The sequence below is a fragment of the Crotalus tigris genome, unplaced genomic scaffold (assembly GCF_016545835.1).
Source record: "Crotalus tigris isolate CLP2741 ecotype Arizona unplaced genomic scaffold, ASM1654583v1 scf7180000024366.1712601, whole genome shotgun sequence".
NCBI lineage: Eukaryota > Metazoa > Chordata > Lepidosauria > Squamata > Viperidae > Crotalus > Crotalus tigris.
Genome location: NW_024100534.1, coordinates 827529 through 971707, shown reverse-complemented (window position 1 = coordinate 971707; position 144179 = coordinate 827529). Strand labels below are relative to the sequence as shown.

At 39.6% G+C, this 144179-nt stretch overlaps 1 protein-coding gene across 6 annotated transcripts; it reads right to left on the bottom strand.

The window, feature by feature from the left end:
• Positions 1-45406: 45406 nt before the first annotated feature.
• Positions 45407-134244, bottom strand: NCK2 (NCK adaptor protein 2). 6 transcript variants are annotated; one of them, XM_039327705.1, is made up of 6 exons: positions 133872-134244; positions 131551-131637; positions 130503-130684; positions 73746-73987; positions 60943-61664; positions 45407-46805 (listed from the first exon to the last, which is right to left on the bottom strand). In XM_039327705.1, the coding sequence occupies exons 4-6, from the start codon at positions 73969-73971 to the stop codon at positions 46611-46613; spliced, it is 1143 nt and encodes a 380-aa protein (XP_039183639.1). In that variant the 5' UTR covers positions 73972-73987; positions 130503-130684; positions 131551-131637; positions 133872-134244; the 3' UTR covers positions 45407-46610. The 6 variants fall into 6 exon arrangements, with proteins under 6 accessions (XP_039183639.1, XP_039183640.1, XP_039183638.1 ...); XM_039327706.1 differs by lacking the exon at positions 133872-134244 and adding an exon at positions 132839-132858; XM_039327704.1 differs by lacking the exon at positions 130503-130684.
• Positions 134245-144179: the final 9935 nt, after the last annotated feature.

Here is a 144179-nt window from a genome sequence, read left to right as displayed (position 1 = left end):
GACTAACCTGGTCTTCCAGATAAAGAATGGGAAAGGGAGATGGTGGGTGGGTGGGGGAGAAACAGGCAAGGTCAAAAAAGTCAGCAGGGCTGAGATTATGTAATAGAAAGCTGTCCCTATTTTACATGTGGACCCTCATGTAAAAGGGGTGTGGTTTCAATTGCATAGTTACTTCTTAACTTTTGATGCCTTCCTGCAGGTACCTGGGTGCAACAATTTTGAAAAGATCTTTTGCTTTCAGAACCATTCCCACAGAACAGGAGTGGCCACCCTTGTGGACTTCGAACTCCCAGAATTCCCCAGACAGCCATGGGGAATTCTGGCTGGGGAATTCTGGGAGATGAAGTGTACAGATATTAAACTTGCCAAGACTGGACACCTCTGCCATAGAACATCTCTTTAAAGCACTGCACAACCCTGATAATTAGCCAAGAGTTTTTATTAAAAACAGTGTTTGTGTGTGTGTGTGTGTGTGTACCTGAAACACTGGAAAAGTCCAGTACTGGAGATAAATTAACTTTGACTCATCTGAATATCTAATTGCTACCATACTATTAATTTCTGTACATATCAAGCCCGAATATATGTTAGTCCTCATCTCACATTTATCTTCATCTGTTCCATATTTTAAGCTCTTGTCATAATTCCAGCAGCCATTTTCAAGCATTAAAAACATTTGCAATTCATCTAGCCTTGCCAATTCTACATCCTTTATATCATAATGCTTTTTAGATAATTAGTGGTTTTTTACTTCTCATTATAGAATTATTAAATTATATATCCCCAATTTCTTTGTCCTCCTTTAAGATTAACAGGGAGAAAACCACTTAAATGTCAATTATTTTATTAAATATTCTCAGGATTTCTGAATTTGTTCACTGTTCACTGTGTTAAAAATATTACATTAATGTTATGGAAATTTATTCAGGTCCACAGTGTATCCTCTGTCTCAGCAGGTTTTACTAAAAGGAAGTGTGCAGACATTGAATTTTCCATCATGTTATATGCATCATAGAGATATGTATGTTATATCTTTCAGTCTAATTAAAATCTAAAATAGCATTGTAATGTATAATGCAGTCCTTTTCAAATTTGGCAACTTTAAGATGTGCGGATTTCAACTCCCAGAATTCCTTAGCCAATATGGGAAAACACTAGTGTAAACTAACACTGGTGTAAAATAATAGCTTTTGGCATTGCCTTCACATTTCATATATATTTACATGTAGCACCTGAGCCTCCTTGTTGAAATAGCTGTGCTAAAACAGTAGCTAAAGTATTTAAGCTCCATATTTGAAACAAACAATACCTAAAAAGATATTATAATGAAATAGTTTGAATAATCAAGTTATTTTAAAAATTCAAGTTATTAAAATCTACACCTTCCATCTATTTCAGAGTTTTTCAAAATTGGTCACTTTAAGATATGAGGATTGCAACTCCACGCTAGCTGGGAAATTCTGAGAGCTGAGGATTATACATCTTACATTGACCAAGTTTGAAAAACACTGGTGTGAAGTACAGTAACAACTTTTAGTGTTAAGTGACAGCTCAATAATAATTTACCTTTTCACATTGACAACTATAATTTGAATTTTACTAACTTCCTTAATATTTTTTTAAAACAAGAATTCTTTTACATAAGCACATGTCTCCACATTTGTAAATCTAAATACTCCAATTTAGACACTATTTACTCAGCCAAGTTGGCCAAAATGTCTGGCAGGTTCTAAGTACGATTATAGGAAAGTAATAGCTAGGCCTTTCTTTGTGTTTAAACTCTTCTTCTTTGTGCAATTGTGCAATTGGCTTTTTGTATGACAAGGGTTACTCTCGGTTGAGATATAGTTGGAAGGTGCATTCTAAAATAGTTAAATATAGTTTGTTTGAAAAGATAATTTTGCAATGACAAGCCAGTTTCAGAGTTTTTTGAAACCTTTCAAGAATTTCTAAATATTTGACTTTCAACCCACAGAATGTAATTTATCTCACTTATGTATTTGTATAAGAAATTATCTCTTTTTGTAGATTCCTTGTGCTTATAACTGCTCCTCATTGTGATTGAATGAGAAGGTTGTGGTCTTGGAGACAATTTCTGAAGTATTAGTTTTAAAATTTAAAAGTATAAGCAGCAGGAAAAAGTAAATCCAATAAAAAAATATATTGGCTTTGTGGAAATATTTCAGCAACTAAAGGCTAAAGGGAGAAGTGTACAAATTTTTTACACTTACCAGAATGAATAATTTAAGCTAAAAGAATTAAGTGAGAAAATGCTCGCAAAATTTAACATAGCTTCCTTTTTTCTTACCAGGAAGGATGGGATATTTATTTAATATTTGAGTGTGATGAAAAGAGGCTAAGAACTGATAACTTTATGTTCAACATAAAGTGTATGGGTATATGTAAAAAAAATCATGATGGGGATTGCATCTTTTTTGCATGTATGTTGTTATTTAATGAAATTGACTCACTGTATGCTGTTTTATAATTACAGATGTCCCTTGATCATTTTATTGTTATAATTGAAACTCTTGAATGTGGCAGACAAAACATGAAAAAAATGAATAACCAATCAAATGTGTGTTGCCCTCTGTACAAAGTTATTGATCTGAAAGCAGCATATTTCACAGGTTTTGAGCAGGAACATGCTCAAGATTGACAAGCAAGATTTTTATGGAGCTGAATATTTGAACAAGGTATGTATTCTCTATTCTTCATTCATTTATACATGGGCCCTTGTTGAGGGAATAGAACATTTGTGGTTCCCAAATGAAGCATCACAATAAATCCAATATTGAGTTATTTCATAGAAGATGTTCTTATTTGTAATCATTACCTGATGAATGGCAATTCAGATTAGATGCAACACTAAATAGCAAACTGTTCAGTACTGTGTATCTTTCAGGTCCATTCATCTATTAAAATATTTCTATTCTTTTGTCCTAGGTGATTCATAAAACAGTCATAACAAAACCACCATAAAACTAAATATAAAGTTTAAAATGCATTTACCAACAACCAGCATTAAAAAAAAGAACTTCAACAGCAAAGGAGTTATTAAATCATCCAATAACTAATTAAAGCAGAACTGGAAGACATAAAATCGAAGAAACAGTAAAACACATGCAAAAAAAAAAAAAGAACAGTTTTATAAATGTCAACAATGGAGGTATCAACAGACCTCCAACAAAAGATGCTTCTAGAGGTAAAAAAAAAAACTACCAACTTTGCTCCTGGGTTGTTAGTTAAGACATTTATTTTCAGTTATTTCACTGCTGTCTCTAGACATCTGTCCGGCATGTCAATTATTATAACTAGTTCTGAAAAAGGGGAGAGACAGTACTGAGTACTGTAGATTGATTATTCCAGATTTTAGTTAAACTCCGTAACTATAAATAACCCTCCCTTTATTTCATTTTATTTGTTGTTTGCTTTTATTTGTTCAGCTCAAAACAGTGTACAAAATGCTCCTGCCTTCAGAACAATAAGATTACTGCAAATACAAAGCATAACCTTAGAATGCAAAGCATAACCTCAGAGTGAAGACTTGGGATCCTTGGAGAAAAGCCCCAAAAGATGTGAAATCTACACATAAGATCAAGGTGGAGAAACCTCTATTCAAATCCTGTTGGTCAAGAGAACCAACTGGATTTCAAGTGCCTGCGGTAGGGGGTCCTTACATGTGTTATATTCCTGGGCCTGTACTTTGATCTCCAAGTCATAGAGAAAAGGGGCCTGCTTGTTGTTCACACCTCTATCTCCTGTGAGCTGAGATTTATCTGTAAATGTATTGCCTGAAGAGGGCTAAAATCCAGTAAAGTTTGATTCATATAGTAATTGTGCTTGCAGTGGTATTGGAGGAGAATGAAGTATTGAATGTAAAGTTGCCATCCCCAACCAGACACTACCCAGAAGTGTTAGACTATAATCTAGTGTTAGGGGTGGGTGGATATGGATTTACATTTATGCACAGCATAAGATCTATTTTCACTCATAACAGTAGTCCTATTAGAGGAATTGGGTTAAGAGAGATTCAGTAGTCAAAAGTCATTTAATCATCTTTAATGACTGATGCTGGACTACATTCCATGTCTCTCTATTCTGGTCCACCTTAACCACTACACTAAACTGGTTCTCAAGATGGCCTTGAAGAGACAACAGGTATAGAAAAGAAGTGCTGAATCCTTAAATAAAGTCGCTAAATGGAATATATTACACCAGTTCTGAAAGTATTGCACTAAGGCAGTGAGTGTGAACCTATGGCACACGTGCCAGAGGTGGGACGCAGAGCCCTCTCTCTGGGCATGTGCGCCATCGCCCCAGCACAAAGTTCGCCAGAGTAGCTTCTGCCTTCACTTTTCCTGTTTCCGATCTTACCCTCCTTCAGCAGTAGCGAGGCCCGTGAGGCGATGGCGGCTGTATGGGGCCTCCGTATTTCGGTGAAGGTGACCAAGCCAGAGCCCATGGAAATGGAAGAGGGTGAACTATTTCTTCAGACTGGAGCCCTCGCTACCCCCTCGCCTGTGCTATGGCATAGCAGAGGAACTAGCTGTACCGGTGGGCACTCACTGAGAGCTGCTGGTGGTAATGGAGCTGGGGAAACAGGCCGGGTGGAGGGGGGAGCTTCCTGTGCTTCTGCCACGAGATGAAGCCGGTGGGGGAAAGGGGATCGGACCTATGTGCCCCGCTTCCTGGTATCCTGCCACAGCCATGATACATTGCCGAAATTGGCCACAGCACCAGTGGGGCGGTGTGAGAGGCTACAGCAGGATACCGGGAAGTGGACATGTGGGTCCAATCCTCTTTCCCCACCAGCTTCGCCTCATGGCAGTGGCACTGGCAGCTGCCCTCCAACCCAACCTGTTTCCCTGGCTCCATTACAGGCAGCAGCTCCCTCAAGTGGTGCTCTACACAGTAGTCAGTGTATCTACTTTTACTTTTGCTATTTCCAGTCTCACCCTCTGGCGGTAGCGGGGCCTGTGGGGCGATGGTGGCAGTATGACGCCTCTGTATTTCAGTGAAGGTGACCGAGCTGTAGCTTGCTGAGGGAGTTTTTGCTGCTAACGGAGCTGGGGAAATGGGCCGGGGGGGGGGAGCTGCCCATGATGCTGCCACAAGGAGAATCCTGTGGAGGAAGAGGATTGGATCCATGCACCCTGCTTCCTGGTATCCTGCCGCAGCCGTGATGCGGCAGCATTGCCGAAATCAGCCACAGCACTAGTGGGGCGGCATGAGAGGCTGCAGCAGGATACTGGGAAGCAGGTGTATGGGTTCGATCCCCTCTCACCTTGTGGCAGCAGCACTGGCAGCTCCCCCACCCCACCCAGCCTGTTTCCCCGGGTCCACCCAGGTAGATGGAGATGGTGGCGAGGGGCTAGGGGCATGCAGGGGACGATGGAAAGTGGCAGCTATGAGGGGTATGTGCATGCCAGAGCCCGCCATCACTTGCCGCCACCTCCACCAATGCAAGGATGGGCGGCACAGCTTCACTTCCAGAGCTGCTGCCGGCCGGGCCTGGTGATGCAGGGATCATTGCCGCCACCGCCTCCTGCCCAGCCTGCCACATAATAAAGCAGGCAGAACTCAACTATCCCTCTCTTCAACCAGCCACTCGTTAACTCATTAACTCGCCAAGGTCCTACGTGGCCGGATGTGTGGTTGGTTTCCCTCCTCCGTGTCCCATCCTCCTGGTCTTGCATGCTCTCCTTTTCTTGGGCATGACCCACTGTATTGCCTCCTCAGCTTTCGGCTGGCCGTCCAGCTCAGAGGTGGCTTCTCTGAATTGCTGGAGGCGGGCTGCTTTTTGTCTTCTCCTCAGGACAGCTTTGGCAGATACCCCCCTCACCTGCCCACCCACCCTCTTCCCTCACAGGACGAGCCTCCTGCCGCCGCCCCATTAAATATGGATTTGATGTACCATGTTTAAAAAGCTGAAATTCCTGTATTCTAACTACACTGAAAAATATTTTAGGAATCCTCCCAATCCTGTTGTAATTGCAGATTCTCCTATATAAAAGCATGGCATTATATGAATGACCCTGCAGACAAGCCTTTTGTTTTAGGTAAAAGGTTTAGCCAGACAAAAGTGAAAAATAGAAGTACATTAGTTTCTTTAGTATCATATTCCTTCTCTTAATGGCCTGTGGGAGAAAAAAAACCCTACAAAGTAGATGCTTTTCAGAAAATCTGACATGAGCTTTTTCCTCTTTTGTCTGCGTACACATTATATTCAGCATTCCTATTTCAAATAAATTTGCAATCCCTCAAGAATCATTATTCTTACTGGTTATTAAAGTGTGTGTCTCTGTGTGTGTACAAATGAGTATGTGTACTTTATTGAGCATGATTTTATTTAAGACCTGGTGGTTTTCTGACAGCCACTTTCACTGACTGCTGTACATGAAAGACATGTCAGCACCTGAAACATTTTAATGGAACCCTGTCTTACTGTTCTCCATTCTTAAGACATCCCTATCAGCCAAAAATATTGCTTCTCAATGCTTTTCCTCCCTTTTTGTTCAGTGTTTTGTTTCCCCCCTCTCCCCCCAAAAAATCAGATCTCTTTTTTGCACAATAAAATACAATCACAATTTATAACCTTCTTTTAGCCATGAATTGTGTTTCTTCTGAGAAAAAAGTTCTCCCCAGCTAAAAGTTTGTTTTGATATCATGGCTGGTTTAGTAATAACTAATTATGAAGAATGTCAGGGTTTTTGTTTGTTTGTTTGTTTTTTATTTTTACTTCTGCTTCCAGATCGCAGCACATTCAGTTGTACAAAAAGATCTTTCTCTTTGTTGGCTGTTTTCCCTCTGCCAGTAGACCCGTACAGTCCGAGCTAACTCCATATGGCCAAAGGAGAAGAAGATCGGCCAGTTAAATGGCCGATCACTTTGCTGCACCAGCTGAAGTCAGATAATCATCTAAGCATAAAGAACCACTGTGGTGAATCCGGGTGAGACTTTTCCTTCCTCTCTCTGTCCTGACTATTTGCCTGTAAAAAGTTTTTGATCACTTCCCTGTCTTAAGAGAGCAGCTTCTGTCTACTTGGGAAAGAAAGTTTTAAAAGAACTAAAATAGTTAAAGCTTTATTGACTACTTGATTTTTTTTGTTTTGGATACCTAAGAGCCCTGAAAAAAATAAAAAAGACACGCTATATTTTTTTACTTTATTTATTATACTGGAGATACCTGCTTTTGCTTTTTATGTTTCCGGAAGAGATAAATTTTTACCTACTTGGAAGAAAGAGTTTACAGTCCACTGAGGACATCTTGTGGCGAAAAGTGCCATTACAACTGTATAGGTGGATATTTGTTGACCTTTTTGAAATATAGCCTCTACTAAAAGATCAAAGGCTATTCTTGATCAAAGTCTATCTCACCATTGAAATGGAAGAAGCTTATCCACAGCTCGACTTTGAGCTTATATTGGAAAAGATTTTGGAAACTACAAACTATATGAAAGCTTATATCAAATCTTGGAGAAAAATCAGAGATGATACTAGAGAATCACAAATTGACTTTCAACCATTGGTTCAAATTACAGACCAAAGAATAACGGAGGAAGAACAGAGCAACCCTAGAGAGGTTCCCACTCAGCAAGTTATACAACTGAACGAGACAGAGGAACTGCACTTATAATTTAATTATGAACTTACAGTAGAAACTAGTGAGCAAATTAATTCTACACAATCCTACTTATGACCTATGAAGAATATTGATGATCAAAGAATAACATTAACTGAACTATTTGATCTCCCAAAAATAACACAGGTTGATATTCAGGTACAAGTTATTGAAAATTGTGACAATATGAACAATCAACTAGTAACTTTAATAAGGAATAAAATTGACTATACTACTCAAACGATATTGGAAGAAAGAGAAGAGAACTTTGACTATTTTGATGTATTGAGAAATAGCCTTACTCAAATATTGAGGTTTGATGATGCTGAGGCTTTATCTTGGAAACCGGTTTGGCATAGAAAGAAAGCTAGAGTTAGGTTTAAAAATGTGGTTTAAAATTCCACTGAATGGGTTAAAAAGGTTGTTGACACTTGGATTGCTTTAATAACAAATGAAATAGATGATTCTGTAAAAGGATATTTTTTGTAATAATATTTGGTATTAAAGATGATAAATAGTTGGAGGGGTAAATTTTACTTAATTGATTGATAGAATATATATTTAAAATAGACAGAAATGTAGTTCTTTGGACTGATATCTTTATTTTAACCAAGATAACTATTTTGTAATAGAGGGAGAAGAGGATATATTTGTGATAAGAGAAATAATAATATTAATAAATGATGTATTAGTTTAAGCAATAGGCTATATTTTAAAAAATGTAAGGATGTTGCTTTTTGGGATAATATATTTATTTTAGATAGAATCATCATGATAGGGAAAAGAGAAATGAGGGATGCCCGAAGTGTTAATATGTCTACATAAGCTTAATTGGAATATGGTAATTTCTAAAATAGTAAAGCTTAAAAACAGGATTTGGATTCTTATAATTGAAATGTGATTGATGACCGATTGGATTGATTAAGCTTTTTTTTATAAATGTAATAATTTTAACTGGAGCCAAGGTGGCGCAGCAGTTAGAGTGCAGTACTGCAGGCCACTTTAGCTGACTGTGTTCAGCAGGTCAGCGGTTCAAATCTCACCAGCTCAAGGTTGACTCATCCTTCCATCCTTCTGGGGTAGGTAAAATGAGGACCCAGATTGTTGGGGGCAATGTAAATATATATATATATACATTGCTTACTGATGTACACTGCTTAGAGAGTGCTTGCACTTAAAGAGGTATATAAGTCTCATAAATAAATAAATAAATTGGTAAAATAATATGTGGGAAATAGAGAGAGAACTTTTAAGGAATTAATCTGTGTGATATATGTATGATTTTGTTCTTGGATAATTGATAGCCCAGCCACCACATTGTTTCTTAAGCACTTTTATGTAAAATGAAAAAACCAATAAAATTTCTTCAAAAAAAAAAAGAATGTCAGGTTTTTTTAAAAAATGATATAGGCAAATGCTATGATGGTAGGGTAACCTATTTTTAAATCACTATTGTTAAATCAATAATTTGCTACTGGTAATATTCAGAGGCAATTAGCTGAAATTACTTCAATGGGAGATCCTGGTTAGGATTTACCCCCCTAACTTTTTCAAGACAATTTAACAGCATTAGTGAAAAGAGAAGCAGTTTGAATTTAAAAACTGAAGTGTCTTCAAACCATGTTGCTATACTATCTGGACTGGATACAGTCATGGGAAGTTGTGGGGCCCACTGTATTACTATTTGAAAAATTGCTGTTACTGGTAGTTTTGCTATTTGCTAGTTTGCCTCCAGTATGTTCCACTTGTATATCCCTGAATAAGCCTTTCCTTCTTTCTTATCCCAGATAAATTAAACTCTCTAGCAACATCAAAGAAGATCAGAGGACTAGGGAAATAAAACCAAGTATTTGGCTATCATCAGAGAAGCTCCACAGAATTATTTAAGATCTGAAATGGCAAAAACCTGCAGAATAAACAGGGATTGATCAAACATGAATGCATGTATGAATGTAGTCACTTCTTTGCAGTGTCTCAAGTTATTGTAGCTTAGAAGAGGGCAAGATGAAGGGTACAATAAGCTAGGAGCTGTTGTATTATAAATGTAGCTGTTATTGTAGATCGATCAATCAGAATAGAGCTGGAAGGGATCTTGGAGGTCTTCTAGTTCAATCTCCTGTTCAAGTGTGAGACCCTATACCAGTGGTTCTCAACCTTTTTAATGCCTCGACTTACTACCCAACCAGTCGTAAGTCAAGGACTACCCAACTGGTCGTAAGTCGAGGACTTTCTCTGCCCGGGAGCGCCGCACATGCGTGGTGCCGCCCCCTGCGCTGGCCGAGGCGTAGCTGGCAAGCGGCAGAGACAGCGCAGGACGACCACCGGCTGGGCCACCAGCTGGCCCAGCCCAAGGGAGGTAAGGCACCCGCCGGGCCCCACGCATGCCAGCAACCCTCTCTGCACCTGCCGGCCTCCCACCTCCCACCCCTGGCCCTCTTTTACTTACATTTTTAGTAGTTGCTCAGCAGGGAGGGGTGGAAACTTCCAGACAGCTCCCCTTTGCTGCAGACAACTTGCAGCACCGTTTGCAGACTGGGACTTTTGGCGGGCTCAGCAGGGCAGAGACAGCCTGGACAATTCCTATTGGCTTTTGAAAGCCAATAGAATTAGACTCTATTCAAGAGAGTCTATTCTATTGGCTTTCAAAAGCCAATAGAATAAAAGGGAGTAGCACAGTTAAGGAAAAGGGGGGAAAATGGCGGACTGCATTGTTTGGCGACCCCTGTGAAATGGTCGTTTGACCCCAAATGGGATCGCGACCCACAGGTTGAGAACCGCTGCCCTATACCATTTCAGATAGATGACTGTCCAGTTTTTTGTAAAAAGCTCCAGTGATGAAGCACCTACAACTTCTGAAGGCAAGCTGTTCCACTGGTTAATTGTCCTCCTTAATTTCTTCTTAATTCCAGGTTGCTTGTCTCCTTGATTAGTTTCCATCCATTGTTTCTTGTCCTGCACTCTGGTGCTTTGGACTGATGGTACATGTACTGATCCATGTAGATGAGAAAGCACTGGAATAATATGCTAAAAAATAAAGACCAGAGACCATGTATCACACTGGCACAATCTAATAGTGAGGATAACAGTGGATTCAAAGCAAGGTCATATGCTTCTAGGCTGTACCTTCACATTTCATATATATTTACCATGTAATAGCTGAGCCTCCTTGTTGAAATGGCTGCACCAGACCAGCAGCTAATAGTATTTAAGCACCTTGAGAGTTCATGTTTCAATAAACAATATCTATAATGATCCTAGATAGTCTAAATGTTCAAGTTCCATTAAAAATTAAAGTTGTAAAAATGTACACCTATAAACTATTTCAGTTTTCTCAACTTCAGCAGCTTTAAGTGGTGTGAACTTCAACTCTCAGAATTCTCAGTAGTATGTTGCCAAGTTTGAAAACACTGATAGATTTTAATCTTGATTTCACTCTTGCATTTATATAGCGTTCCATATAGCCAATCATTTACTTAATTTTATTGCCTCTATGGAACGCTACACAAAAAACAAACTTCTTGTAGTCAGATTGGTTTCAATAGTTCATACCAAAGCTGGCCAAAATTCAGAAAAAAATAGGTTGGTCTTTGTAAGCACATCTGAACCTCCTTTCCTAATCCTTCTTGCTCTTCCCACTGGCAATGTACTTCAGTACATCTAAATAAAGATATTAAACAATACTCCTTTGTATACTGATTTCTGAGTCTTAATGTTATTTAGACAGATTTTCCTTGCTGTGATCAGTGCAGTGGAAATAAATATTCAGAACCTTTTCTTAAAATAGTTGTTTCATAAACTTTGTGGAAGAATAGAGATAATTTGTCTCTATTAAAAAGGAAAGGAGCAACCAGAAGGGCATCCATACTTGCAGAACATAAATTGTTTTAGCAGGAATATAGCCAGCATGGCTGATCTGCAGTTTGTCTTTATTTGACCATACTGATATTTATAGGACATAATACTCAGGGAAAGGTTTGACCTCCAAGCCTGTGTAATGATTTACATCAACTGATCATAGGCTTGAACTTAATTCAAGATTGATGCACAACATTAACTCTTCAGAAATCCAAGATTCAAACAAGTCCAACTTCTAACTCTAGAAGCAAGGGTTCTAGGAGCTGGAGAATCATGTGGCTTGGTCTTCTTGGATTTATGATGGCCACCAAACGTCTTCTTAGAAGTGAAGATGGGCATGTTCTAATGCTCTACATCTATAATTAATTTATAAGAAAAATTTCATGTTAGATAAGTTGTATGACAGTAATAAGGCTGCTGATTGGTGTGTGGCAAATAGCTGTACAATTCCGGCTTTTGGAGGAGCCAAGATGGTGGAGAGGCAGCAAAGGCTGTAAAGAGCTCCTCCAAAAGCAAAAGCTTTCTTTTCTTTTCTTTTATTTTCATTTTAACTTTTTAACCCTTTTTAACACTGCATTTTAAACCTACCTATTTTTAACCTATTTTTAACCCTTTTAACCTATTTTTAAACCTGTTTTAACCCTTGTTTGACTTTTTATAATAGTCAAAGACTTTTTACAAAGTATATATACTGGAGAGGCCAGTATATATTGAAAGCAGAAACCACTGGAGGAGGACGGAGGCATGGATAAAAGAAAGAAGCGCCATGACACCAGCCCGGGATCTCTTCCACCAGTGAAGAATGCAAAACAACCAAAAATTGAGGAACACTTTGCTGGCAAGACACTTGTAAGTAAACCTATCCCCCCCCTTCATTTCCAACAAGCCAGAGACATTAGAACGGGACCTGCAAAGAGATCTCACAAAACAGCAGATACTGGACTTTCCCAATCTGGGGGGAGGGGAGCAAAATGACAGCCATCTATTTTCACAAACAACGAGTCCAGCTACAGCTGGCATGGAGACTTAGATATGGGATAATACAACAGAGTTTATGGCAAAGCAATGTCTTCTCACAGCACAAACGGTAGTTTCAATATTTGAACAACTAATAACCATTCAACATGATGTAGAGACACTGAAAAAAGATATAGCGGTTCTTCTCCAAGCACAACATTGGGCTATAGGCACTCTCACTGAAGTCCTTACAGCAGACTTGGGTAAATCCAATACTCAGGAGAAGGAAGGGGGAAAAAAGAGGAAAATGAACACAGACCTTGGGAAACAGATAAAGAGCCTGCTAAAAAGTGGCAGCCCACCCAAAAAAACAGTCCTTCTTCAGCTAAGACAACAAGAGGAGGAGGTATTAATAGAGAAGTTTCATGGGAAGACAATAAAGCATCCCACCTACAATTACACCAATCACATCAATCATATCGCTCATTATAAACATATCAGGTTGTGCTGAGAATCTACATGAACAGGCTTAATCATGATTGCTGGAATACCAAGAGTGCTATACTAAATTCCCTAATTCAACTTCTTCATGTCACTGGGGGCAGATTGATCTACATACTGCAGAGTGGCTCCCTGAGGCCCCAAATTGGAAGCGGATATTTCTCTCCTTTAAGCAGCCCACCATACCGCTGATGCTATTTAAGATGAAGGCACATCTAGCCTCCTTTCAAATCTCTCTCATCAGAGTTTTCTTAATTGTTAACATGCAAGCTCCCAAGGTTGCTGTCTCTTCCACATTCTCAACCCTGGGAAAGGGAGAGGGAGAAAGTGATAGTAAGCCAGCCCCGTTCGGTGAAGATGTATTTAATAGCACAGAAACTGGTCTTATTAATGCTTTTGGTGCTCTCCCTAGGAGTGAACAAGATAATATACTATTTAAGTTAGAAAACCTAAAGAAATCCTTATTGGTCACAATCGATACAGCTGAACCACTTATTGATTTGGTTTCCCCTATAATTGAGTCTCTTACTTCTCCCCCAGGGGGCAAGAGTTTACAAGAATATGCGTTCATGGAAAGCAGAAGCCAAGATATACAGGGGCCAGTAGAGGCCCCAGTAGAGAAGGAGATGCTAGCATCCTTATGTGACTTCCCAATGATACCTTCTGACCACATCAAGAAATCAAGAGAGGACTCACGTCAGTGCCATCATCTCAAAGCCGAATGGAGCATGACCTAATAACCCCCTACTCTACACCTAGAGAAGAGGCTCCAGAATGGCAAGCCTTGTTAGCTGGTGCTAAATCTTCTTACCTCAAACAAATTTCCCAGGAGTCTACACAGAATTTTGATGGGGCCAAGGTAGTTTCAAGTCTGTGCTCCCAGATGTGGAGCTTCTGACCATCAAATGCAGACCCTTCTATCTGCCTAGAGAATTCTCTGTTATCATTATCACAGCTGTGTATATCCCCCCTGATGCAAACAGAGAAGAGGCCCTGAAGGTTCTGTGTCATACCATCAGTGGCTTACAAACTACTCACCCAGAGGGTGTATTTATTGCAGTGGGTGACTTTAACCAAGTGGATTTGAAAGCTACCATGCCACATTTCCATCAATATGTGGACTTTGCAACCAGAGGGGACAATACACTGGATCTTGCTTATTCCAACATCACCTGGGCTCCTATGACCATCTCTCAGTGCTGCTTATTCCAGCATATAAACCTTTATTAGTCAGAGTGAAACCTATAGTAAAGCAGGTGAGGGTTTGGACAGAGGGAGCTACAGAAGCACTATAAGACTGCTTTGAGTGCACAAATTGGGGCATGTTTAAGGATAACCAACATACAAATGTTGAGGAGTATGCCACCACAGTGTCTGCATATATCCAAAAGTGCATAGATGTCTGTGTCCTGAAAAGCATTGTTGTGAGGGAAAATGAAAAATTGTGGCTGACTTATGAGGTCTGCAAGATGCTGAAAGCACGGAATGTTGCTTTTAAATCTGGTGACATGCTGGCACTTAGAATAGCCAGAGCAAATCTGAAAAGTGCCATAAAAGGTGCAAAGCAAGCCCATTGCCAGAAAATTCAGAACTTTTTTCAGGACCCAACAAACACCAGGCGAATGTGGCAAGGGATCCAGGCCATTACGGATTACAAGGTGGCTCCATCGAGATGCAAGGATGACACAGATTTCCTAATCAAACTGAATGCACTTTTTGGTAGATTTGAGACATCAAATAGCACTCCTGCTAGGAAAGCAGTGCCCCATCCTGATGAGCAAATGTCAAGCTTTGATGTCACCTCTGTCCAGAAAACACTGCAGACAGTTAACATTCGGAAAGCAGCAGGTCCAGATAACATCCCTGGACGTGTCCTCAGGGAATGTGCAGCGGAGCTGGCTTGTGTTCTCACAGATATTTTCAACCTCTCATTGCAGCAGGCAGTGGTCCCATCATGTTTTAAGATGGCCATCATCTTGCCAATGCCAAAAAAAGTCCACAATTACAGGCCTCAATGATTACCATCAGGTTGTACTGACATCCACCATCATGAAATGCTTTGAGAAGCTGATAAAGGACACTATTGTATCTAGCCTCCCACCAGCTTTTGACCCGCTTCAGTTTGCCCACCGACCAAATCGCTCTACGGAAGATGCTATTTCTTCCGTTCTCCATCTGAGCCTGAAGCATTTAGAGGAAAGAAATATTCATGTGCGTTTGCTGTTTGTCGACTTCAGTTTGACATTTAACACAATCATTTCCCAGCATCTAGTAGACAAACTGGGCCTTTTAGGATTAAACACTTTGTGCAACTGGATTCTTGATTTTCTTACCAACAGGCCCCAATATGTGCGAGTTAGAACAAATAACTCTAATACCATTTTCTTGAGCACAGGTTCTCCTCAGGGCTGTGTCTTAAGTCTGCTGCTGTTCACCCTGTTGACCCATGACTGTTGTGCTATGTTTGCCACCAACCATATTGTGAAGTTTGCAGATGATACAACAGTAATGGGCCTTATTCAGGATGACAAGGTGGAAGCTTACCGGAAGGAGGTTGAAGGGTTGGTGAACTGGTGTAAGGAAAACAGCCTAGTTTTAAATATCAGAAAAACCAAAGACATCATTGTCGATTTCAGAAAAGGCAGGCACAGCCACACTTCTCTGTGCATAAATGATTTACCTGTGGAGATGGTTACCAGCATCAAATTCCTGGGTGTGCAGCTAACGAGTAGGCTGACTTGGTCACTCAACAGTGAGAAACTGGTGAAGCGGGCACAGCAGCGCCTGCATTTTCTGCGCCGCATGAGAAAAGCACATCTTCCTTCCCCTGTCCTGACCACTTTCTACAGGGGGACAATCGAGAGCATCCTGTCATACAGCATCACAGTCTGGTTTGGAAGCATCACTGCTTCAGACAGGAAGGCAGTGCAGAGAGTGGTGAGAATGGCCGAAAAGATCATTGGCAGTTCCCTCCCTCCCATCCAGGACATAGCACAGAAGCGCTGCTTGAGTAGGGTCTGTAAGATTATCTGGGACACTACACATCCTCATCATGACCTGTTTTCCTTGTTATCTTCTGGGAGGAAGCTTCGTGGTATCTGAAGCAGAACATCCAGATTCAGCCATAGTTTCATTCCATACAGCATTAACCTTGCAAACTCTCAAGCTTCCACCTTCCATTATATATTCAAGATGGACAATATTTAATATTTATTGCTACGTATATATAGGGATGTGGGTCTATACATATGTTGTTCATAATATGTTTAGGTGTGTGTCATGTATGTGTTTCACTTTGAGAACGAGCAACTAAAATTCATTTTTGATGTGTGCTATTGTGCCCACAGAATAAAATGACAATAAAGGTTATCTTATCTTATCTTATCTTTTAGAGAAGGCCAATTTCGTGCGTGACAACACCTCAAGCTATTGCAATCACCCTACAACTTCCCTTTGTATAAATCAAATCTCCTGATGAGCTGCAAAAGATGATCCCCTCTCCATTATAACCTGGAATATAGCGGGTTGGTCTGTGCCATCAAAAGACCAACATTTTTTTGAACATCATAATTTGACGTTCTCTTTTTACAGGAAACCTGGGCTTCTACAGAGATACAGTTAGATGGTTACTGAGGTAACTCTATCCCAGCAGTCCCAGGTAAGATGGGTGGGAGAGCTAAAGGGAGCATTGTGTCATTAATGAATACATTTTTGCATTTTAAATGTGTACTGCTGCCTCCTCTTCAGCCATGGGTTGTGACTACCCTACTTTTATTTAAACAGGTGGAGATTTTGCTTTTTAATATCTACATTCCTCCACTCAACATCTGGGATGGTATAGAAGATTTTATCCTGGGCTGCTTAGACAAATACCCCACAGCAGCAATAATTATTGGGGGGGACTTAAACACTAGAATGGGCCCAAACGATCAAACATTATTTAATCAATTTAAGATCCATTATGATGAGAATGTACCAGGAGAACCCCTGCATTCCAGACAATTTAAAGACACCAAGGCAAATCGGGCAGGTCTGTGTCCAAGATAGATGACTATACGCTTGGACCTTTGTATCCTTAATGGTTCCACATGGGATGACTACCCAGCAGATTATACATATCGGGGAGCAGGAAGAACATCCACAGTTGATTATTGGATAATATCATACAACCTCCTGAAGTTCCTGCAGACGATGGAGGTAGACTCGTGACTGGAAAGTGATCACGATCCACTAATCCTTACTTTTACATTACACCAGAAACTGCTAAGGGCTGACTCAACCTATCTATCTACCCAGGTTAGAGAACCAAAATACTCAGATAAAAATTAAATGGACAGAGAAAAATGCAAAGGAAGTTACTAAATGGATGTTCTTCCCAGAAACCATAGAACTACATACATCTCTATTAAGGAATAAGTTTGAAGGATCATACTTAGAGGGGTTTGAAACTTTAATTTTAAATTGAAATCGGTTCTTACTAACAGAATAGTAGCTCACCCCAAAAAGCCGGTTTTAAAGAATAAAAAATGGTTTGACAGGGATTGCGTGCAACAACAACAAAAAAAAAAACATATAACAAGGAATACAGAAAAAGTAAAAATGCCCCTTCTGAGGATCACGCTCACTGCTTAAAGCAGTTGAAGGCACAATATAAGACTCTTCTAAAAGAAAAGAAAAGGGCGGCTCTGAAGCAGTCTTGGCATAGACTAATTGCATCACTCAGGACAAAAAATACATCCCTTTTTTTGGCACATCACTAGAGGATTGGGGAAATCCCCCCTATCTCCAACTAATCAGGTACCGATTCATGCCTGGGAAGAATATTTTAGAGAGCTATATGCAGACTCCAGCTATGTAACTAATGAGAGCCAAATTAATTTGGACCAAACCCCTTACTGGCGAAATATCCCGATTGATTGGAGCCCTCAAGGCTAATAAGGCATCTGGTGCTGACAATGTCCTGCCAGAAATAATAAAAAATAATCCCAGTTTGTGGGCTCCACTTTTAGCATCTCTGTTTACATTTATAGATAGAACGGGCCATATGCCAAGAGATTGGGGATCAGCAATTATCATACCAAGCTATAAAAAAGGTAGTAGAAATGACCCAGACAATTATAGACCCATTAGTCTTCTGAGTGTTATTAGTAAAATGTAGACAAACACCTAAACTATAAACTTCAGGATTGGCTAATTTTGGCGGGGGATAATTAAAGATGAACAAGCTGGTTTTAGAGAAGGAAGATCAACAGTGGATCATATCGTGGTACTTCACCATCTAGTACAAAAATACACATATAAAAAAATTCCTCTCTTTTTGTGGCCTTCCTTGATTTTAAGTATGCCTTCAACTCAATATCTAGGAACACCCTATGGAAGAAATTAAAAGGCACTACTACTGATAAATGCCTTTTCCTCATACAAAAATTGTACGCCAATTCCACCTTGAAAGTGAGGTGTAATCCTCAAGGGACTTTGACTGGCTCAGTAAGGGTACAAAAAGGGGTATAGCAGGGTTGCATCCTGTCCCCCTCCCTTTTTAACTTCTAGCTGTACAATTCTTATGGGAAAACAGATTGATTAGCTAGATTAGTAGATTGACCTACTCCCCTCATCCTACTTTTCCCATAAGGTTTTAAGTTAACCAAGCATGAATTATCTGCAAGGGTTTTCATGAACTGAACCCTAGTAGTTCAAAAAGGGGTTTTCTGTATTGCTTTTTATTCTGATCGACCACAAATTCTTAAATATTCTAATTATTGCCTGTGATCTGAGCCCACGTTCTTCCAACACTTTAGGCTCAGGTCCTCTAAGGATTATGTAACAACACATTTAGCACATTCACTACTAATTGAAATCATGAGTGGAATAATTAGTGGAAATAATATTACTAGGGATCTTGGGAATGTAAAAAATGAGAGTCCACAAGTGAGGGGGGGGCGCACATACACATGTACATATGTATATGTGTGTGTATGTGTGTATAAATGTGTGTGTGTGTGTGTGTATGTGCCTATAAGATGCTGCATGTAAACTTAGTTGCAACTGTTTATGCTCAGTGAAAAATGTATTGTTTTGACCTGGGTCGTACTTCATATTTATTTCTGCTAAAATTTTTCACAATCCAGTATCATTTTTACATAACGTTCTTTTCTACAAAGTACTGTAACACCTTAGGCTGTACTGTAACACCTTTATCTAAAAGTAAGGCCTTTGAAGATTAAAATCAACTTTCTCCCCAAATGTAAGTTAAATGGGTTTGCTTAGTTGCAGATGAGCATAGCTACTGAAAATTAAATTCAGTTGTACTAAAAGTGGTGAGGTTATAACTGAATTCAGTCTTATATGAGCATTGTGTGGTTTACTAATATTTTAACTGAGATTGGGCAAAGCTTCCAAGGAATGCTAATTTTTCTACAATGCTCCATGCAAACAACATAGCCTCCCAATTTCTAAATATTGACACAGCCACATTACTTTGCTTCCCAATGAACAAAAAGTGCTTTATCAAGATGAAGTGTGGTTGCTTCGGATAGCTCTGCTCCAGCTGAAATAGTCAGAATGCCATTTATTAAGAGATCCAAATATACCTCGAAGGGGGGGGCAGATGTTCTACTGACTATAGTCATGCAATGCTAATATTGGAACACAACTATATTGTGTTTCACTGAACTGCAGCAATTTGCTTAACAACTATGGCAAAAAGGTCATAAAACTGGGTGTGACTCACTTAACAATTGCCTTGCTTAGCAATGGAAATTCTGGTCCCATTTGTGGTGGAATGTCAAGGACTACCTGTAGTTATTAGACAATGTTATTAGATATCTGTTTCTAAGATTTGTTATAACAGAATCTTGCAAATCTAATTATGCTGGACCTTCCTTCCTTCTTTTACCCAGGAAATCAGGGATACGCCTGCCTTAATACCTTCCCAATACTATCTTGCTTTCCAGGACTTAAAGAATATTTCACCCTTCTTTGCCTATGGTTACAATCAAATTGCTGATTCTTAAAATGTTAATTTTGTATTTAATTGTTTTTTCCCCATTATTATACAAATAATATGTATGCACAATACTTATGTCATTGAAGGAGTGGCAGAACCAGAGGATGGATATAAAAGAGGGATCAGCCTAGAATCTCTCTTAGTCTCTCCCAAGCAGACTAAGTCCAACCTCCCTTGAATTCTGTTGCCCCTACTCTAATTCCAAACCAGTGCTAACCATTAGTTGAAAAGATTCCTATGCATAGGCTGTTAAGCAATACATTTGAATTGGACCTTCACTGGTCTTCCATGCCTGACATTAATCTTCTCAACTCTTCCCCCAGGTTCTGCCACTCCTTCTCCTATAGTTATTGTCATCTCTGCAACAAATAAAAATGTTCCTATGTAATATATTGACAAAGCTCAAAAATCAAGTTTTTTTTTTTAAAAAAAATTACTGTCTAAGGGTATTTAGGCACATCTAGGTCCTATTTGAGTAAATTTAGTGCACATGATCCTTTAGTACAATTGTGATCTATTGACAATTTGCCTTCCCACCAATCTTGGCAATTATATTGAATTACAAGCATTGGAAGAGAGAAGACTCCATGTTGACTATGGAGGCAATGTGTTGATTTGCTCATATAGACCTGGTTGGTAACTGTCCTGGAATCAGAGATTGAATGACATTCAAGTAAAGAACAACCATTATCAAAGTTAATTACTGTGAATCTGCAATTTAAAATTAGCTGCCTTGTCCCCAGAATACTACTAAAAAGAATCTCTAGTTTAGAAGAATTTATTTGAGGTTTAGAAATGCACTGAGTCTAATCCGATTAATAAAAGAAGACAAAGTTGTATCATTAGCAATAAGCTCACTAAAAATGAAGCTTATTTGCATGTAAGACAGTTGTTAATACAAGCTACAGAATAGCCTGGTTTTCACTGCTGTTTGCTCAGCATATTTTAGTTTTGATATAAGGCTGAAATCTCTAAAGTCCACTTAATAAAGGAAATTAAGTCATGCATTCTGAACGCTGCATGTAAAAAAGGAGGGAAGAATCAGTATTCTACAAAAAATGCACTTTTTCATCATTGACAACTCTGTACATTTAACAGGAATATGTTTAGGTTCTCATTTGGAAAATAGTCTCCAACAGTTCACTGTTCTGATTAGAATCAGTCACTCTTAAAGCATACTGGCTATCCCATTGGAATCTATGCCACTGGACACAGTCAGGGTGACCCCAAAATATTTTCATAGCTGTGTGCTTTATTCAAAGATTGGCAAGCGAAACTCACTTATTATTTGTTTGTTTATTTGTAAAATTTATCAGTCGCCCATCTTTCCACATGGTAACCTTGAGTAACTTATAATATTTGAGATATCTCACCTCACCTTAAATCATGACCTTGTAGGTATTTAGGCAAAGAATTCCTCGTAAAATTGATGCTCTAAACCAGAGGTCATCAACCTTTGTCAGTTGGCAGACTGGAGAAAAGGGAGGGGGAAGCATTTTACATACATGCTTCCCCCTCCCTTTTGGGCTGCGAGCACGTGTGCACTGCAAATTGGGCGGGGATAGCATCCATGTGATATTCATTAGCCCTGCTCCATTCTTGCTTGGCACAGCACCTTGTTTCTGTGCCCCGTGGTGCAGCAGCGACCTATGTTTGCACCCTGCAGTGTGGCCACAGCCCATTTTTATGTCCCGTGGCATGGCTGTAGCCCATTTCTGTACTGTCGTCCATTTTTGTGTCTTGCAGCATGGTGATGTCCCGCTTTTGCGCCCCACAGTGAACTGGTGTCCTGTTTTCACACCCCAGTGTGGCGGTGTCTCATTTTTGCACCCCAAGGTGCAGCATGGGTGTCCCATTTTCACACCCCGAGCCACATCAGCATCCCATTTTCGCACCCCGAGGCGCAGCAGCAGCCTGTTTTTGTGCCCCGTGATGCAGTCATTTTTGCACCCTGCAGCCATGGCACTAGTGCAAATGAGGGGGTATCTTTCCAGTGGCCAGTAGGCCACGGCCCACTACCGGGCCATGGCCCACAGGTTGGGGACCCCTGCTCTAAATAACATCAGAGGTGCTTTGTTCAAACAAGGGCACATCTCATTCCTTTTGCAGGGGATCTAGCATATCCACTGATTTCTCAAAATAGTGGTTCAATCTGGACTCCCTGTTCAAATCTTTTTTGGAATAAAAGGCATGAACTGACTTTAAAATGGTAGCCATGTCTATAAATGAAGAGTGTATTCAAGTTTTCTTGCCACATAGGGGCATCTTTAGAGAGGAGACTGTTGGAGGAAGAAATGCTAATACTCAAAAAAGCCAAGATAGGCAGGCCTTTGATTACATGGACACAGCCACACCCTTGATATTTTTGACATGTTCTTAAAGCTGGTTAGCATTCATTGCTGTAAAATCCAATTTTCTTTTTAACTGCTTGAGTCCATTCAATGCCAGAGACTTTGTGTATCTGACAAGAAATTTGGAAAAAGCAAACTGGAGGCTCCAAACCCCAAATTATTTGTCCATCTCTGTTATATAGTCAGTGATGACAATTAGCATTTATACACAATTTTTACTGTCAAAACTGTCATTTTTAAGTTTTGCAACAAGAACACTGGATTTGGAAATTTTCTCAAGTCCCTGCTTTTCAGTCTTCTACTCCATGATGCTTTCCAGATGTGCTGGATTGCAGCTTCCATCATTCTCAATCATCAGCTTATGCATCTGGAGTACATTAAACTGGGGGAAGCTATATTACAAGTAATGCAATTGGGAAGGAGTTGGAGATATACATTTCATAGACACATGTGTGTGAATATATATCTTTATGTATATGTATGTATATATACAGTGCATGTATAGACACACATATACATATGTGCATATGTATGTATCTCCAGATATTTGTGAAGTGGAAAGAAAATCTTATTTACTTTCCTGTCCAAATGTGGTTGAGGTGATACATCTTTTCTGCCTATTTCTAGCAAATTATCTCTATCGTAAGAGTCTGACACACTTATAACCCAACTGCAGAGGAAAACTCCTGCTTGGAACCAGCTCCTGCTCTTCAGCTCCCTTGTTTTCCAAATCATCTCCATGTTCTTTCCTAACACCCGGGAGCAGCACTGGCTGTCCTTGCCTCAAATAGCTGCTAACATTGTGTCTTTCTACTCTGAAATTTGTGCTTCTCAGGAATGAAGTATTCCAAATAATATAGGATGTGGTCCCTAACTTACAGTCATTCATTTAGTGACCATGCAGATGTTGTGGTCTCCTTTTACTAAGGCAGCAAACACATTCAAATTTCAGTAGGTTAAGCATTGAAGACTCTCTGTACCCGTTATTCATTTTTTTCTCATCCAATTTTAAGGACGCATTATTGGTTGTCTTTAATATATAAAACTTACTAAAGTTTATTTCTATTCCGCTAGTATCATCTCCTTTTCAAGATTAGCCTTCCTGGTCCAGTCTCCAAAATTGTGATGAGTGAGTAGAATGTTAAATATCGAAAATTCTATTACCTATAACAATTATCTTTCTACATCCTTCAAAGATGTCAATATTTGCCATCCTTGAGATAATTTGGGTTATTTTGCACTTGCTAAAACGGTCCACTATGCTGTAGGTGCCTCCTAATTGGTGCTCCTAGTTTAGGGATTATATCTCACAAAATATAATATGGGTCTGCTTGATGTAAAATTAGGGGTTTGGTTAAGCTTGTAGTACGGAGGCCAGAATGAGTCTAAACTGACTGTGTCCCGATCATTAGCAAGAAATGCTGCATAAAATGTGGGGACAATAATTTAATAACTTAAGTCTGAAGTTACATAAAAGTCATGGTTATAAAAGCCAGAATGGGAGTGAAAGTCAACAGTCATGGCTCCCATCTATTTATGACCAGGGCGTAGGAAGAGCAGGACTCAAAATGGAAGAGTATGAATAAATGAAGAAGGGAAGTTTTGTAAAAAAAAAAAAAAAGTATTTTCTTGGTTTATTAGATTTGGAATCATTTTTGGATTAATAATGCTTTTAATTTTATGTATGCCCAAAGCGAGGGAGGAATTTTTTGTACGTGAGAAGAGCATCTGTACTAAAACTCTGAAGACTTTGAGGAAAACTAAAAGAATAATTTAATTAGAACTGCATAGTGGTAGCCATAAAATACTAAATGGGAAAAAGTGGAAAACTTGATGGGGAACAAAAAGAAGTACCAGTAAGGACATGCTGGGAAGATTTAAAACATTATATCATCATTAATAACAAAAATCATATAAAAGCAGTGACCTGACAAAGAGATAAATAGGTCATTTTAAAACCAGCTGATTTCAATTTTCACCCTTTTAGCATTTTAAATCTTTATGTTCCCTAACCAAGGGCCAAATACCAGAAAATTCTAAATATGTTTATTTCAGCTAGTGCATATTATAACTGTGTCTTTGAGTTGAAAATATACGTCTTGGTCTTGCAAATATCCCATATATTTAGATTGTTATTATAATTTATAATTTATATTTTTTCTGATTTTTCTATTTCTATAAACAGAGTCAAAATATAAAATAAATATAATTTTTGGATAATCAAGACATCTGATGCAGGTACTGGGTAGGTTGAAATGAGCTGAGTCAATAATCTTCAATACGCAGGTTGGTGTCTGATGGGGTTTTTTGTATCTGTTTCTTCAAATTATTTTCACTCCCAAAGTGTAGGTGGTAATTACCCAGTTTTTGAATGTATTTTTCCAACCACTATATTTACAATAATCTCTGTGAATTACATGTGAGCTACTTGCTGCTTTTAAACTACTTCTAACTCAGCACAATGCCCATTCTTTGTTAGGTTAACTTTACACCACCTAAGTCAAGAACTGGGTACTTTCTCAAAAATGGTAAATGACAACTAGAGCAGAATGCAAAGGCATGTTATTCATGGTAAGCCATTTCACTTCTCATTTAACTAAAAGAAGGAAAGAAAAAAGATCAATAAATAGTTTTTGGATAAGATTGCTATGCACTCTCACGGATTTGACAGGCTAGTCAATAGTCAGTTCTCATTAAAATGAAGGGTTCAGAATTCTTCCTTAATACATCCAAGAATATCATTCATCAAAATTTATTCTGCAGTAGTTTTTTAAGGATATTCTCCCTTTAACTATGGTTCTATAGCAGTGATGGCAAATCTTTTAGAGACCGAGTGCCCAAAAACAGGCCCTGCCCTGCTCCACCCCCTGCCCTGCCCCCACTCCATCCCCTTTCCCGCCTGCCCGCAGGGCTACTGACCACCTCCAGGGCCTGCCACAGATCGCCCAAGCAGCCCAGGAGCGCTATGGTGGTCACGCCCTCTGCCCACGCCCTGCAACATCAGCTGTGCACAATGGAGTGTGAGGGCAGGGTCTTGTCTACACTGCCTGGCTGCCATGTCCTTGGCTGTGCTGCTCTGCATGAGCCACGCTCAGGGGCGATTCTCCTTCAGGGGGACTGCTGGAAAGGAGGGGGTCACGGGGGAGGCGAGGCTGGGGCAATGGCACATGTGCCCACAGAGAGGGCTCCGAATGCCGCCTCTGGCACCCGTGCCATAGATTCAGCACCACTGTTCTATAGACATTAGTATAAACCGTGTATTACAATTTCAGTAACAGCAAAGGTTTGTTAGAATAGTCACAAATGTAAATGATCAAAGAGGTTTTGGACACTAGAAAGGGGGAAATGAAATATATTATTCCCAGTATAAAGAATTCTTGTATGTATCGTATGCATTTTTCTAGAACACTGGTAATGAGAATTTGCAAATTACTACTCTCTATTAAATATTAAGTTCAAAATGTGAAAGTAGTCTAAGCCTACCCCAGCCCAGCCCTGGAAATACACACTGAGCTTCCTATTCACACTGAGCTCAGTTCTGTTTATTTTTCTCAAGGTTAGGCCACGCTGTTTTTCCTTTTTCTTTTTGCAGTTATTTCCCACTGATGAAAATCATATAGTTCTATATAAAAATGTCAGATTTTGACAATATAATTGCTCTCACTCTTAGCAATTGGGTAAGATTTTTTTTAAATTAGACTTTAACGTCTGCTAGATTTCCTTAATTATTAAGAGTTCCCTTTACTAGGTTGCATGGCTGTCTTTACAATATATTATCATGGGTTTCACTGATACAGAAAATCTAATAAATGCACACCAAAAAATGGTGCTGAAAAGATTCTAAAATTGCCTTCTACAAATAATCTTTAATTTATGACAATTAGGAATGGAAGTTACATAACTGATGCAGTTGTTAAGCAAATTGTGCACAATTTTACAATCTTTTTTTGCACTATTTGTTAAGTAAATCTGGCTTCCCCCGTTGACTTTACTTGTTGGAATCCTACTGGGAAGGTCTTAAATGATGATCACATGACCTCCGGATGTGACAACCATTTTAAATATGTGCCATTTGCCAAATGCCTGTGACGGTTGTATGTGTGAAGATCTTTTTACAATGCTGTCGTAACTTCAAATGGTCATTAGATGCATAGCCATACATCAAGGACTATCTGCATATTTCTGGAAACTGATGTTTTTAGGAGAATTATAAACTAAAGCAAGAATTCCTACATAGAAAGAATATTTTGTACTATTACTGGTGGGGGCATATTCCCTGCAACTATAAATTTACCCAATTCTAAGTTTTGGTAGTTTAAATCAAATGTCCTTTGTTTTCTGTTTTAGTGATCAAGAAATTTAACAATTAAAAACATCTGGACTTGGACTGCTTCTTCATCTTGGTGGAATGAAGGAAGTCATCTGAGTCCATCACAACTCCAAGAATCTATTTGACTGCAGTGTCCATTCACATTCCCAAAGATGATATTTGGGATTGAAGGCAGCTTCCTGTCTTCCTTCTGACCTCTATTTCGTAAGAATTCCTTGACCGTTTTAAAGATTATTGAGGATTACTGAGAGCTGCTATTCCTGATTTAAAATGGATTTTGGAATTAACTCTAGTAACACTCAAAATCTTCATTTTTAGTAATTACAAGTTTACTAGCATTGGGATGGGAACAGTTAGTGAACTGCTGTGGAAACAAGAGGCAAAAAAGAAATATGTGATGTTTATACTGATTTGAATGTAGCCAATAATTTCCACTGAGATAAATCCAGATTTAAGATAGTAGTCCCAGTCACTCCATAATAGTACCATTAATCCCCAAATATATGACTAGAAACTGAATCCTGAACTGGCACATACCAAATATGTCAAGGAAACAATTGAATTGTGATTTTCTTGTCTGGTACTGACAAGCTAACCATTTTACCTGAATGCCTCCATCATTTTTACAATAGAAATCAATAAGAAAGCTTCTTATTCACACAACTGGAATAAGACAATAATTAGACAGATACTCAATGGAGGACAAATATAATTTAAAGATAAACCAAGGCCAATGATAGCTAAATTACAAAAGATGGACATCTAATTATCTGGCTATCTAATTTTTACAAAACAAAAATCCAGTTTTATCTTCAGTTCATTTGCTATGTACAAAATGTAATATATTGTCTCAGAATTGGCAATAAGACATGGTTTAGATTAAAATATGACAGTATATATATAACTTGAGAATGCTGGGCTTGTTTCATAGAGTAGTATAGATATATATGATTCAACTATGTGAATCATACAGATAATTTAATTCATAATGGAAAATGTGTGCTTTTTAATGAACATTATTACATGTATAAATTCAAGTTCACTTTTTAGTTTTAGGTAAATCAACATTTCTTCACATCCTCCAATTGGCTCATGCTGCAATCTGTGGGCCACTTTACTCTCCTTCCAACAAATAACTAAAGAACATTTTTTTAGTACAAACTCACACAGATTGCAGCATGAGCCAATATGATTTACAGGTGAAGAAGTTAGATTGGGATGGCAATACTTGAGTTCAATTCCATCCTCAGCCACAAATGCTTGATGGCTTGGGCCATTCTCTTTCTCAACCTACCAGAAAGGCAGTGAGGAAGAACTGGAAGAGAAATGGCTGTATTTTCTCCCTTGAAATGCAGGAGAAATGGGATAAGGTGTAATAGAAGCCTAACCACCAGTTAGAAACTAGTGATTCAAAGGCACAACAGTACTTAAATCATTGCTATTGGCAAAGAATTTGAATAAATGAGCAAAAGTATTTTTTAAAAATACTTTAAAGTGTGGGAAATTGAATCTATATATATTTGATCAAACCCTGAAATAAGACATTGGAGAGATGAGCTTACTTTGCCAATTAGTCTGAAAGAATGTAAAGAATCCTGAAGACTTTCCCTGAGAATCACCACTAGCCAGTAGAAGATTACAACCATCTTAAGGAACCAAGCTACTATGGTAGCAACTGCTTGGTTTATCCATCACTAAGTAATTCTGTGCTGCAGAACATGAAGACAAAAAGGCTAGGGAACAATCAAAGGTCTAACTTAAACTTCTAAAGCTAAAATTGAATAGTTCTGTAAAGTAGATTGCCACCTCCATTTCCTGTAGGAAGCTCACTTATTTGACTTTCTGCCATCATTAAAAGCATGTATAACACAAGAATGTAGTCCTACAAGGAAAACAAATAGTAATCCAGACATACAGTTCAACATTTTAGAAGGAGCTAGAGGTAGTCCTTGACTCATGACAATTGGGACCAGAGTTTCTATCGCAAGTCAGTGCAGTCATAAAGAGTTATCATATGACTGACCTGATTTTACAATAATTTTTACTGTAGTTGTTAAGTGAATCACATAATTGTTAAGCGAATCCAGCTTCCCCAGTTGACTTTTTGGTCACTTGGGTAGGTTGCAAATTGCAATCATGTGGCCAAGAGGATAAGTGTGTTTGTTGTTAGTTGTAGTACACATTGTAAATTTCTTTTTCTAAGACTATTGTAACTGAACCACCATTAAATGAACAGTTGTAAATTGAGAACTACTTGTATGTTAATTCAAACACTAAAGCCTTGATCTGGTTTTTGCATGTTAGCAAAAATATTTGGTTGTACTGAAATAGATATGGGATTCCTTAAAAGTATCATTACCACAATTATCAGGAACCACTCAAGCTACACTTAAATTAAGTTCAACAATGAAAACAAAACAAACAAAAATGACCCTAGTGGGTCACAAAATTTATTCATAAACGTGAGTTCAGTTCAAAAATTAATTTTAAGTGGCACTCTGAAAAGAATTTTAGCTGTTTCTGACTATCTCCCAAGGCAAAAACGGAATAAAAACATAATAGCCACAGCAGTCAAAACATGGGACTCTTTTTGTAAAGGCCCTTCTGCTGAAGATTGGTCAACATATGAAAGCCAAGAGCTAAGCAAGACCAAAAAATGATTAGTACCTTCAGTGATGAAATAATCAAGTTAAATTAGATGAACTGAACTCATTGTAAATAAAATGTTTATACATGCCAGACTTAAGTTATACATTAACTGCTGGAGATTGAAAGGAAACTTCTCTTTGAACAAAAGTTTAACTTTTGCCAACAGATTCTTGAGTGTCTGCCGCCAGCTTCTGTTAAGACAGGATATCAGAATAATGGAACAACTTCCTTAGTTGGCTTTAAAATATCTTAGTTTTGGATTATTTGCAATTGGACACATTAACAGCTGTGGCACATAAACTAAAGAAAGTATACAGATTTGGATTTAAAGTTATTTAACACTATTGAAGCCAAAGATTGCAAAAGTGAGCATCATTTAACTATAAAATAGCTAGTACAAACAATTTAAGATTATTCTGCTTTAATGTTTAAAACCAACCTAAAGGACATTTAGACGATGGTGTGACTCCAGAGGACTGTACCACAGTAAAACGTGTAAAAATGTAAAATTAACTTTGCTAAATCATGAGAAAGTTCATCCAATTCAGGATCTTATATACTAAGTGGCCAATCAAATGCCTCCAGAAAAACAGAGAAGGGGGGAGTTCTTGAAGGTTACAGCACCCCCAGTCCACTGTATTCAGCGGTATTCCATCTCTGAACAAATGAATTTTCTTTACCCATATCCATGGTTACTTATCCACCTTTTTAAGCTATCTCACAAGGATTTTTAATAGTCTTGACAAAGTGTTTTCCCTATTGTTCTGCTGTATCCACTTGGTACAGGTCAATATAAACATGAGTTTAAAAATGCAAAACTTACCTGTGATAATCTGTATCCAATACAGCTATTATTGCTGCCACAATTCTAGCTACAGCCTGGAATTAAATTTCAAATATTTGAAACCAACCAACTAGTCAAAACATTGGGGAAAAGAAGCCTATTTATGCTCCAAATGCAATTAAATATGCATTTTTTTCAACCGGCTGGAGGGAAAGTAAATGGAGCTGTCATATGAAAAAATAGTGTTTAATAGGAAGTTGGAATGGAAATCTGCCCAAAAAGCAGAACATCAGCAAAAGGTATTAACATTACGCAAGGCAAACTACCAAAAATATTCTTTGGAAAATGGATTATATTGAATTGATTGCTATATGGAGACATAAAAATAGTATTGGAAAAAATATCGTAATTTTTCAGAAAGACATAGATCTTTCTACAGAATAGATATGTTCTGGATTGCTAAACGTTTGGCCAGTTGTGTTAAAAAAACTGAAATAGTGCCAAACAATTTCTCTGAACAGAATCCTATTATTTTAATATATAAGAAACCTAGAATTTATAGGAGACTAAGTGAAACGTTACTACAATGTGAACTAATAAGGAAGAATGTAAAAAATATAATAAATATATTTTTATGGTAATCTAAATAAGGGTATTGCTATAATAATAGTATGGCGTGACATACTATATAGGATAATTTCTACAAGAGACTCTAAGAGATCTAAACATAAAAGAGGATTAGATCTTCAGGGAGAAAAAATACATAACAGTAAATTAAACTCTTACAGTATTGGCTTTCTACGTTAATGTTTTCAGAGATGGAAATAAAATTCATTTTTGTTAAACTTTTGAGTCAACAAATAACCCAGGACATGAGAGAGGAAAACCAAGTATTAACATGAGAAAATGAGAAAACTATGGTGCATTATAATGTCAAAGAAAACACTATTATACAATGTTACCGTGTTTTCCCAAAAGTAAGACCTGGTCTTTTTTTTTTTTTTTTGCCTCTAAAAGAGGCACCAAGTCTTATTTTCGTGGGTGGGTAAGTGTCTTTTCCACTCATCTCCAGCACTGACAGCACCGCCCAGCCGGCCCACTTCTGTGGTTGAAGGAGTAGCTTTATTCTGCAGCTGAGAATGGAACTCTGGTCTGCATTTCAGTCATAGGCCTTTCCGGAAGGCCTCTGCAGTTGAGAACTGAGGTATAGATTGCATCCATGGCTGTGAAATGCAGGCAGGAATTCCATTCTCAACTGCAGAATGAAGCTGCCCCTTTGGCCACAGAAGGGGCCGGCGATCCAGGAGAGTCCTGACTGCAATGGTAAGCTCCAATCCCCCCCCTGCCCTAGTTTGATTTTTAGGCACATGCCTCACCCTAAAACTAGGGCTTATTTTTGGGGTAGGGCTAATATTAGGCCCACCCCCCAAAATCAAGCTTGGGCTTATTTTGGGGTAGGTCTTACTTTTGGGGGAAAATAGTATGTAAGAGAGAAAATTCATTGTCAGGGGCACATGAATACTTAAGAAACAAAACCTGCCCAGTTAACAGATACCCAAAGATGAACAATGAGTGGACCATTGTGAGTGGACCAAGGTAAATTTGTGATGCTATAAAGAAGAATAAAGGTATAGCCCCTGGTCCAGATGGATTATCAACTTATAAATACTTTGAAGATGAGTTTTCATTAGCTTTGCAAAAAAATATAACTTAATATAATCCATTTTAGATAATAGAAAGATACCGGATAATAGAACAGGACAGGGCCACAAATAACACTGATTCTTAGAGGACAGAATTTGATTTTGTTACATTCCTAAATGATTATACAATATTCATGACAATCTTAGCCTAAATGCTGAAAATGTTTTACAAGATTTTATCCATGAAGACCAATGTAGATGTTAGTAGGAAACATTAGGAATGTTCTTAATGTATTATTAGAGTACTTGGAACAATACAGTGAAAAACAAGCTGCCTTAATATTTCTTGATACAGAAAGTTTTTGAGAATTTAAACTGGACTTTTCCGTTTATAATTTTGAAAGACATAGATTTTGGATAAAATTTTATTGCATGGGTTAAATCAATATATACTGTACTTCACAAAAGGCACAAAAGTTGGGATTTAATCAAGGCCTAATAAAATACAGAAACACAGAATGTGTTACCCACTTTCTCCATTGTCAGTCTTTCTGGCTCTTAAAGTTTTGAATAATAATGTAGGACAAGATGAGAGAATTGCTAGAATGAAAGTTCATAAACTAAGGGCATTTGCCAATGATTTGGTTTTAATTTTGGAGAACCATTTAGGAGGAATATATATATTAATAGAAAAATTAAGAAAAAATTGTGTGTTGGCTAGATTTAAAATTAATAAGGAAAAAGAAAAGTACTGAATATGGAAAATTAAAAAGTATTATTGGTAAAAGTGGTTTTCAGTTTGATAAAATTTACGTATTTGTGTATTATTATAACTAACATGACTTATATGTTATTTGAAATAAATTGAATTTAATTGAATACTTTAATTGGCCAAGGGTGATAAGACATACAAGGAATTTGTCTCTGGTACAAAAGCACTCATTGTACTCGCAAAACAACAGAGATTTAATAATAATAATAATAATGATGATGATGATGATGATGATGATAATAGAGGGAAATAAAGAAGATAATAAAATGGATAAATAATACTAGTCACACTACGTACTATACTAACTATATGGGTTAATATACATGCACATTAGACAGAACTGTTACAACATGAAATGAAACTGAGACGGATTTATTAAGATGGAAAAAATTACAATTGTCATTGTTGGAAAGTGAATGTGCTAAGACAGGGGTTCCCAACCCCCCGGGCTGTGGTCTGTTTGGAACCAGGCCACGAGTTGTTGGTTGGTGCATGCATGCATGCATAACTAGACAAACTGGTGGGCTAGTGTGTAGGCCAGCCCACACTTGTGCCAGCTGATTTCCTTCTCCCCCGCCCCCACCGGTCCAGCAAGCTGTAAAGGTTGGGGACTGCTGATTTAGGTTGTTGTTTTTATTTCAGACAATATCATTTTGAAAACTGATCTACCATTTAAACAGGGGAAAAAGACATATCCAGATTTATATGGCAGGGCCAAAAAAATCCCAAGGGTTAAATAGAAGATTCTCCAAGATGCAAAGGAAAAACGGAGAAGTGAGGTTATCTGATTTTAAATTGAATTTTCTTGCCTGCTTTATGGTTTGGAAAAAGGATTGACTGTTATTAAGAAATAAAGAGATTTTTAGATTTAGATGGTCTGAGGTTTGAGTAGTATGATTACTTACAGTATGGTAAAGTCAATGTAGATTATAAAAATTATATTAGGAATGCCATACAGAATAACTACAAATCCAGCTGTGCACAAAAATACTCAGCTTGAGAAGGGTTTTAAACAATGGGTAAAAACAAATGGTAAACATATGAAGACTTGCTATTACAGGAAGATGGGGGAGCTTAAGAAGAAATCAAGAGAACAATTAACCATTGAGGAATTTAATTTTCAACAGTTTCATATGCCCAATAAAGAGAAAGATTTAATATATATTTAAAAGTACCAAGGATAGATTGTTATGAAATGGAATTTGAAAATGAGTTATGTACAAATAGCGAGCACCTAATTGCTAAAAAGTATAAACTTTTATTGAGATTGAAATGGTGAGTTAAAAATGTATGATAAAATGAGCCAATTATTTTGTTTATAATAAGCAAATGGATAAAAATGGAAGAGCATGTAGTTAAAAAAATCTGAATTTTACTCTTACAATTTAAAAGAACACTAAAAATGATGTTAGTATATGACACCACAGAAATAATAATAATAATAATAGAATTGAAACAAAGAATAACTGAGCATCTAGAACAGCACAAAAACAACAGAATAAGGCTGCCTGCATTGAAGCTTGTTCCAAAGAAACAGCTAGCACAAGCATTAAAAGATGCAAGTACTGCAATATCAAGTATAAGCACCAATTCACTGCAAGAAACAAACCAACTACCGTAAATGCCGGCGTACAAGGCGACCCGGCGTATAAGATGACCCCCGTCTTTATAGCCGTGCCGCATTCCTAGAACGTCGTCTTATACGCCGGAAGCTACCAGTATTTCCGGCGTATAAGACGACCCCCATCTTTGGCGCCGATTTCAGCGCTCGCGGAAGTCGCCTTATACGCCGGCATTTACGGTAATGTACAGCACAGCTGCAGTTATAACTGAATACCTGGGATGCAAAATCAATAAAGAAGAAAAACAAACAAACAGTGCACCACAAAAATGGAAGGTTAGACTAGAAAGTAAGATCAGCAAGTTAAGATCACATGCAAGCAAGCTAGAACAGATGAAAGAAAAGAAGCTGAAGAACAAAAAGACCAAAGAATACCTAATCAAGAAATACCATTTAGAAACAAGGAAGATCAAGGAAGCACTGGAAATAATAAAGCAACAAATAACAGCTATAGCCAGGAAAATCAGTAGATAATGAAGCTCGAATTGCAAACTATAGGCAGAACCTCCAATTCCAATCCAATCAGAAACGTTTCTACCAATCCATCAATGGAGAAACTGCAAGGAATCAGTCAGTACTTGACAAGGAAGAAACAGTGCAGTTCTGGAAGCAGATATGGGATAACCCAAAGAAATACAACAAGGATGCGGCTTGGTTAAAAGAGGTGGATGCAAATAAAACAGAAGTTGAAATGAAGGAACTAGTAATAACAACAAAAATGATAGAAAAAAGAGCAAGGAAAATCAAAAATTGGTCAGTACCAGGTGAAGATGAACTGCATGGGTTCTGGTTGAAACATCTAACTGTTATACACCCACTCATTGCCAAGCAGTTCAACAATATACTACAAGGAGGAGAAATTGAAAAGTGGCTAACAACTGGGAAAACCTACCTAATAATGAAAAATCCAGCAAAAGGGGCAATACCAGGCAACTACAGGCCAATTACCTGCTTACCAACCACTTTCAAATTACTAACTGGTGTGGTAGCTGATGTAGTACAACAGCATCTAGTTGAAAACAATCTCTTTCCACCTGAGCAGAAAGGAAACCGCCCTAATAGCAGAGGAACAAAAGATCAACTCCTAATAGACAAAATGATCTTGGAAAACTGCAAGAAAAGGAAGACCAGCCTGAATGTGGCATGGATTGATTACAAAAAGGCATTTGACTCTCAGCCACATGACTGGATAATCAAGTGCTTAGAAATAACAGGAGTCAGTAGAAACATCAGAAAATTTGTGCAAAGATCGATGGCACAATGGAAGACACAGTTGCAGATCACTGGTGAGAGGCTGGGAGAGGTTAATATCAAGAGAGGAATATTTCAAGGAGATTCATTATCACCATTACTATTTGTTATTGCACTGTTTCCTCTGTCAACAATACTGAATAACTCAGGACATGGCTATCAAACATCAAAAACATCTACCAGACTATCCCATCTCCTTTACATGGATGATCTGAAGCTGTATGGAAAAACATCATCTGAAATAGAATCGCTGCTCAACACTGTCCGTATATATAGCCAAGATATTGTAATGGAGTTTGGCTTGGACAAATGTGCCACACTTACTATCAAACAAGGAAAAATAATGAAAACTGAAGGAATCAAGATGCCCCACGAAAATAACATTAAGAGTCTGGATGAGGAAGAGTACTACAAATACTTGGGTATCCTTCAAGCTGACAACATCAAGCACACTGAAGTCAAGAAAAAGATTAGAGGTGAATACATCAAGAGAGTGAAGAAGATCTTAAAATCCAAACTCAATGGAGGAAATACCATAAAGGCAATCAACACCTGGGCAATCCCAGTCATTAGGTACACAGCTGGAATAGTGGACTGGACTCAAGCAGAACTAAAAGCAATGGATAGGCAGACCAGAAAAATAATGACAATGAATCATGCCCTTCATCCACGCAGTGACATTGATAGACTTTATCTACCAAGGCAAATAGGTGGGCGTGGAATGCTACAAGTACATCAGATGGTTGAAGAAGAAAAAATGGCTTTGGAAGAATATCTGAAGAACAATGATGAAGATGCACTGAAATTAGTATATCAGGAAGGCTTACTGACTACTGGAGAGACCAAACTGGCCTACAAGAAAGACCAAATGAAGAACAGAATAGAGGCATGGGAAGACAAAGCACTACATGGCCAATACATTAAAAAATAGCTGGGAAAGCAGATAATAACAAGACCTGGCAATGGCTAAGAGCAGGAAAATTGAAGAAAGAGACCGAGGGACTAATTCTGGCTGCACAAGACCAAGCCTTAAGGACAAATGCATATAAAGTCAAAATTGAGAAGACAGCAACAGACAGTAAGTGCCGCCTATGCAAAGAAGCTGAAGAAACAGTGGACCACCTGATAAGCTGTTGCAAGAAGATTGCACAGACTGACTACAAGCAGCGGCATGACAAAGTAGCAACAATGGTGCATTGGAAGATCTGCAAAAAATATCATTTGCCTGTAAGCAAAAACTGGTGGGATCATAAAATAGAGAAAGTCATAGAAAATGATAAAATTAAACTGCTCTGGGACTTCAGAATTCAAACAGACAAGCACCTGCAACATAACACCCCAGACTTAACAATTGTCGATAAGAAAGACAAAAAAGTCTGGATAGTGGACGTGGCAGTGCCTGGAGACAGCAGAATAGAAGAGAAAGAACTGGAGAAGATAACAAAATACAAAGACCTACAAATAGAAATAGAAAGACTGTGGCAAAAGCAAGCAAGGGTAGTACCAATAGTGATAGGCTCCTTGGGTGCAATCCCAAAACAACTGGAGCACCACTTGAACACCATTGGCATTGACAAATTCGCTATTAGTCAATTGCAAAAGGCGGCCTTACTAGGAACTGCTTCCATCCTGCGACGATATCTGTAATATCATCAAACATCCACATCTGCCTATCCCAGGTCCTGGGTAAGGATTCGATAGGTAGACAAAATGCCAAATCCAGTCTGAACATCTGGCTGACTGTGCGATGATCAATAATAATAAAGTTGGGGGGAGCTTCCGGTACGAGGCGATGGCGATGGCGGCTACTTTGTAGCCGTCCAGCTGGGAAGGTGTCAGAACCGCGGAGCACAGCGTCTATCAGCTGGCCCACGGCTCGGAATTCCCTTCCCGGGCAAAGGGAAGGGACAGAGAACGCAGGAGTAGAGGTAGAACCCCTGCACTCCCTCTGGATTTTTTCCTAGAGGGGGTGAATGGAGCGTTCCCTAGGAGCTCCTGCTGATCTCCGCCTCCCAGCTGTTTTTGCTTTCTAGGAAGCAAAAGAAACCGCCGCTTCTATCTCCGTGCCTATAGTGTATTGGTGAGTAGTTTTTTTTTATTATAACGGACAGAGTGGTTTAAAGGATTTTTTTATATAGTTTAGGCTTTTAATTTCTTTTTATTTAGCTTTGATTATTTCTCCTTTGTTCTTTTTATTAGTTTGGACAAAGGAATTAAGATGGCGTTTTGAAAGTGTCGGAGTTTTTTTTTTCCTTCCCTTTTGCTTCATTTTTCTTTTTTCTCTTTAAGGACTGGATTTTGCTTTTGCTTTTGGTATTGGATTTTTTTTTTATTTCTTTTTTGGTTTTTTCTCTCTGGATTTCTAAGGATTATAGTGTTTTTGCTGTCTCTTTTAAAAGAAGGAAAAACTTTTTTTCTCTCTCCCCCTCCTTTCTTTTTTTGGGGGAAAGGGAAGTGATTTAAAATGGCCTCAAAGAGACAGCCGCCTTCTACAATATCCAAGGTGGTTTCTTCTCCTATAACCTCTACTGCACAACCACAACAACAATCTAAACATGCACCACCGGCTCAGCCACCACCCTCTCCTCCTTTGCCAGGATTTTCAGCACAAGAGGCTAGAGGTATAATGGGAGATGCTGTAGCTCAACTGAGAGAGGAAATGAAGCAATTTGCTATACAGATTAAATCAGACATTAAATCTGACTTTAAAGAAGAGATAAGTGGGATAAAGGATCAAATGGAAGATAATAACAACATTTTGCGACAAGATATACTTGCAGCAGTCTCAGGCTTGGCTACGGTGGTGGTGAAGCTGGATGCAAGACTGGAAGAAGTCGAAGATAAAGTTGATTCTTTTGATGACAAAATCCAAGAGGTGGAAAGGAAGGTGGAGACTTCACAAGAAGATATTTTGATGTTTCAATACAGACAGATGGAGTATGCCTTGAGGATCAGAGGCCTCAAGGAAGATAAGAATCAAGATTTGATGGAGGTGGTCCTTACTGATTTAGCTGTGGTTTTGAATATGGATAAAGGAGAATTGCGTGGAGAAATGGAAAAAATTTATAGACTTAACTCTTGGATTGCTAAGCAGAAGAATTTGCCTAGAGATGTGGTGATTTATTTTACAAAGAAGTCTCTGCGTAATGAGATTATACAAGCCTTTTATAATAAAAGATTCCAGATCGCTACCCAAGATGTCATTATCTTAAAGGAAATCCCATCAAAAATTCTAAGAAGCAGGAAAGATTTTGCTTTTCTAGCTAATGAGCTTAAAGCTAGATTGATGCCATTTAGATGGGAAATCCCGACGGGTATTGTTTTGAGCCATGCGGGGACAGTCACAGATTGAATACGGTTGATAAAGCCAGAGAGTTTTATAACACGGTCCTGGGTGCAGGCTCAATTTTACCTGTTCAGAAATCTTTGAGTGGTAAAGAGGTGGAGCAGCAATCCGAGGCATTAGGTTTGGTTTCCGCTGGGATGCTGCAAGCTGAATGGCAACGCCAAACGGAGGTTAAAGAGCAGAGAATGACTCGTGCAGCTTATAGACGTAAAAAGAAGGAACAACGTAAGAAAGAGGCTAAAGAAACTTCTTCTGAAAGTGCATCATCGCCGGTGGGAGGAGCAAGACCCAAGAGTTATGCAACACATGCAGTAATGGCAGATCTTGAAGGTGTCTTCTCCAGGCTGCGGACCAAGAGTGATGGCAAAGTTTCTGACCTGGAATGTTAATGGATTGAACTCTCCTCAGAAAAGGAAAAAAATCTTTTATTATTTGAAGCAACACAATAATGATGTTATTTGCTTACAGGAAACTCATATTTTACTTAAGGATCAGAAATATTTAATTAATGCTCGTTTGGGATCTCACTTTGTATCTTCTGCTCCTGGGAAAAAGGGGGGAGTTGTTATTTATGTTAAACAAAATCTACCAGCTTGTCTGGTGGAATCAGATCCCCAGGGAAGATATGTGATGCTTGAACTTGGTTTATATGGTAAGAAAGTACTTATAGTGGGACTTTATGCACCAAATCAGCAACAGGAACAATTTTATAAGTTGTTACATCAAAAAATAACATTGCTGGACTATAGATCCGTGGTTTTAATGGGTGATTGGAATGGTGTCTTAGATATACAAAGGGATAAGAAAGGTTCTTCTCCTTTTTTTAAACAAGCAAAATTACCCAAAGCCTTTTTTGATATGAAGGAGGATTGGGAATTAAGGGACTATTGGCGGGAATGTAACCAAGAGGAGAGAGATTTCACTTTTTTTTCTGATAGACACCAATCCTTTTCAAGAATTGACTTTTTTTTATTACAACGGACTTGTACAATAGAGTAAAGAATGTAAAGATTTTTCCTAGATCATTGACGGATCATAGCCCAGTTTGGCTGGAGTTGACTCAAGAAAAGAGGAGAGAAGATCCTGGAGAGTGAATGAAAATTTGTTTAGACAAGAGAAGAATGTTCAAAAGTTAAAGGAGTGTTTAAAGGATTATTTTGTTTTGAATATGTATAAGGGGACTTCAATTTCAATGGTATGGGATGCAGGTAAAGCATTTATGCGTGGTGTTTTGATAAAGATGAATAATTGTTATAAGCGAAAGCAGACTCAGAAACGTAAAGAAATGGAAGATGAAATTAAATCAAAAGAGAAGTCCTTGATTTTAAATCCTTCTGATGAAAGTATTAAAGAATCTTTAAAGTTATTAAGGTCACAATTTAATATGTTGTTAGCAGATCAAGCTGCAACTAACTTGTTGTTTATGAAACAAAATACATTTTGTAATGCCAATAAGCCAGGGAGGTGGTTGGCTTATCAATTAAGAAAGAAACAGAGACAGAGAATAATAGAGAAAATAAACTACAAGGGTAAAATAGTTTCTCAGAAGGAATGGATTAAGAAATCCTTTTTGGACTATTACCAAAAGTTATATAAATCTACTAATGTGCAGATATTAGATATAAATAAATATTTGTTGTTGTTGTTGTTAATTGCGAAGTCGTGTCCGACCCATCGCGACCCCATGGACAACATTCCTCCAGGTCTTCCTGTCCTCTACCATCTTCAAAATAAATATTTAAGTGAGGTTAATTTCCCTAGACTGACAGAGGATCAGAAACATGAAATTAATGGGATAATTACTAAGGAGGAAATTGCGTCAGCAATTCAACAATTGAAATCAGGGAAAGCACCGGGTACGGATGGGTTAACAGCTGTTTATTATAAAGCTTTAATGAAGGAGATGATTCAACCATTAGGTGATCTTTTTAATGGTATTTTACAGGGTTCAGAGATCCCTCCTTCATGGTGTAGTGCTTTTATATCATTGATTCCAAAGGAGGATCAAGATCTTACTTTACCAAAGAATTATAGGCCCATATCTCTTTTAAATGTGGATTATAAGATATTTGTTAAAATTTTGGTATAAGGGTTGTGCCTTATCTTGTGCATAAAGATCAATCTGGGTTTATAACTGGAAGGTATATGAAAAATAATGTTAGACAAATCATTAATGTATTAGAATATTTAGATAAGAACAACCAAGTCTCTGCAGGGCTGATATTTTTAGATGCTGAAAAAGCATTTGATCAATTGAATTGGCATTTTATGTTAAGAGTAATGGAAGAGATGAATTTTGGTGAAAATATATTACAAGCTCTTACGGTAATATATCAAAAACAAACGGCGCAACTTATTGTTAATGGAGGTTTGTCAGAGGTTTTTACAATAGAGAAAGGTACTAGGCAGGGGTGTCCATTATCACCACTGTTGTTTGTTTTAACATTGGAAATATTGTTGATTAAAATTCGAGAGTCGCAGGAAATTAAAGGAATAGAAGTTAACAAAAAAGAATATAAGTTAAGAGCCTTTGCGGATGACTTGGTTGTTACTTTGTTGCAACCTGTTCATTCTGCAGTAAAACTATTACAGTTGATTTATTATTATGGTTTGGTCTCGGGTTTCAAGATTAATGTTAATAAGACTAAAATTCTACCTAAAAATATGACTAGTCAGGAGAAGCAGACCTTGGCTATCTCGACGGGTTTTGAAATTGTTAATAAGGTAAAATATTTGGGGGTGATGTTATCTGTTTCTAATGCAAAATTATTTAAAAATAATTATGAAAAGTTGTGGGTTAGGGTACAGAATGATTTGAAGAATTGGGAGAAGTTGCAATTATCCCTCATGGGAAGAATTGCAGTGATAAAAATGAATATTCTACCCAAGTTTCTCTTTCTGTTTCAGATGCTACCGATTTTGAAGAATGAGATTAATTTAAGTGAATGGCAGAAAGGCCTTAATAAATTTATTTGGGCAGGGAAAAAGCCAAGGGTTAAGTTTAAAATTATGCAAGATTTTCGTGAGAGGGGTGGACTCAAGGTACCGAATTTGAAATTATATTATGATGCGGTGGTTTTAACACTAATTAGTGATTGGGTAAATTTGACAAATCCTGAGATACTCCATCTAGAGGGATGGGATTTACTTTTTGGATGGCATGCCTATATAATATTTAATAAAAAGATCGACTGGGTTTTTAAATCTCATATTTTAAGAATTTCTTTACTTAGGACTTGGAGAAAATATTATAAAAGTGATTTTAAAGTACCATTATGGGCTATACCTTGGCATGCGATAGAAGGAATAAAAAGAGGGGTTAAAATGGACATGGTGTCTTATAGACAGTTACTTAGGTGGGATGGACAAAACTGGAAGTTAAAATCACGGGAAGAGTTAACACAAGAAAATATTATTTATTCTTGGTTCCAATACAGGCAATTAGCAGATAGATGGAAGGTGGATTGTAAGGTGGGTTTTCTTAGAGAAGATGAAAATTTTATTAAGCAAGTGAAGGATCAAAGACAAACCCACATTAAGAGAATTTATGGGGTTTTAGTTGAATTAGATTCAGAAACGGAACTAATTAAAGATTGTATGATCAGATGGGCGCAGAATTTTGGTGAGCCAGTTCCATTGGACACCTGGGAAACTATTTGGGTTAGAAATGTCAAATTTACACAAGCACAGAATTTAAGGGAGAATTTTTATAAAATGTTCTATAGATGGCACCTTGATCCACAAAAAATGTCTTTTATGTACCCTGACCTACTACCTAAATGTTGGAGATGTGGGTGTATGGATGCTACTTATTACCATATTTGGTGGTCATGCAGAGAGATAAAAGCATTTTGGATTAAGATATGGTGGAATATCCAGAGAATTTTTAAAAGGAGGGTAAAATTTACTCCGCAATTATTTTTGTTGGGTATAGTTACTGATTGTGATACAAAGGAGGTTATATTGATGTTAAATTTGATTACAGCCGCGAGGCTGTTAGTTGGACAATATTGGAAGAAGGAATCTTCGCCTACACTGCAGGAATGGTTTTTTAAAGTGTCTAATTTGGCGGAAATGGCAAAGATTTCGGCTTTTTTAAAGCAACAAACGCAAGAGAAATTTCTTGCTGTTTGGGATAAATGGATAAAATTTATACAGTTTAAAATGGATATTAAAAAATATTATATAGCTTTTTCTTAATTTTTATTCATATATATATATATATATATATATATATATATATATATATATATATAATTTTTCTAATTGTTTTTTTAATTAAGCCTATATTCTGCTCTGGGAAGCTCGGGGGGGGGAAGGGTGGGTGCTTGGGGGAGGTTGGGGAAGGGAGGGTTTCTTGTGTAATGTTTAGTTTTTTCTTTGTATATGTTTTTTGTCTTTGTATGGTTTTGTTTTTTTCCTTTTTTGTAAAATTTATAAAACTTTTAATAAAATAATAATAATAATAATAATAATAATAATAAAGTTGGAAGGGACCTTGTAGGTCATCTAGTCCAACCCCCTGCTCGGGCAGGAAACCCTACACCATTTCAGACAAATGGCTGTCCTTTTCTTAAACACTTCCAGTGTTGGAGCATTCACTGCTTCTGGAGGCAGGTTGTTCCATTGGTTAATTGTTCTGTCAGGAAGTTTCTCCTTAGTTCTAGGTTGCTTCTCTCGATTAGTTTCCATCCGTTGCTTCTTGTCCTGCCCTCAGGCGCTTTGGAGAATAGTTTGACTCCCTCTTCTTTGTGGCAGCCCCTGAGATATTGGGCTATCATGTCCTCCCTCGTCCTTCATTAAACTAGACATACCCAATTCCAGCAACTGTTCCTCATGTGTTTTAGTCTCCAGTCTCCTAATCATCTTTGTTGCTCTTCTCTGTACTCTTTTTAGAGTTTCAGCATCTTTTTTACATTGTGGTGACCAAAACTGGATGCAGTATCCCAAGTGTGGCCTTACCAAGGCATTGTAAAATGGTATTAATACTTCACGTGATCTTGATTCTATCCCTCTATTAATGCAGCCCAGCATCGAGTTGGCTTTTTTGGCAGCTGCAGCAACCTGCTGGCTCATATTTAACTGATTGTCCACTAGGACTCCGAGATCTCTCTCACAGTTACTACTATTAAGTAAGGCACCCCCTAAACTATACCTGTACATTTGGTTCCCCTTGCCCAAATGCAGAACCTTACTTTTTTCACCATTGAATTTCATTTTGTTAGATAGTGCCCACTGTTCAAGTCTGTCCAGATCCTCCTGTATCTTAAGCCTATCTTCTGGAATGTTGGCTATTCCTGCCAGCTTGGTGTCATCCGCAAATTTGATGAGTTTCCCATCTATCCCCTCGTCCAAATCGTTGATGAAGATGTTGAAGAGCACTGGGCCTAGAACAGAACTCTCAGGCACCCCACTACACACTTCCCTCCATGTAGATGCAAAGTTCCACTGAGGACCACACGCTGAGTGCAGCCGGTCAGCCAGCTACGAATCCATCTGGTGGTGATGCTGTCTAACCCACATTTTTCTATCTTATCGAGTAGTAGGTTGTGATCTACTTTATCAAATGCCTTACTGAAGTCCAAGTAAATTATATCCACAGCATTCCTCTGATCCACTAAATTTTGTCACTTGGTCAAAGAATGCAATAAGGTTTGTCTGGCATGATTGTTTTTGAGAAACCCATGTTGGCTTTTAGTAGTGATTTTGTTTGCCTCTAGGTGTTCACTGATTTGTTGTTTGATTATCTTTCCCAGAATCTTCCGAGGTATTGAGGTCAGGCTAATAGGTCTGTAATTTCCTGGATCCATTTTTTTTCCCTTTTCTGAAGGTGGGAACTTCATCAGCTCTTTTCCAGTCCTCTAGTAGTTCCCCAGTGTTCCAAGATCTTTGAAAAATATAGTTCAGTGGTTCTGTGTAAAGATACTTCTAATCATTTTTGGAAATGTGAAAAACATGAAGAGACATTTTACCATGCATGGTGGAGTTGTGAAAAAGTAAAAATATATTGGACACAAATACATTTAGTGATGCAGAATTTTAGGAACCAGACCATTTCTTATTAGAACTTATTAGACAATCAACTGAAAAGGCTCATGGAGAACTGGTTTTATCCATGGTAAGTGAGGTGAGGCAACTATATGCACAAAGATGGAAGACCACAGAAATACCAATAATGGAAGAATGGATTATGAAGATGGCTGTGTTTGCAGAGATGGCTACATTGATTTGTTTTATTATGGAAGGGACTACAACTACTTTTAGAAACACTGGAAACCCTTTATAGACACTTTGCCAAAAATGGACAAAAATGAACTACTGATTTCAGGATTGATTAAAAAGGTTTGTTTATGGGAAGAAGGGAGCTTTGATATGTAATGTGAGAGTGGAGATGCTGTAATTGCTGCAAAGATGATCAGAAGTCAGATATTTTTCTTGGGGTTTTTGCCATTGATTTTTTCTTTTACCCTATTATAATCTTTTTCCCTATTTCGTCTTTTATGTTTCTGTAGCTTTTAAAATCTTTATAACATCTTTTAATAAAAATTGTTCATTAAAAATTAACTGTTAATGAAATCCATGCTATTTCAACAAAGGAATACTATAAAATATTTGATTTGTCCAGATTTATGTAAAGAGGAAATGCTATCTTTGCATTGATTTGACAATGATACCACTGCCAATGCCATTATCAAGGATAAATGCAATACTCCATCTTCACATGATACCTTTTTATTACAATATCAAAAAAGTAGGATGGGGGAGGTATGCAAGTTTTCAGGATCAACAAGGTCCTTTTTTAATATTTTCAGGAATGTGCCATCAATACTATATTTAAAACCATAAGGAGGTTAAAAGAAACACAAAAGAAACGCATTTTCTTCATATAACATTCTGTGTGTCTTACTACCAATCACACCACCTTCTGTAAACCCTGATTTTTTTTCTGTTATGTAAATATATATATATATATATATATTATGTATGTATGTATGTATGTGCTGGAAGCCCCACCCACCCATAATTAGCTATGTTTATTAAACTTCTGTATTAGTGTCAATTGGCTACAGATACATATTACTTTAAGAATTAAATACATAACTGTTTAATTCAAACAAGCAGAAGGGCAAGAAGAAAAAGCATTATGTGGATGGCACATCTGGTTGTAGATACCAAAACATTCAACCATTACAATTCAATGATTCTCTAAGTAATCAACTTTCAATGAAACATCTTGGTTGAAATTACATGTCAAAATATGCTAAATAGTTTTCTTTACTACAATCATACCGTAGTAGTTTAAGAAGAACTATTACAAAATGCTTTTAGTTAGTGTACTCTTCACAAAGAGCCAAAAAGCTATGTAACAGTTGTAGTAGAGTTTGGGAAGAGTGCTTCTAGAAACTAGGAATTTTAGAAATATATTACTTGGTAAGCAGAACAGCTACAGAACTCACAGCCACAACCGTTATGTCTACTATTATTTCACTTAGTTAGCTGCAGGTTCAGCACATTCAACTGTGCCCAGTCTCTCAATGATGATTTCTGCCATCAGGAGCCGTCTGATAACACTGTTTCTCACTTGAGAACACCCCTCCTTTATCTGGATTAACTCTATAAACATACATAGAAGAGTTAAGAGCCCAGGAAATAAAACGAGTGCTTACAATGGCACCTAAGTGAAAATTTCAACCTGAGGGGATTCAAAACAATTTAATTTTTAAAAAGACTAATAGGCAAAATTGGGGGTAGAGAAAAGCAAGGAGGAACAGAGAATATAACCAACAGAGCAAATACTCAGAAAGAGACCATTCACTGACAGTTGTGTCTGGTGCAGAGTGCCCTGCTCTATAAAAGTGATTGAGGACCTAAGGCTTTTAAGTTACAAAAGACCCCAGCAGGCCTAGTCCATCTTCAATGTCACTGGAGTGCTTTGACAAGATATAACTTTTCCCCGTGCTCACTGGTGAAGATAGGAGCCTTTTTGTAGTGTTCCACCAACTCATCCATAGTATTAAATCGACGCTGCCCAATGCAATAGACACTGTCCACCAGCTGCACCTTGAAATGTTTGTTCTTCCCTGAAGCCTTTAGAGATACTGAAAAGTCACTGGGCTGCAAGAGAAAGGAAAGACAAATGTTTAGACAGTGCACAACATGGGATTTAAAGTCGGTTTTAAGAGAAATTATCTGTACTCTGTCTCCACATACACTATGGATTAAGTATTTTCAAATGTGTATTACTACCATCAATGGCAGAGTGGCAAATCCAATGAAAGTATCTTAGTAACATCATATATTAATATAAGTCAAATAATTTATTCAGAATATTACTGATTTAAGCCCAAGGTCTCCAACTATCTAGAGAAAAAACTTCTATGCACACTCAATAATCATAAATATTCAAATGCAGAAATAATGTCACTATACTAGCTTTACATTAAATTCCATGACCACAAGAGGGCCTTTCTTATTTTTTGTAAAAAGTGCCTAACACAAGTTTTAACAATTCAACATTTAACATGGCCCAAGATGTGCATTACTGGTTTAAAATATATATTTTAAACTCTGCTATTCTTAGCTCATTATACAAGAACTAAGTTTTCAAACAATGAACTTATTTTTGCTATTTGCAAAAGGGGGGGGGGAATCACTCAGCAAAGATCCCTGAGCACACAGAATTTCCTTCACCTTGTTTCATTCAGCCTCTCACTGCGGTGATTTTCTACTGACAATAGTTTGCTTGTTTCACTTTAAAATAATTTGCTTCAAAAATATTTTTTTCATTTCCAATTTTGTATAGTGAAAGACTAATCTCCTTTTGGCTATTTACCTAGATCAGTGGTTCTCAACCTTCCTAATGCTGCGACCCTTTAATACAGTTCCTCATGTTGTGGTGACCCCCAACCCCCCATCCAGTTGGCCGGGGGATATCAAAAACTTGACCAAAAAAAGAGGAAAAAATGGGAAAGTATATTTATAACAATTCGCTTAGTGACTGTTAGAAGTTACAACAGCACTGAAAAAGCGAATTATGATCATTTTTCACACTTATGATTGTTGCAGTATACCCAGGGTCATGTGATTTACATTCGGATGCTTGACAACTGATTCATACTTACAACATTCACAGTGTCCCAGGGTCACGTGATCAATGGCCAGGGGCATGGCCAGCTGATCACTCAGGTTGCAGAGTGCCTGTGGGGGGGGGAATCTGTGGGTCTCTGGGATGGGACTCGGGTGGGTGCCTTCCTTCCCCTTCTCCTTTCCTTCCTTCTTTTCTTCCTTTCCTTCACTTCCCTTAGTCTCTTCCTCCTTCCCTCCCTCTCTCATTGTCCCTTCCTTTCCTTCACCTCCTTCTTAGTCTCTTCCTCCTTCCCACCCTCCCATTGTCTCTTCCTTCCTTCCTTCTTTCCTTTCCTTCCCCTTCCTTAGTCTCTTCCTCCTTCCCTCCCTCTCTCCCATTGTCCCTTCCTTCCTTCCTTTCCTTCACCTCCTACTTAGTCTCTTCCTCCTTCCCTCCCTCTCCCATTGTCCCTTCCTTCCTTCCTTCCTTCCTTCCTTCCTTCCTTCCTTCCTTCCTTCCCTTTCCTTCCCCTCCGTCTCTTCCTCCTTCCCTCTGTCTCCCCTTGTCCCTTCCTTCCTTCCCTTCACCTCCTGCTTAGTCTCTTCCTCCTTTCCTCCCTCTCCCATTGTCCCTTCCTTCCTTTCCTTCCCCTCCCTTAGTCTCTTCCTCCTTCCCTCCCTCTCTCTCATTGTCCCTTCCTTCCTTCCTTCCTTTCCTTCACCTCCTTCTTATTCTCTTCCTCCTTTCCTCCCTGTCTCCCATTGTCCCTTCCTTCCTTCCTTTCCTTCACCTCCCTTGGTGTCTTCCTCCTTCCCTCCCTCTTTCCCATTGTCCCTTCATTCTTTCCTTCCTTTCCTTCCTCTCCCTTAGTCTTCCTCCTTCCCTCCCTCTCTCCCATTGTTCCTTCCTTCCTTCCTTCCTTCCTTCCTTCCTTCCTTCCTTCCTTCCTTCCCTCCCTCCCTTTGTTCCTTCCTTCCTTCCCTCTCTCATTGTTCTTTACTTCCCTCCCTCTTCGTCCCTTCCTTCCTCCCCTCCCTCCCGTGCCCAGGAAGGGACAAGGGGAGGGGGATAGGCTGCCAGTGTGGCTGGGGGCTTTGCTGCCAGCAAACCTGCCTGTGCACAGGCAGAGACAGAGGAGAGCTCTGCCCAGCTCACTTGCTCAGCTTCACTGAAAGACAGAAGTTAGCAGAAGCTCCAGGATCAGCGCCGGGCTACAGCTGATTCGCGCTTCTGTTAAATTAGCATGTTTTCTAGCAAAGCTCAAGCAAGTTTGCTGGGCAGGAGCCAAGGAGAGCAGCTACAACTGCAGAAGTTCGGATCAGCTGTAGAGGCTCGCCCTGATCCTGGACAAGAGGGAAGGAAGGAAGGATGGAAGGGACAAGGGGAAAAGGGGAGGGAAGGAGGGACAAAGAGGGAGGCGAAAGGAAAGAAGGGACAAGGGGGAAAGGGAAGGAAGGAAGTACAAAGAGGGAGGCGGAAGGAAGGAAGGAAAGAAGGAAGGGACAATGGGAGAGCGAGGGAAGGAGGAAGAGACCAAGAGGGAGGGAAGGAAAGGAAGTTCCAGCCAGCAGAGGCTTGGCAGCCTGGTGCTGAGGAACAGAAGAGGGCAAAGCCAAGGAGAAGAAGGTGGCGGTTTCCTCCCAAAGGGGGCTCCTTTTCTCCACCCCTTCCCTGGGTTTGTGTGGAATTTCTCGTCACCAACGTTGACAGGTGCTCCTTCGAGCCCGCTGCAAGCTTTCTCGCCCCTTTGCTTCTCCCCCCCACTTTCGTGAGGATTGTGGCGCCATTGGAAAGCCAATCGTGCTTTGAAGCTTAGGAGAGGAGGAGGAGTCCCTTCCTCCTTCCCTCCCCCTCTCCCTGTCAAGCCCCGGCAGGCTCAACATGAACGGGCCGAGAAGGAGACGAGGATGGGCGGGGTGGCAAAGGAGACTGGCAGCCGTCACCAGACCTCCCGGCTGACAAGCGCAAGTTCGGGAATCGCCAGTTGACGGGCGCAGGAGTTGGGTGCTGCGGCGGCCTCCCCTTCGCTGACCTGCGTGCACGAGAAGAAGTCAATCCGGTTTCTGCACAATGAGTCTCTGGGGAGGGCGGGGCCTTGCTCTGCGCCTACGCTCTTCATGCGCCCCCTGCAGGGCACATTTGGTAGAGTTCGTGCAGACTGCTGCCAAGCAGCATATTTTCCACAAACAAGTGAGGTGGAGCAGAGTGAGGGGAGGGAGAGAAGGCGGTTGACAACCCCTGTCTAAGACCATCGGAAATATGTGTTTTCCGATGGTCTTAGGCAACCCCTGTGAAAGGCTCGTTCAACCCCCCAAAAGGGTCGCGACCCACAGGTTGAGAACCGCTGACCTAGATCAATGCAGGAGCTAGGCTGCATGTTTAAATAGCAAACTAGCACAAAGGACTGATTTGTAAATTAGATACAAGAGGTCCTCAGCTTACAATCTTATTTCATTCATTCAAGTTACTGTGATAGACAAATGCAGATAATAAACAAAATAAAGTTTAAGATAGAATTAAAATATATTTGAAAAACAATCTAACATCCATAAGTGAGATCCATGATATAGCCTATATTAAATTACAATGTAAATACTAAAATTATAGCATCTATGATAACATTTAAAATGACAATAGTTTTAAATGAATTATAGTTACAAAGAATGCATAGCGGGAGATTTGCTCATCAAAATCTGATGGACATACTAGCTAAAACATCACCTATTAGCATGTACATCTGGGCATACACCAAATCTAGGTGACCAGGACCAATCAGAGGTGGTGTAAATTTCATTGGATGTCTCCATAAAAGGAGCAATGAAGAAACACGTGTTCTATAGTTTCCACTTCTCTGGAATTAAAGGGCGAGAGACTTATGCCCATAAGGGAGCATAATGGAGTAAGTCTTGACAGTCATAAAACAGGTCACTCACATGACTGACCTGATTTTACTACCTTTTTGAAGCAACTTCCATGGCCATTAAGGGGGCTAATTTTCCTGAAAACCAGAAGTAAATGCTGGTTTTTTTTAGAAAAACATTGTAACACAGGATGCTGCAAAAGCAGTAAATGTGTGCCCGAAATGCAGTCATGTGATCATGGAGGCTCCACTGGTCCTAACTTCTGTCATAACTTCAAACAGTTACTAAGCAACCAGTTGTAAGTCAAGGACTACCTTTATAAGTTGCCAGTAGTTCCTTTGCTAAAGGATTAGGTAAATTCAGGTTCTCTCATGGCTATCTGTGAAGTGTGTACAGAAGCTATAATTGATACAAAACGGTGCAGCTTTGTTTTCCCTTTTTAGTCTTGTAAACACATACTTATACTGAAGGGATGATACTGATATAGGGGTTTTCAGAACTGAAGTACCGTAAATGCTGGCATATAAGGCGACTTCCGCGAGCACTGAAATCGGCGCCAAAGACGGGGGTCGTCTTATACGCCGAGTCGTCTTATACGCCGGAAATACTGGTAGTTTCCGGCGTATAAGACGACGTTCTAGGAATGCGGCCAGGCGATAAAGACGGGGGTCGTCTTATACACCGGGTCGCCTTGTACGCCGGCATATACGGTATGTTTTTCTATTTTGAAATTTTAAAGAGCTTAGAATGATCTGATGGATGACCAATCTTGTTATGACCTAACCCAGAGTCAGTAACTATAGTAGTTTATATTCCGAAATACTTGGTTGCTTTTACTCTGAATTTATTCCTTTTCTGCATGCTTATTCAGAGGTAGAAAGCCATATATAGTTCTCAGTTGAAAAAAAAGAACAAAATAGTGACCTAAAATTTATTAGAAGTTATGTTGAATAAAGCTCATTTTATGGATTGAATTTTCCATTATGCTATCCAGGCAAACTGATTATGTCAATACTTTGGACTATCTAATTGTGAAAAATACATTTACTTCTAAAATTAATTTATTTGCCCAATTTTTCTACCAATACCAAACTTATTGCTCATTTGCCACATTATGCAGGAACTTTTGTCATCTCATGGCTGGACTGCTATGATTTGCTTTATCTGGGGCTGGCCTTGAAGATCAGCCAGTTGTGCAATGCATTATAAGTATACCTAAATTTGCCCATATAAACCACCACTGTGGGAGCTTAATTGAGTGTCAGGCACAACTAAAGATGTAAATTGTCATATGGTGTCAGTCACACTAAGTGGACCAGACTAGAAAATCAACTCCACAATTGTACTTTATTTAGATTGGTTATAATAGTAATAATAGTCTGATCATGCTTTTCATATCCACCTTATAATCCAGTGAATCAGGGACTCGTTTGCCTCAGCTGCTTCCAAATATTACCTTGCTTCCCAGACTTAAAAAATATTTAGTACTCTTTACCTATGTAGCAATTCTTGCACATTTTTGTCAAGGTCATCTACAATTTACACATGAATATACAGCTAATCCCTGAGTTAAGTGTTCACTTAACGTGCATTTGAAGTTACATGATAAGCACCCCCTAGTGTTTTCAAGAAAATCCCAAAATTACAAATGTTGCAGCACCAGGGCAATTGTTCACCCTTATGAACGACTGCAGAGGCTCTGCAACATTCACTCTATTTCCCCCCCCCCGCTTCCCACAACTGCATCCCCCTCCCTTACTACGAAGGGAGAAGATCTGTCTCCTCTCTGCACGATTTCTGTCTTTGAGGGAGAGGAGAGTCAAGGAACCTCCTGGATGCGTAATATCTTTTGCAGAGAATGGGTACCTGAACTGTCATGAGCTCACATACCCAGAAACAGGGGTCCGTTTTCAAGAGTTGCATTTGCACACAGAAGGAGCTCCCCATCTCCCCAAGATCTCCGTTAGAATAAAAGGTGTTTAGCAGCTTGTGTTTCTCTGCTCTGTCTGAGTGGACGGAAATGGAGGCACAGAGCAAGATACCCGCATACTCACATCCTCTTGAGAGCAATTCTGCTCTGCACCTCCAATTTCTTCCTTTCGGATGGAGCAGAGAAACTCAAGTCGCTGTCGCCGCTTGAGTTGGGAGGACGACAAGGAGAAATGTGATCAGGATTTGATCTACCATCCAGTCAGGTATGGAGTAGGTCGGGTGGGCTGGGTGGGTGGCTGGCTGGAGAGGGGAGATTGCGGCCATTCAAGTGGTCGCCTCCACCGCAAGCAGCTGGACGCAGGTGCAAGGTGACTCACTCCATGATGCCTCCCCACTCAGTTGAAGGCTTAGTTCCTACGCTCAAAGGCTGGCCCACACGAGCGAGCAGTGCACCCGGGCCATGGACGGCATTGGTTCCTGTGCCCAGCTGAATCTGATTCCACACTTTGCCCCATAGGCAAGCAAATGAAGCAAACACTTCCCTCTTAGAATGGAAACTTCTGGGGGCCATGATCTCTTCTGAATTCATGCGATATTATAGTACCAGGAGCTTCCATTGTTGGCACGAAAAGCATTTCCAAGCCAACTCTCTTCTCCCTCAAAGGAAAAGAAACCACAGCAGAGAGGATTTTTCCAAGGTAAACAAGTCCGGTGCAGCAGGAAGGGAGGGGGAAGTATGAGGTATCTTAGTGGGTCAGGAAGGCCTTGGGAGCCTGTTCCATCACTTGACCTTCCATGGCCTTCCCCACCCTGAGATACCTCAGTGCATTTAATGAGCCGTGTGTGTCTTAGCAAGCAAGGGAGTGATCTCGTTCGAGGTACGAGATTCACTCCTATGAGTTTTCGAGTTATGAATGGAATGGGCAGGCTCCATTACATTCATAACTTGAGGACTTACCTGCCTGTTCTGGCCTGAATTTACACATTCACAGGGAGTTAGGACTTGTTAAGGGTCCCTTCTACCAAGTAATTGCAATTACAGAGACCCTGTTATTGAGCTTTCTCAGTGTTGCCCACCTGTAAGCCAGCTTGCCCATAATATCTGAACTGCTTCTTCCTGACTGGTGGCATGTTTGTGTTTCGATATTTCTCTTGTTTGATGCAAGTTACTCAGAACCATTTGAAGAAGAGCAAGCTTGAGCATGTTAGTACATAAATAAATAGATTGACATGATAATAAAGAAGATGCCAGACAAGGGTTTTTGGTCACAGCATCTACAGTTAGTCTTATTACTGAAAATACCTCTCCTGGTATCTTCTACTTCATTTTATTTCTTTGGGTTGCCTCTAAGTTACAGAGTTTTTTCAAAGGATACCAAGCTTTGAGCAAGTGTATATGGGAAAATGCAACAATTAAGTATCCTAAATTGTTTTTTAAAGGCTTTAAAGCTGATGGCAGGGGAATTCTGGGAGTTGAAGGCCACATTCATTAAAGTTGCCAAGATTGAAAAACATTGTTTTAAAAGAAAAAAAAACCCCTCTGTTGCATTGAAGATCAAGTTTCTAATTTTGGCTACTTTGTGATTCAATTTTTGTCAGTTGATGCCAAACTAGGAATTGGTTTATTTTAATAATTGCATTTAGTCCTTTCTAATAACCACATTTGTTAAATTGTTTTTTAAAAATATGTCTCAATCAAGAATTTATAATACTAAACTCTATTTGCTATAAGGTACAAGGCAGTTGTACTTTAAAACAGGGGTCACCAACCTCTAGTCTGCAGCCTGATACTGGGCCACGGCCCTTGGAAATCGGGCTGGGCAAAAGCATTCTCCCTCTCCCTCCCCCAGAAAGGGGACTGCTGCTTTAAAAGATACAAAAAAAAAAAAAAAGGCTGACCCAGAACAGAATGCCTGAGACAAATGTTCAAGATTGTTCAAGGATTGTTTATTTCATTGAGTACAAACAAAATGCCTTAACATTTAAATTTTACCACTATGTCACTATTGGAAAACTACGAATTGGGAAACAGAAACTGAATCTAGATATGAAAACCTGTATCATTGGTTATTGGAACAGTTTTTATATATCTATAATATTAACTTTTGTTGAAATAAAGGAGTCATTGGTAAGGAAAAAATGTGGGAGATAAACTAAACTTGCTGATGTTGATGGAAGATTAAATACATTATTTCCTTTGTGCACTGCTCTAATCCTGCTAATTCAAAGTAATCATTTCAATTATTTTAAAATTTGAAGTAGAATTCATTTTCGATGGACAAAGTGAACATTATGACAGCCATGGAAAACAAAGTAGAGTGGTAAGATTGATTTCTATACTAGCAACAGCTTACCAGGAGAAGGAAAAATCAAAGCAATGGGCTGAACAAGGCCTATGCAGCTCTCGCAGACTCATTAGTTGCAAAGCACATGTAAAAAAATGTTTCTGTCAAAGACATTTCTACTGAAAAATGAAATTAATAATTGCTTTCCAACTCAAACTCTCACATTTACATTTCAAATGCATCTGTCTATCATTTTTCCTTCCTCCAAATAACAAAGACCTTGTTTTTGTGCCATTATACTTAAAAAGGGCGGAAGAGGATGAAGGGAAAATCTTTAGTTCTTTTAAGAGAAGCATTACCAAACAAGAGGCTCTGACAATCTTCCTTCTGCAGAAATGAAAGGTAAGGTCTAGGCTCCCACCTTCCTCCTCACAATGGGCAAATATTTTAAGTAACAACAGGAAATTGGAAAAAAATGCATATGTCACTGAATGTATTCTTGGCTTCTTCCTGTTGTGACTATTTAATTAATAAAAACTTAAGACTTCATCTTGGCATGTTACAGTGCACACTACAGTGTGTGGAGGTTAAATTCAGTTTCAAACTATTCCCTGCTGTCTTCCGTTGAACTCATTTCAAGAGTGTTTATTTTTATAGTTTGCATTTGTTTGCCTTTTGGGTTTTCAGCTCTTGGCAGATATTTCTGCAACTTTTCCCACTGGACAGAGTTGCTACAGCTGGATGGTTTGCAAGCAATCTTTCCCAGGCTTAACACTAGTGGAACTGCATGCAATCGTGATGGCTACTTTAAGGGGACATCTGAACTAGTTACTTGCTATGGGTCGAACTCTAATGCACAGCTCATCAGTGTCAGTCACCATGACAAATACAAAGCCAGCCTGTGTAAAGGGTCAACAATAAAAAAAATCTGGAAAGAATGTAAAAAGAAATGTTTTATAGGCTTCAATCTTTAATTCTATTCCAAATAGTTACATCTCAAAGTACATTTCCCAAGTTTTCATACTTTTGGAGCTTTGCTGGAAAATTGACTATTTGAATCAGGTGACATGAAAACAATTAAACCTCTTCACCCTCAGTAATCAGGCAGTGAAGATAAAAATCATGTTAATGAACATGTTATTTTACAACACACTGTGGTATTTTATACCTCCAAGAAGTATACAATTTGGGGAAATAGCTTGTTTTTTATCAATATTACTGTTGCTGTGATACAGGTGGGGTGGCACTAAATTAGGAAATGTCTACTCCACTCTTCCTTTCACTCTACCTCCTATATTGCCTTTCATTCCTAAACAAATCCTATCTCTTCTTTGCTCAGTTGTTTCATCATATATTGATAGCTAATCAAAATTAACACGCACAGCTAATCAAACCATTAGCTGGATTGACTCAGGTCTCCCAGCCTCCAGCATCCTGTTTAGTACAGTATCATTATTACAGCATCCTCTTGTGTAAGAAACCTACTTTCTTCAAAAAGCCTAACAAACCTAGCGTACTAACCCCTAATCATCACAGAGCAGGGGGCCACAACCCCCATTTGATGAACAGCACCGGTCTGTAGCATGCCAGAAACCGGACCACGCAAACAAGCAAAGCCCCATCCACAGATGCAGGCAGCACGCGAAACCATGCCCCCTCTGGTCTGCGGAAAAACCTCTCTCCATGGAACCGGTCCCTAGTGCCCCAAAGTTTGGGGGCTGCTGTCATAGAGAATTAAAATAATTATAACTACTTAGTGACACAGTATTCTATTTCCCCTCCCCCATTTCAATACTTAATTATCTTTCAATTCGTACTTTTCTAAAAATAAGCATAGCTCTATCTATGGGTTAATTCTAGATGTTTATAACACATATTTTGGAACATGATAGCCAATAAGCTTTATCCCAGACACAATATTACTAACTGAAAACTAAAACACATCTTTGGAACACATTGAAAAGAATAAAAACCTTATTAAAAGTAAGAAAAGGGGGAAAAGGATAATATCACCAATATAATTTTAGACAGAACTCATGCACTGTAATGTATTTTGGGAGGGCTTAAAATATTGGAGATAAACTATAACAATCAATTACAACTAACAAACCCACTTGTGTCTATTACATTCTGATAGATAGGAAAAATCATGCCGGAATCAAAGTTCATAAGGATCCTGTATAACCCATTCTGTACTCCTTCTCCTTCTCCTTTATCTATATGCTACAGCAATGTAGAAACAAATCTTCAGTCAATTATTTTGCTATTTGCTTTGCACATAGCTGTCATCCTCATAACTTTTCCCAAATAACAGCCTCAACAATTTCCTTTGTTTTACCTAATACATATCACCAAATTAGTAGTATGCTGAATGAAAATTCTGGCATTTTTTAATCTCAATGAATGTTAAGGATACCAGATTTAGGAAGGCTTCCTGACTTAATCCACTCAGTAAGGCACAATTAAATTCATCAATTAATGCTTTATTCCTGTCAAAAAAAATATCATTTGAATATTTATGTGAAACAGAAAAAATAAGTCTTTTGGCTTTTTCCATTTTATTTGATGAAGATAATGGTTATACTTTCTGTTTGTTCAGGCTTATGGAGCATATTATATCTTGAATTTTATAATTCATAAACTGAACCTATAAATATTGGATTTGATTTTTACTTAGGGTAATTCACAAAATAAGTGCACAGTAGGTCATCTTTTAAAAAGTGCATAACACTACTTGCCCAAAGGCATTGGAGTCTTGAATTGTCCTAAACTTATTCAAAAAGATCACAAGGGAAAATTTGTGTTGCTCTTCAGCTAAAAAGTACAAAGAACATTATGAGTCAGCAAAGGCCAATGAAAAGTCATGATGAGTATATAATAATCCATGTGCTATTTCTGAAACTCAAAAGTTCTTGTAAAGCAAGTATTGGAATCAAAGTTGGCCTTGTGTGCTCAAACTTCAGATAAAGATAAGATAAAATTGGCTCATAACTAATTATCAGTTCTAAGGAGATGCCAATTTCAGCCAGCTAATGGGGCTGGAATTCCCTATCCATTTCAATGAGCACTTCTCATTCCATATTCAAAGAATATGCCAAAGAATTAACAAAGAGAACTCGTTTATTTTATGTTATTCATAATTTTTCAAGGAACTGATCCAGGGACTAAGATAGAAATCAAGTACAGGTAGTGCTGGATTTACAACCACAACTGAGCCCAAAATTTATGTTGCTAAATGAGAAATTTGTTATGTGAGTTTTGTCCCATTTTTTGACTGAATCATAAATTGTTAAATTAGTAACACAATTGATAAGTGAAGCTGGTTTCCCCATTGACTTTGCTTGTCAGAAGGTTGCAAAATGTGATCACATGACCCCAGCACAATGCAGCCATCAAAAATGTGAGTTGGTTGTCAAGCACCTGAATATAAATCACGTGACCCTGAGGATGCTATAATGGTCATAAGTATGAAAAATGGTCATAATTCACTTTTTTCAGTGCTGTTGTAACTTTGAACCATCACTAAATGAACTGTTATAAGTCAAGGACTATCTGTATAATAATGCAAAAATATTCTCCAACATTTGTTTGTTATCAGATGTACAAATATGCTCCTGCTTTCTGGGGCTTATCAGATGGCTCTAAACCAGAGTTCACCTACCATTCTTATGATACAAAAAAGAGAATTATGCTATTGCCTATTTCACAAAAGTGAACATTTTTTTTCTCATACCAATTCAGTAGAGCACCATCATTCCAATTTTTTTTCTTAGCCACCCATTAGTGCAGCCCTGACTGTCGTTTGGAACTGTTCTTTTAAAATACAGGTAATCATCTTTTAGCAACCACTCGTTATTAATTCAGCAACCATTCAATTACGATGGTGATAAAAAATTAACTTTACAACCAGTCCTTATATTTATGATCATAAGCACAATTGCAATTTTACTTAGTAAGAATTTTGCTGAGCAATTAAATTGCCAGTCCCAACTGTGGTCGCTAAATGAGGACTACTTATAATGCACAATCCTCAGAAGGAAAGGCAATAAAACTTTATCAGGTGCAGCTCTAGAGATCTACTACATCTTTATTAAAAATAAATAAACACAGTTTCAATGGCATTCAAACTGTGGATCATTTTACTGACTGTGGCACAACTAAATGATTAATGGTGTTCATTGCTTAATTAAAAAAAAATTACTTCTATTGTACTAATTAATCAAAATTACAGCTACCGTATATGCCGGCGTATTAGGCGACCCGGCGTATAAGACGACCCCCGAGTTCGACGCTGGGTCGCAAGACGATCGACGCCGAGTCGCATATAAGACGACTTTCTAGGCATGCGACTCGGCGTCGATCATCTTATACGCCGGAAATGACGTTATTTCCGGCGTATAAGATGATCGACACTGAGTCGCATGCCTAGAAAGTCATCTTATACGCCGGAAATAAACGTAGTTTATAACGTTATTTCCGGCGTATAAGATGACGTTCTAGGCATGCGACTCGGTGTCGATCATCTTATACGCCAGAAATGACGTCATTTCCGGCGTATAAGATGATCGACACCGAGTCGCATGCCTAGAATATCATCTTATACGCCGGAAATAATAAATAAATAAATAAACGTTATGACTCGGCGTATAAGACGACCCCCGAGTTCGGAGGCTGTTTCATCGCTCTCAAAAGTCTTATACGCCGGAATATACGGTATCTAAATATATCACCCACTGACTCAAAACTGTTCCACCATGTTTACTAGAACTTATTTATTCCTAGTTAAGGCTGTACTGGATTCACAGAATTGAATAAAACTGTGATTTATTATGAAGTGATCCTTCCAAACAATCATAATTTTTAAATCAAAACCAACAAAACAAATTCTTTGCATATACTTTGTAAATCAATTCTGCTTAACAAATAGAATATATCTCTCTATAATGTATAATCTAAAAATCAATTTTTGTAGCAAAACAATACTAGTTCAATGCATGAAACATTTAAAAATCGTGAAAAAGAAAAAATGTAGAGATTTAACCAATGGTCTAAACTAAATTTTTCAATATTACTTAAGTCCATCTTGAGGTTAACACTGTAGAAAGCTGTAATATGAAACCCACAGGAAGTGGCAAGAGAGAAAACCCATGTAAAAAGATCTGAACATTATTCAGCTGTATCCAATTACATCTGCTGCTGTAATAAATTAAGTCAATCTTTAAAATAGTATAGGATTCTTTAGCTCAGTGGTTCTCAACCTGTGGGTCGGGGCCCCATTTGGGGTCGAACGACCATTTCACGGGGGTCGCCAAACAAGGCTGTCTGCCATTTTTTCCCCCTTTTCTTTGGCCACGCCCCTGGCACCTGGTGATGTATAAGTGGTTCGGGGTCACCACAACATGGGGAACTGTATTATGGGGTCGCGGCATTAGAAAGGTTGAGAACCACTGCTTTAGCTGTAATGCTATGCAGTTAGATTTCAGGAATATTGTTCTCAAACATAAATAGATTTCAAACCTTTTGGTAAAAGGGGCCAACAGAAGCAGGAAAAGCAAGTATGTAAGTGGATACAAAAGAAAAACAGGTTAGCTTAAATTTTGCTGAGCTGAGCTTGCACAAAATCTGAAAGCACACAGCTTTTGAAAGTTCATATGCGCAGGATTAATAGATTAATTACCACACACCTTGAAAATTCAATCTATTAAACTAACAACTTTTCCTACTAACATTTGCTTATGCATTGATATATTTTAAATTTGCTAAGAGAAAATCCAGTTAAAAACTATATACCTGAAAAACGTTTAAAACCAATGGTACACCATGCTTATATTCTGTTTTATCCTATATAAGTTATTTTTCAATTAATGAAAGGAGAACTGTATTACACAACACATGAATATTCACTTTGGAGAATTCCACTTGATTCATATAGCAAGGCAAATCTATAATCTATTACTTCATATATTCTGCATAATCAAATTTAACATTTTGAATTTATATGATTGTAAGCCGCTCAGTTACCCTGTGGTAAGATAGGCAGCCAATACATTTTATGAATAAATAAATAAATAAACAAATAAATAACATTTGAAATTATCGCTACTTACTGAAGATTCACTGTCTCTGACAAGGAAGTCACCTTCTGATCCCCTTTCATTCAGAGCACATTCTGCCTGATGTCGAGTAACGTTCCCATAATACCACTCTTTTCCTGCAAACCGTCCTGTAGAAGAAGGCCCTGTGTAGCTTATCTGAGGAGGGTGGGAAGTATTAATGGTAGGACCATCACTTAAGATTACTACATAGTTTTTCGGAACGAGACCAATTTGCCCGCGAGAATTTTTACATTTCCACCATTCTGGGTCATTTTCTGGTTTCTCTATCACTTCCATAGTTTCACCTTTTTCAAAATTGAGCTCTTCTTCAGTGACAGAACTGAATGGATACAATGTCTGGACAATGTGAAGAATTTTCATGGCTTGGCCATTACTCATGGATGCCCCTTTTCTCAAACTTAGAAAACTTGGTGAATCAGCAGTTGCTTCCTCAACTTCTTCAACAACATAGTTTGAAGGAAACCAGCCAATATGTCCATTGTAGCTCCCTCTCCACCAGCCATCGCTGCATTTCTCCATAACAATCACGCGAGATCCTTTAACAAGAGATAGTTCATCCTCCCTCTCTGCCACGTAGGCAAATTTTACATATGCAGGGATGTTCAGATCATAAATCCTATCAGCACTGCTACCATTGGATGGGTATTCTGCATCAGTACTAGGAGTTGGTGAAGCATCTCTAGCACTTGTCTTTCGTTTTGTTTTACCCAAACCTGTCAATAGAACAAAGACATTTTAAGCATATAGTAAGAATACGTTTATCTGATTCAGAATGGGAAAATATCTCAAATCTGAGGATAAGGGGAAAGAACTAAGAACTGAAGAATGAAGTATACCAGTAGAAAACCTATCAGAAAAACAGCTTGGCATTTTTATTTTTTAAGAAAGTCTTTTTATCCTAGAAAAGTAGCTGCTAAGTGAAACGTTGATGTGATCTTTCAGGGCATTGCTTTCTAAAGCCACTAGACACAAAATACTGCATTTAATAGACACAAAATACTGCAGGCAAATAAAAAAGGAAATACTATTTTTATAACCAGCCGTACTTTACACTGCATTGTGGGAATAAAATCTCTTAAAATGATATCAGCCAGTCTTTACATGTAGTTGTAGCAAAGGTAAAAACAGGAACAACTAATTAACCAAATGTAAGCTCAATGGTATGCAAAATCCACCACAACTCTACCCTTTAGTCCATTATGATATAACAACAACAAAAAAAACCTTCTTCAGAATGATGTGCACATATTACAATTATTTTTGCATATTTTATGGTGGAGTTTTGATGGTAAAATTATAGTAGATGAACAGAACTCGAGATCGTTTTCACAAGATAAATTTTGACAAAAATATTGAACTTGTTCAACTTGGCAACATGTAAAGCCATGAGAACTACAGAATAGGGATCTTTTTTAAAAAATAATTACCACTATCATCATGTGACCTGGTGCAGAAACAGGAATACAATTTCTATCATTTATGTTAATTAGGTTCTATTTAAATATCACTGTGATAAAGTTTTAATACAATTATTTAGCACACCGAAGAAATCGTAACTTCTCAATCCTATAACATTGCTCATTTCAAGGTCAAAATCAGCCACTTCAATTATTTCAGAAGTATTTCAATTTCTGACAGCTTGGAATAAGAAAGTCCAATCCTTTGTAACTTTGAGCAATGAGTATTAGCAATTAGCAGAAGTATTAGGTATGTCTGCCACCTTGAGTTAAAATATATATAAAGAGTTGCTTTGCAGCGAGATGGATGGCAAACAGGCAAACAAAACAAAAAAATGTGTCATCTCCCTGAAATCTACACATGCTGTTTTAACTACAGGTAGTCCTCAACTTACGACCACAATTTTTGTTCCTAAGTGAAACATTTGTTAAGTGAGTTTTCTCATTTTACAACTCTGCTTGCCATAACTGTTAAGTGAATCACTGCAGTTATTAAGTTAGTAATATGGTTGTTAAATGAATCTGGCTTCCCCACTGATTTTGCTGGTCAGAAGGTTGCAAAAGGTGATCACATGACCCCAGGACACTGTAACTGTCCTAAATATGAATCACTTGCCAAGAGATTTTTAAGAAGAGATTGGGCAGCCATTTGTCTGAAATGGTATAGGGTTTCCTGCCTGAGCAGGGGGTTGGACTAGATGACCTCCAAGGTCCCTTCCAACTTTATTATTATTTAGTCTGAATTTTGATCACGTGACTATAGGGATACTCCAATAGTCATAAGTGTGAAAAATGGTCATACGTTACTTTTTTCAGTGCTGTTCGAACGGTCACTAAATGAACTATTGTAAATTGAGGACTACTTTTATAATGACTGGTTGTTTGAATCTCAACTTTGTATTTTTACCTTCAAATTTAAGAGAAAACATAGGATAATCTGTCTAGCATAAAAGAAGTAAGTAATTTGTTTATACAAGGCAACTCACAAAATGTTCAAGAAAAATATATAAAAATATACATTAATGACACTACAGTACTGATGTATCTTTTAAAAAACAAATCCTTCTTTAAACAATGCTTCCTCACATATCAATTTAATTCAATTATGTTATTTTTTATTACATATCAAAATGCCAAATGTAAAATGCTCACTTACAGTGCATAATCAGGTACAGGTTAGTCCTTTGGCTTAACAACCACTCATACAGTCATGGCTCAAATTTAGATGGTTCTCAACGAGCAGTTCTTACAACGGGTCCTTGGACTTACAAAAGTCACAGCATTCCTATAATCATGCGATTGCCATTTGCAGTCTATTTTGCTGGCTTCCTATAAGAAAAATCAATGAGGAAGCTGGCAAGAGATCACAAAGGGTGACCACATGGCGTCCTCACTTAATAAACTGCAGTGATTTGCTTAACTACTGCAACTAGAAGTGCCAGAATTTCTGTAGCTTAATTGGTGTGATGTTACACTTTATGACAGTATTGCTTTAATGAGGGAAATTCCAATTACTGTTGTTAATTGAGGACTACTTGTTCTGACATCATTTTCCTAAATTTCTCAAAGAGAGGCCTGGGACAAAATGGAAGTTGCTGTAACTAAAAGAAAAATGTGATTGTACTCAGTGCTTTAAAAAAAAAAAAAAGATGCCAGAACTCACACATATCATACAACCCACCTTGCCTACCCTACAAGGTTCCATCCAAAAAAGGTGCTGGAACTCCGTTCTGGGCGTTCTATGACAAAAAAAAAACCCTGATTGTACTGATCAAAATTCAGGACCCCCCATTAGTAAGGAATAATTCAATCATTTTTTTCCTTAATGCTTTCCAATATGATATATTCTAAATTTTCCTGTTTTCTGTACTTAACTAAATAATTTCAATGGAATATTTTCCTAGCATAGTTATTATATTCAATAATACAATTACAGGAAAACAGTACTTCTACTCTTTCCAAAATGTAAAGCTCCACTACAAACTGACCGTGGCTGGGTCATTATGAAAAATTCCTCTCACTGTCACTAAACAATAGTTGTGCATCAATGTAGTGAATACAGAATACAGGAACTAGAGATGTTAACTCTAAATATTTTACTACTAAGAAATTGCAAAAACACAAGTCTAAGGGTTCAGAGCATGTTAGTTCCTCATTCTAATATGATGATTAAGTCATTTTCCATCTGCATGGAAGCTGAGATTTCTAAATACTTAGAAAACACTTCTCTGGCATCAATGATCTAGTGCGATTAAAAATAAAAATTAATCTTAAATAGCAGCCAAGTCACAGGATCTATGCAGAGATGTGCTGCATTTCTTATTATTACTTATAATGCTAATATTCAAAAAGAATGAAAATATTTAATCAGATTAGAAACAGATAAATGCAGCAAGTCCATGGTATTTGAAATAGGCCAGGATCAAGAGTCAGATACCCTGCTTAAGTCCCCAAACTCCTACTACGAACCTCCTCTCTGAGGGGATGACTGAGCCAAAAATAGAAATGAATCTATTGTAATCTATATAAAGAACACTAAAATAAATCTGTACTTTTCATTCATTGAATTTTGGCCATATCTATTGCTGTGACTTATGGGCTATTTTCTAATGTAGCAAGTAATGTAAAAAGCCAGACTTCACTAAGCTTTTACATGTGTTTGCACATCTATAAATACTGCTAAATCACCTCAATCCAGCATTTAAAACTGTAAACTCTTCAGGTAAAAAAGTAGAAACAGTAACAGCCTTCCTATTAATCTCTGTTATTTCAGTAACTGTGTGTGTGCATGTGTCAGATAGACTGACTGGTGTGCTTATTATTCAGTCAAAACAAGATCATAACTTCCCATACTAATGGTTGAGACGTGTTTTTTAAAAACAATTTAACAAATATAGTTATTAGAAAGGACTAGCTACACTAAATGTAATTATTAAAATAAACCATATAAGGCTTCACTCCTACTTCGGCATCAACTGACAAAATTGGATCACAAAGTAGCCAAAATTAGAAACTTGATCCTCAATGTAACAGAGGGTTTTTTTTTCTTTTAAAGCAACGTTTCTCAATCTTGGCAACTTTAATGAATGTGGCCTTCAACTCCCAGAATTCCCCTGCCATCAGCTTTACAGCCTTTAAAAAACAATTTAGGATACTTAATTGTTGTATTTTCCCACATACACTTGCTCAAAGCTGAGTATCCTTTGAAAAAACTGTAACTTAGAGGCGACCCAAAGAAGTAAAATGAAGTAGAAGATACCAGGACAGGTATCTTAATAAGTAATAAGACTGACCAAAAACCCTTGCCTGGCGTCTTCTTTATTAGCATGTCAATCTATTTATTTATGTACTAACATGCTCAAGCTTGAATGCTGCTCTTCTTCAAAGGGTTCTGAGTAACTTGCATCAAACAAGAGAAATATTGATGCAAAATCATGCCACCAAGCTGCTTGAATGCTCAGTGAGGAAGAAGCAGTTCAGACATCATGGGAAAGCTGGCTCACAAGTGAGCAACACTGAGAAGCTCAACACCGAGAAGCATCACTGAGAAGCTCAATAACAGAGTCTCTGTAATTGCAATTACATGGTAGAAGTGACCCTTATCAAGTCCTAACTCCTAACGAATGTGTAAACTTAGGCCAAAGCAGGCAGTCTTAAATATATTCATGTATAAATTGTAGATGACCTTGGCAAAAATGTGCAAAAATTGCTACATAGGTAAAGAGTACTAAACATTTTTTTAAGTTTAGGAAGCAAGGTAATATTTGGAAGCAGTTGAGGCAAACGAGTCCCTGATTCACTGGATTATAAGGAGGAGATGAAAAGCATGATCAAACTGTTATTATTATAGCCGATATAAATAAATACAATTGTGAAAGTTGATTTTCTAGTCTGGTCCACTTAGTGTGACTGATACCATGTGACAATTTACATCTTTAATTGTGCCTGGCAGTCAATTAAGCTCCCACAGTGGTTGTTTACATGGGCAAATCTAGGTATACCCTTAATACATTGCACCAACTGGGTGATCTTCAAGGCCAGCCCCAGATAAAGCAAATTATAGCAGTCCAGCCATGAGATGACAAAAACATGTGTATATTGCCACAGCTGCTATAACTGTGCAAAGCTCTCTCTATCCATTGCCTCTACTTGCTGTTCCAAGTACAGCCATGAATCTAGGAGGGTCCAAATTATGAGTCAGCTCTGTTTCAGGCAACATAACTTTCCTTGTTCATACTTAAAAATAAAATTGAACTTGGATTTAGGTGCCTTCAAATCCACAGCCACTTTCTCTCACTAACATTCAGTATTTTTCCTCATTAACCTTTGGGTATTGGGGCACCACACTTCCTATTCAGTCAAGAGCTATATTACCTCACACATTGCCTACAGAAAGTATCACTCAGTGGCTTGGGGTAGATGTTAAACAGCAGGAAGAAAAAACAGATCTCTATATCAGATAAGTCAGTGGAGAAAAAGTTTGATTAGAGATGCCAATGTACTTTTAAGCATTCATAAAACGTAATATGTTGCTGAAAAGGCAAATAATTGAAATTGACTATCCAAAGGCATGATACTAACAGTCATCCCTTCTAGCTGCAGCTTTTTATATTTTAGGGAAGAAAAGAAGGATGGAGATGTTTTCAGCTTGGTGTGCTTGAGGATAGCACCATATTGCAATGATGAGCAGATTTGTTGAAATCTGAGAACAAAATAAAAACATTTCCCAGATATACATATACATACACCCAGAGGTTGTATATTACTTTCAGAACTAAAATTAAACAGGAAATGAAATGATACTGTTTAAGAGAAAACAGTTTTCATACCACTAGTCTCAGTTGGCAGGGTGAGGGGTGGGGGAGAGGAAATAAAACAAGATTTCATGGGGAAAATCAATAGCTACGTTAATGGATGGTGGATAGAATTGTTTTAAATCAGGTATATACCTTCCAAAAATATCAGTGTTCTGAAAGATGAAAAGGATGACTTACTTTTGCTATATGTTCCTTAAGAGTTTAATACATAAAGTCCAGGGGAAAGGGAAGAATCTATCAAGATGAAGAAAAATAAAAGCAGAAACCTGAGCAATGTTGCTATTTATATAAATAAGATCATTTTATGATGAAATAATGTTTTCACTGACATTTTAATTATTTATAAATTTCTATAACACAAATTAAAAGTCTCTGGGCTTCCTTAAAGAATACCTATATGACACCTATGTTATGCTTGACACACAACCTGCTTGAGTGACTGGATCAGTCACTCTCTCAGACCTAGGAAGGAGGAGCTAGCACATTCCTTCCAAAAATAGGTATTATTTCATAAAAATAAAATCTATCTAAATATTAATTTTCCAAAAACTTTTAAAATACACTATTTTTGCTGTTAGCCATAGGTTTTCACAGATGTCATTACTCAGTTTAATTGAACACTGAAAATTTTACCTATCTATATATATTTACATATGTTAGGAATCATTTTTAAAATGCATACTATTCAAGCAATCCTAAATATGAATAAAAATATACATTTATTTTAACAAATTATGTGTTGCTTCTCCCCGATGTGGTATCCAAAACTGCCTCAAACATAAATAACTCATCATAAATGGTATATAATCTGATTTCCTCTAGTCAGTCTAGACCACAGGTGTCAAGTCGCGTTACGTGATGTATCATGACATATTGTGACGTTTTTTGCCTTTGCAGAGCCACGGTGGGTGTGGCCTGCGTGTGACCCATCTGGCCCGCAGGCTGCCAGTTTGACCACCCTAGTCTAGACCACATTTGCTGTAATTCCTTAAACCTGCCATTCTGACTGTGACTGATGGAGATTACAGGAAATTGCTACAATTAAAATCCTGCAAAGAGCTGACCAATTTTTTTTTAAAGGGGAGATTTGAGCAACCAAAAAAAAACTACAACATTTGTAGACCTAAGGAAAATTGGCTTATTAAATCAGAACCAAAGTGTGCCCAAATGGAAGTGTTTAAATGATCCTACTATACTGTTTCTGGTTAATACAGAATATGGGTATTAGTAGGCAGCTTGGAATCAACCATGTCAATATTATAGACACAATCCGAATACTGATCCTAACTGAGGAGATACTCTAAAAACTTGTATTCTTATAAGGATCTTATTTCTTAGCAGCTATCAGCAGGAAAAATGTGCCATTAGGAGGGACGGAGGGAGGGAGGGAGGGAGGGAGGGAGGAAGGAAAGAAGGAAGGAAGGAAGGAAGGAAGGAAGGAAGGAAGGAAGGAAAATTTGTACATGTGTGAAATTTCAGGTTATTCTTGATTCTGGGAGACTGCCAAGACAAGTCCCTGCAGTCTTTTTGGCAATATTACAGAAGTGGTGTTTGCCTTTGTCTACTTCTTTCTTGGGCTAAGAGAAAAAATGTCAGGCCCAAGATCACCAAGCTGGCTCTTGGACAAAGGCAGAACTAAAACTCATGATCTCCTGGTTTTTAGCTCAATGCCTTAATGTCTACACCAAACTGGCATATTTATTACTGCTCAATTTAGTATTAATGATTAATATTATTATATGAATAGTGCTAAAATGAAAACATTCTAAAAAAGGTTTCCTAATTTTTGATCAATAGTCGCAGAGTTAACAACTCAGCCCAAGAAATTAATTTCTAATACTCTTCCTGTACCCTCTCCTCATTTGGTGCAGGACTGAATACTTAATTTTTGTCATTTTATAGTTCTAATTGGAGTATTTCCACTACCCCCAGAATGACCCCTGTTTTGTTGTTTTTGCTGTTTATTAGATTATTTTAATCTGGGCTGTCTGTTTAATTCAATGTTTTGAGCTATTTCCGTTTTTTCTAATTCTGTATGCTGCCCAGAGCCCACTGAAGTAGGAAGGCCAATAAATTTAAATATACAAATGAATGAATAATAGATGTGTTTTTGGTTGTTTTATTATATTAAGTTCATTTCTATAAGTGTGGTAAGCCTCAGTGAGACAGGACATATTTGACATTTGCACTTACACAATACAATCGTATTTAAATATTTGGAGGTCTAAAATTTCAAGTGAACCAGTTCTCTTACAGTGGCAGGCAGACATTGTTCCAATATCATTTCATTTTCAAAATGATTTGATATGCAGTCATTGCCAGGCTTTTGTGTTTCATTTTGTTTCATTTTAGGGAGGGAGTAGAAAACAACATAAGAACTTACTCACACCAGTACATATGCCTATGATTTCCAATTTAATGTATGAATAAGCTCCATTAAAAGATACTAGAATCGTGTAAAAGGACAAACACTTTTAGCCTCCTTCAGCCACCTTGAGAGTGCAGCCATTAGAAATAAAACTGTACCTGCAAATCATTATTGGCTATATCAGTTACTGGTACCATTTGCATATGATGCTAATAAGCTATAGTTTGGCTTTTGTCCAGCAATAGGTTTACACTTGGCAAATCAGCTGAGTTAAAAAAGAATTCTACATAATTTCTACTTCCAGTTCCAGATATCTGAATAAGATTCAAAGAATGAAAGTGAAGCGGATATAAAAAATATGAGGGCTACAGCAAAATCTCTCAACTATATTCCATCCCCTCAACTTAAAGAATGTCCAGACATACTGAGACTTCAACTTCCAGAGACATACATTGCGTGGCCAAAGGATGAAAATTCTTATAAATGTAATTCCCTGATGAGAAAAACTGTGATAATTGTTTTAATTTGCGAAAGTCATATTAATTCTAGATACAAATATATGTAAACCAAAGCCTTCAGGAAAACATTAAGGTGCTATATAATTAAGGACATTAAAGCAGGTTTCAGAGAAATACCAAAATTAAGGCGGGCAGACAAAGCCAGTTCCTAAACAAATGTTTCATTTCCTTTCAGTGGTGAAATGGGGAGGGGTAAAATGTAAAGCATTGATATAGCTAACAAGCTGTATTGCCTCAGAAAAGGAAATAGCTGACAGTTTCTATCAAGTTTTTAAAATAAACAGGAAGTTAAGTGGAAAAGGAAAAAGCAAGCCACACTCAATACTCATATGTCTTTCACTTCAAACAAATGGAAAACTGCAAGCCAAGACTGTTTATGCTACTGACATTGGTAACATCAGGCATTAAAACAATTATCAAACTATATTAGTTCAAATATACAAAACAGTTTTTCTTTTTTTAAAAGCAAAGATTTTACAGCAATATTTAGTAACAAAATCTGATAATAACTTTATTTGGTAGATTTATGTTTATTTTTTGGCAAAACCTTGGCCAGTAGGTTTTGCCAAAACACTTCTAAAGAAAAAAGGGATTTCTTTTATCTGCAATTTACAGAAGCACTGACATTTTTGCCCTCATGATTTCAAAATTGGCATGGCACTTAATGATTAATTGAAAGCTGAACCTAGAGAGAATTTTTGGTATTCTAACTCAAGTGCAGCAAATAAAATACTGGCCACTTCATGAACACACTGACTTTGTCTAGATTTTTTTGTTTTTACAATTCAGAGGCTCCAAAAACTAAGTTTTAAACTATGTGTTTTAAAGCAGATTCTAATCTGATATCTCAAGTATCAAGGAAAATTCTGGCCCCAAATTATACAAAAATTAAAATTTTAAATTTTTTAAAATTTAAAAGTTATGAGCACAACTCTCACACCAGTATGAAACTATGGCTTTTAATCCATTTGTACTTATGTATTTAAATCAGTTTTTTAATGATAAACAACAATCTGTGTTCAGCATGATGTGAATAAGCTTTGAATAGTTTATAATTACCACGAAAAAGCATGGAAATTGCAGTCCTTTAACATGATAATCCACATGTTGTCTTTGGCAAAGGCACAATATTATTGTCAAAAGCATCGTATTACTGATAATTAGTAATAAAATAATAAGGAAAGAAGGGACTTAATGTTCATGTTTAATTTTTGAAGCACATTTAAATGGCCAAAACATAAAATCATTCATATTATCATAATGTCTGAGATCTTACTGGCAGTCCTAAAATACTGAGTTATCTATATACTCTAAAACCTTGAATCTGTAGGATATTTTAAACAAATTATGAACAAATATTTAGTTTAATGCAAAATCACATTTGTCTGTATATCTACACATGTTTTCACCAGATTCTAATAACTTGTTGATAAGCATTTTGAAACAGTCAAGAATCTTATTCTATGGCTAGGCCATTTTTATAGGCAAAACTAAACTCATTCACTCTTGCAAGTGAAAAAGAGGGAACTATATCAGTTACTATGAATCCTTTGCTTTGCCTTACAAAAATGGATATCTACCTTTGTCTTCACAGAATGATTACAAACTGTCACCACAGAACAATATTAACATTAGGCCACTGAACCACTATAGAAAGAGTTTGAGCATCAAGCTTCAGATGGCCACAATCCTTATTGATTTAACTCTACATAAGACTAATAGTTAAGTATAAGATTAAGAATGTACCAATTATTTCTAGTCACCTCATCAGAACTGAGAGAGCATGCTCCAGGTCCTCTCTATTAAACATCTCATCTTATGTTGTTGTGCCTTCTCTGCTCCTGACCAGTGTAATAACATCTCCCCCCAGGTTTAATAACATCTCCCCCCAGGTTTAAAGACACAGGTGTTCCATATAGCATTTGGGCCAGGATATTAAGCAAACTCCATTAATTGTTTCATTTGGTTGTTTTCACTGATTGTAAATTCTGAATGTTTTAGATGTTAAATAGATGTTCTATTGATAGTATTGGTAAGACTAACTGAGTTGTGTTTTTAATGTTCTGTTTGCCACCTAGAATCACAGCAGTGAGATGACTGGCCATATTGATTGTTAACTTAGATAAGAGTTAGCCTGGGGTAAGATAGGTGGCCAATTAAAAAAAAAAAAAAAAGAGAGAGAGAGAGAGAGAGAGAGAGAGAGAGAGAGAGAGAGAGAGAGAGAGAGAGAGAGAGAGAGAGAGAGAGAGAAGGTAGGGAGGTTAAATGTAGTACAGGGTTTTAGGGTTGATTCCCCAATAAGATATAGCCTGATGAGGCCCAACCAGCCTGCTACATAAGCTCCAGAGCCAAATTTGAAGCATTAAAGCCAGGTGAGAGCTGATCAATTATGCCGTATATAGTAGACTATGTAGGTCTTTAGTAAAATGAGGCTCTGGAAAGTCAGAAACTAATGCTTGTTGAGTTTCTTCTCTATGGTATTGCTTAATTATTCTTAAAACAATTACTCTTGTCATTCCTCTGTCTCTGTCTGTTATTTCATTCTATCAATAAGAGCTAATTATGTGAAGTAGGAGACATGAAAACAAAGAAAAATGATGTCAGAAAACAACATGAGTTATGCTAGATAGAAGAAATAATGCTTTATTAACAATACATTGTTACTTATTTAAGTGTTAAATTTAAGTTATAAGATTATCCCAGTTTTTTTTCAACTAACATATATATAGGCATTGTAAAGTACACTACATAAAACATTACTTTTACACAATTCCCATCCCTAAGGAATGCATGACTGGGGACTAACTGCACTCTTTTCTAGGCCATGAGAGTCTGGCTAATATCTGGTTCAAAATGGAACTGCCTATTTGCTGATCAGTCACAATCAATATAGCAGAATACCATGCAAGAGCAGCATTGGTTGCCTGTTGGCTCCCAGATCCAAGTCCCAATATAGTGCTAAAAACTTTTATGACTTTTATGGCTTGTTCAGGACCATCTCATCCAGGTAGAATCTTATTGCTCACTTTGTCCTAGACAAAAATTGTTCCTTTCAAGATTTTAAATGGGAAGAACTTAGAAATAAACCTATTCCATAGAAGCATCCTTGTTCAGGAATAGTCTGTTCATCCCAAGGTTAGGATCCCCCCCCCCCCAGCAAATATATTGAGACTGCATTTCCACAAGCCATTGGGGGCGAAGGTGCCACTGAACCAGAGACACCAACTCAAAGTAATAGATGACTACCTTGAGTTTCAAATGTAATTAATCCATGGAGAAGGCAGCTTGCAAATGTCAGAGTAAATAGATAAATAAAATAAAAGCATACAAAACACTGATATCTTCATAACGGAGAATGTTAGAATACATTTAAAAGCAAAAGCCCCATTTTCTGATTTTCTTTCAGTGAGGCAGTGATCACTTCCCATTAGGAAAGAATAAAAAAGGATTTTGTTTTTTCTTTACAAAAAAAAAAAAACTATTTGCAAATTGAAATCATCTTCTATCTATATTCTGAATTAACAGAAACTATACCTATACTTCTTTAATAAAACAAATCCTTAATATGACACTCCAGCTAGACATTTGTATAAAACGTTTGTAAAATTAACTCAGGGTTTAGATACAGACTTACCCAATGTGTCTTTCAGATTTTTAACCAAGGAGCCTTTCTTCAAGCTGTTCTTTCTCTCCACATAATTTGATGGCACATATCCTGTTTTGTTGGCTGCATTTCTTACTCTCCACCATGTCTTGGAATCATCCAGCAGCCAGAGGCGTTCATTCTTTTTTATGTCAAGTTCTTGGTCCTGTTGGGCAGTATAATCCCACTTCGCTATAACAATAACTTCTTCTGTCATCTTTCATGGAGTCTCTCTGTCATAAAACAAATAGATGCATTGAAACATTCATGAGTTCCTTCACCATTCATTCAAACTTTAAGGCCCTGAAAAAAGTTAGAAAATATTTTTAAGAATATATACCATTCAGTAATCATTACCATGTGTAAAATACGAATTCACTGAAATGTATTCTCTGCCTCGATGATTAGTGAATAGAACAGAAGAAACTGAGGGCCTTAAAAGCACAACAGACTGATATGACTTTTTTATTCAACTTCATGACAAACTGGCTCATAGACTATGCTCAGCTTAGCACAATATGCTAATAGCACAATAATTCTAATGGAAAAGAGTTCAGTCCTCACAGTCCATGATCTTGTAATTCTAGTGAATGACATGCAGGCTTTTCTGCATGAATATTTTCCCATTAAACAGAAACACAATTCCCCTTAATAAATACAGGTTAATATCTTTGTGCTATAGATTTTCCTAGGCAACTTCATTATCACTGTTTCTTTTATTTAACCTTCTTCATCCCTCCCATTGCACTCACTTGACCATAGAACACAAGCACTATTAATTTCACATAAAACTTACCCAGTTCATATTTCTGAAAATTAGCTACTTTATAACCTAGAAGCTGATATGGCAAATTAAGCACAGCAATACTGTGAAATCTTGTCGGGAGAGAGACTATCCCAATCAGGAGAATGGGTCAAGTGGAGGATTAGTCTGGAATTATTAGTAGACACAACAAAGCAAGGTCTGACATTTCAATGCCAATGAACCTTATCAAGTTTGGGCAACTAAGGCTGGGAAGTTTCCTGTGAAATAGGCAATAAACAAACAATAAAAGTAGCCAGTTTATACTCTTCACCTTTAGGTCAGGTTGTCTGCCCCTGACAAATCCTTGTGGAATATAAACTGGAATATGTATAAGTTCCAAATTTATTAATAACATTTTTATTAACTACATGATTAGTAATTCTTTGTCAAAAACAATTTGTTTCCTTTTAAAGTAAGAATGCCATATTCAACACAGGACCAATTTATTGATATTGCTCTACTTCTTTTACTCCAAAAAATTGTTTCTGCAATTAGAGCTATGAAATTGAGGAAATTGCCTTTTCGCCTTTTCCAGTCTAGCTTAAAAAGGGCATTTCTGGTTTTCTAATCTGCTTTTACTAGAACTTTTAGGTGAAACTTTTATTTAGAACAAATGTTGTTATGGCGGGCAAAGATTCCACTCTATGATCTAATTATAAATCATTTTTCTTGATAAAGTGGGTATTGAGATTTTTTAACAACTACTTTCATTACAGACAACTTTTCCCAATCTAGCAAAAAGTGCATTATTGCAGAACTGATTTTGATACATGTACTTATAAACACTTACAACTATGGGATAATCCCAGCATAAAAATAGCATTTAAATTTGGTGGTGCGTTTTTTTTTTGTTTTTTTTTGCAAACTGGATATCTCATAATTACTTCACTTCAAGGAAGATATTTCGGAATTAAAAAGATGTGATTTACTTCAATGTATTTTTTCAGTAGTTACTTGGGCATTTGCTATTTGTTTTATAACTGCTTCTTCCTGAGCTATAGTCCCTATTTATAAGCAGCTGAAGAAAGCTAATATTAGTTATATATGCAGTCTCTGGAATAATGAACTGGAATGTCTTTTCATGATAAAATAAGAGATGTCAATTTTTAACCAATGTGAAATTGGGTTTCTTGATATTGGAGCTGTATCTTAAAGGTTAGAAGAACATCAGTTCATACAGTTCAGTTTAGTCTTATTAGTATCACATTTTGGTTTGGCTTCAATAGTATTATCAATGACTGCATGTTAAATATGCCTATGTGATTTGCACATATCTGAAATCTAATAAAATATCAAAAACTGGACCTTCTGGACATGGTGGTCAGATAAAAAATTTATAACACTAAAGTGACAAAACTAGACCTGATTTTTAGCAACAATTGTTGATAAATAGGTTGTTTGTCAACATTTTAATTTTTTTCCCAAACAAAGGAGCTCTGTTATCTCTAAGCCATTTTTCTTTCTGCAAAAATATTTATGATTATTAATCTAAGTTAAATTATTTCTCACAATTTTTGTTAATCAGTTCAGCGCCAACAGAAATGGTTGAAAACAGTTTAATAACAAGGAGGATGGGTGGAAGGGAAAGAACACAGAAGAAAGTAAGCTATATGAAGATTATATGATATAATAGGATATAAAATGAAAAGAAATTCAGTAAGAATGCAAAAAACAACCACTATAGCAGAATGTAAGTTTTAATGAATTTCTGTAATGCTAGCCATGAATATAAGTATATGTAATAAAATCCTTTGTATTCAGTATTCTCTCTTGTGTGCCACTTGCACTGCTGCTCAAATTAAATCCTTTGTCATGTTATTACATGGTTATTATCATAGTACTTTTCTTTTAAAACGATACACAAAATTAAAAAATAGCACACTTGATCAAGAAAGCTAGGGTAAGATTTTTGCCAACGCGTTCTGAGAAGGAACATATAATTGCCGCTGAACATTTTAAACTCCCAATTCTTTATTACACTGAATTTTCCTATTCAGTCTTAAAATATATCTACCATAAAGCAAGTAGTTTGCTATGAATTTTAATAATCTAGTTAGCTTTCACCCACTAATGCCATTTCTAATTTTGAAGCACAAAGGAATTTGTCAATTCTCCAATTTTAAAAAACAGGAGTTTTTGTTAAACAGATTTTTAGCATAATGTAATATTCACAAGAGGAAAAGCCTTATTTCTCAGAATAACTTCACTCCTTTGAAATATTAATTGAGAAAACACTACAAAATATGTTATAGTTCTATACAATTGTATACCATAATGTGCATAACAGTACTGTATCAACTACTGTTGATACGCACACACATTATTAATTCCTTTTGGGACTTTAATGACAATGACTCAAAATTGTGACATACAGGAAGATTGCCCATTTAGAGGAATGTTAAGAGAAAAGAAGAAAAAGTGCTGTCAAAGTGATGTAACATTTTATCATTATTAATACCACCACCCTAAAGCAATATACATGCAAAATAAGACTGCGAATGCTCCAAAATGATTTGGAAAAAGGAAAATTTTGATCTCAAGTGAGCATCTTTTTGCTACTTGCTATTGTGAACTAACTTTCTTCATGTTTCAGCACAAATTAGTCTACTGATTAAGAGTCAAATTAACTTTAAGGAATTAATTCCTTAAAGTACTGGTGCTGCATAATTTCAAATTTCTAAAAAAATGCACAACTCTAGCATAAGTAAGATGAGAAATAAGAAAGCGCGCATAGTTTCTAACATGGGTATTCTGCTTGCTGGTGGATAGATTGATAAGCTTTCTACCTGATAAGTAACTATATTTAATATGATTTTATTCAATATAATAACAAGGCCTTATCTAAAACTAATGTATTATTTTGCTACTGTATGAAGCCATGTTTTTGCTATACTTTTACTGTCTACTTTGTAATGGATCTTTATTTTACATGTACAATAAGAATTAAATTTCAAATGCTGTAATTTCAAAACAAAGTAGCCATACTTCTCTACATAAAAATTAATTCAACTCTATTATTATTTTCCTTCAAAAGTCAACTATTTCTCTATAAATACCCAACTATACTGCATTATGAATTTCAGAAATGAAGGCTCCATTCTGGTTCAAAACTCCTGCACTAATCACACACACACACACGTGCGCGCACACACACACACACACACACACACACACACACACACTGATTGGTTTTGCCTGATAAAGAGTCCATATTTATTTTTGGAAGCACACTTTTAAATATACCAACAATAAAACAGCCATTCAGAGAAAGGAATCATTTGCGCAATAGCAAACAAATAATGATACTCTTTCTAAACAAATTGTTCCAATTTTTAGATATTTTTTTCTCATTTGAGATACACAAAGGAAATTTTCAGAACAAAGTTGATACACTACAGTTACAAAATGAATATTGCGTTCTAGCCACAGGAAGATCATACCTATGGATTTTTTTTATCATTCCATTTAGATTAATTTCAATTACTGTGAAGAGAAAAACTTAGCCTTTTGTATGACTGGAAAATATAGCTGTAACCTGAAGTGATACCGTGTCATCATTATTAAGTGCATCCAAAGCTATCATCATCATCAATAAAGCATTGTTGATTCAAAAAGTTACCTGCCATATGCATATTAGAAGGTGACTCTTCAAAATGTGTTATGACACAGGAAAACTCTCAGTTGAAAGCCATTAGTACAGACTATGATAGGCAGTCAAAACAGGTTATTAGCTGGGGAAAAAAGCTAGTAAGATATTGTATGAATTAGCTTAGAAGTCATGCCATTTTGGATCAAACTTGTCTTACCACACCTACTGATGCACCAATGAGTATAATGCAGAAACACAAAGATGTTTCATACTGATAATGATCTGAGTATGTTGTTGCTTACGAAATTGCTTACAAATACTCAACTGTTTCCAGTGCCATATTTCCAGAAAAGCATACGTACAGTTGTTTAATCTCTGAACTAAAGACTAATTTGTACTATTACACTGTAAGACAAAACCAACCTGAATCGTGAAAGCTGACCTCAAGTGAGAGTTGTCCTCATTTTCATTTTGATGTCAGGTTATCAGACCTGTTAAAAGCTGTATTTACAAGTCATGGTAAATGCTTGGGCATTTCCCCTATGCTGCGTTCATGTGTGTGAGAGGGATGAGAGGGGAGGAAGGAGTAGGGAGGAAGTAGGATGGTTAGAGGAGATGGGGAGGGGAGGAGAGAAAGAGGAGGGAAGTAGGGAAGGTTTAGAGAGGGTGGGCGCAGCCTGGGGGGGAATGGGCAGGCGGTACCAATGGTTAATTGTATTTTGTATGAATAAATGGAAAATAAAAACATTTTTAATTAAAAAAAAGCTGTATTTACAGGTAATTTATTTATTACCAAAGTGTCTCTAAAACAGAAATCTGATTGGAAGAAAATAAATCACACAAAAGTAACTATGTAATCCCAGGAACAGAAATATTATATAAGGGATGCTAATAGTTTGGTACACATATATTGTCTCCAAATCCTTCCCCCCCTCACCCAAACTGCTACTGAAAATGCATAAAAAGGAATGTATTTCCAATTATCACAGATAAAACTTAGAACAGTGTTATATTTTCATTTATTTACTTTTATTTTATAAATGCTTAAGACCACTCAACTCTACAAAGACTCTGGGTGGTATATAAATGCTTAAGACCACTCAACTCTACAAAGAGTCTAGGTGGTATATAGTATAAACAACCATATAATACAAGAAAACAGGAAAAGAAAAATTTCTCAGGCAATCATTTAAAAGACAATCAAATATGCATGATCCGCCATCTACTCCAATCCAACACTTGGGGGAAGAACCTTTACTATTTTTATCAATCATATATTTTTAAATATTTCCCTCAAATAGATAAGCTATCTTACAATAATGTAGTCAAATAAACCATGCCAAATATCCTACCTTGTTTACATTGCTTTTTCTGAAAATGCAGATGCTAGGCACTCTTTTCAAAGTTTTTTTTTTTCCAATGGCAACACCTGCTCTTTTGCCTAACTGTACAATGTATCTGATGAAAAATACAACCCACAGCCACTCCAAAGAACATACAAGTCCTTTCCTCCACAGGCCTACTTACAGGAAACCTCAAGTTAGCTTACTTTTGAGGCAACAATAACAATATAGTTTCTTTGCAAAAGGAAAGCTGGTTGCATGCCTGCTTAGTTACACAACGCATTGATTATTTCATGCACATAATTATATCATATATTCTTAATTATGTAATTATATTATTATTGCAGTTTCTATTTTAAACTGTGATCATCAGAAAAAGACATCTATAACAAAAGAGTTCACAATTTTTTTTCACATGATTTCAACTGAAAGGACAACAAACCCTTAAAATGTTTAGCACAAACTTAAAATTGGCAAAAGCCAGCAATACTCCCCCCCCCCCCTTAGATCCAATGTGTGGTTTCAGCCATGAATGCAAGCCAAGAGTGAGTAATGCAGGTTAATAAGCAGTTTTGAATACAGGTATGGTAGAGACTGAAGAAAGGGATACACCAGGAACTCAAAAATACTTTAAAACAAACAAAGTCCTCTCTTTAAAAAACAAGCAAAATTCTCCTACGCAATCTAAAACAACTGCTTTTTCCTGCTCTCTTGATAATACAGCATTCTCGTGCTCCATTCACCAGACTGGCATACACCTGGCACCAGTTAAATTTAAACTGCAGTATATGCTTCAGTTAACATTTCTAATGTGCTATAACATTGCACCAAGCTGGCAGTTTCCCCTTTGGTCAATATTTATTGCCAGAATAGAAAATGTCTCTCTGCTTTTTCCTGATTTTCATTAAAGTAACCTTGTCTTCTCCCAGGATTGCAAAGCTCCTGTAGTAGCTTCCAGATATCAGAAATAAATATATCTACTTTAATAAGATAACAATATTTTCTGTATTTGTACTTCTGCACATTCTGAAGCATTTCTTTCCAATAAAATTGGAAATATGGCATGGATCTATTACATATCTTCCAAAGAGTAATTACATTCCATTAGAACACTCAGAAAAAAGGCAAATAAAAATTAGAATTAGGAAAAAACAAACTTACTCAGACTTACTTGCTCTTAAATTTAAAATGCTATAGACACATTTTAACTCATCACAAAAATTTAATTTCCTTTTGCAGACAACTTGCTATATTCACGTTATTTTTAAAATAAAGGTTCTTTGCCGAAATTGCTCTCTAGGGTGTAACTGCTGTTCTTTGAACGTGGTTGTTTTCTTGCAGACGTTTCATTACCTAACTACATAAACACAGTAGATGATGATGATGTTACCTAGTTTGATAATGAAACATCTGCAAAAAAAAAAACCAAAAAAACCCAAGCTCAGAGAACACCAGAGACATACAATTCAACCCTCAGCTACAAATATTCTGTAGCAAGTGATAAACTGGCTTTATTCATGAAGTGAATAAAGCCAGTTTCCTGATAGCTAAAATATTAGCTATCAAGAGTGGGTTAGATGCATCATAGTGAAACCGCGCTCACCCCATTGCCGGCAATGGCAAAAAAGACACAATACATCACAACATGACACGTGACATTGCGAGTTTGACACCCGTCTTACATAGACCATATACGTAAGAAGAAATGGAAACTTGATTTCCGTATCAAATTCAAACTATACAATTCTACCAAAACGTTTGCGTTAACAGCAACATATTTGATTTACCACACAGGTTTTCATCACAAACACCAGAGTTAGGTCTAAGGGTACCAATACCTCTAAAGAACAGAATGTAGTTTTCCACTTGTCAACCAGGTACATGATTACTTATTAAAAAAATATTTATTAATTAGATTTTTTTATCCCACTCTTATTACTTTAGAAGTAATTCAAGCCAGGAAACATACCTAATGCTCCTTCCTCTTCCTATTTTCCCTAAAACCACCACCTTATGGTTTGGGAGAAAGTGACTGGCCCAAGGTCACTCAGTTAGCTTTCATTCCTGAGGGACTAAAATTCACAATCTCCTGGTTTCTAGGCCAGCACCTCAATTACTATATCAAACTGGCTCTCCAGTTTAATTTTTAAGTAATGTTATATCCAGATATGCCTTTTAGGCATTCTAAAAACAGTGTATAGAAGGGGCGTTGTCTTACCTGAACGCCTTTTCTCAGCATGGAGACGTAGAATCCACCAATGGGTTAATTCTGCCTTCCTGCCCAATAGATCGGGTCAGCTAACTTGTCACGCCCGTCCAGGGATAGCCACTCCCCCATTCTTGACGAAGGCGAAGCAGCTGACTACAATTCGACATGATGGCTCCCGGTTTTCTAATATGAACTTTAATGATTTTAAGGGTGGGAGTGGATTCTACGTCTCTATGCTGAGAAAAGGCATTCAAGTAAGACAACGCCCCTTCTCCAGCACTGGAGACGTAGAATCCACTAATGGGACATACCAAAGCCTCACTGTCCCAGCGGGTGGGAAACAGAAGAGGACGAAGTTGTGTTTGTGGAGATTACCTGTTGCAGGACCCTCCTTCCGAAGGAGGCGTCTGCGGAGGCAAAACGTCTATCTTGTAATGTTGGATGAAAGGGGAGGGCAAGGCCCATGTCGCCGCCCTGCAAACCTCGATAGAGGCCTGTGTGGCCTACACCGCGGATGTCGCAGCGCTGCGAGTGGAATGTGCTGTGATTTGTCCTGGTGTTGGTAGAGAAAGTGATTGATACACTTCCGCAATACAAAATCTGATCCACCTGCCTATGGTTGAGGCGGACATCTTCTGTCCACTAGAGGTGTGGTGAAAGGAAACAAAGAGAGCTTCTGATTTGCGTAAGAGTGCAGTTCACCTGATATAATGTTGTAGTGCCCTCCGTACATCCAGTGTGTGCCACTGTCGTTCCAGGGGATGAGAGGGTTGGCACAGAAGTCCAGCAGAACAATTTCTTGGGCCCTATGGAACAGGGTGTTAACTTTGGGAATAAAGGTTGGGTCCAATCGGAGGACCACCTGGTCCCGATGGAAGGTGCAGAGGTCCTCCCTGACCGACAGGGCTGCAAGCTCGGAAATGCATCTGGCCGTGGTTATGGCGACCAGGAAAGTAACTTTGAGGGATAGGGCCCTCAGAGTGCAAGACTTGATGGGTTCAAATGGTGCCTTGGTGAGAGCCCGAAGGACCCGTGGTAGTTTCCATGAGGGTACTATGGACCACAGGTGGCTTTGCCTGGGATGCGCCCTTTAGGAAGGCGCGAATTCTGGGGTGCTGTGCCAGAGGAACTGTGTTGGCGCAAGTAAGTAGGGTGGATAATGCTGCTACCTACCTGCGAATGGTATTCGGTGCTAGGCCTCTGTCCAGGCCGTCGAGCAAGTATTCTAGTATATTAGGAACTGTTAGGCTTGAGACATTGAGTGTTCGCTTCTCGCACCAGTTGCAGAAATTTCTCCATGTGGAATCATAAATGCGGTTGGTGGCCTGTCGGCGGGATGCTTGGATCATGGAGATTACTCTTGGCAGGTATGACTCCCCGCTCAAGATTTGGCATTCAAGTGCTAGGCAGCTAACTGCAGCCATTGGGGTTCTGGGTGTTGTAGATCCCCCTGGCTGAGTGACACCTGGTCCGGGGGTATCCTCCATGGCAGGGACCCAGAGAGATTCACCAGGTTCGCGAACCACGGTCTTTGTGGCCAGTGTGGGGCTATGAGTATGATCTCCGCCCGTTCCTGCAATGTCTTGCGAATGGTTGCCGGGATAAGTGGGAGAGGAGGAAACGCGTAAAGTAGTCCCCTTGGCCAAGGGCAACGTAGGGCATGTTTCCTCCACCGACGATGGGAATCTTGAGAAGAACCTTGGGAGTTGGGCATTTGCTAGGGATGCAAACAGGTCTACAACTGGTTGCCCAAACCTCTGTGTTATCTCCGCGAATAGGTTCGGGTGCAGATCCCATTTGGCATGATCCACAGTCGACCTGCTCAGGAAGTCCGCTTGTCTATTTGCCTCCCCCGAGATATGCTCGGCCCTGATGGAGGCGAGGTTTTCCTCCGCCCAGACTCCCAGTGCTTGGGCCTCTGTCATGAGAGCCCTGGATTGGGTTCCCCCCTGCCTGTTCATGTATGCCTTTGTGAACACGTTGTCTGTAAGGACTAGTATGTGTTGTCCCGATACCCTGTTATGTAAGTGTCGGAGAGCTAGGTGTATGGCTCTTAACTCTAACCAGTTGATGTTGTGTTCTAGGTCCCTCCGGGACCATTGGCCCTGTACCCACATGGATTGCAGGTACGCCCCCTCAGCCAAACAGGCTGGCATTCGTCGTAAGTGTGAGACAGTTGGGTTCCTTGAAGTGTTACCCTCTGGCTAGTGCTGGTGAATATCACCACTTGAGGGACTGTAATGTTTCTAGAGGAACCCTTACCTTTCTGTTGGAGGAGCTGAGTTTCAGCCTTTGGAATGGGAGGAGGAACCACTGAAGACTCTTGGAATGTAGTCTCACCCAGCACTATTGCTATACATGATACCATCTTCTCCCGCAGCTGGGAGAGTACGACCAAAGGGACAGTTTGTTCCCTGCGTACTCTGAGTATTAGGGAATGTATGCTGTCGCGACGTTCCTGTGACAGGTAGACCTGCCCCTTACGTGTGTCTATGATTGTGCCTAGGTGTAATATGCGGGTAGTTAAGCAGGTCTGACTCTTTTGGAAGTTGACCAAGAATCCGTGTTCCTGGAGGACTCTGATTGTCAACGCTAGGTCCGATTGTGCTACCTCTGGGGACAGTGATTGGATGAGAATGTCATCCAGGTAGCACTGGACGCGCACAGGTATCGTTCGCAGGTGCGCGGCCAGTACTGCCAGGATCTTGGTGAAGACTCTTGGGGCTGACAAGAGGCTGAATGGTAGTGCCCTGTGCTGGAAGTGGTGTCCTGTGTAGCAGTGCCCTGTGCTGGAAGTGGTGTCCTGTGTAGCAGAACCTGAGGAACTGACAGTGACGTGTGGGCAATGGGAATGTGGAGATACGCTTCCGTGAGATCTATGGATGACAGGAAGTCGCCGTGTTGTATGCTGCCCAAAATGGAATGGAGAGTTTGCATTTTGAATTTTCGATGGGCGATATGATGGTTCAGACCCTTGAGGTCTAGAATTGCCCTCCATCCCCCCGAGGACTTGGGAACCACGAATAGAATGGAGTAGAATCCCTGTCCCCGGTTCCCACTGGAACCTGTTCTACGGCTTTTATTTCTAGGTGTCGAATGGCCTCTTGCATGAGATTGCTTTTGGTGGGGTTCCTTGGCTGAGGGCAAGGGACAAAATGATCTGGAGGATTGGACATGAACTCCAGGAACAGACCGAAGCGTATGGTTTGGCAGACCCAGGCATTCATAGTGGTGGCTTCCCACTGGTGAGTGAAATTTGCCAGTCTGCCACCTATGGGGAGGGATGTTAGGGAGTCATTTGAACCTTCTGAATGGGTGGCCTCCTCCTTGAAAGAGCTGTTTGCTCTGGTTTTGGTGTCTGGGCTTGGGTCTGGACCTGTCCGGATGGCGGTCTTGCCTGGGAGTGAAAGGAATATAAGGTTGGGATGGCTGGGGGGACTGAGAGAAGCCCGAACCCGTTCCTGACCGAAAGGACTGTCTGTGGGCATATGGGGTTGAACGCCTGTCAGCTCACCTGCTGGAGTGAGCCAGTACCTTCCGCTTGTCCTTGTTTTCAGTTAGGTAAGGGTTCAGCGCCTCTCCGAATAGTTGTCCCCCCGGTAAGGGGCCGCGGCTAGGTGCCACTTGGCCTTTGAATCAGTTTGCCAGTGTCTGAGCCATAGCATCCTGCATGCTGAGACGTTGGATGCTATCGCTCTGGATGAGAACCTGGCCGCATGCAGTGTGGCATCAGATACATACTCTGTTGCTGCAGCAAGCTTGTTCAGGTCCTGTTGTGTTTGTACCTCCTCCTGGGGAAGTTTGGCCTGAATTTGACGGATCAAATTGCTGTTGGGGCTTCAGCTGATTTCATGTAAAAAACGAATCCCGTTGTGGAATTAAAAGTGTTAATGGAAGAGTGGGAAGTCGTTGTTCGAGTGTGCCCGCTATTGAGTTTCCCCTTCCCTTATCCGGTGAGGGGAGAGAAACCGAAGAGATCAGGCAAGGCAAAGAGAAGAGAGGGACAGAATTAGACTGTTCCCTCTGTGCCTAGGTCTTTACATGTTCGCGACCTGTAATCTCTTTCTCTCTCTCGGTGAGACAGTTAAAAATGTCGCCCGGGAGCTGCCAGATGCCTGGGGATGAGGGAGACGGAAGGGAAGTGCTCCTATAATCTGCGCTTCCTGTCTCTTGGTGGGAAATTCAACAAGAAATGAGGAAGACTGAAGCCCCTTCCCACGCGTCTCTGCGTCCCAAAAATGGCAGCCTGAGCAGGAGAGCTAGCGCGGTCCCCCAGCATTTTGGATTCCGAATTGCCTTGGCGTTTAGAGTCCTGATGCCTCGGCTGGCATTTTCACCGCGGCCACAGCCGGTGTTCCGCAAACTCTCTTGTTTAGGGCTAAAGAGCGACCAATGGGGATATCCCCCCGCCGGATGGCGCGAGGAGTTTCGGCTGCAGTGTAGAGCCTCGACCGGTGTTCAGGTGATTCTCCCTGCTTGCGAGCTTAAGACAAACAGCTAGGGAAACCCCAACTCCCCTCCAGAGGTGCGGAAAGCCTCTGCTGTAGCGCTGATCCAATGCTATGCTGGGGATTCCCCTTTGAAAACCGAACGTAGGAGGGACTATTTAGGGATGATGAGTCTGAGAGTGTCCTTAGGAGCCCGGCTGTAGTTATCTCTGCTCAGCTGAACCCCAGGACTGGGAGGGAAGTCACCCCCTACCCCAGACCTTCCACAAGCTAATCCTCCCAGCACTGGGTTCAGCTCTGTTAGGGTAGTTATGATAGAAGTAATAGAATCCACCAATATTTTATCTCTGTCATCTGCCTTAGACCGGGAGCCAATTTATCACGTCCGCCTGGGCTGAGACCGAGTCAAGAATGGGGAGTGGCTACCCCTGGACAGGCGTGACAAGTTAGCTGACCCGGTCTATTGGGCAGGAAGGCAGAGTTAACCCATTGGTGGATTCTACGTCTCCAGTGCTGGAGAAGCTAACTGGACATGTATTTCTATCAGAGGAGGGGAAAAATGCAGTTGAAATTTTGTTCCAGATCAGGAAGGTTGCCATTAGAGTACTCAGTTAAAATAAAGCCTGTAATTACATTCAGCCAAATATAAACCTTTCTCTTGAACAAGAATTTGAAGTTTTGTGGGGAGCAGGGGAACATTTGGGCCAGAGCATGTGTCCTATCAGTCCACCATTTTAGAATGCCTGAAAAATGTCAAAAATGGAACAATTTAATTGGAAACACTGCCAAACAGAAGAAATTACTTATTTATAAGTATTGTGATTTTCAACTCAAGCCAGCCGAGCTGCAAATTCATCCATTAGAGAAATGAGGTCACTTCTTGAGTTAGTATTTGTAGCTACTGATAATCACACACAACTATGTTTTCGTTCAGTTTATTTCATGTTTAGCCCTTTTCAAGGTATTCCAAAAATAGAGTGTACTGGAGGAGAAACGAAGACAGTTCCAAATGACTACGATAATTGCTTTCTTTTTGAAAAACTTGTCCAATGTTTATATTTTTTAGAGTTAAATTTGAACACACAAACCTGCTGACTTTGTTATGATTGTGAGATTAGGGTTTGGGTTTTTTGGTGCCTACAAGACATTCTTGATTCCTGGTGAATGCCTGGACAAGTCTCTGCACTTTTCTTGACAACAATTAGGAAATGTTGAAGTCCTGCTTAGGCACAAACTGACAGTCGGCCAGTCCCTCTCTTAGCTCTAGAAAGAAGGCAGTGGCAAACCACTTCCTAACCTCTTGCCAAGAAAACTAACAGGGCTGACCCAAGCAGTTGCTAGGAGTCAAGAATGGCTCAAAGGCACTATATAGTGCAAACAAATTAAGTGTTGATTTGTCTCAATTTCAAGTCCGTTAATTTAAATAATTTATTTATTTATTTATTTAATTTATTTATATGCCGCCCAATCCCAAAGGACTCAGGGCGGCATACAAAATTAAAACAATCATCGAGAATAAAACAATAAAATAATTCAATCATACCGCAAGTCCGATCATGTCCCGCCCCGCCCCCCCCCCCGGGGACATCAGCCCCAGGCCTGCCGGAACAGGAGAGTTTTAATGGCTTTCTTAAAGGCCGGCAGGGTGGGAGTTGTTCGAACCTCGGGGGGAAGTTGATTCCACCAGGTCGGAGCCACCACAGAAAAGGCCCTTCCCCGAGGGCCTGCCAGCCGACATTGTCTGGCCGACGGGACCTGAAGGAGGCCCAATCTATGGGACCTCACCGATCTCTGGGAGCTGTGCGGCAGAATGCGGTCCTGTAAGTAACCTGGCCCTATGCCATGAAGGGCTTTAAAGGTGATAACCAACACCTTGAATTGCGTCCGGAGACCCACAGGAAGCCAGTGCAGCTCGCGGAGGATAGATGACACGTGGGCGTACCTTGGCGCGCCCACAATCGCTCTCGCGGCTGCGTTCTGAACCAACTGCAGCCTCCGAACGCTCTTCAAGGGTAGCCCCATGTACAGCGCATTACAGTAATCCAGTCTTGAGGTGACGAGGGCATGAGTGACTGTGAGTAAAGCCTCTCGGTCCAGATAAGGCCGCAACTGGTGCACCAGGCGAACCTGGGCAAAGGTCCCCCTGGCCACAGCCGATAGATGTTGTTCCAAATTTAGCTGTGAGTCCAGGAGGACACCCAAGTTGCGTGTCTGCACTGAGGGAGGTAAATTTGCCCCCCCCCAGGACTAATGATGGACCATCCAGTTGACCTTTGGGAGGCAAGACCCAGAGCCACTCGGTCTTGTCAGGGTTGAGTCTAAGCCTGTTCACCCCCATCCAGACCCTCACATCTTCCAGGCACTGGCACATCACATCGACTGCTTCACTGAAAGGACAGTGATTGATACATTGATACATCTTGGGGTTAACACATACATTTAATTATATTTATACCTTAGTAGTTTTAAAAAATGACACCTTAGATCCCCTTTTATTTTATATGAATATTGTACAACACATTTCTTTTGAGCTTTACCTAAATCAGCTTTTTAGTCAAAACTTGCTAATCATCTACTGTCTAAATTTTTTTGTGATAATTGGAAAAACATATTACAACAATTACTGATAGGTGTCCACAGAAGGGCATATGCGTCATAGCACAAAAGAAGAGAACTTTGCATAGACACAATGTCACACACAAGCTTTCATTGCAGCATTGTGGTGAAGACTTAACTTGCTGGTCCTTGATATAAATTTGTGACATGAACTAAAATTTGGTGGATCGTATACCGTGTTTCCCCAAAAATAAGACCCGATTTTTTTGCCTCCAAAAGAGACACCAGATCTTATTTTCAGGGAGTGTCTTTTCCACTCACTTCCAGCACCAACAGCCCCATCCAGCCGGTCCACTTTGGCCAAAGCAGCAGCTTTATTCTGCAGCTCAGAATGGAGCTCATACCTGCATTTCTCAGTCAGGCCTTTCTGGAAGGCTTCTGCAGCCAATAACCAAGCAATGGATTCGATCCATAGCTCGGCTGTCAGCTGCAGTGGCCTTCTGGAAAGGCCTCTGACTGCAAAATGCAGGCCTAGGGATGCCACAGAAATAATGGGCTGGTGAGGAGAGACCTGGCTGCAAGGTAAGTGGGTGCAGAGTGCCTGGGGCAGCTCCACCCCCCACCCTAGTTTGATTTTTAGATGTGTGCCTCACCCCAAAACTAGGGCTTATTTTTGAGGTAGGGTTTATATTAGGCCCACCTCCCAAAATCAAGCTAGATCTTATTTTGGGGGTAGGCCTTACTTTTAGGGAAATACGGTAGAAGAGACATCTAATAATAAAATCTATATTTTATATTTAGGTTTTATGCTTTAAAAGGCAAAATGAATTGTTGCATTATGCTGCAGTAAGGAAAGCCTTTTGCAAGCGGCACAAAAATCCACTTAGACTCTGCTTCTATATAAAAATATCCTAACCTGATCTTTAAGAGTAAAAAAAAAAGCTCCTCTAAACCTGTTGTTGAATATAAAAATGGCTGGCATGGTACTCAACTAGTCTGGAAATGTCAGCTAAAAAAAGGCCATATTTGAAAGCTGAGCTACTAGTATTAAGAGCTTTCAGCGTGTCACAGACAACAGGAGACAAGACGAACATTGGACATGACTGGCCTAAGCACCCAGTCCAATTTCTTACTATGTTCATAGATATGTTTAGGAAAAAGCACCAGAAAACAATGTCTGGGGTCCTGGTAGAGAAAAACAACAGAGAATCTGAGCATGGATACATGTTTGCGCTTGAGCCAAAACCATGTTGATAAGGGAGGTAAAGCATTCTTATCTTACATTCTGCCCTCCCTTATTGTGAGAGTAGCTTGTTGCCCAATTGTCCAGCTTATAGTTACAAATTTTCTTTAGGGAAGAATCAGTATCATGATCTCCTACCTGGCTACTGTCACCAAACTGCATCCTGATTCAGTATCTGGAGGCTGTGGATATCTTGATGGGAAACAACAAGCATCAAGAGCAAGTGGCTCTAGGAACATTCTATCTTTAGTTCTGAATGAGGGCATACTACTCCAGATGGGACATATGTATAATTTCAAAGAGTGGATGGCAGCCAAAGCTAGAAAGCCCCTAGTACAGGGGTAGGCAACCTTGACTCTTTTATGACTCATGGACTTCAACTCCCAGAATTCCTGAGCCAGCATGACTGGCTCAGGAATTCTGGGAGTTGAAGTCCACGAGTCATAAAAGAGCCAAGGTTGCCTACCCCTGCCCTAGTATCACATTCGCATAGCTATCAATTGCACCTGTTCCTGAACAACCATGAACAGAAAGGCTGTGGTTCATTCACGTCTTGGTCTCCCCAAATTGGATTACTACAATGCATTTTACGTGGGGCTGCCCTTAAAGACCAATCAGAAGCTTCAGCTGGTACAAAAGGCAGTGGTGCGAAAAATTATGGGTACTTTTCATTTAGTCCATGCAACACTTCTGAGCCACAAGATGCATCAATTGCCAGTGTGCTTCCAGGTTCAATTAAAAAAATGTGAATAGTTACCTAAAAGCCCTTCATGGCTTGGTATGAGTTACTTGCAAACTCTCCTCAGTTTTATCTACCCATACTGTTACATCCAGCAGGAGAGGCATGCAGTGAATCCCACTTAGTATCAAGTTAGATTCAGCAGGGCCTAAGAAGAGAGCCTTTTCTGCCATGGCACCTGCCCTCTGGAGCACCATTCCTGCTTTTCAATGGCAGCACCAGTGGCTTGGAATAAAATCTCAAGGAAATCAGACTGGCCTACTCCCTCATGACTTTTAGATGGATATTAGAAACTAAAATCTTTCAGATGGTGATCCAGTTAAAAGCATATTTCATTTCATATTTTACCTACATTTTTGTTTTATTGGGTTACAATTTTATGATACAAATTGCTCTCCTACTTTGCTCTGAAAAGCAAGAACAAACAAACAAACAAACAAGAAGTTGTTTCTGGCATTCTCATATTCTAATCTCCTAGTATTAGCATGCAAGGGATATTCCAAATGTACTGTGGTTGGTCTAATGGACGTAGCTTAGATTGACTGGCAGAAGTGATTTTCTCACATATTCAGGGATGCCATATAATTTATTATAATCTGGAACTTCAGGCAGTAAACCAATTAATCCTCTTCAAATCTGATTATACCATTCCTGTACTGGAAAAAAATATCTTTAGCACTATGGAATGATTTTGGATTTGGGGAAAAAAATAAAATTATGAGTTTGAAAAGTCTATTAAAGTGGTGGGGAACCTCTCTATGGGCATGTGCACCATTGCCCCAGCAGAGTTTGCCAGAGTAGCGAGCACGTGGCATTTGGAAACAACAGGGCAGGAAGTGAGCGAGCAAGTAGTATTGTCTGTCCACGGATGCCCTGGAGATGGCGAGGGACTGGCCCCTGCCACCCTGGCCCCGGCCACACTCATACAGGCTGCAGTGACCACTGCAGCCATGCCCACCCAGTGGGTCACATCTCCCCCCGAGGGCACCACAATGCTGATGCAGCCCTGGCACTTTGCAATAAATAAGAAGGTTTTGAGTTAAAGTTTGGGCATTCGGTCTCTAAAAGGTTTGCCATCACTGGTCTATTATAATCACCTTTAACCAGTATTTAGAACCCATATGTTTGTGCTAACTTACATCAAAAGCTTTGTAAAAAAGTGCAATAATTTTATCATAGTTGCTATTGCTTCTGTAATAACCAAACTGACACAATGATCCTTGACATATTCTAAAGCTATGTTTACAATGAGGCCTAGACCTACCTTAAAATTATGTGTCACCTAGATCATGAGATCCAGTATAGAAAGGGTGTTGTCTTACCTAAGCGCCTTTTCTTAGCATAACGATGGAGAATCCACCAATGGGTTTTGCTTGTCTTCTGCCCGTAGACTTAGTCAGCCAATTTTGCTCCGTCTCTCCTCCTGAGACCTCCCTTTCCCAGTCTCGACTGAGGTGGAAGCTGTTGGCTACGTTTCCTTGTGTTGACTCAATCTTCTCCCAGCACAGGACCTGACTGGCCCTAAGGGCGGGATTCTCCATCGTCATGCTGAGAGGGATTCTCCATCGTCATGCTGAGAAAAGGCATTCAGGTAAGACAACGCCCCTTCTCCAGCATGACGAGTGGAGAATCCACCAATGGGACATACCAAAGCCTCACTGTCCCTGTGGGTGGGAATCAGTCTGGGCCTGTGTCCCACTCTCTGATACTATGCATTGGAGGACCCTCCTGCCAAAGGAGGCCTCCGCAGATGCGAACCTATCTAACTTGTAGTGTCTTATAAAGGGGGAAAGTGACGCCCATGTCGCCGCCCTACATATTTCCTCAATCAGTGCCTGAGTCGCCCATGCTGCTGAGGTGGCAGCACTGCGAGTAGAGTGTGAGTGATTTGCCTGGGACTGCTAACGACTGCCCCCTGAATGCCTCTGCTATGCACCTCCTAATCCATCTTCTGATTGTGGATCCTGTGACCTTTGACCTCTTGCGTGAGAGTGGAAGGAGACGAACGGGGCTTCCGATTTGCGAAAGGGTGCCATTTGTTTAATGTATTGTCTTAAAGCCCTCCGAACATCTAAGGTGTGCTACTTGCGCTCCAATTTATGGGAGGGCTTGGGGCAAAAGTTTGGTAGCACCACCTCCTGTGCTCTGTGAAATAGGGAATTGACCTTGGGAACGAAGGAAGAGTCCAAACATAGGACCACTCTGTCTGTGTGGAAGGTACAAAGATCCTCTCTAACTGATAGGGCTGCCAACTCTGAAATGTGCCTTGCTGAAGTAACAGCGACCAGAAAGGCGACCTTATTGTAAAGCGCAGACCTGTACAGGTTCAAATGGAGGTAAGGTAATGGCCTGTAGGACCTTAGACAGATCCCAGGAGGGATATCTGTGGACCACGGGTGGACTATTGTTTGTTGCACCCTTAATGAAGGCTCGCACCACTGGATGCTTGGCTAGTGGTTCAGAGTTGCCATAGGTAGGAATAGTGGATAGGGTGGCCACCTGTCTACGAATTGTATTGGGCACTAATCCCCTATCCAGATCTTCTGCTAGGTAGTCTAAAATCCTTGGGATCGAAATACTAAGAGGGTCTAGCTGCTGTCTTGTGCACCAGCTGCAATAATTTTTCCATGTGGAGTCATAGATTCTGTTAGTTGTAGGCCTTCTAGAGGCCTGGATTGTCTTGATGACCCTTTGTGAAAAGGTCTCCCTTTCTAAGAGACTCCATTCAAGTGCCAGGCAGCTAATTTGAGCCACTGTGGCTCTGAATGTAGTAGAGCCCCCTGGTTGAGGGAGATTTGATCGTGCGGAATCCTCCACGGTGGGGATGTAGAAAGGCTTACGAGGTCGGCAAACCATGGCTGTCTTGGCCAGTGTGGTGCAATGAGAATTACCTCTGCTTGTTCCTGCAATATCTTTCTGATGGTTGCTTGTATCAGAGGAAGCGGTGGGAAAGTGTATAGTAGTCCTTCCGGCCAGTGACTCCGAAGTGCATCTGTTCTCTCCGCCCCAGTGATGGAAAGCGAGAGAAGAACCTCGGGAGCTGAGCATTTTGGGGGCTGGCAAATAGGTCCAGCACTGGGTGGCCGAATCTCTCTGATGCTTCCCTGAACAAAGCAGGGTGCAGGCTCCACTCTGAATGGTCTATCATCACCCTGCTCAGGAAGTCCGCCTGTTGATTTGCTTCTCCTGATATGTGCTCGGCCTTGAGGGAGACTAGGTTGCTTTTGGACCAGATTCCCAGCGCTTGGGCTTCGGTCATGAGGGACCTGGATCGCGTGCCTCCGTCGGCTGACGTGGGCTTTGGCCGCCATGTTGTCTGTGAGAACTAGGACGCGCTGTTCTGCCACTGTGTTGTGAAAGTGGCGAAGGGCCAGGTGTATGGCTCTGAGCTCTAACTAATTTATGTTGTGTTTTAGATCCTCTTTTGACCATTGGCTCTGTGCCAGTTGTGATTGTAGGTGTGCTCCCCAACCGAATAAGCTGGCATCCGTGGTCAGAATGAATCAGTCGGTTTCCTTGAACATGTGTCCCTTTTCCACTGCTGGAGAAGACCATCACCCTCACAGACCATCCTTTCGATCTGACACAGGCACAGAACAAGGTTCCTTTCCCCATCCCTATCAGCTTAGGTCAGACCGACAGACTGATAGAACCGGCAACAGGGACAGGTTCAGACAACAGTTCCAGTCAAAGCGGCCCTTTCGAGGAGCAGGGGGCCGCTCCTTCCGAAGATCCAAGTGATGGTGGGGAGGATTCCCCTCTCACTGGATTGTAAGTGTTCTGATGACAATGCTCCATGATTGTCTGAAAGACGGGGGCCTGTTTCTGTCCCCAGACCTCTGGGCCCCTCACTTAGGGGAGATCCACTCCCCTGCTCCATGTCAGCCTCTGTTTCCAGAGGTTCTTGACTAGGCTTCCTCGGGCCAAATATTTCCTCCTCCTTGTAAATAGATGGTACTGGGCCGACCTCTGCTGAGTTTTGCCTCTTTTCAGCTCTAGAAAACTGTTTTTCCAGAACCTGGTGTCGACGTTTGGCTTCCCTATCTGCTGTCTTAGAAGGCCTTTTGCCAGATATTGCTTTGGCCCTCATCCTGCCAGCCGCCTCCTGTTTGGATGATTTCTGCCTCTTACAAACAGGGGGGCTAATGGAGGTTTCTACGTTGACTGGACAGCGTTTGTGTCTGCCATTTGTCAAAAGGAGATATCTCAGTACAAGACTGAGAGAAATCTCTATTAAGAGGCCTGGTGAAGTTCTAGTCCAGGAACAATCTGTACTGTAACAGTCTTCCTCCTGTATATCTGTATCTAAATGTATAATTTTTATTTTATTTTATTATTATTTTTTAATATTTTGGATAGAGACTAGGAAGAGCGAAGGAAAAAAATTCTGCTCCCTTGTTAGCGCTCCGCAGCTCGGCTGAGTTCCCCGCAGCTCATCAGAAGCTTCCTTTATGCCCCGCCTGTTTGCTGGGCCCCAGGGGAAAAGTATGCGGAGATTTAAAGCTCCCCACTGATCGGCTGAGCTTCGGTGACGCTGCTGGTTACGGAGGGAAGCCTTGGGAGACCTGACGCTCTCCATGGATCAGCTGAGCCTCGGTAAGGTCCTGTTAATTCCCCACGGCTCAGAAAGACCTCGGAGAAGTCTCAGGAAGCCTATTAGTTGTCCGCGGGCCAGCTGGGCTTCCGCGGATCAGCTGGGCTTCAGGGAATCCTCGTGGAATCCCTATCCCTGTGGTTGCTTAAATTTTTGAGAATCAGCTGTCCTGGAAAAAGAGGAACTGAAGCAGTGCCTGTAGTTGGGGAGTTGGGGGGAATCCTTCCTTGGTCCTAGAGCCCACGCGGTGCCAAAGATGGTGTCCAGCTCTTTGTTCTCCCTCCGGGATCGGTTGTGCTAAATGCAAGCCTCATGGCTGTGCTACGATTCGGTAAAAAAAACAGCAAATGAACCTCCGTTCGTCCTTCGCTCCCCCTCCCTCTTCAGGTGAAATCAATAAAGGAAGAATACGACCTGATTTAAAGTCTTTTCAGTCTGGAGCCAACATAAATCTGTTTGTTCAGGCTGAGACTAAGTTGAGACTGGGAAAGGGAGGTCTCAGGAGGAGAGGTGGAGCAAAATTGGCTGACTTAGTCTACGGGCAGAAGACAAGCAAAACCCATTGGTGGATTCTCCACTCGTCATGCTGGAGAACTTCATGTTTTAGTCAAATCAGTGCCTACAGTTAATCTCAGAGCATTTGGTTGACAGGCAGGAAATCAATAACTTAGCAAAATGTGGCACTTCTGCTGCTTATTCAGTGGATATTAGTCTAAGTAGTATTCTCTTATTAATTTGAGCGATGGCCTATATGAAGTCACTGTGTACAGAAGCAATTCCTAAAATTGGAATATAGATTTCAAATCCAAGCCATTTCAAAGTACTTAGGAAAGTTTTACTTGAGTACAAGAATAAGGCCTCATATATCTTCCAAAAGGAAGGAATAAAAAGACCTTGGAGAGTTATATTCTTGTTCTATACCAGGCATCTCAAATTTACGACGTCATGTGACGTCGCGCAATGTATCGTGAACTTTTTCCCCATTGCCGGCAATGGGGTGGGCATACTTTTGTTGTGACACATCCGGCCCGTGGGCCGGCATTTTGACATGCCTGTTCTCATAAACACAGATGTGATGGGAGCTTTCCTGACAATAAAAGCATATGCTTTATAAGCTCTGTACAGGAAGGTCTTCTTGTATCTATTCTACTTAGTGGGTCAACCCCAACATGTTAATATTTCTGAAACTAGGACATGCTATAGAAGCATCCATAAATGAACATTTGGTAAAGGGGTATCCTCTCTGATCATCTCCTTGAAGAAACCCATTTATACATTTTTTAACTTAAAGAATATCTGATATCCAAAGTATCAGCTAGGCAACCAACTCCATGATTTGTGGATTGACTAGTATTGGGTTTTATAATATTTTAGTTCCACAAATACTATTTTTAACAGCTTGACATAAAAAAATTAAGGCTGCTAAAAGTTTGGTTGTTTGGTTTGGACAATAGCACTGCTGTTTTATCAGTCAAAAGTGTACCACACTTGTGAGAACAGCAGAGAAACATAGTTCTATGATAAGACAAGACTGAGGTTGCTTGAGATGCCAGTATCCATGACTTAAAATATTCTCTTGATTTCACAAGCATCATGATTTGGAAAAGGAAGACAAAGGGCATCTCTTGTGTTCTTGTAAGAGCGCTTGTCTATCTGTTACCCTCTCTACAATGAGACAGAAATCACTGAGATAATTACAAGCGCTCTTTTTTATGTCATGCCTCCAGCATCAGAGACCAACAAACTGAATGGAGGCTCTTACATCTATATTTGAAAAATTAAATCCCATCAAAACAAGTGGAAGAAACAAGCCAGCTAAGACTATTCTCTTATCATGTGAAAAAACTGCTGTTGACATGTCACTTTCTGAAAATGGTAGCAGAAAAGACATTTGCTTTTGCTATGTGTCTTATAGGTGATGACAGAATTTAGAATGACCATTTTGAAATTAATCATTAAACACATTATTTCAATCCATCCAATCTTAGGATTCCATATATATATTTAGCCTAAGAGATGCACATCAAAATTGAGAGCTTAAAAGACAAGCTTTGCTGGACAAGAGAAAAAAACACTGGGAGAGTATTAATGTTTAAAATATACCAGAGGAATGAAGATGAGAAAATAAAAGTAAAACAGAGTTACAACCTCTTTACAGAGTTGTCATTTCAATTTCTGAAATGATCTCATTCCAATCTCATCTTTGAGATCCAAAAATGATTGCAACATACTTTATATAGAAGAGAATCTTGTGTCCAACCTTCCTAAGCATTCACCACTGCCTCCAGAAGTGGTGAATGCTCCAACACTGGAAGTTTTTAAGAAGAGACTAGACAGCCATTTGTCTGAAATGATATAGGTTTCATGCCTGAGCAGGGGGTTGGACTAGATGACCTCCAAGGTCCCTTCCAACTTTATTATTATTATTAAAAAACCCAATAAAACTTGTAATATAATTTGGTTCCAGTCAGAATGCCTCTTAGTCAATCATAGGGTTAAAAGTATGGTTACACATGCTATAGCACATGGACTTTTTTTTAACATGGACTTTTTTAAATCAGTTGCATGCTATTTCAAAAATATTATAAATTTCTTCCTGAGCTTGAAAAATATGGCAATTTTTTCAGACCCTTTTTAATCTGCATCTTTTAAAAACACTGAATTCTGAATATGAATTTATCTTAGACAAAAAATCAAAACAAGAAGAGCCCTTCAACTTTGTCTATTATCATGGTATTTGACATGAATACATCCTGTTATATGGCATTTAAAAAGTTCTAAGTCAACTACATACAGTGAATTTATTATAATATATTGAAGTATGATATTCACAGAATAAATTACTCCTGGCTTTAAGTGATGCAAACTGAAATATTCAAAAATCAATTGATGTAGTAAAAAAAATGTTATAGCTCAAAGCTTATTATTCCCCTTAAAAAGAATTATCCAAAGAAGAGTTTGCTACATAGTATACAGTGGCTGCTCAAGATTAATATGACTATAATGACTAACTTTAAAAACAAAGCATAGTAATCCTATTCAATAAGACTATGTTCAATTTAAAACTATCCCTTTGCAAACTCTAACGTATACTGTACTAAGAATTTTATATAACATTAACTTTTTTATGTTCTTTCAAACATGAATACACAATCACTACCACTTTACCAGCCTACCTATTTATCTGTCTTTACTTTCCCACTCATCATAGATCAGCAGATTGTATTCTTACATGCAAACACACCAGTTCTAATTATTTGGGACAGTAAAGGTTATCTGATCAAAAAAGCCATATTTTTAGGGTAGGCAGAAATCTGCAAGCCAAGAACTTTAGTATTTCATTGTTGATGAGAAACGAATACATACAATGAATTCTATCTCTTGAAAGTTTGCCATTTTCTACATTTTACAGTCAATTGGATCTAGAAATATTTCTTATCTCACTTTGAATTTCTATTTCATGTTCCTGAATCTGGTCTTAAAATCCATTAAAGGGATGATGAATAAGTATGGCAAAAATGTGGAAAAAAGACTTTATCATTATACACACATAAATATTGGCCTTACAGGGTGAACTAACCTGTAAAGCATTTTTGTAGAAGTTATTTTCAATCCTAAAATCACTTAGCACTTGGAAAAATCCTCTTTCCTTTGGTCATGTTAGAATAACTTCAATTTATAATATTGTTTATATGAAAAAAGCATTTTTCTTAATCCAACATTAATTGCATGCCAACTAACAGAATTGTGATTCTTGCATTTTATATACATAGATTTTGCTTTGGCACTTTTTTATGGAAAGAGACAGCAATTTTGTATATAGACTAGGAATCCTGTGGTATCCATCTTCTATCCTCCTTTGTCAAATATAAGTAGGTTATTGTTTTTATACTAGTCAAGCATCTTCATCAGCTTTTAAGAGCACACATATATATAACATCTATAACATAATAACAAAACTAAAATAGCCATAGTTTCATTCCATACAGCATTAACCTTGTGAACTCTCCTTCCATTATATATTCAAGATGGACAGTATTTAATATTTATTTGCTACGTATATGTAGGGATGTGGGTCTATACGTATGTTCTTCATAGTACGTTTAGGTGTGCATCATGTATGTGTTTCACTTGAGAGCGGGCAAGTAAATTTCATTTTTGATGTGTGCCATTGTGCCCACAGTAAAAAAAATGACAATAAAGGTTATCTTATCTATCTTATCTTAACTGAACTTTAATGCTTTATATTATTATTAATTCAATATTATGCCTCTAGGAGCCCTAAGACCTGAAAAGCAAAAAAAAAAAAGTAATATTCATTTATGTATGCAAACATTTAAATCCAGGAATCTGCATACCTCATACCATTTTTTTAAAATATATTTTAAACAAAATATTGCACATTTTTCTCTATCTCTAAAATTAGTCTCATTCAATTCAATAAAACTGTTTTCCAATTAAGTTTGCTTAGGATAATACTGTTTTTCTTCTTTTAAAAATAAACAGCTTAAAGTTTAATAAAATATATAAATGTAAAATGTCCCCAATGAACAAACAATGTTGAATTTTAATGTTACTGAATAAGCAAACCAAAACATTTTTACCTCTATTCTACCACTGAAAAAAGTCCACTGCAATATTTCTGTTTCCAGAAATCTTACCTTTAAAGCAAAGTATATTTTTATTAAGTGCTCTATCATGAATTACTATTTTATTTATTCATTTATTTAATAATGATGATGATGGTGGTGCTGGTGGTGGTAGTAGTAGTAGTAATAGTAGTAGTAGTTGAAAGGCACCTTGGAAGTCATCTAATCCAACCCCCTGCTCAGGCATGAAACCTTTATCATTTCAGACAAATGGCTGTCCAGTCTCTTCTTAAAAACTTTCACAGCTTCTGGAGGTAGGCGTTCCACTGATTAATTGTTCTCACTGTTAGGAAGTTTCTCCTTAGTTCTAGGTTGCTTCTCTCCTTGATTAGTTTCCATCCGTTGCTTCTTGTCCTGCCTCCAGGTGTTTTGGAGAATAGCTTGATCCCCTCTTCTTTGTGGCAGGCCCTGAAATATTGGAACACTGCTATCATGTCCCCACTCATCGTTTGTACCTCACCTTTATTTTTACAAATAACTCAAGCTGGCAAACAAATTCAGCACACCTTCCTCCTCCTATTTTCCCCACCCTATGAGGCAGGCTGGGCTGAGAGAGAGTGACTGACCCAAAGTCACATAGCTGGTTTTCAGGGCTAAGGTGGAACTTGAATTCACGATCTCACGTTCAAGCCTGGTGCCTTAATCACTAGATCAAACTGGCTTATCAAATGATGTGAAAAGTTTATTAAAATCTAATGAATCTAATAATTTATAATCAGTATTTTCATCTAAGGCTGTCTGCTGAAGTCAGTTAATAAATTAAAATACTTAACAGTGTGGTAAAGGTAAATATCTCCAAAATTTAAGATCACCTTTGCTCAAAATATTTCATCCTTCATTTTACACAAAGAATTAAAATTATATTCCACCATTCTTATACCAAGATATTGACTGCATTTTGACATTCAAAATGGACTTCAAACTCAGTTTAGGCACCTCTCTGCTTTATAATTAAATCAATTAGCTTTTTAACAAGTCAGTGGTTGGGGAGGCTGCTATCTGCACCTCTTTATAAAATAAAAAGCTAGGTCTTTCAGTTTGAATATCTTGCACCAAATCCTCTGCTTAAGGTTGTAAGATGCAAGCCAAGGAATGGGTATTGTCAGAAGAAAGAAATTATGCCATATCATGTGGCTAGTCTAGCACAGGGGTAGGCAACTCACAGAGCCACTTGGACCCGTTTCCCACTGAAAACAAAACACTGTACAGCTGCCTAACATGCAAGCTGCCCAGGTTCGAATCCCTGAAGGGTATGACTAATGAGCCTGAAATAGCTACTAGTCTCCCACTAACTCTTTGCCAGCCACAAATTTTTAATTTATAGTGTTCACAGTATATGATATCTGCTTGCAAAACATGCTCCTAGATTGGAGCGAAACACAGAACAGACTGATTTATATTTGGTAGACCGGGTGCCTCACCCAACAGATTATTTTTATTTATTATATGCAGTGTTATCTTCATTTTAGATGTCAAAAGGGTCTCTCTCTTTCTCTCTGTCCCTCTCTCTCTTCTGTCCTTGGTCTGCCAGTCCTCTTCCCCCACTCAGGGTGTGTGTGTGTGTGTGTGAGAGAGAGAGAGAGAGAGAGAGAGGCACTTGCGCTTCCCCCCTTTTCTCTCCCTTTCTCTTTCCTCTCCCTCTTTCCTCTCCCCATTTCCTTTCTTTCCTCTCCCCTTTCTCTTTCCTCTCTTTCTTTCCTCTTTCCTTTCTCCCCCCCTCTGCTCCACCTCACTTGTTTGTGGAAAATATGTTGCTTGGCGGCAGTCTGCACAAACTCTACCAAATGTGCCCTACAGGGGGCACATGAAGAGCGTAGGCACACAGAAAGGCCCCGCCCTCCCCAGAGACTCATTGTGCAGCAACCGACTGACTTCTTCTCATGCACGTAGTTCAGCGAAGGGGAGGCCGCCATAGCACCCAACTCCTGCACCTGTCAGCTGGCATCCCCCGAACTTGCGCTTGTCAGTTGGGAGGTCTGGCGACGGCCGCTGGTCTCCCTTGTCACCCCGCCCATCCTCATCTCCTCCTCCGCCCGTTCATATTGAGCCCGCCGGAGCTTAACAGGGAGAGAGGGAGGAAAGGAAGGGATTCCTCCTCCTCTCCTAAGCTTCAAAGCACGATCAGCTTCCCAAAGGTGCCACAATCCTCATGAAAGTGGGGGGAGAAGCAAAGGGGACGAGAAAGCTTGCGGTGGGCTCGAAGGAACACCTGTCAGCATTGGTGATGAGAAAAGGAGCCCCCTTTGGAAGGAAACCTACACCTTCTTCTCCTTGGCTTTGCGCTCTTCTGTTCCTCGGCAGCCGGGCTGCCAAGCCTCTGCTGGCTGGGACTTCCTTTCCTTCCCTCCCTCTTGGTCTCTTCCTCCTTACCTCTCTCTCCCATTGTCCCTTCCCTCCCTCCCTCCCTCCCTCCTTCCTTCCTTCCGCCTCCCTCTTTGTTCCTCCTTCCCCCTCTCCCCCTTGTCCCTTCTTTCCTTTCTCCTCCCTCTTTGTCCCTCCTTCCCTCCCTCTTTCCCCTTGTCCCTTCCGTCCTTCCTTCCTTCCCTCTTGTCCAGGATCAGGGCGAGCCTCTACAGCTGATACGAACTTCTGCAGCTGTAGCTGCTCTCCTTGGCTCCTGCCCAGCAAACTTGCTTGAGCTTTGCTAGAAAACATGCTAATTTAGCAGAAGTGCGAATCAGCTGTAGCCCGGCGCTGATCCTAGAGCTTCTGCTAACTTCTGTCTTTCGGTGAAGCTGAGCAAGTGAGCTGGGGAGAGCTCTCCTCTGTCTCTGCTTGTGCACAGGCAGGTTTGCCAGGAGCAAAGCCCCCAGCCATGCTGGCAGCCTATCCCCCTCCCCTTGTCCCTTCCTGGGCACAGAGGGGGGGGAGGAAGGAAGGGACGAAGAGGGAAGGAAAGAAGGAAGGAAGGAAGGAAGGAAGGAAGGAAGGAAGGAAGGAAGGAAGGAAGGAAGGAAGGAGACAGGGAGGGAAGGAGGAAGAGACTAAGAGGGAGGGGAAGGAAAGGAAGGAAAGAAAGAAGGAAGGGACAATTGGATAGAGGGAGGGAAGGAGGAACAGACTAAGGAAGGGGAAAGAAAGGAAGGAAAGAAGGAAGGAAGGGACAATGGGAGAGAGGGAGGGAAGGAGGAAGAGACTAAGGGAGGGGAATGAAAGGAAGAAAAGAAAGGAAGGGACATGGGAGAGGGAGGGAAGGAGGAAGAGATAAAGAAGGAAGTGAAGGAAAGGAAGGAAAGAAGAAAGGAAGGAAGGAACAATAGGAGGGGGTAAGGAGGAAGAGACTAAGAAGGAGGGGAAGGAAAGGAAGGAAGGAAGGAAGGGACAATGGGAGAGAGGGAGGGAAGGAGGAAGAGACTAAGGCAGGTGAAGGAAAGGAAGGAAAGAAGAAAGGAAGGGACAATGGGAGAGAGGGAGGGAAGGAGGAAGAGACTAAGAAGGAGGTGAAGGAAAGGAAGGAAAGAAGGGACAATGGGAGAGAGGGAGAGAAGGAGGAAGAGACTAAGGGAGGTGAAGGAAAGGAAGAAAAGAAGGAAGGGACAAGGGGAGGGAAGGAAGGCAGGCATCCACCCCAGTCCCATCCCAGAGACCCACAGATTCCCCCCCCCACAGGCACTCTGCAACCTGAGTGATCAGCTGGCCACACCCCTTGGCCATTGATCACGTGATCCTGGGACACCGTGAATGTCATAAGTATGAATCAGTTGTCAAGCATCCGAATGTAAATCACATGACCCTGGGGATGCTGCAACAATCTTAAGTGTAAAAAATGATCATAATTCACTTTTTCAGTGCTGTTATAACTTGTAACAGTCACTAAGCGAATTGTTGTAAGTCGAGGACTACCTATACTTTCCCATTTTTTTCCTTTTTTTGGTCAAGTTTTTGATACCCCCCGGCCAGCTGGATGGGGAGGTTGGGGGTCACCACAACATGAGGAATTGTATTAAAGGGTCACGGCATTAGGAAGGTTGAGAATCACTGGTATACATCATTGTAGAAAAAAATACAGAAATTGGAATGCATGTTAATATTCTGTTGGTGTTTGGGAAATATGTATTCAGTATGTACATATACTAAAATATTACCAATTTTTTCAAAATGTAGTTATATTTGAAAAGAAACCTTTGGTGTTAATACAGGTCTCAAAATCTTTCAAAGCATATTCAAGGGGAAAAAAGGCACAGAGGATGCAAGCAATCTGCTGATTGTCATCTTTCATCCCATTACACTGATACAACCTTCACTGCATGAAAGAACATTTCATAGCAAAATGACACCAATTGGGTATTCAAGTGACAGGTTTTTTAGCATGATCCAAACAAAAGGGAATACAAGAATTATACACACAAAATGGTGGTCATTCTCTTGAGGTACTGGAGATTCTCTTAAACAATCTTAGAAATTCAATATAGTCTTGATAAGTTTAGTGTTATGATCATACATAAATTAGTATGCAAAAGCACAAATGTAACACTATCCAGGATTAAATTGAGAGATTTCTTTAAAATCATTTTGGGTCAAAATAACAACTGCGGAAAACCTGGCTATGTTATGAAAAATAGCTAGGTACTAATCTGATAAAAAAGTAAGTAAAATAGTCTTGCTGGCATGCTAATCAAAATAAATTTAATGTGTGTGTTTTGCAGTAGGAACAGTATAGCAATACACAATCTATTCTGTTTCATTTAATAATCTCATTATCATACATGTTATATTCTATAACAAAGCTGCAGATTTTTGAAAAAAAAATACAAGTTAGCTTAGCAAACAGGAGAATTATGAGAGTTATATGAATTTAAGCAAGTCAAATAACATGGTTCATTATCAAAGGCAGTCAACAATATCCTATCACTTATTTCATCCTAAAAGTAACTAAGCAAATACTAGTGTAAATTTGAAAGTAATATGTAAATATGTAAGTAAATTGATTAAAAAGCCATCTTTAATCTTTTCACTTCATTTCCAAATTCCAATCCTATTCAAAGTATAGATGGGGCATTGTCTTACCTGAACACCTTTTCTCATCATGACAATGGAGAATCCACCAATGGGTTATGCTTGTCTTCTGCCCATAGGCTATTGTCAATTTTGCTGTGCCTCTTCCAGGGACATCCATTCCCCAGTTCTTGACTGAGGCGAAGTTGCTGACTAAAATTTCGTTTGTTGGCTCAATCCTCTGCCCTGCACAGGATCTGACTGGCCCTAAGGTGGGAGTGGATTCTCCATCATCATGCTGAGAAAAGGCGTTCAGGTAAGACAACGCCCCTTCTCCAGCATGATGAGTGGATAATGCACCAATGGAACGTACCAAAGCTTCACTGTCCCTGTGGGAGGGGAGCAGTCTGGGCCTGTGTCCCACTTTCTGGTACTACGCACTGGAGGACCCTCCTGCCAAATGATGCCTCCACAGATGCAAACATATCTAAATTGTAGTGTCTCATGAAAGGGGAAGGCGACGTCCACGTTGCCGCCCTACATATTTCCTCATTCGGTGCTTGAGTCGCCCACGCTGCTGTGGTGGCAGCGCTGCAAGTGGAGTGTGCAGTGATTTGTCTGGGGACTACTAGCGACTGTCCCTGGTATGCCACTGCTATGCACTTCCTGATCCATCTACCGATTGTGGAAGCTGTGACTTTTTGACCCTTTGTGTGTGAGTGGAAGGAAACGAACAGGGCCTCCGACTTGCGGAAGGGTGCCGTTCGCTTAATGTAGTGCCTTAAGGCCCCCCAAACGTCTAAGGTGTGCCACTTGCGCTCCAATTCACGGGAGGGCTGAGGGCAAAAATCTAGTAGCACCACCTCTTGTGTTCAGTGAAACAGCGAGTTAATCTTGGGAACAAAGGAGGGGTTTAATCGTAGGACCACTCTGTCCGTGTGGAAGTTACAGCGATCCTCTTTAACTGATAGTGCTGCCAACTCTGAAATGCACCTAGCTGAGGTAACTGCGATCAGGAATGCGACCTTAAGAGTCAAAAATTGTAATGTGCATGTCCTGACAGGTTCAAATGGAGATGAGGCTTGCAGGACCTTGGACAGATCCCAAGAGGGATATCTGTGTACCACGGGTGGTGGTCTGCTGTTTGTTGCATCCTTAATGAAAACCCGCACTGCCAGGTGCTTGGTTAGTGGTTCAAGTTCCATATGTAAGGATAGAGGATAAGGCGGCCACCTGACTACAAATTGTGTTTGGTGCTAAGCCCTTGTCCAGACCCTCCGCTATATAGTCTAAGATCCTCGAGATAGAAATACTAAGAGGGTCTAGCTGCTGCCTTGTGCACCAGTTGTAATAATTTCTCCAAGTGGAGTCGTAAATTCTGTTGGTTTCTTTTAGGCCAGAAGGGTCCTAATGACTCTCTGTGAAAAGCTTTCCTTTTCTAGGAGGCTCCACTCAAGTGCTAGGCGGTTAATTGGAGCCACTGTGGTTCTGGGTGAAGTAGCGCCCCCTGACTGAGGGAGATTTGATCATGCAGAATCCTCCATGGTGGGGATGCAGAAAGACTTACGAGGTCAGCAAACCATGGCCATCTTGGCCAGTGCGGTGCAACGAGTATCACCTCTGCTTGTTCCTGTAATATCTTCCTGATGGTTGCCTGAATCAGAGGAAGTGAAGGGAAGGCATATAATAATCCCTCCAGCCAATGTCCCTGGAGGGCATCTGCTCTCTCCGCTCCTGGAGACGGGAAGCGGGAGAAGAATCTTGGGAGCTGAGCATTCTTGGGGCTGGCAAACAGGTCCAGTATGGGTGACTGAACCAAGTTGATGCTTCCCTGAAGAGAGTAGGCTGTAGGCTCCACTCTGAGTGGTCTATTGTTGCCCTGCTCAGAGAATCCGCCTGTTGATTTGCCTCTCCTGATATGTGCTCTGCGTTGAGAGAGGCTAGGTTGTTCTCGGCCCAGGCTCCCAGCGATTTGGCCTTGGTCATGAGGGCCCTCGACTGCATGCCCCCCTGCTGGTTGATGTGGGCTTTGGCTGCCACGTTGTCCATGAGCACTAGAACGTGTTGATCCATCACTGCGCTGTGAAAATGACAGAGAGCCAGATGTACGGTTCTGAGCTCCAACCAGTTTATGTTGTGTTTCAGATCCCCCTTGGACCATTGGTCCTGTGCCAACTTGGATTGAAGATGTGCTCCCAACCAAATAGGCTGGCGTCTTTGGTCAGGGTGACTCGGACCAGTATACGGTCTCCTTGAACATGTGTCCCCTTGTCATTGCTGGAGACAACTACCACTTTAGCAAATTTATGAGTCCTGGTGCTACCTTTACCTTTCGGTTGGAGGCACTGGTTCCCTCTTTCTGAGAGTAGGAACCATTGCAAGTCTCTGGAGTCCAGCCGTGCTCACGGCACGATCGCTATGCATGATATCATCTTCCCTAGTAAGCTGGAGAATGTGGCCAGTGTGGTGGTCCGCCTTCTTCCGATTAGCCTGACCAGGGCTTGAATGCTGTTCCTGCGTTCTTGAGAGAGGTAGACCTCGCACCTTAATGTGTCTATTACTGCTCCCAAATGAAGCAGACGGGTCGATGGGTCCGTTTGACTCTTCTGAAAGTTTATTGAGAACCCATGGTTCTGAAGAACCTTTAGGGTCAGTGCTATGTCTTCCTGTGCCGCCTGAACTGATGAGGACTGAATGAGAATGTCGTCCAGGTAGCACTGGATGCGCACCGGATTTGTCCGCAGGTGTGCAGCGAGGGTCGCCAGAACCTTTGTTAATACTCTGGGGCCGAGGACAGGCCGAAGGGAAGAGCTCTGTATTGATAATGCTGCCCTGCTAGGCAGAACCTGAGAAACCTTCGGTGCTCTGGCAAGATTGGGATGTAAAGGTAGGCCTCCGTCAGATCTATGGACGTCAAGAAATCTCCCTTTCTGAAGCTCGCTAAGATTGACTGAAGAGTCTGCATCTTGAACTTCCTGTATGCCAGGTGGGTGTTCAGATTTTTTAGATCTAGAATTGCCCTCCACCCCCCCAAACTCTTTGGGACTAAAAATAATATGGAGTAGAACCCCTGCCCCTGTTGCTCCTTCTGCACCAGCTCTATTGCCTGGATGTCCAGAAGGTGCAAGATGGCCTCCCTGAGAAGCCGCCTTTTGGTTGGATCCCTTGACAATGGACAAGGCATGAATCGGTTCGGGGGTTTGGAGATGAATTCCAGTGAGAGGCCAAATCTGACAGTGTTTAAGACCCAAAGGTCCATGGTGGTGGCCTGCCATTTGTGTGCGAAGAGGGCCAGCCTGCCACCAATGGGGGAGTCCTCCCCGCCGTCACTTGGATTTGCGAAAGGGGTGCCCCCCCACCGCAAAAGGGCCACTTTGGCTGGAATTGTTGCCTAAATCTGTCCCTGCTGCCTGGTCTATCGCCCTGTCGGTCTGATCTGGGCTGATAGGGACGGGAGAAAGAGTTCTGCTCTGGGCCTGCTTCAAATCGAAAGGACGGCCTGCAAGGGAAGGAAGAGATTCTCCTCTCCGTTCTTTTGGACTGGTGGACCAACACCTTGCGTTTATCCTTGTTTTCTACCAGATAAGGGTTAAGAGCCTCACCAAAAAGCTTGCCGCCCTTGTAGGGTGTTGCTGCCAACCGCCACTTTGCCTTTATGTCGACTCGCCATTGCTTGAGCCACAGCAGTCTATGAGCAGCAGTGTTTTGTGCAATTGCCCTTGCAGAATAGTTTGTCGTGTGTAAGGAGGAATCTGCCAGAAATTCTGTTGCCGCCACTAACCTTCTTAAGTCCTGGTGGGTTCTCTTCTCGTCCAGGGAAATTCTCGCCTGGAGTTGGCGGAGTCAAAGTAACATAGTCCTAGCAAAAAAGGAATTAGAAATAGATGCCTTGATTGCCCATGCCGAGGCCTGGTGTGTCCTGCGGAAGGTAAGATCCACCTTCCTATCAGATTTCAGGATCTCAGTTGCGTCTCCGGCTACTGTGGATGGGGAAAAAAGCACGGCTACAGGCTTGTCTACCTTTGGGACCTCTATTACCTCTGTAGGCCAGGATCTATATTGAACAGCTTCTTGTCTGTTTTCCCCATCGGAGGAAAGGATCCCGGTGTCCCCATATTATTCTGGATTGAATCAAAAAAGAGAGGAGGACAGGGAATAAATTGCTGTGTGTAGGTGGGTTGAGAAAACACCTCGTTGTTTGTGACCTGACTAGTTGAAGGTCCCTTTTGAGGGATCAAGGGCCTTTCAATCTTGGCAGTGCTGCTGGCCTCGTGAAGTAAGGACCTGAACAGGTTGGGGTTAAATAGACCCATGAATGATGGAGGGTCTGGGGATATGCCATCATCCTCCTTCAAAGAGCTATTTGATTGATTAAATGAAAATTTATTTTGATTTTTTTTTTTTTGAAAAAATTTTTTTTGAAAAGGAGGGGCTTGGCTAAGAGGAGGAAGGGGACGCTGCTGCCAACTGCCCTGAGAGAAAAAAAGGAGAGCAGTCTTGCTTACTGTCCTCCTTTCCCTGCTCTGCAAAAAAATAGCACGATGAGAAAGAATGACGACTGAGAGGCCTCTGGACGCTCTCTGCAGCTCAGCTGTTTGTCAGAAGACTGGCAAAGCCCGGTTGCACCTGCCTATTGGCTGGACTCTCAGAAGAGCTGCGTGGTGAATTCAAACACTCTGCCAGCCGGCGGAGCTTTGATAAAATTAACTGGGTGATTCCTGCACTCTCGTCAGCACAGCTGATCTCCCTTTGACACGAAGTAACGAAAATGAAAGAAAAATATGGCCTGATTCAAAGAATTGCTTCTGGAGCCAGAAATAACAGTCTGAATGGGCTGAGACTAAGTCAAGAACTGGGGAATGGAGGTCCCTGGAAGAGGTGGAGCAAAATTAACTGACTTAGTCTATGGGCAGAAGACAAGCATAACCCATTAGTGGATTCTCCACTCGTCATGCTGGAGAAATTATATTTTGCCATTTTTATTTTATGAAATATAAACCAAAGCGATGGCAGATTATAAATCCCTAAATCAAATCTCAGCTAAATATCACTGCAGCATCTGTCTCATCTATCAATAAAAAGCTCTCTGAATAGAATTTGAGCACAAATCTAATCATGTCATTTTTGTTTTAAAATCTGAAAGAGAGCCCTGCAGGATTAGATGTGGAAAATATACCAAAGTATGGACTAAGCAGATCTAAATGACACCAGAACAAAAATTCTCATCTTATCTCCCTGCAAAAGGAATAGAATATATCTTTAAATAGCATTCAACAAAACAAGCCAATCTTATTAGATTTTTATGCCACTTCAAAAGACTGTAAGTGGCAATCAAGCAATTCTATAATAGTATGAATAACTTAGCCGATGTGAAACAGTTTTGTCCATATGCATATTCTCGCAGTTCCAAATCTTGGCTATCTGAGATAAATATGTACCTTTTTATTTTGTATTTCTTCATTTTAAAAAGATAAAATAAAAAACAATAAATATACATCAATGATTGAACCAAAACTTATTATTAGTTACTTACAAGACAGAATGTAGAATATGGAACAGGATCCATATTTAATGAGAGTCCACTGACTGAAATCAATTACTTAAATTACTCTAACTAAAGCCCTACTGATTTTAATGATCCTACTGTGCATAATCAAATTCAGATCCATTCAAGATTAATGCATAGACTTAAAGAGTTTTTAGAACATTCCTATAATTCTTTGTTCATTTACATACACTCAAAAATCCATGGAACAGAGGAATTAGAATAGTCAATCTAACACATATATGAAAGTACTTATGAAGAAAACAATCTTATCTTGGTATATTCTACCAAATGTCAGATTAAATTTTCTTTCTGTTCTTTCTTCTTCTTGATGTTATTTATGAGCGTATTAAAAATATAACATCACATTACTATTTTCTTTCACATTAAATACCAAGATGTTCCTGGTATTTTAATATATTTCCATAAAGGGTCATATCCCACCACCAATTATTATGAATAAAGCTAAGAAAATGTGTGCTCACATACAAAATAATAGTTTCTGTTGCATTTGTTCAGGAGGGAAATTTCAAAATATCAAAGCATGGACTGCTGGCAAAAGAAAGGGGTTAGGGCAGGCATGTCAAACTGCCGGTCCGTGGGCCAGATGCATCACGCCACCAATGGGGAAAAAGTCCCGATATGTCGCGCAACATCACGTGATGTCACAAGTTTGACATGCCTGGGTTAGGGTTATAAGACCACTGGCTTATCTCATTCACTCAGTATCTTTATTTATAATACAGCAATAAATGTAGACAGAAATCTGTAACTGTAGAAAATTTCACAAATCCTGTACTTTCCCTTCAATCCAACATCTGTTTTTCAGCATGATTATTCATTTAAAATCTAAACATCTATTCAATCTCTGCAGAATAGGAAAGGTGCAAAGAAATAAGATTAAATGTAATTCAGTATCTATAGCTAACTCTCAAATCATGACCTATTAATACAGGATACTATAGGAGGTATCATGGGAGAGTGCAGTTGTACGGCTTCTATGTTGTGGATTTTCAATATTGTCAGCTGACTGAAGTTATCTGTGTGTGAGTTGGGTGGCTATATAAATTTGTTTAATAAATAAGTAAATAAAAGAATCTGATAATTATTACAAAAAAAGAATATAACAATATGGAATTGATATTTTTAGTGACAGTTAGAAGATTTCATAACATCTGGCTAACCTCATTTCAAACTGAAAGCAATGGGAAGTGGCAGCAGTAAATTTAATCAGAACAATGCATACATGAATAATATAAGGGGCAGCTTATCACCAGCAATATACATTTATTGCTGAGAAAAATTGTGTAAGATCTATGAGAAGGAGCTTAAAATTGCTGTTATTCCCAACTAATTATTAAGTGCACATTAAAATAAAATTACACGTAGATCACACTTACCAACTGTCCCATTTGGTGACCATTCAAAGTTATAAAGTAAAAATAACTTTATGACAAATGTGCTCATTTACATCTTTGTTTCCTTTAGTCACGTGGTTACCATTATAATCAGAACGTGCTGTCATGTGCCTGACCTGTTGCTTTTCTCCCTCCCAAGTTTCAATCACTGCACCACCACCATGGGGGTCACGTGATTCTAATTAAAGCATTTGGTAACCAGCTTACAACTAGTTGCAGTATCTTGCAGTCACATAATCATGATTTGCAACTTTCCTGGCCAGTTTCTGACATGCAATTCAGTGGGGAAGCCCAATTCACTTAACAACCATATGATTCACTGAATAACCTACAAGAAGAACTGAAAAGATAGCTGGCTAATATGGCCTTAACTCAAATAAAAATGAATAGTTAACATTCATTTGTTCTTGGAAGAGGAATTAAAAACTCTTAATATAACTGAACTGCTTCTAACCATCCTGATTTTTCTGAATAGTCCTAGAATTTCATGGCCCTTTAACTTCTCAATCTTGACTATAGCCAGGTAGAGTACTAACATCTTCATCTAAGTATTAACCAGTCGATCCTGAATAGCTTTCAAGGCAAGGTTGGCCAGATGTTATCATTTGTAGAGACCAACACAGTACAACAATGTTTATCACCCTTCCTAGACAGCTTATTAAATATCATGTATTGACCTTTGTTATGCTTGCTCATAAAAGAATTTTGCCAGATGGAGTGCACAAAAATGTTAAATGCCATAAACATAATGCAGGTAATATAATCATGAAGTATTCTTTTCTATCAACAACACTACATTAAAAAATAGTTCCAGCTTAAGAAAGGCAAAGAAATGAATTTTAAATATGAAAAGGTATATTCTGAAGAGTTGAAAGCAAACCTGATCCATCAATAGTTAATGATACAATGTCAAACAGTTTTCTGAAAATAATTATTTTTATATCTTAGGAAGGAGTAGAGAGAAAAAGAATGAAAACAGACAAGAAAAAGACAATAGTTACCATTACATATTGAAGGTAAATTAGATTATTCTCAACTAGTACAGAATGATCTTCATTTTCTTACTTTTGGGGACAATATGTATAATACTTTAGGGAGGCCATAAAGCATTATATCTTTTTGAAAACATGAGAAAAATTAGCTCCAACAGTCAAAGAATATTATTGTACATCTATTGCACATTTTATAAGATTAGATTAATAATGCTGCATTTAAACTGCTCTGCATGAATACATTAACTATAAAACGGTAGCGAGTGTTCAGTTTGGAGTTGTAAGTCACCATAGGGTAGTGATTAAGGTGTTGGAATAGGACTAGGAGACCAGAGGATTTTTTTTAATCTATGGAAGTTCCCTGAGTGACTTTTCACTCATCACTCTCTCTCAGTCTAATCTATTTATCTCACAGGATTGTTGTTTTGATGAAACATAGGAAGAGAGAGCAATTTATAAGGCTTCTTGAGTTCCTGGATGAAAGGCAGAATTTAAACCCTATAAATAAATAGTATATTCTTTTCTCACATGGAAATAGTTGTATATAAATTGTCCTAAGGCAATATATAAATAATAAACACAGTAGCATTGTTTAAAAAGACATACATTTAATCTGTTGCATCTGTTGTATAATATTTTACTGTTTTATTATAGTTTGGATTATTTTATGTAATTACATGTTATTTAAATTATATCTATTCAAAGTGATTTAATAAATAAAATACAAATATAAATGTTTACCAAGTGGAAAAATCTCTATGCCTGATATACAACCAGCAGAAAAATTTTTATTTGAACTTATAATTTGCAAAGCAGATACCATTAATGGTATCACCATTAATGCATACATTTGACAGTATCTAAAAAAAAGGAAACAGGACTATAAAGAGACTACAGATAATCCTTGCTTAACAATAATAACTGGGACTGTCGCTAAGCAACATAGTTGTAAAGCACAATGCCACTTGACAATGCCGACTTACAAGGGCAGTTGTGGCAGTTCCAGTTGCTGTTGTTAGGTGAATCCTGTGCAGTCACAACCTCCAAGTCACATGATAAAATCTTACTGAACTTCTGTAAATGGATGTAATTCTACTCTGATATATTCAATACAGCATATATAACTTTTTCTTCAGCTTTAATCAAACTTTGTTCTTGTAGAATTAGGTTGCATATTAATAGTCAGTCCTCTTGCCAACTTCCCCACTGACTTTGCTTGTTGGAAGCTGGCAGTAAAGGTTGCAAATGGTGCTCATTTGGCCAGGGATGCTGAGACGGCTGCAACTATGAGGAACGGTCATTCAGCACTGTCAACACTTCAAAAGTTCACTGAATGTGTGGTTGCTCAGTGAGGACTACCTATATGCAATCTTTACAGGCTCACGTTCAAATGTATGTGTCATGTTAATCAGCAAAGTATCTTCATATAATAAAGCCAGGAATTATTTTTAAGACTTAATTTTAATTATTAAGTTGGTTCTTAGACTTATTCAGGCCAAGTGACTCATAATTTTTAGTATTTTACATAATCTTAGGGCTGAAGCAATTGCTTCAGACTGTATAACTGCATAAAAATATATTAGGTGTAGTACTACTATTGTGAGATACTCTGTTAAAAACAAAAATGATATATTACCTTTTATAGAGTAGAACAGTGAATCATTTCAAACACCTTTCTAAGTAAATGGTGTAAAGATAACTAAAGTAGAATAATTGTTTAATTGCTGCTTATTACATCTATTTCAACCCATATATGATGGAGAGATGTATCTTACAAATCAGTGTTTTTTACTGAGAAATCATTGGGTTTTGTGTACAGTATTAACATAAATGTTAATTTCTAAGAAATTGTAATTCCCTAGAACAATTTTGAACACTATTTTATATGCAGAATGTCTAGATCTAACTAAAAACTATTAATATGCAACCTAGTTCCACAAGAACAAAGTCAAAAGTTCATTTTAATTAATACTGAAGAAAAAGTTACATATATTAAGTGTGCCAGGACAGTAGAATTTCATCCATTTACAGAAGTGCATTAAGATTTTATCCTTTAAAATTTGTTTTTTAATGGAATAAACTAATTTGATCTTCTTCCATATGCATGCCAGTATTTTTCAACCTTGATAGCTTGACAATGTGTGAACTTCAACTCCCAGAATTCCCCAGCTTGGTATGTAACTGATGTAACTTGTTTAGCTTTTAATATGTTATACTATACTTGCAAATAAAAACTAGTTCTACGATTAATCTTAAATTAAAAAATTCTAATTATTCATTATACTTTTAAGTGTCTTGTGGTAGAAAACAGTGGTTATTATCATCTATTGATTTGGGTGACTATTTCTCAGATTTTCTTTTGCTTTGTTTTCATATTCATCACGAAAAAACACAATCACATTTCAACCAATGCGCAAGTATAATATATTCATTACTATTTGCTATATGAAAATGTACCATTTCACAAAATAACCTCTTTATAAATCAATCATTTTACACACTAATGAACAATGTCAATAGAATACATCTTAGAAATCTATATGATAAAAAACAAACCAAAATAATTAACCCTATTTCCTTTCTACATCAAACACAAATATAAATACAAGGAAAACAATAAAAATCTCAGTGTGAAGTGTTTGGGGTATAAACCAGAATGGAGAAAGGAAAAGAGAAAAGGAAAGATGGGAGGGGGAGAGAGAACCTGATTAAATATTACAAAAAGAGGTCTTAAAGCAGCCCTCCAAAGCAAATGCTAATCTTTAAAGCTCTCTTAGTGGTCCTTTCCATCTCTTGCCCATCTCTTAGTTTTCAAATGCTCCTTGTACTCTGCCTGAAATTCACAAGTAATTAAAAAGGATTCCTTCAAAAGGTAAAATTGGAGAATGAGGGAAAGAAACGAAGGAGAGATCTTCCTACGGGAAACTTATATTATATTGGAAGATGACATTCAACTTGTACTTATGTTCATAAAACAAAGGTTTATAAAGTATGAATGCTTCTTTGGAAAAAAGGCAAAGTTGCACAACTGTTGACACAGTAGAATGAAAAATATACTTTGCCATTTTCATTATTTCAGATGAAAATCAAGGATAATCATATAGCAAGTCTTCTATTCATTGCTGTATTGTTAGAACGTGTATTTATTTCTACATAATACATCATTCAATCTAACAATCAGGTTTGGATCACTGTGATAAAAATACACATACATCCAAATTTTAAAAAATCAAATCAAAATAATGCATTTATTTAGGTGAAATTACTGTCCTTGTTTGACTACCTAAAATGGAAAAGGTAGGAAAATCAAGTCACAGCAATTGTAATCAACTTCCATCTATTGGAACCAGAACCTCTGTCATTCTCAAACAACAATGATAGTGATAGTGACAACTCCCATCCTAAAATTATGGAGAAAATCAGGTTGGAATAGTTATAATAATTTACTAACTAAATAGCAAGAAGTACAGAGACATACACACTTCTCTCCAGAGTTTATGTAAATATGGTAGTTCTTCCGTCTTAAAAATGATCTCAAATAGCACATGACATTTATCAGTAAACTACAAAAGGACAAAAACTTCTGCTTGTTCCATAGGATTTACCCATTCTCTATTTCTATTAGCAGCCGTCAGCTTCTCTTTTCTTAGAAAACACACCAATTTTGAGAACCCACAGGAACTGGCAAGATAAATCACCTCCTTTTCTTCCTGTCTCTGGGAAACTCAGAAAATTCCTACCCACATATAACATGGTTACTTTCTGAACTATTACTTCTGAAAAGGTTCAGTCTACAATAATGGAAATTCCCACAATATAGCAATCAGATGCCATCTCTGCAGGAGTTTAAATAAACTCAGTCACTATTCTCAGCAAACTTCATTATGGTCATTGACAAAAAGACAAAAGACAAATTCAGCAAACTGTAATAAAACTAAATCATCATAATATTTATTTATTAAAAATTATTTTGCAAATAGTAAACCAAAATTAGCCATATTTAGGAATCACATAGTTGGTTCTATTTACAGTAGATAGAATGAAGCTGGGTGGTCTGGTCACCTGATGAGATGGTAAGTTTATTTTTATTGACTTGATTTGTTAAGGCTGTCAAACTCCACTCCAGATGCTTATAGTAGGCCAATACATAAATTAAACATGACTGGCTGAACCAAAAACAAAACTCCCCAATATACAAGTAAGACTAAACAGGGGCTCCACAAATACCCAAATTCCAGGACTTGGAACAGGGTCAGATGTTAAGCCTCTTCTAGAACCCTAGGAGAACGGGAGCCATATATATCTCCATGAGGATGCTGTTGCAGAAGGGGCGTTGTCTTACCTGAACGCCTTTTCTCAGCAGGATGATGTAGAGTCCAAATGGATGGGTTCTATGACGGCCTTCCTGCCTGGCAGACTGGGTAAAAACTTCGGCCACACCCCTTCCTTTGGGCGTGACCCCAGTTTTGACTTAGGCGAGAAACTTTGTTGGAATTAACCTTGCAGCTCTTTATTATATCTTTATTATAACCCTGCCTAGACCTATCCTCTGGGTGGGCTTGGACTCTACATCATCCTGCTGAGAAAAGGCGTTCAGGTAAGACAACGCCCCTTCTCCAGCAGGATGGCTGTAGAGTCCAAATGGATGGGACATACCAAAGCCCTCATGTCCCCCTGGGAGGGAATGTCTAGGCTACCGAACTCTGAGCAGATACGACTTGTTGAAGAACTCTTCTGCCAAAAGCCGCGTCTGCTGCTGCTAGGGAGTCTAAACGGTAATGTCGAATAAAAACCGAAGGTGAGGACCAGGTTGCGGCCCTGCAAATCTCTTCCACCGGAGCTTGCGTTAGCCACGCCGCAGATGTAGCTGCGCTCCGAGTTGAGTGAGCAGTCACCTGAGTGGGTGCTGGCAAATCCTGTGAGACGTAGGCCTGCGCTATGCAGGCTCTGATCCACCTGCCTATGGTGGAAGGAGATACCTTCTTTCCCATAGTTGCTGGTTGAAAGGACACAAATAATGCTTCAGTCTTTCGGAAAGCCGAGGTGCGTTTCACGTAGAAACACAGCGCTCTCCGCACGTCCAGCTTGTGCCATCTGTGTTCTAGTCTATGTTTGGGTCTTGGACAGAAATCAGGAAGCGAAAGTTCCTGAGATCTGTGAAAGATGCTATTTACCTTCGGAATGAAGGTCGGGTCTGGTCTAAGAACGACCCTGTCTTTGAAAAAGGTACACAGATCCTTCCTTACTGACAGTGCTGCTAGTTCTGAGATTCTTCTTGCTGAAGTAATTGCCACAAGGAAAGCTACCTTCAGTGATAGGTGATGGAGTGAGCATGTTTCAAGAGGTTCGAAGGGTGCTGATGTCAAGGCTAGAAGGACCTTAGGCAGGTTCCAGGACGGGTACCTGTGTATGACTGGGGGCTTTGTGTTAGATGCCCCTTTTAAAAAGGCATTAATAGCTGGATGCTGTGCTAGGGAAGTTAAGTTGTCGCAGGAGAGTACAGTTGAGAGGGCCGATATCTGTCTGCGGATAGTATTGACTGACAGGCCCTTATTAAGACCCTCCAGTAGGTAATCTAGGATATTGGGAATAGATACTGCGGTCGGGTCTAGGTGAAGCGAAGCGCACCACCTACAAAATCCCTTCCACGTAGCGTCATAAATCCTATTAGTGGACGCTCTTCGTGATGCCTGTATGATCGATATCACCCCTGCAGAATAAGATTGTTTAGTTAAGCTTTGCCGCTCAAATGCCAAGCGGCTAGTTGTAGCCACTGGGGATCTGGGTGTACAAGCTTGCCCTGACTGAGTTTTACCTTGTCCGGGGGGATCCTCCACGGAGGTGATATCGAAAGGTCCACGAGGTCGGCAAACCACGGGCGCCGTGGCCAGTGAGGGGCAATGCAGACCATTTCTGCGCCCTCCAGGATCATCTTGCGTATGGTTGCCGGTATTAATGGCAGTGGTGGGAAGGCGTACAGGAGTTGCGCCGGCCACCGGCACCTGAGAGCATCCGTTCCCTCCGATCCCGGGGACGGGAATCTGGAGAAGAACCTGGGGAGCTGTGTGTTCTTGTGGTTGGCAAATAGATCTAGGTGCGGTTGTCCGAACCTCCGGGAGATCTCCTCGAAGAGAGCCGGGTCCAGACGCCATTCCGACTGGTCCACCTTGGCTCTGCTCAGGGAGTCTGCCTGGGTGTTTGTCTCCCCTGAGATGTGTTCCGCTCTGATGGAACTCACATTGGCTTCTGCCCACCGAGACAGAGCCAATGCTTCCTTCATTAGTTCCACTGATTTCGTTCCTCCCTCCTTGTTTACATGCGCCTTGGCTGCTACATTGTCTGTAAGCACGAGGACGTGCCTCCTCGTTACTAGGTGTGAGAAATGACGGAGGGCCAGGTGTATGGCCCGGAGCTCTAGCCAGTTGATGCTGTGTGACAGGTCCTTCTGACCCCACTGGCCCTGTGCTATCTGGGTCCCCAGATGGGCTCCCCATCCGAACAGGCTCGCATCTGTCGTGAGCGTGACCCTGTTCGGTTCCCTGAATATGCTCCCCTTGAGTGTCATGGGGGATAGCCACCATTTTAGTGATTTCATCACCTGTGCTGGTACCGGCACTCTCCTGCTGGAGGTGCTGAGGTTCCTCCTCTGGTAGGGTAGGAGGAACCACTGCAACTCCCTCGAGTGGAGCCTTGCCCATGGGATGATGCCCATGCAAGATATCATCTTCCCCAGGAGCTTCGAGAGTTGTAGCAAGGGCACTCTCCTGATCTTTTGAATTTGGTGGATTAGCTTGGATATGCTGATCAGTCGCTCCTGGGAAAGGAATACCCTGCACTGTGACGTGTCTATCACCGCGCCCAGGTGTTGCAGTCTCCTTGAGGGAATGAGGTGGCTCTTGTTTAGATTGACCGAGAATCCGTGCCCCTGTAGGGTTCGGATCGTGGTCTTGAGATCTGCCCTTGCTTGTTCCTGAGATCTGGACTGAATCAAGATGTCGTCCAGATAAAACTGTACGCGAACCGGCATCAGCCTGAGATGGGCTGCTATTACAGCTAGGATTTTGGTAAATACCCTTGGTGCTGAAGATAGTCCGAAGGGTAAGGCCCTGTATTGGTAATGCCGGCCCGCGTAGGTAAATCTGAGGAATTTCCGGTAGCTGGGATGGATGGGAATGTGTAGGTACGCCTCTGTGAGATCTATTGAGGATAATAGATCGTCTTCCCTGACGCTGGCTAGGATGGACTTCAATGAGTGCATCTTGAACTTCCTGTACTTTATGAAATGATTCAGGCCCTTCAGGTCCAATATTGCTCTCCACCCTCCTGATGTCTTTGGAATAACGAAGAGGATGGAATAAAATCCTCTTCCCTCCTCTTCCTTTGGTACCCTCTCTATGGCTTGAATTGACAGGAGGTGAGCTATGGCCGAAGTTATCAGCCTCGTCTTGTGTACCTTTCTGGAGATGGGGCATCTGATGAACCGGCTTGGTGGGGGAGAACAAAAGTCTAAGGTCAGGCCATGCCTGATCGTTTCCAAGACCCAGGCGTCGGTGGTGGTCTGCTCCCAGACCTCGATGAAGTTTCCTAACCGACCCCCGATGGGAGTGTCCTGTTTGGCGTCACTTGGTACGCTTAAAGGATCTGCCTCCCGCTCCCCTATATGGGCGTCTGGACTGGAACTGGCCTCTGGCTCCCGGGCTTTGGCGATCCTGGGTTCGATCCTGTCTCGGATAGAAGGATCGTGAGCCTCTGGGCCAGTCCCAGGATTGCCCTGATCGAAAGGGCTGTCTCCATTCCCAGGGGCTTCCTGGGCGGGAGCCCTGTCTCCGGAAGTCCTGACTGCCTCTCCTGTCTAACTTCTTTGATGGATGCACTAGGATTTTTTTCTTGTCTCTGCCTTCGCTGACGTGTGGGTCCAGAATGGAACCAAACAGGGCTTCTCCACTGTATTTGGACGTCGAAAGACGCCATTTGGACCTCAGGTCTGTCTTCCAATTTTTGAGCCACAGTAGCCTTCGCGAGGCCACTGTGGCCGCAATGGACCTTGCCGCATACTTTGTTGCGTACAGTGAAGCGTCAGACACGAATTGAGAGGCCGCGAGGAGCTTGGCCAATGTTTGGTGTACTCTGACCTGGTCTGGAGGCACCGTGCCTTGCAGTTCCCTCAGCCACATGATACTGGCCCTCGCGAAGAATGATGATGAAGTGGCTGCTCTGGCCGCCCAGGCTGCAGCCATATGGGAACGCCGGAGGGAGTGTTCAAATTTCTTCTCCTCAGGTCTCAAGACCTCCGCCATGTCTCCTGGAATCGCGGAGGTAGAAAATAATGAGATCAAGGGGTTATCTACAGTGGGAACCTCTAACATGTTAGAGAAGGAGGGAGATAGGTTGAAAAGCTTTCTTTCCGCGCTGTTAGGTGCCGGTGGGCTCGCAAGTGAGGACCATTGTTCCTCCAGCGTGGTCATAAAGACCTCCGCACATGGGATGTACTTATCCTGTGGAACCTTTTTGGCAAATAGAGGATTGGCCTCCTTGCTTGTTGAGGGCTTCTCATCCTGTACTGATGTTAGGTTGACTGTGGAAACTGCCTTTATCAGGAGTGATTTTAGGAGCGCTGGGTTAAAGAGGCCAGAGCTTGTCGCCTGCTCAGGTGCGGTCTCCTCGTCCTCCGAGAGGGGCATGTCTGACATGTCCAGGTCTACTGAGTCACCCTCTCCCAGTTGAGAGGAAGTTTCAGAGATGCTGGTAGGGGGCGGCCTAGCCCGTCCCTTACGGGGTGTGTGAAAGGCCACTTGCCCCTTAGAAGCCATGAACTGGGAGAATGCATCCTGCATGAATGCATGAAATTGTGCCGACCATATGTTCTCCTGCGCCTTGTCGTTGGGGTGAGGCGCTGGAGTGTGGTCGGGTGAAGAAGCTGGTGAGGAGGGATTGGAGGAATCTAACTGTTCAGTTTCCCCAGGAGGAGACCAAGTCTTGAGCACTTCCTCGGCAGTAGGTTCTGTGCTGGGTGCCACCCCTGGGACAGGGGAAACCAAATTTGTCCCATTGACATTGGTTCTCTGTGCTCTGCTAATTTGCCTTTCTAAAGCCAAATGTCTCCTCAAAGCCTCTCGCTCAGCCGTTTTGGACTGTCCCTTCTGAGAAAGGTGCTTTGTTTTAGCTTTCTTCTTCCCCCCCACCTCTGATTCAGAAGATCTGCGTTTTTGTTGTTGCTGTGGGGGGGACAATTGAGGGACCTGTGTGACTGAATACGAGACATTGTCTGCCATTGTGCCAGACACCCCGAGTAGGCAATGCCTGGAAAGGGGGAATGAGATACGCAGATCAGATGCAGATGCTTGGGGCTGTGCCCTCTTCTGCCTATACAAACAATGGCCGGACAGACAGGAATCTTTGGACAGAAGATCCTGCAAGGCAGTGACTAAAGGTCACTATAGGAACAGTTAGGAAAAGAAAAAATATTCCTCCTCACCTCCTCACCTAGTCCAGACAAAAGTAGTTTATATCTCTCTCTCCCCCGGTCTGTGGCTGTGGTAGCAGACCACGCTCAGAACTGATAGAGGTTCTAATCTTTTATTCCTCTTCCTTCCTCTTGCCCAAGTGTCTTAATGTAAAGGAAAAAAGCGGCGGCTAAACTGCTCGTTTAAAATGGCGAATGGGAGGAAGCCCCGCCTCCCAATAGTAGCCGGATGAGCCACGAGGCTCCAACAATGGCGGGTCTTTAATAGCCAGCAATAGGGTAATTAACCGGCTTGAATGGCTCTTTTGTCCTTAAGGGGGCTGTGCCTCTCCGCTGGGGGAGAAAAAACGGCGCTGAGGCTCTGCCGGTCGGTTTGGGCGCGCTGCGCTTCTCGCGCCGCTCAGCTGATCAGCGCTCTGTTTTCCCGCGCCGCTCAGCTGTTTGGCGCTGAACGGCGCCTCAGCTCCTCCGCCGGACCGAGTGGCCTCCGTGCCACTCAGCTGCCCGGCGGGTGGTCCGGGAAATGTCCCCGCGCCAAACAGCTGTTTGGCGGGTCGGGGATCCGCGGAAGATCCACTGACCGGCCCGAGCCCCCCTGGCTAACCGCCCTGGCGATCTCTCACCACTCCGACGATCCTGGCTGGGAGTCCGTCGGTGTTCTATTCCTCTGCCCGGGATCCCTGCCTGCTGCAAAAAAGGGGAGGAAAAAAAAAAAAAAAAACTGGAAGAGGATATTCTTTTCTTTGTGAAAACTCTTCTTTCCTAAGAGCTGCTTCTCGCACTTCTACCAGGCTTCGAGACTGAGTCAAAACTGGGGTCACGCCCAAAGGAAGGGGTGTGGCCGAAGTTTTTACCCAGTCTGCCAGGCAGGAAGGCCGTCATAGAACCCATCCATTTGGACTCTACAGCCATCCTGCTGGAGAAAATAAAGACTGCAATAGAGAAGGCATGTTTTGCAGTCCCTTAAAATGACAACATTCAATTGATGGATCTGCAGCATGCACACTTTGCCTGAATACAATTGATAGGAGGAACAATTGGAGATGTGCTGCATCTTGTAGTTCTGGGCGTCTTTGTAATAAGGGCAATATAACCAAAACATGATTAGGTTTCAATAACTCCGTCACCTTTTGTTTGAATCTTTCCTTCAAGCAATTATTCGAAGGGTATTAAGTTTTGCAAGAGTTAGAATTTGGGAACCATAATTTGGTTTAAACATGTTGAATTTGGGAACCATAATTTGGTTTAAACATCTTGATGGCTTGAAAAAAAGGGAGAGCAACTATGCAGGTAGGTAGGATAGCCAGATCTAATTGGGTTTCCAGAACCATGGCACACTAATTAAGGGCTGCCATGCACCTCACTTCCCATTATCAGGATATCAGGTGAAAAATATCCTATTCCAAGATTAAATAAAATCATCAGTTAAAATCAGAGGAATCAAGTCCATGGGAGAAAATAGTATCTTGAGCCAATATGAGAGAATTTCAGTTTTAATCTATCTAGCCTTGTGACCCCAAAACAAATAAGGAACACAGAACTTTCCAAAGAGGTGAAGGGCCCATAGGGTTCCATTGGGGGACTATACAAAAAATTAGTTTCTGGATTCTAGCCAAAAGTATATTTAGTGCAAAGTTATGACTAATGCATTTTAGAATAATATAAAGATCATGGGACTGTTAAAACTAAATATCTGAATGTGTTTATATTCTTAAGTATGATTTAGCTCTATTAACAATTACTGTATTTTCCGGCATATAAGACGACTTTCTAAAGCGCGGAAATCGGCCCCGAAGTCGGGGGTCGTCTTATAAACCGAGTCGTCTTATACGCCGGAAATTACAGTAGTTTCCAGCAGATAAAACAACTTTCTAGGCATGGAAATCGGCGCCAAAGTCGGGGGTCGTCTTATACGCCGGGTCGCCTTATATGCCAGAAAATACGGTACCTCATTATACATTTCAGCATTCTTTTTTCTGTTCACCATCAAAGCTGGTTACAGGTTAGATATCACAATGTTTTGATTGCTTCCTTTATGGATAAAGTTCAATACAATTAAAATTAGAAAAACAAAGAAACTTCCTTTTAAGAAGTGCCATTTCCAACCCTTAAGAAACTAATAAGTACTCAATAATGTTGTATCTACGCATCTCCTACGGTAATATTAAACTAAAACAGTAAAATGTTTCATGGTTAGCTCGCAGGGAAAATATTATTTTAGTCAGTTATTTCTACAACTCAATCTTGCAGCTAAAATTATTTTTAACACTTCAATCACATACTAAAAATATGTAAAACTGTTTGGAACTATATGGAAGGCAGGTTTGTAGAGTGACCATCACATCTACAGTTTCAGAACCATGAAATATTTTAGAAGGATATTGTGTACTTTAGACAGAAAGATGTGTAAATGTTGGAAAAGTTACCAATGTCCCTAATGTCTTATTTCCACTGTGTGTCTAAAATCCACATAACATATACAACATTTAAAACATTCCAAGCTTTTATATTAAGAATGACCACTTTCCCCCATCTTATTAAAACTATTTAGGAATAATGCTAAACTATAGCTGCATAACATTAAGATTTGCATATAATGATATGGTTCATTGAGCAAGGTTTGCTTTATTAGTTTGCTCATTACAAGAGTCAAAAAAGGTATCTTCTGCTGATGTATGGAGCAAGCTAAGATGTCATAATCTGAACAAAATAAATAATGCAAGCTAGTGAAAAGAGCTGAGCATCTACTTTTTTGCCATTCATCCATAAAATCTTGAGAAGACCTCTGCTAAACCAAGGAAGAGGTCATCTAATCCAGCACTTTACATCACTCAGCAGCCAAACAGGGGCATTCAAGAAGCTTCCCAACAGTTGGTATTTAAAATTTGAAGCTTACTTGAGGACTGCTACTAAGATCTTTACCCACCATTGAATTTGTCCAATCCCCCTTTAAAGTAAACACTATTGAGCTCAGCTAAGCTACTGGAGACTATATGGACATATACATTTAGTTTTTTCCAAGCACAGATAGTCCTTGACTTTCTGCTGGTTAATTACCATACAATTACAACAATCTTGGAAAGGGTGCATTACGGTCTGCAAAGGGAAAGGGTGCATTACGGTCTGCAAAGCTCTTGTGGCCATTATAAAATGTTGCATGCATGTGCACATGCACGCACAATTACATGATTGCATTTTGGGTACTTGGCCATCAGTTTTACAACTGTTTGCAGTGTCTTGTAGTCACATGACTGTGATTTCCAATGTTTTTTCCAGTTTCCAACAAAAAAACACTGATTTGGGAAAAATGAACACTCTTATGGCTGTGTGTTTTGTTTAATAACTGCATGTTTTAGACCTTACAATCACATGATATGCTTAATGACCACTGTAAAAACTGTCATAAAAATTGGGTCCAGTCATGTAGGTGTCTCGACATAGAACTAGCACAACTTAAACCAAAATTATGCTCCCAATTGCAGTCATAAGTTAAGGACTATCTGTAGACAGAAGTACTACTTCTTTCAAGATTTTCTGTTTATTGGTTTGCTTTATGGTCTAGACTCTAGACTATATTCCCTGGAAAATACCATTACTCTCACAATTATAATAACTATTTTTAAAAAAATCCTTTTAAGCTTCTCAGTATAAACAAGATTGGCTAAAAGCTACCTCTTAGTGAGACTATCCATTTTAAAGTTACTTAAACTGAAAGTCAATATCATATTGGATGCAGCAATCGAATAATGAGACTGAGGGGCTCATTCTGGCTGCACAAGAAGTCTTAAGAACAAATGCATATAAAGCCAGGATTGAGAAGAAAGCAATAGACAGCAAATGCTGTCTCTGCAAAAAGCTGAATAAAAACAGTGGACCACCTAGTTAGCTGCCGCAACAAGATTGCACAAACTGATTATAAAGATCCTCATGACAAAGTAGCAACAACACTGCATTGGAATTTCTGTAAGAAATACCATTTGCCTGCAAGTAACTACTGGTGGGACCACAAAATAGACAAACTCATAGCAGTGCTCTGGGATTTTAGAATTCAAATAGACAAGCATCTGCCACACAACATTCAAACTTAACAACTGTTGATAAGAAAGACAATGTGGCAGTATCTGGAGACAGGAGAATAGAAAAATATCTGCAAAAAGAAGTAGAACTGTGGCAAAAGAAAGAAAAATAATATCAATAGTAATAGGCAAGGTGGGTGCAACCCCCAAACATCTGGAGCACCACTTTAACACTATCTACATGGACAAAATCCCCATCAGTTAACTGCAAAAGACAGCTTTACTTGGAACAGCTTACATCCTGCCACTATATCTCTAATACCATCAAACATCTGCCTATCCAAAGTCCTTGAGAAAGTCTTGATACATGGAAAAATACAACAAATCCAGTCTAAACATCTGACGGATTGTGCAACAAAGCATAATAATAAAAACTTAAATACAGCTCTACTCCCAAAGACTATGGGGACAATCAAAGAAATTACATTCAACAGAAGATTAAAAAAAAGGGAAGTGTGACAGACCAGATGGAACAAAGCAAATCTCCCTTATTCTCGCAGAATGGAGCTATCCATATCCCAGAGGAACCTTATTCCAGAGCACACAAGTGCTGCTACCCAGAGTGCCAACCATTGCAAAATTTGGATAGGCAACACTACAGAGACAGGCAATGACAATTAAGTACTCTGAATGGAACCAAACTAGGACTCAGTGTATTATATGGGCATACTGATGCATGGCTACCATCCCCACCCCAACAACAACACTTAGTGGAACTGGTTCTGGACAAAGGAAGAAAACTGCCAAAAAAAGAGTTACCCCATCTCCAGGATGCAAAACCAGCTCAAAAGGATATGTGGTCAATGGTGTTGAAGCCAATGAGAAATCAAGGAGCACACGGATGGATGCACCCTTTTTATCTTGGTCATCAACAAGCACAACCAAGGCTGTCTCAGCACTAAAGCCTGGTTTGAAACATGAATGAAACAGATCTAGATATTCTATTTTTTCCCAGGGTTCTCAACTGCAGCCTGACAAGTGATGTATTTTTGTTCTGATCTGAGTCAGAATCTGGGGCAGCAAAATGCCAGTGGAAGAAAGGAAGCACCCAAGACACTGGAGCCTGGAAGTTGATGGAATGGCATGGGCCTGGTTGTTATACAAGTTAATAAGGTGATTTTTAAATGTTTTGAGCCATTTTCTTTCTGTAAAGTTGGTTTTTGATTTCTATTTTCCACAGTGAGTGGACAGGTAGCTATATAAATCAAATAAATCTCACTGTTTTCTCTAACTGCAGGTCATGTAAGTTTAAAAAGCTGTGGTCTCATATACAACATCTTTCCAAATATCAAATTGAAAGTTATTGTTACTTTGCTTCCTCTTTCTTAAGCAGTCCAGTTCATGAGAATACTTCCCTCTGTTATGACTCTGACTTGACCTTCTGTGATATCTGAAATCATTCTAGAGAATCCCCAACCCCTAGAAAGAGGTTTTCAGTACAAATCTTTAGTGAGTTTGAGGAAATTAGTGAAGAAGTTAAATCAAAGGCACTGCTGGACATAAACCATTGTGTTTTACTTGTTAATTAAATAAGAATCTGAACAGGAACAAACCCTGCATATCTTTTAATCCATTTCAACTCTGTATTACTTCCTTAATTATTTAGAATGAAGGCATACCGATTGATTATACTGTATCTGATGTCTGTGGCTGTATAATTTATTTCTGTCATCCTTCAAAATGAATCAAGTGTAGGTGGCAAAGAGAACAAAATGTATTACTGTGCTTCAGCTGCCTGTTGGAATATTGTCAGTCCTAATTGTGGGTCATTTTCTGCCTAACTTCCCATTAATCAGAAATAAAAATTATTTTTCATTAAATTATTGCAAGCTTATCAACTGTAAAAACATTGAAAGTAAAATTATTAAGGCTACATTAAAGATTTTCATGCCTTATAATGCTGGTTCTGAAAGGATCCATTTATACTTAATAAACTAAACTTTTTAAAATATATAATGGGAGTGTTACAATTAGATACAAGAGCTGCCTAAAATATTTGAAAGACTCATCCACAACATTTGGGAGTATCCATAATGACTCTTCTCAAGTTAAAGCAGCCTTATCTCTGAGAAAGTTTAGGTAGCTGCTTTGGAAGGTATGCCCAGCTGTGTTGGCAATTATGAATAGATATAACCATTTTTTTGGGCTGGGAAAAAAACAGCAGGCAGACTAGGGCATTTATTAAACAGTGAAACCTAGATTTTGCTTTACAATGGACTTTGTATGCAGTAGACCAAATTTCCATAGTAATTGATGTCATTTGCATAAATTATGTCATTTTCCATAGATTTATATCATTTTAGTAATAACCACTTTATGCAAATGGCTAAATGGACTCAAGTAAGTGATCTCAACTGCATAATGATATCACAGCCGTGATGCAAAATGATACAGGTGACATAATATATGTAATCTATGTAATTATAATAAATTGTATTTAATAGAAATTTGTAAATAACTGATAACCTCTTCCTCTCTATTGGAAATGCCCCATGATACAAAGAAACCTTTAGGAAACTGATTCACTTAACATGCAAGCTTAACTAGTATGATGAGGTATCTACAATTTACCCTGGAAAAAACTAAAGCTGGGAATACTTTTTTCAAAATTATTGTGAAACAAAAATTTTGTGAAACATGACTGCAGCACTGAAATAATGATACTCTTCATTTTAATAAATAATTGTTGAGTTTAGTGTATGTTGTCAGCTATGATTCTACAAGTATTATTTAAGGCTTAAAATCTTAAATATTTTCTTTTATAGAACATAAATTGAATTAATAATGGACCTCACTCAAAATAGAAAAAAATGTTCCAAATAGAAAAAATGTTCCAAATATATAATGAAACACTATATAATAACGTATAGAAAATTAATGAATAAATAAAAACACTAAACATCACAAGTAAATCACAGGAATACTGGACCCAGTTAGAAAAAGCTATGAAATTACTTATTTGACATACACACAAAGTAACAATGAAACATCTCTTCAGAAGTCAATGTAGTTACTACAAAATATATAATAGGAGCATTTTCTAGTTATTAGTGAAGTCTAAATCATAACATATGCACAAATACAGTTGACCTAAAAACAATCTGGCATTTTAAATTTACAGTTGTGTTTCATCCTAAGTATTCCGAATTCCAACATTCAGCTGAAATAGCTGAGTCTGATTTGTCATTTATACATAATGCAGCTAGTGAAATTAATAAAACTATTTAGTAGGATATATAACTTGTGTTCCTGTCATACTAATCAATTTTATTTAATTTAAGTCTAAGGATTCATCATGTTATATGATTAGAGGAAATTATAAAAAAAATCCTAAACTTACAATATTATTATATCTCCACTCACTATATTTACTTCTGGAGAGAATCTGCAGAGAATTCACTTTCTACAATAAAACTATCAATAAACATTCATCACTAAACAAGCAGGTGATGTATGAAAATGTTGATGGGTAAGCCATGTAAAAGATGCCAAAGAACAATGCTGAACCCATAAAAGACTTCAGGGAACACCAACTAGGGCAGACTAAAGCTTATTCCCTGAACATGATTATTATCCAGTAATTAAGCATCAAGTCAGGACAAACCTATCTGTTGCACCATTTGTCTTCCGAATATGGTACATAGACCAACACATATTGATGCATATCAGTGTTAAAACAAATACGCACAAGTTCTTTCACCATGATTAAAACTCAATACAAACTTTACTGATAGGCTCCCTAAAGACTATTAATGCTGTTTTCAAATAAACGGAAGTAAACAGGCATCCTGTGCAAGGTATTAAATGTGCATGAGACATTTATGCGCGTTTGTCTGTGTCTTCAGTCCTTGATCTTGTCATGTTCCACTAGATGGTTTGAAGAAGATTTAGTAACTTCTTATGATCTTTCACTGCAAAGTTTTATTTGCAATGAATAGCATACCTGAAAACCTATTCCACAAGATCAGGAAGTAAGGAAGATGCCAGCATCTGCAATCACTTGTCCTTCACACACATTTAAATATCCTGTTTAGGCAGAATGACTGACTACAGCTAGAAACATATTTAATGCTATACTACTTATTAAGATTTTGTTTATCCCATCTCTATTATTTTTACAAATAACTCAAAGTTGCAAACATACCTAATACTCCTTTCTGTATTTTCTCGCCAACAACAACCCTGAGATGAGTTTGGCTGAGGGAGAGTGACTGTCCAAAGTTATCCACCTGGCTTTCATGCCTAAGGCAGGACTAGAACACATCGTCTCCCAGTTTCTAGTCTGACTTGCAATAAAGGCTGTTTCTGAAGCAATTACCAGTATATCTAGTGATTGAAACACAAATATCTCATGTCTAAAGCAGTAGCATTATCCCTTTAAAATATATTCACAAATGAATTTAACAATATAATTTTCTATCTACACCTCTCAATGTCTCAAAAGAAACCATGACTGAAGAGCTTTAGTATATACCAAATAAAGTATATAGGGTAGCTGAAAATGCATATCAAGTATATTTGACATGCTGCATTATATTATACAAGAGCTAATTAAGACAAATGCAGATTGGTGGGCCCCAAGATAGCACTGTGGGAATGGCCATTATGTTTTAAAAAGGAGTCAGAGATGATTCTAGTAGTTACAGACCAACAGATATACTGAATATTATAGAGTACCCAAGCTTTTTGTCATTTACATTGGAAAATCCTGGATAGAAAATGAATGCATCCTACTTGAAAAAAAAGTTGAATTTAGAGAAGGCTGATCTACCATAGATCAAATAATCATTGTTCAACAGTTAAAAAGTACTCTGCAAGGTCAAAATCTCCACATACATACAGAAACTGTTGTAGATTTCAGGAATGCTTCTGATTTGGTAATCATTCTGAATAATTTTTATACTCAAGGTGGTGCTGATGCCTGATATTCATTTATTTCAGGTAACAGCAATAACATAGCTTTTACATGATATATAATTAGGTTCCTATCCTAACTACATAGTCTCAAAATAATATAAACTAACAGCAATATTACAGCTTCCTGGATCATCCAAAACCCAACATTACGGCTGGAGGATGGGCTAGAAAATGTGTAACCAACTGCATAAATAATAATAGCCATTTATTGGTTGAAGAATATTAATTTAATTTAATTTATTTAATTTAATAATTTAATTTCTTGAAAAGTTTACCTCCACATAATTTTCAGTGCAGATGGAAACAGCCTTGTGTTTCCATATTTCTTCCTCTACCTTTTTACTCTCCTTATGTTGAGCAAGCTAAAATGGGAATAAGGCAGCAAATTAAAGATAAAAACAAATAAAATTTTCAAAGAGAAGAATAATAGAATCATCCATCTCAGAAAATCCTCCAGCAGATTTTGAGAACATTTCCAAAACCAAGATTTGATGTGTGTGTATCCACAGTATTACAGAGCAGATTTAGTAGTAACCCATATAAGGAACATACCTGTTCTTCTGGATTAAGACTGTGATGTGTAATTTATTATACTGTATATTTTACAGAAAAATCCATATTAAGTTCCACACTATAATCACCTCTTTAATGTAATTCCAAGACCACTGGGAGAACTTACACTTCTTTTCTGTCAAAACAGAACAATTCTATAGTACATAATTGGCATAATTTTCATGACTGCATCAATTGAATCTGGATTAGGTTTTATATTGACTAGTGACTGATAACTGACTAAAAATTAATTCTGATTTTATACGTATCCTATATGAGTGATATAATACTTTACAAATTTTACAGTATTGTTTATCTATATAAATTTTATGAAGTTTTAAAGAGAATATAAAAAGTAACACAAACTAATACAGAATAAAACAGAGAAAATAAAAAATAAAAGTACAGAAAGATAAAAAGAAATAGAAATTTCCAATTTCCTTTGCAACAAAGATGATTAGTTATTTCTTCCTTTATAATTACAAAAAACCTTCCCTTTTTTCTATATTTTTATAACTATCAAAATCACAAATTAGCCACAAATATATTGTCTTTTGTTTAATAAAAGCAGTCAATTTAGCCATTTCTGCAAGTTCCATCATCGTCAAGCATGGGTAATGTGGAACTTATTAATCTTGTAAAAGTTTATTTGAGTTTGGGCTATATTATTAAAGCATTGTATTTAATAGTATAATATAAATTCTATATACTTATATTAACCAGTGTGCAGAGTCTATCTTATTTCCGTTTACTATTACAGGATGCCTTGTGTCATAGACATACGATATAGTTAGTGATTAATTTTATATTGTTCTATATCTGATCAAAATCTGGGAAAAGTTGAGAGATAATATCTGGCTTCTTTGGTTTTTTTTAAAAAAAGATGCATGGTCATACTTAATCTAAACTAAAAAGGGGTCAAAATTATCATAATTCCCTATTAAACTCTTATACAATAAACCTGATTTACAAGAAATATGCAAGGGATTAAACCAACAAGCAACTCCCCACCTTAATGAAAATAGTAGTCTATAGAAGTTTAGATGGTTTCCCAGAGTTTCCTGAAAGGTAGGTCATATTTATTACTGTGCATATGAAGAGGAAGTTCCTTTGACACAATCCATGTTATGAAGCGACTTCAGGCAAGGATATCACCATTCCCCACCCCGACAGAAAACAGCAGCTGACAAAAAATCAAGAGAGCAGGAGCCACAGCTACTCCATCTTAACTTCCAAAAGGCAGGTCTGGAGAAACACTCCCGGCTTTCAATCCAGTTTATCCATCATCCTATCCCTATCTACTTCTTAGAGAGCATTACTCTGGGGCCCATCGTCCCCGCCTTCGATTTCAATCGCTTTTCAACTCTTTCCACACTATGCACGAAGAGGGGGACTTTTCCCGGACTGCAAATCCTCTAGGAGGAAAGGGAGGTGGACCCCTGCCTACTTGCCACCCCGCATGGTCTCCTTCCAATCCACCTGATTCTCCCTCACAGGGCTTCGCAATTCCCACCCACTCAAAGCGGCTAGACTCCCTCCTCTTCTCTCCCACCCAAGGATTTTTCTGCACCCCCCCCCCTCTTCCCTTTCAGATCCCCACCCGAAACTCCTCCCTTGTGGGGAAGGGGGGGAAGAAACACTCTGCACCCTTTCCCTGCCCCCCTCCGGCCAAGAACACGAGTTCTCCTTTCTACCCCACACCTATAGGTTTGGTTGGGTCCCCCCCCCCATCCTTTAGTTTTAGGTGCTAAAATATTCTGTCAATAATCCTCCCGGTGTGCCCATCCCACCTCCCAGATCTTTCTCCCCGCCGAGCCGAAGGCATAGGGCGGGGAAGCTGAGCCCTGGGGTTTTCTCCTACCCGGGCGCCTTAGCTAGGCCCGGTGGCGACGGGACGGAAAGCGGCCGGCGGAGGGCTTCGCTGGGCAGGAGTCGGAAGGCGCTTCCCGCAACTCCTCGGACGCCCCGAGGCGGCAGCTGCTTCAAGTTTATGGCGGCTTTTCCCTCCCTTCCTCCCTCGGCGGCAGCCTTCCTTCCTTCCTACCTGCCTGCCCGCCTGCCGGTCTGTCTCTCCGGGCTCCGGCCCAGCGAGGGGCGCGGATGGGCAGGAAGAGGTGGCGGAAAGGAGAGGGGCGAGGAGAGATGGGCTGCCTTCGGCGGCGGGCTTCACTCTTTGTCTCGGCGGCGGCCGAGATCTGGGCTCGTGGCTCTTCCCTCGCCTTCCTTTGCTCAGAGGCGGGCAGCGCTCAAGGAGAGCTGCCGGTCTGGCACCGCCGCCTTTGCGGGCTTCTCTTCCACGCCCGTTCCCGGTCCGACGTGTCCAAGGCCCAGTGCTGCCGCTCGGCTCGGCTCAGCCTCGGCAACCCGGCGGCAGCAGCCACAGCTCCCGCCCCTCCCCTTCGCATAAGAGGCAGGCAGCTCCCTCCCCCTCCTTCTCCTCTCCGCCTGCCCCTTCCCTTCCTACCGCCGGGATCGCGCAAGAGAGAGGCGGAGATGCGAAGCCCACGAGTCCGCCCACCCATCCCCCGCTCCTTCTCCCGAGGAGGAGGATCTCTTGCCCCACCACCTTTTTTTCCCCCAAGTCCTGCTCTCCTCCATCCGGTCGACCAGGAAATGCCGAGGGGAGGAGTGAGAAAAAACGAACACGCACACACAATTATTGGAAGCGTGAAAATTGCCGAGTCTGGTTTTGCTTTTTTTTTTTTTCTCGTGTGCAGAACTGGAGAAGTTTGTGAGGGCTCTGTTTGCCGTCCCCGGGACACGATGGGTGGGACGGTGAGACCAAGCGCGGCGCTGGACGCTGACCCGAGGCAGGACTCGCGCCTGTGTCGCGTCAGACGCCAAACCGCCGTGTTGTGTTGGTTGTTAGCAGGAGGCGCCTTTCCCCACGCCCAGGGCTCTGCAATCGGGATTTTGCGATGTCTTCTTAACTGGGTCCCTGCCGGTCTGTCAGCCTCGTTCAATTTTCAAGGTCTGAAGAGATGAAGGTTTAGCAGCTCAAATCAGAGCTTCAGTTGATTCCAACCTATGATTTGCCAATCTAGGTCTTCCGTTTTGACGATGTGACTATGCATTACAAAATGCCCTCAAATCCATATAATATTTTACTCTAAAGAAGCCCAAAGCCGCGCCTCTGGCAAGGCGTAATTATAAATCCTGCTCCCGGCTCCTGCTTCCGCTGTCTCAAATGATGCTCAGTTCATTTGGAAAAGAGGCGGGGAACAACGTATTGTCTTGTTTGCCTTATTGGGCACGGGAGGACGGCGTTTCCTATTTCCCTGGAGAAACTTGATGGATTTAGACCAGTCCAAGTTTTCTGCGGGTCAAACAGGTTGCTGCCTAAAAAGAGAAAGCAGCCAATCCCGCTCCATGAATTTGCCACCTTTACAGAAAAGTCCTTCAGAAAAATGGACTTTCAGTCACTGGAATTACTTCCTGAGGATGTTCAAAAGAGAAAGAAATAATTTATCTCCACCCGTGGATGGGTTTTCGAAAGAAATGTGTTACAATAGGGCAGGATTACTTCCATAAATACTCCCTATTTAGCCTGTTCTGTATCAAGTTAGGTAAAACATACACAAAACGTACAGATAGCATTCCTAATAGAAGTATAAAGTTCCACAAGGACATAAAATCAGAATCATAAATGCAGTGTAATAATAGAATTATATAAAAACTATAAAGAAGAACTGTAACTGCAAAATACTGAATAGCTCAAAGTACTACACTGAGAAATAACTTCTACTTTGATGCCTGTGATCTATCAGATTACCATAAATAAATATGGATAGATTTTTTCCAGTATTGCAGACTTGTCTAACCAGATTCTGAGTTTCTCTGAGAATATTCTTAATTTACAAGAAATGGCATATCATTCATTTGCTAGTTGTTAATGTTAACAAAAACTATTTTGTGTTAAGTAACATTGAAAGTATTCCCCCTCTTTATTAGTGTATAAAAGTTTGTAAGGATATATAGTTGGAAAAGGTTAAGTTAGAAATATACTGTTCTCAAAACACAAATACCTTTGTGTTTCAGTGATACGTATTTTATATTTTCAGTGAGATCTGTGGAAGTTATGCAAGAGATTGAGTATTCACTGTTCTCTTAGTGGAAAAGATAAATGAAACAATCTTGCTAACATAACAATTAAAAGTTATAATATCAGTCAGCTGATAACTGGCTTAGAAAGAAAATTAAACATAAATACCAAAGGGCAACACGTTACTCTTTGTATACCTGTTTCCTAATTAGCATTTAGTAAACTTTTTTAACTCTGCAGAGAATCCCTGATATACTTCTTGAAATCATGTAGTTATAAGATAATAAAACTAAGATACAGTTTCCCCAAAGCAGATTTTGATTTATAGCCTGTGACAAGGAGTACCCTATGAACCACAAACAGCCCTGAAATGCTTTCTATAGCTTGAAAGCTAGATAGTAGGATTGCAGTTTCAAATTTGGCAACAATTTATACAAAATTAGCCATGTAATTTCCTGCAGTTGATTTCTGGCATGAAATTAAAGAAACAAGATACTCTTACATTTTCATAAATCTACACTTTTTAAAACAGTCCTATGAATTTGCATGATATTAAGACATTGATGCTCCATTCACTGATGTTGTTGCCCACACTCAGAAAATCAAATGGTTGCCTGCCTCAAACAGGAAACTTTAATGGCAGATTTAAACCAAGTTCAATCTTAGCAATAAATATATGTCACTGCAATAAACAGAACTTAAAAGAGCCCAAACCTTTGGTGTTCATATACACACTACAATTTACATTATTGCTACAGAGTAAGATAGTAAAATAAAAAGAAATTAAAAATTTGGAAATGTCTTTCACTCTGTGGGGAAATCATATGTAAAATGTTTAATTAATTACCACTGAATCAGATTCCAATTGAAGCTGACAATAACATAGCTGCTTTTATTACATGACTGCTGCATTGTCAATTAAATTTATTAAAAACATGGTGAATGAGGTATCATTTCAGAATGGAAAAAATTTGCAACATCCATGCATATGTTCTTAAAAGACTCATCTGTATATTTCCAATATACATTGAGGAAATATATGGATGCTCTTGCAATTTGTATTATAATCAATGCATTATGTTTATATAGCAGTGATTCTAGAGGGAAAAGTGTGACCATAAATGTGGAACTATTTGAGGGCTAGCTTACATGGGGGGGGGGGACTTTTTTGGAACAGCAAACCTTTTGTAATAGCATTAACTTACAAGGTTCAAAAATGAATTGAGACTGCAGTGTCCAACACTTTCAGGTTGCATAGCATTCTGGAGAACAGGGATGTAATTCTCCACTGTTTGCATTACAATTACTCTCACTATTTTTTCTTAATTGTAGGAGCATGATAAACATTCCCAAATCAATCTGATAAACTCTGCATTGTGAATAGTGTGCCATACAAGAGTTACTACCCAAGTACACTTGAAAAGTCCCTCTCTAGGAAAGCTAGGGCTGCCTTGTGAGCCATTGAACTTGATGGTCCCTTCTGAGAGAAATCACTAGGCTCCTGCATATCATGCTAAATCACAATTTGTTTAAGTGTGGTTGACTGAATAAACAATAGGCTAGGTACCATCACGTTCTGGATTTTAAATGAAGCTAATCAAAATGGCTACGTTGACATAACATTCAAGCCAAAAGCAAACAAACTGTTCTGTTACTTGGCTGCTTTGCTGAAATAAGCAGGAGGTTGGGTGCAACTTTTCCTGGGCTTCGGGCAATGTCTGGTTTTTGAATGGCATGGCAGCACACCAATCCAGAAAGAATGAGTGGTCCACACAAAAAAACTAAATATAATTTAATTTTAATTAACATAAAATCTAATTATGTCTATCACTCAAATAATGCATTTACCCTTGTATCACAGTCTAACTTAGAAACACTTTGAGATCTTTGGGGCCTAACCCAAGTTTTTCAGGGTTCATGCAATCAAATTCCATTCCTTTTTTATGTGTGTTATATGTATGAGGCTATGATTGCATGAATGCAAGTGACTTTTTTTTTTTAGCCTCACCTTTGCAGACCTCTTTGTATGCAACTCTGTGGCTTATTGCAATATCTAAACTCTGTATACCCGGGATCTGAAATGTTATTAGTGAGTTTTATGGAAGTACAGTATTTAGCTTTTTTTCCCCCCCACTAGATTATTTATATAACTCTTTTCCTCACAATATTTTAAAATCATTTATCATATTCTAGAAAATTTCATGCTGTATCACATCATTGTTTTGGACTTTGGGATATGCTTTCTTAGAGAAAGAGAAGTGGGATAGTAATACAGTACATTCATACATATACACACAGAGAGATTATATAAAATAGGATTAAAATTAATGTAAGTGATGCTTACATTACAATCTCAAAATTCTTAAATTCTTTGAGCATATATTAATTTGTCTTTTTATAGAGACCCATATGAATGTCAGTTGCTTATCACAAATAGATAAGCAAAGAATTTACATTCATGTGTCATGATAATCTAAAATTGGTGCAATGTCTGGCTTCTTGTTAATAAGCAGCATAGTTGTGCATGCTTGACTGACCATTTCTATTTTGCTTTTACAGCATGGGAGAATGAATGCCTGCCAGTGGGTGTGCCAACAAGCCAAATGTCATCCCTGTTTTTTAAAGTCTCCTAACGAGCTAAATACTGGAGGTTTCTAGTTTGTTTGATTGTGACAGGCTAGAAGTTCCAGTAATGCTGAACAAATCAACACTGGAGGTTACCTAATTTATTTAGCTACACAGCAGTTCTGCTTTATTGTATATCAACTAGCCCATGAAATATGCAATGTCATTATTTTTAACTAAAATAACAGTGCCATAATTCATCAGTCTAGATTCCTGTCTCACAGTCTGTCTGACTGACAATGGAATTAAAAATCACTTGATATATCTTACAAACAAGAAACACACAGATTTTTTATTATGATTAAAAGTACAAAACAATCGGAAAAAATTACAATTATCCTTGTTGGGAAAAATTTCAGCTGTTAAAATGAATGTTCTACCAAAGTTTCTTTTTTTGTTTCAAATGATACCTACTTTGAAAAAAGATGCCAATTTGGATGAATGGCAGAAGGGTATTAATAAATTTATTCGGGTGGGGAAAAAAACAAGAATTAAATTTAAGACCTTACAAGACGCACGGGAAAGAGGACTTAAGGCGCCTAATTTGAAATTATACTATGATGCGGTGGTTTTAACACTGGTTAGTGATTGGCTTAATTTAACAAATAAAAATATACTTCACCTTGAGGGATGGGATTTATTATATGGGTGGCATGCATACTTAATTTATAACAAAAAAGTTGACCAGGCTTTTAAATCTCATATTTTAAGAAGTGCTTTATTGCGTATCTAGAAGAAGTATTATGAACCGAGGTGGCGCAGCAGTTAGAGTGCAGTACTGCAGGCCACTTTAGCTGACTGTGTTCAGCAGGTCAGCGGTTCAAATCTCAAGGTTGACTCAGCCTTCCATCCTTCCGGGGTAGGTAAAATGAGGACCCAAATTGTTGGGGGCAATGTATATATATATATATATATATATATATATATATATATATATATATACACATTGCTTACTGGTATACACCGCTTAGAGAGTGCTTGCACTTAAAGCAGTATATAAGTCTCATAAATAAATAAAATAAAATAAAACAAACAAATAAATAAATTATTATAGGTTAAATTATAAAATACCAATCTGGGGGATTCCTGGACACATGATAGAGGGGTATCTATGGGTGTGAATTTGGATAGGATTTCTTATAAGGAATTAGATTGGTAGGGAATGATTGGCAATTAAAACTGTTAGTTGAGTTAAAGCAAGAAAATATTGTACAGTCTTGATTTCAGTATAATAAATTGTTGGTTAGGTGGAAGTTAGATCAAAAGGTTGGTATTACCTTAATGGATGAGAATTTGATAAAACAGATTAAAGATCAAAATCGAGCACATATAAAGAGAATTTATAATGCTCTAATAGAATTGGATTCGGAAATAGATTTAGTTAAGGATTGTATGGTAAAATGGGCCCAAAATATTCAAGAACCGATTCCATTGGATATATAGGAGATAATTTGGGTTAGAAATGTAAAATTTATCCAGGCCCAATAAAAAAAGAAACACACAGATTTTTAAGGGGAAATTATGATAAAATCATGGCTTCTTTCCTATTTTTTTCCTCAGTTCAAATTCTATGGGTAGCTAGAACAGTATTATTGAAACTTGTGAAGAGTAGCTTTCTTGAAATTAATAGAGCTTGAATTAATTATGCCCAAGTATGGATCCAGTCAACTGTTTCTTCCAAGGATGAGCTTGAGCAGACTCAGGGTAATGAGATCACATAATGCATTTAGTTAGCATGTAATGCTGGATTCATGTGCCACGTGTATTGTGAAAACAGGGTCAATGTTTTTTAAAAAAACACTGCACAGGCTTATGTTAAAGATACAAATGGATTTTTATTGTCCAGAATTTACTTGGAATCTTTTATATTTTCTATTCTTGAAACACTCAATTTATATTTCAGATTAGCAAAAATGGTTTGAGATGAGCAGCATAACCTTTGCATTCCTGCTGCGCGCGTGCACACACACACACACACACACACACACACACAGACATACTTTCTAAGATGTCATCAAAATAAGGCAAAGAGGCAAAGTCCTGGAAAGCATGTTTCCCCCCTTCTGTCATCTGATATTGTAAAACTGCAAAAAATCATCAAAACAAAATCTTCAGTGAGCTCATCAGAAGTAATGTTGAATCCACAGGCTTCCCTTGTTTCTGCTCTTCATTTCTCCAAGCTGAACAAATTTCCTGCTAGTGTCTCTCCTACAAAGATAAATGTAGTCAGCAATAATGGTATTTGGGGATTTTTTAAATAATATAATTATTACTGTTATTTAATAAAATAAATGTTTTGCAGATGTACATCTTGAACATCTTTATCTTCAAACAGCAACTGTTTCCAAAAGCAAAAGCTGTTGCCAGTTGTCAAAGAACTGGAAACTCTATTACTGAGGTTTAGGTCCCCTTTATTCTATGCCTCACAAGCTATCAAATTAAACCAGTGTTCTTTAAAAAAAGTTTTTCTATTATAATGGTACAAAGTTCAACTAAAAAGTCATCTTATACTGTATATATTAGCTGTAACGATAGCTGTTGTGTAATGACTTTTTAGTTGAACTCTGTACCATTGTAATAGAAAATGTTTCTATTATAATAAGTTTTGCTGATTCTTTGGATAATATGTTTGTAATCATACACATAGTTAATTAAACATAAGCCTTAATGGTGTAAATTACGTTATCTAACAAAATAACCACTTCTGATCATATATAATGAAGTACAAAGATCAGTGGGTTCTTGTTAGCCTGTTGCGGAACTTTAATCAAAGAGGAAAAAAACATCTATGAAGATCTGTAAATCCACTGACTTCCTCAATACGCAGGAGACAATTGTACTTTTAATTCTTGACAATTGTTTATACACAAATACAACAGACTTCAGACTTCTGATAGAAAGTCCCTAAGTTATAATGAGCTGCTATCCTTCCAATTTTCCATATATTATAGACTTCCCAAGAAAATTGGTTCAATACTGACACATAATCAATGAATTGTCCTATGACCTTTTTGTTGTTTTCCTGCCTAATTGTTGGAATTTTGGAAGACTTCTGAAACATCAGTCCTGGTAGTCCAACTTTAGCTTCTATAGAGCATCACAGAGAAAAACTTTGTCTGTATGATTGTGATGTTTGTAGGTATAGAGCCTCTGAATATCTTTTCTGCAATCTTCATGGCTACTTTACCAAGTCCTAGTCCTATGGTGGCAAACCTATGGCACGCATGCCACAGGTGGCATGCAGAACCCTCTCTGTTGGCATGCATGCCACCCCAGTCTTAGGCCTTCAGCCCCGTCCATGAGCAACCTGCATCAAAATCTCCCCAGGCAAGTGGCTTTTTAAGCTGGGTTTTATAAAATCTTTTTGCTTTCGCCCTCCCACCGCCGTATGCAGAAAAAAAAGTTCCTTCAATCAATTTCAATTTCTCGGGGGGGGGGGGAAGATCTCACAAAGTTAGAATTGATTGATTGAACTTTATTTTTAGTCCCACACAGTGGCAAAGGAAGTGACACATCAGAGCTGGAAAGAAGATGCCTACAGCTCTGGGCGGTGGCCTAGTGGATCTGCACGACATGGCCGTGGAACAAGTGCGGCAGATTCCCCCCTCACCTGCCCATTCAGCTACAGCTTTGGTGGCTCTGTAGGCTCTGTGAGAGAAGAGAACTTCGCAGCTCTGTCTACAGAGCCACCAAAGTAGCAGGTGGAGTGCCAGAGGCTCGGGGTGGGAGGGTGCTGAAGTGGGTGATCGGGCCATTGGCAAGAGCAATGTGGTTCAGCAGAAAGCAGCCTCAGAACAAGTGGGGTAGGTAAGGAAAGATCACGAAGTTAGAATTGATTGACCTTTTTTCCCTCCCCAAAGAACTTCCTTTGTTTCCTTGCACACGGCGGCAGATTGCAAAGGAGAAGCGGCATGGGGCTGGGAGTCAGATAAGGAAAGAAATTTCTGGGGGAGACCGAGGATTTCTTTCCTGCCCCACTGTGTCAGAGAAGAGAACTTCACAGCTCTGCCTAAAGAGTGTGATGACCCAGGGCACAGCACAGAGGCAATGCAGTCAGCTGGCAATTCAAACCACCCTTTAATTGCTCCAAATTTTCTCCAAATGCTCCCACATTTCTGGCAAGTCTCCAAACAAAGGAAGACACACACACCTCTGGCTGCAAGTAGTTTCACATGCAGTCGGATTAGGAAAGGAATTTACTCAAGGCCATGGAGATAAGAAAGAATGACACATATTGCATAAACCTAACAAGTCTGTGTGAATACACGCTTGCCTGAGCAGTCTCAGAAGGGAAGCAAAAATACAGTCTGAGTTCTTTAAACATCCAAGCAACGTTGTCAGCCAGTCCAATGGTCAGAGTTTCCGGGTTTCCAAGAAGAAGTCATAGAACAAGAGATCAGCAACAACACACACAAAATTCCAAGGAATCAGCGTTTGTTACTGACAAATGCCTCTCCCCACAGCATCTTCTTAAATCTCAATCTCCAGATGTGCCTTGTGGAGAGGGGTGGGACACTCTCTTCCTGGGTAGTTGAGCCTGCCTACATTGTTCCCTTCTTCTCTCCACTCTCTGTGCTCTAGGATCAGGTGGGGGTGGCCCTTGCTCATCACCTGAACTCTTGTCTCCTCCTGTTCCTCCTGTCCCACTCCTGAAGGGCCCTGGCCTGCCTCTGCCTGCTCTTTCCCACATTCTTCTGAAGCCACAGACACCTCTCCTTCGATCTCCATAGGGTCCCATTCCCCTCATTTTCCTCCGCAGATTCAGACTCCGATGGAGGCATGACACAGAGATACAAAGCTGTAGCTGAATGGGCAGGTGAGGGGGGAACCTGCCCCACTTGTTCCACGGCTGCTTTCGGCCAAGCCACATTGCAGTGGCATTGGGCACAATACGCGAGGTGGCAAACAGACATTTGCCGCCTCCTGCCCAATGCCGTTACCATGAGGCCGAGAAACAAGCTGGGCTTAGAAACTGGTATACCGGTTCCTTACCTCTGCCCGACTAGTTCCACGGCCTCATGGCAGCAGCATTGGGTTCAATACGTGAGGCAGCAAACAGCTGCATCACACTGAAACTGGCTGTTTGCTGCCTTCTGCCCAATGCTGTTGCCATTAGGCTGTGGAACAAGCCAGGCGGTGGTTAGAAACCAGTATACCGGTTCCTTACCTCTGCCCAGCTAGTTCCACGGCCTCATGGCAGCAGCATTGGGTGCAACGCGCAAAGTGGCAATTGGCCATGGCTGGCAGCAAACAGCCATATCGCACAGGTCCACTAGGCTGCCGCCCAGAGATGCAGGCCTGCCCAGCATGAAGGAGGCAAAATGGTCGACTAGGAAGCCCCATGTAGAGGTGGTAGAGCACGCCCAGAGCCAGCAGGCAAAAGGCCACCCCAAGCAGGGAAAGCCGGATCCCATTGGCATCATGGCTGCCTTGGCCCAGCAGAGATGGGGGGAGGCACATAATTCTAGTTGGGACTGGAGGGCCACGACACCGATGGGGGTCCAGCTTTCCCGCTTGGGTGGCCTTTGGCTTGCTGGGCGTGGGCGTGCTGTACCACCTCTACTTGAGCTTGCTAGCCAGCCGTTTTGCCTCCTTTGTGCTGGGTGGGATAGGCACTCCAGGTGGTGGCAGCAGCCTAATGGACCTGCACGAGCTGCTGGCAGCGGCCTGAGGCAGAGCTAAGAA

Excerpts from the sequence above, each read along its gene's own strand:
- NCK2 (XM_039327705.1), bottom strand. The coding sequence starts at position 73,971 with ATGACAGAAGAAGTTATTGTTATAGCGAAGTGGGATTATACTGCCCAA. Across the intron at positions 61,665-73,745 it reads AAATCTGAAAGACACATTGG|GTTTGGGTAAAACAAAACGA; the intron begins GTAAGTCTGTAT and ends TTCTATTGACAG. Across the intron at positions 46,806-60,942 it reads TCAGAGACAGTGAATCTTCA|CCCAGTGACTTTTCAGTATC; the intron begins GTAAGTAGCGAT and ends TTTCTCTTGCAG.